The sequence below is a fragment of the Zosterops lateralis genome (assembly GCF_965231275.1).
Source record: "Zosterops lateralis genome assembly, chromosome: 17".
Lineage (NCBI taxonomy): Eukaryota > Metazoa > Chordata > Aves > Passeriformes > Zosteropidae > Zosterops > Zosterops lateralis.
The window spans coordinates 8,361,377-8,505,555 of record NC_139777.1 but is presented as its reverse complement, the minus strand read 5'-3'; the positions used below and the strand labels follow the sequence as shown (position 1 = coordinate 8,505,555).

Here is a 144,179-nt window from a genome sequence, read left to right as displayed (position 1 = left end):
CCAGCAGAAACTACATCAAAATATTTGCAATAATTTGGCCAGAAAATGGAAACTAAGGTGATTTCTGCTGGGAATGCAGGTCACAGATGTATTTAAACCAGCTGCATACTGGCTTAAATGCATCACATATCACATATACATCTCTGTGCTGCACTCACAGGAGAGAGGATAGCATGCATGTAAGCTACATTACCACACTGGAAAGCATTATGGAACACAAAACCAGACAGGACAAAGCCTTCCTATCTCATCCCAACATCCTGTGAGACTGGCATGTACTCACCCAAGAGGCATTTGCCTTTGCTGGTCTGGCTGGTTTTACCACAAAAGGTTATGATACCAGCAATTTGATTATGGTGCAAGTGGGGAATTATTAAGGGTTTATGTTTCCTGTGGTAAAATTGTATGATTACAATTGCAGAATTACTCTGCTATTACTAGAACCATCTACAGAAAATACATTGAAGTATAAAAATTTTGGCAACACTTGTTTCTTTCCTCTTCTGTAGGAGAAGTTCATCAATTTGTTGCCTAGGGGCTTGCTGAAGAGCAGTACTCAGTGTCTCTGTTTCTCTGCAAGTTAATTCTTCATTCTGCCAAGTGTTTCTTTTCTTTTAAACAACAGTAGTTGAGACAGTACGATCCACCTCATTCTTCTCTTGCCTTCAGTGTGCTAATATCTAGCCCTTGCTTCAATGATTACTACCACGTTGATAGTACTTTGTGGATTTGTCTTCATGGGAATATTTTTTCTGTTGCAAAGCACTCTGCATAGCAATAGAGGTTTCATTGCTTTCACGAATCTGTAAGGTACCTCTTCAGCAATGTGCTAAAAGGACAATGCTGATCTGAAAACAAAGCTGCCTCATTCAAACATTGAAGATGGACAAATACAGACCAATGTATAGCAAAAGCAAATTTAAACCCATTAGATAAATCTGCCCTCAATAAAACTTTAATCTGGTGAAGGCTGAGAGAAATTCTATAAATACACAGAACAGGTGAGAAAAGAGAGGTAAATGCCAGGGAGAACAACTGCTTAGACTAAAGGCAGTATTGGCATATGAACAGATGGGCATCATCAAGCCAGTAGTAACTTTAGCTGGTAATTAGAAGGTTCCTAACCATCAGAAGGCAGAGATTCTGGAACAGAATTTGGGGCTTTTTCCCCCTACTTGGGGCTTTTTTCCCCTACTTGCTGTGAGGCAGAAGTCAGTAAGCTGGCAGGAGGGGTTATATTATCTGATGTACTGGCTCTGTTTGCACATGTTCTTCCTCCTATACCCATACAGCTCTCCATGAGCAAAAGGGGCAAGGGAGAGAACAGCCTGGAAGTAAACATCAGCATCTTTGTAGCCGGATTTCATCTGGAATGTTTTCATCCTTACCATCCTTGGACTGTGGGAGAAGAAATAGCTAAGAGCTCTCTTTTTTGTCACTGTGACACAATCAATGAGTCTCAGAACAGGGATTCCTGTTGTAAAGGCCTGAAGATCTGAGGTGGCAGGAAAATTCACCCTGGAGAGTCTGTCCTACAAAGGATCATGGGGAGGTACTCCCTCATGCTGGAGAAGATGGGCATGGGTCTGAAAGTCTGACTGAAGCAGCTCCAGGTCCTCTGAACCTGAGGTCTGTAGTATGAGCCTATCTCCAGTGACATCTCATTGAATCTGAATCATTTCTCCAGCTGCTAATGTACAACAGGCAGATGTGTATTCTCACACCCACTGCTCACCTGTGATTCTGTTTTTCTCTTTAGTAATTGTGCAAGTCACCTGATAATTCAGCTAAAAGCCCTTACGAGACATTACATAATGTCCTCGGAGAAACACTGTCTGCTGTAACATTGGAGAGATTATTATGTAAAACTTTCTCTCTTTTTCTCAGTTGTTTGGTTTTGGGTGGGGAGTCAGGCTGGATTTCCACTTGGCTGAATCTAAAAGATTTCAGGTTTACACTGGTTGTTCTCCTGTTTTATTAATCTCTGGGGACTGTGCTGGAGTTGGCCTTAGCATCACAAGTGAAATGAGTTTGGCAGGGCTCTCTGGATCCAGGGAGCACACCTGGCTGTGATCTGAGGTGCGATTCAGCTCAAGTGCTAACACTTACTCAAGAAAGGCCCCAGCTCTAATGTGATGATTTAATTAGCATCACTGGACCAGATCCATTGGATAAAACCTTCCCCCAGTCCTCCCTGTGGACCGCAGAGCTTTCTATTTGCACAAGTATTGATGAAAGGACCATGCATTGCTTGCAAACGTGGGCAGGAGAGCCATGGGCAGGCGAGCCATGGGCAGGCCTGTGTTGAGAGGGATGAGTACAAAGAATTAGATCCCAGCTCCCACTAAATCTCTTCCCTGTGTGGCTGTTGAAGGCTTAAGCAGAAGGACTGGCTCATTCACTCTCTCCTTTTTGCTCAAGCCCCTGTGACCCTTCCTGCTCTAATGGACAGCCTGTGGGTGACATTGAGCTCCCATGAAGATCTGAAGGAAGGTTAGAAGTAAACACCCAGAGCAGTGTAAGGCACCCCAATGTCCCTCAGCATCCTGCTTCTATCAGCATCTTGGAAAGTCTCCATCCCCAGCTATAGGGTGGAGGGGAGCAAGCAGACCTCTGCTGGCAGTTTCCCCCAGCTGAAGGATAACCAGCCATTCCCAGCACCACCTCACTGATCTCCAGCCCTGCTGTGCATTCCTGCACCAGCCTCCCATCCTGTCTATGTCCTGCCTGGCATCCAGCACTGTACATCATCTACCCAAGCACAGATCCCAGGAGCTCTTCAGGGCTGTGGTTTAGGGAGCACTTCATAAAAGGAGTGGGTGGGAGAGCAGGAGGAGAGCCTTGAGCTGATGTCATGGGCAGAGGACCTGAGCAGGGACTCTGTTCCCTGAGCACCCCCTGCCCCAGCAGGGTCCCCACACAAGGGAAGGGGAAACTGCACCAAAGCTCAGGTCAATTGATCTTATCAAGAACTGTTTTCCTTCCTGTCCAGAAGTTCTGAGTGGAAATACATTTTCTGAAATACTGCTTTTGGCTGCATATTTCAAAGCAGCATGAAAAATTTCTTTTCAGCTAAAAGTGTTTTCTTTAAATTGAGGTTTTGAGAGAACTTTTTCTTCTTGAAAACTGAGATTAAAGAAACTCATCAGCTGCAGAATTTCAGTTAGGAAATCTATCCAAAAGTGCAAAATATTAGGTTTTTTTTAAAACTGCCCTATTGAGGGAGAGAAAAAAATCCAATGATTTGTAACAGCTATGTTTTTCAAAGGAAAGTTTTTTCCATTCAAAAAAATATCAAATAGCTTCATCAAAATAGTGTTTCCTTCTGCTTGTTCACATCTCTTTTTCTTTTTTTTGTTTTATTTTCCCCTTTACTTGGGACACCAACAACTGAGAATCCAGAAAGCCTTTTTTCCCCAAAGGTTTGCAAACCATCTTGATGAGCAAGCTTCAGGCTTGTCATGAAACCTGAACCCAAGGAAGGTTTCCAGGCTTCAGTCTGATGCACATGGCTCTGGCTCAGAGGATTGCTTTAGTATTGCAGCAGGGATGGGAAATCCACTTGTGCAGAGGAAAAAAAGATGGAAAGTGGAAAATCCAGCTGCAGGGCAGCCTCTCTGCCCCGCTCCTAAAGCCGAGGCTGGTGCTATGCTGCAGTTCTCACCAGCTTTGGCAGCTGAGCTGGATTGCTGTGGACCACCTTAAATGTTTTCCATGCCAGCTGAGCACAGAAAGCTGCTGAAATGGGTCTCTGCTGTGTAGTGAGCACTCTCTCTTAGCAATGCCCTCATGGTGACTCAGTCCCATTCCCCGCTTCTTTTAACCCACAGCAGGTCAAGAGTTTAACAAAGTGACTGAGGCTGGGAGCCAAGTCCCCAGAGTTGCAATCTGCAGCCAGCATGCCAGCATCTGGAAAGCGTTTGTGACCAATAAAAAATGAATGTGCAGACTCCGCCAAAGCAGCAATCATTTGGCATCTCAAGCCCAGATCTTTACAAGATGATTCTTCTGAGGCTTGGAAAGGCTTGCCTTAGTGTTTTCTAATAAAAACAGTTCTGAGCTGGGCCAAAAGTCGGGTGAATAATGCTATGCGTCGCCACATGGGAGACAGCCAGCCGGGAATGGGAAGGCATTGCTGGAGTCAAACCTCTGAGGCTGGGGCTGGCTGCCTCATGGTGGTGATACTGGCACTGAGGCTGGGGCCAGGGCACTGCCAGTGCTCCAGCAGCTGCACTGAGAGCACGCCCTGACCTTGGGCTGTTTTATCTGCTGTGGGCACAGGGAGGAGTGGCGGGTACAGAATACCCTACTGTTAGGGCACAAAGCTCTTGGTCACTTTGACAAGAGCTGCCTGAGACCAACTCCATGGATAAAACAGTTCTCAGTATTCAGCAGTCACTTTTCCAGCTGGTGTAGGTTAAACGTGCCAGGCTGTCTCTGCAGGGTACATTTGCCACGTTTCTGTCAGTTCCCAACGGCAGAGATCAGCAGTTGTCAGGAGCTGCTCTCAGGCCTTCTCAAATACAGATAACAGCACAGGTCCATGGCCAACAAAGAAACTGAAGAAAAAAGGTTTAATGCATATATGGCCTTGGTGCTTTGAGGTGGTACAAGCCTGATAGGTGGCATTCAAAGTGGGAAAAAGCAGCATAATGTGAATGCTGCCATCGATAGCCTTTGCCAGCAGCCAGCTCATACTGCTGTTGTTGACTGCATCCAAGAGACCTTCTCATTGCTTCCAAGCTCTGTCCCTCATGATGTGTTGAACTCTGCACGCTGCTCCTCCTTGCAATCCTCAGAGGGATGGGTTTGTCCATATGCACACTCCCTCAGCTGGATTCCTTCCTTTCTGTTGCCTTCTCCCTCCTCTCTGGAGTGACCATGACTGGCAGTCCCTCCCATGCAAGTCTCTGGGGCTGTTTGGACTCCAACCACCACATACCCTGAATTCCACTGTGAGGAAAAACCCGAAAATGAGTGGAAGTTTAGTAATTATCTTGCAAGTTGCCAGAATACTTTTGCTGGAGCTAGATGGATGTTGTCCCTATGGTGTCATCCTGTCTACCATAGAATCAGTACAGTGCTATGACTAAAGCAGTGCAGCTGGTGTGCAAGAAACCCCACACGTAATCCCCCCTCTTAATTCTGAAGATAGTGAAAAAAACCCCACATCTTTGATTGTTTCCTTGATTCTGAGCATGATTTATAGAAGAAGAGGCCACCACAGAAGAGGAAGCTGGCATCTAAACTGCAGGATTCAAGCACAGATACATTCCAGATGCCCCAGCATCTTGAATTTGATCTTGTCCTTGAGGGCATCATATCTGATGATCTTGAGGAGGATGATGAATCCTGTAAGTGAAGGAATTTTATTTTATTAATTTACACTTCAAACTGCAGATATTTGAAGTGGGTCCTCTGGGACTACCAGGGCTGTGCATAATACTGCCGTTTTAAAAAGTTTGGGTTTGACTTAGCACTGTTTGATCTCACCTCAGTCCTGCTTAGAGTAGAAAAATGAACCAGAGTTAACCAGTGTCAGCTACTGTATGTGCTTTTCTATATATTCACAAAGGACAGGTAAGGGTGGCTGACCCAGGGTAGGTAACAACAGAATAACCTGAAGAGATGTTACTGCTCTGAGTCAACATAAAGCTTTGCTATAGTCCCCCCTTGTTTTGCCAGTCTTGGTAGGATTAACAAAACAAAACCTACCCTCCCCTTACCCAACACCTTTTGCTTTGAATTTGTGTCACACGTGCAAAATTCCTCCAAAGAATCTACTTTATTTCCCTTGGTTTAGAAACTTTAAATTGGTCAAAGTTGGCTTTAAAAGCTGAGTGACTCTTGGCCAAAATCATCCTGATTCAAATTTCAGAACAAAGAGAAATCCAGAAACATATTTAGTTTTGCTTTGGGACATTTCTTGGAATCCTAAGGTTATTGTCACTTAGTCCTGTAGTCAGTTTAAAATTAGTACTTGTGAGATGGCTGATTCGTATTAGTCATGTTCTTTAGAAGTGCCAATTCTTTTTCCTTTTGTTATTTTCAACTATATTTTTGGGTTGTTGTTGATTTTTGTTTGTTTGTTTGGGTTTGTTTGTGAGAGCCCTATTAGCCCTAGTAAGAGATTATTTAGAGCTTGCAGAATACTATGTAGCACCTTCTGTGCATCCCTGAACGCTGCTCCTGTTTCCTCTAGATGGAGATGGCCTGGTCTCTTTGCTTCTGTCATCTATGCAGCAGTTTCTTCACAGGATTAAAAATGTTTCACTTCCTACAGATGCTTAGATATGCTGGACTGGGGTTGTGTTAACCCCAGCAGTGCTGCTACACTGATAGGGTCTGTTGAGCCTCTCAGTGATAAAAAGCTGCTTTGTTGCTGCTCTGGGCACCCCTGGGAGGCAGTGGGGTGCTAGGGAGGCAGATCCATAATAAAAGGATAAGGAGTTACAGGGCCATGGCATGCCCTGGGCAGTGCTGCTAGCGCTGGTTTGGATGCAGCATCTGTGGGATGGCAGCTGGAAGGCTGGAGCAGACAAAAGGCAGCAGTGGGATGCAGCTGTATGGGAATGCAGAATATGCATCCCTAAGCACGATGGTGAGCAATGAGCAGGTACTCTGTGCACATCACAAGGTGACAGTGACATGTGAATGAGGTGGCTCTTCTTGTGATGATCCTGGAGCTAGAAATATTTCACCATTTTTATTTCTGTTGGCTTATGATCATTAACCCTTTTGCACACAGCAATCCAAGTGATCACAGAATACTTCCTTAAACATGTTCCAATAAAGGCTGCTGCATTATATCTAAGCATTCTCCATGGTTGTTGCACTGTTTTCCTCTGCTCTGTCTCTCTGACAGTGAAGGGTTAAATCCCCCTTTTTTCCATGTGTCTGCTGATGAACTCTAAATATGCAGTTAGGACCTGTTTTCACGCATGTGTCCCTTTCCATAATCCAATCTTCCTCACTGGAGGCTCTCTGCAGGCAGGTCTGCTGCCATGGGATAAGAAGCAGTAGGTTGATTTACATAATCACATATGCAAATAAGCTAAATCATGGTCCTTTCATTCATCTTTGGTTTTAAGGGGACTCTTTCCATGGGTTGAGAGCAAAGAGGTTTGAAATTATGGTTTTCTTCTCTGGAGCTCTGGTGAAACAGAGCATCCCCTCAGAACAGTTCTGCTGTTACCAGCCCTGTACAGCCCCATGGGTGTAAATGATTAATTGTGCAAACCCACCTGATAGCCCATCCCATGCAAATGCAGCCCTACCCTCCAGGCCTACATCATCTGTTCCCTCTACTGGAAGTGTGGACTGCATCCTTATGCAGGAAATGAAAGAAACTCCATCTCCGAGGAACAAAGGAATTCATCTTTTCATCTGGTGGAACACTTAAAAGATGTTAAGAGCAGCAACAGCCTCACACCTGTGGCATACCAGATGAGACACGTGGGGAGGTCATTTCAATGTGTGCCCTTAGAAAGGCTACAGAGAATAAATCAGAGCACGGCACTGTCTGTCAGCACTCGGAGCGAGGACTCCAAACTTGTGCTTCTACTTGGTGCAGTTTTCCTTGGTCCTGGGATGCTGGCCAGCCTGGTGTGGGCTTCTGGAAAGCTCCAGCAAAGCTCCAGCAGTGGAGTGAGCCATCCATGGCAACCTCATTGATCAGTTCAGTGATCTTGTTTCCAGCAGTGTCCCTTGTAGGGGTCCAAGGAGAATGAGGCTAACGAGGTACTGGTATCTGGACTTGTGAGGACAAGAACCAGCAGCATCACAGATTTGAGCCTGGCTGATGGAGTGCTCTAAAGATCTAACAGTCAAAAGATTAAATGTTTAATCAAATTTCTTTAATCCTTAAAAAACCACCTAAAATTAGTAAGCTATTCATCTCTCTTGTAACAGTGAGAGTAGAGGTAAATTGAATGTGTTAATTAAACATCGAATAAAAAATGATGACATTTTGTCAATTTTAAGTGTTTTGCCTTTGGAATCCCCCTGACTTTAAGATAATGTGTATATTGCTGTGCTGTTCTGCCTGAGTGATCAACTCCTACTTGAACTTACATGAAACTTTCCAATTTGTTTTAAAGCTTTATATGAGAGAAAATATGGTCAGGTGCTCTAGCTAAACGCCAGAGATTAAGGGAAAAGATGAAACCCAAGAGATACAGCAGCTGGGTGCTGTTGACTCTTGTCCATTACAAATTCTGATGGCAGGAAGCTCAACAGTGGACATTCAGAGGTAAGCAAAGTTGTGTCTTTAGCTTTAGGCAATCTCCTCAGTGAAGGAAATTTTTTTTTTATCTAAGTCTGTGAAGCAGCTTCATCATCCTGGAGTTCAGAGCTGCAGACTTCAGGCTGTTCTATGGCTGCAGTGCAGCGAGCCGTGCTGCTACCCAGAAGTTGGCAGAGCTCTGTAAACAGCCACTGGCACATCCACTATGCCAAGGGCAGGCAGAGGGAATGAAAAAGCAACTGGATTGCTTTGGTGGAGTTAGGATATTCCCTCTGACATCTAATTAAGTCACCTCTGCAGTCTCTTTACCCCTGGAGCAACACAAAGTTGCCATGGACAGGATCAGAGTTGACTCATTAGGGGTGTGTAAGCTGTCCCTGCCCACCTCTGCCTGCTGCACACATTGTTGCACCCAGCAGGTCTCAGTTCTCCTAATCCAGTGTCTTATGCCAAGCACCAGCAGCATCCCCTACACTAGCAGGACATCTCAGAAGGGCAAAGATACTGTGGCTCTTCTAAGAATTAGCTAGCGCTGAAGAGAAATTCAGCTTCTCTGCATTCCTGAGAATTGTTGGCACAGATAGCGTCCATCTCTTGCAATTAAAATGCTCACGGAGTAGTTGTGCAGAAGCTGAACTCAGTGCTCCTGCTAGGAAATAGTGCTACTGTTAGAACCTGATCTGAGTTCATCCTCTGGTATCCAAGAGGTTGGTCCTTACTACTGAGTTGAACTTGTAGAGCATTTTGCAGCACCAGGGCACACAGAGTAGAACTAATAAGTCAGGCAGTGCTTTGCTTGAATTAGTGCATCACAGACAAGAAACTATTACAGTTTCTTCTTGACTCCATGTGGATAAATTCAGGTGTTAGCTGGCACCTGAGACAGGAAGAGTTGGGGATTAAGGGAGGACCCAGTGGCTTTTTTCTTGAAAGGTGAGCTTTTCAAAGTTAACCTGAGTTTGCATGTCAGACAGAAACTGGGTGTGCCTGACAATGTGATCTCATGGAGAGTCTGGGTCTGGAAGGCAGGGGCTGCAGCAGCTTTTGAAAGTGCTCATCCATGTAATTTGATTCTGTGTTTTGCTTCTACAGCCGGTAAGGATGCCTTTGCCATCTCTTGATCCTTATACCGACAGTAGGCCTGAGCTGGACTGCAGGTGTCACCCAGCATCCAGTTTCTTAGTTCTGACCGAATCTCCATGGGGTGGATGGGAGGAACACTGACCAGCTCTGCTTTTACATGCACAAGTATTTGCCATAGCAGAGAATCTTGCAAGTGTGTGTGTATTTATAGGGAGGCAGATGTAAACCACATTTGTCCCGTGTTTCTGGCAAAGAGAGAGCGTGAAATATTTGTGACCCGAGTCATTGGCTTTCCTGCCATTTGTATAAAAATTTCCAGATGTGATTGTTGATGCCTCACCTGGGATCAATTAAAGAAAGAAGGGATATCCAGAACCAACTGTGTTCATGTGGATACTTGACTTGTTTCTGTGCGTGTGTGCATCTCTGTTGCAATGTGTGTGTTTTAAAGTAAAGCAGAATTTCAGTTCAAAGAACTTGTGTTCTCTCCTAGGACCTTCCTTTTTCTGTTATTATTTCCTCCTCAGATCTTCCCTGTCCCACAAACCAGCATCAATCTGGATTTCTTAGATAACTTTCTCTCCTCATCCTCACACCTTTTCTGTTCCACCCCCCACTAACTGCTTCCGGCTCACCTTGGTCACTGTGTTCTTCCATTCAGGCACAGCAAGTTCCCTGGAGGAGATTCCTGAATACTGTAAACTTCCAGGAAGCCAATGTGAAATCTCCAGTTACAAAACAGTAACTAACTAAAACAGGGTCTAGCACAGCATTTGGACCACTCAGCTCTAGGTGAGCTTTATTCTCTGATCTGTCTCCTGCCTTCACTTTTCTCACCTATTACTTCAGTCTGTCAGTCTGCTGAGTCCATAATAATAGACTATGCCTGGAGATTAAACTGAGTATCCTCCCTTCCAGGCTGTGTCCACAAAAACTGCCTCCCAATCACCTGTTTGGTCTCCATTTTCTTCACTGTACTAATGACTGGAAACTTCTGTCTCTCTTGTTTATTTTCTATTGAGTTTCTCCGTATGTTTTTGTCCCACCTCAGAGTCCTGACTGAGTGTATTTACCAGGCTGCCTCCCTGCCTTAGTCATACTCTGCTGGAAAGCAAATCTGAAAGCATCCAATGTTCTTCCCTTCTTTTATTGTTGTTTCTGCAAGGAGAGTTCAAACAAACAAATACACCCTCATCCTCCCAACATCTGGTGCCTTTCAGGAGCCTTAAACTCATGGTCTGAATGAGTATGTGGAAAGAAAGACAGAATGGTAATCCAGCTAACTTGCAAAAACTAGGCATGGACCCAAGGAACAGACTTCTTCTAATTTGAAGTATCCAAGAACAAAGTTTGTACTTCTATGCTTATCATCCCCTTTAGCCATGATCAAAAAGCCATTTCTGTGCTTCCCTCCATACCTGCTGCTGTCACCCACTTTGCTATGTGGGCACAAGGCCTTCCCTGTGCAAGCATTTATTCTAAAAGGGAAAGAATGCAGGGTCCTGTCTGCAGCAGGATTCATTGAACAAAAGGTCTGGAACCAGTTCTGTGTAACTTTAAACCCAGTGTGGCAAGTATCAGGCCAAAGTGAACTTCCTTCTGTCTCAATTTTTAGCACTGACCAAGTGGATTTGGATATGTTTATGTTTCTTTTCAATGCAGAGGATAATTAAAATACAATTGTCAATGCTAGTGTATGTCTTACACTGTCATTTGTTCATTAACAAATGTTTCCAGGATAGTTATGTTTTGGCTCTAGACTTTCAACTAGGATTTTATTCTTCCAGCAACAGATTTTCATAGTTAGACTGAAATTGACAGTTTTAGTAGATGACATGTTAAAACAGGACTACAACTCAAGTGTAGATTTATGTTTTCTGTGTTTGTTGGGAAGAGAGATATGCACATTCTAACCAGCTGATTATAGTCTTTCTAAAAGGGTTATTTTTGTTTCCATGGAATATTAGCAAGGGGAAATTATTTGGTGTATGGCTGTGCCCTGAAAGTCTCTCTAACAGTTATAACTGTTCTGCTTTATTTTTCAAAATTGGAAAAGGGACAAGCACATTCAGAAAACAAGGGCATAACTATCACTTGCACAGTGAAGCTTTTAGATGTCTGTATGTATTTGGCACTGTTCTGTTTAGAAGTTCTGGCTGGCATGGGTGTAAACTTCTCAGACTTTGCCCAGTGGTGTAGACTGGCACCACCAACCCTTGACCCAGACAACTTTCTGCACTGTGGGAAAGGTGCATTTTAATTCCATTGTGATACTGTGTCAGGTGCTGCAGTTGCCTAGTATTGAGCCTCTCACTCTCCTTTTGTGGTGCAAGCAAGTAAGAAAATAAATGCAGTGATAGAATATTCCTCTATCTGCTCTGTCTCCTTGCAGACATTCTGGCTACCCAGGGCTTTATGCCACACTGCACCATGGAGTGAGCTACATGCAGCTAGTTCAGAGAGGAAGGGTAAAGATAAACTGAAGCAGTGAGTTTAGCAATGCTTCAGCCAGGTTATCTCATCTTCCTGCAGGTGCCAAAATTTCCCTGAGTTGGCTCTTCGATGCTTGGCCTCTTTGTCTTTAACCCTAGGAAGGCCAGAGTGGTGGTGTTCACCCTTCCATGTGCCGTGAGCCTCTCAAAGGAGAGGGTGGGACAACAGTGCCCAAAGGGCAAGTGTGGAAGGAATGAGGCTGGGTAGCTGGGAGCCAGGGGGATGGGACACCGATGGCTCTGGGAGAGCGCTCTGATGGCCCCAGGGCAGTGAAGGAAGACTGCGGCTAGAGAGAAACTGTGTAAAACTGATCAAATGGAAGATAGAAGTGCATGTAGAAGATTCATGGCTATATTAGAGCAGGGGAGTGGAGTGCTAATATACTGGTGGCACAATCAGTATTTGGCAGCGTTTCTTTGCAGTGAGGCCAAGCTGAATATTCTGCTGCATAAATGATTCCTCGCTTTGCAGGGGAATTTCTGCCAAGTCCTTCCTCTTCTGGCTCCCAGGTCTGGGTGTCTTGCTCAAGTCATGGGGCTTCCAACCAGTTTCCTGGCCACTGCAGACTCAGGTGGTGCCAGTACTTCTAAAAACAGCCTGTGCTCCCTCCTCCTCCTCTTCACTTTGGTGAATTCCTGCCTCCTCCCTTCCAAGCAATGCTTATTCAGCTTTCCTTGCTAGACTCTCGCCCACTCTGGAGCATACTGAGTCCTGACCTGAGGAGTGGAATAGATAATGCAGGAAGAGCAATTTTAGGAAATATTCAGCCTTCCCTGCTATTATGAGACAGGTCTGGCTGCTTTGAGCTGCTTTCTACCTTCAGCAGTTGCTTGATTGTCCCAGCAATGCTTAAATGGACTGCCATAAAGCTTTGTGGGGTTTTTTCTCCTATCTGAAGGAACACTTGTATTGTTGAGGATCTGGCCCAGTTCCTGTGTACTTTAATCAATATTCACCCGTGCTTTAAACTATAAGGGCTGGGGGGGCAAAGACTCCGCCAGGTACATGGGGCAGGTATGGAGGCCGTTATGGAAAAGGGAACCTCAGTTGTGGCAGCAAGCAGGGAATGCTCGTGCCCCACTGCAGCAGGGTCGGGGCTGCCTTTCCCCACGCGTGGGCAGAGCCGCTCCGTCAGTGAGCGAAGGTCCAGGCCGGTGCCAGGGCGCTCACCTCACCCGCTGGGGCTGTGGGGTGCTGCCCGTCCGAGCCGGTCAGGGATGGGGCCTGGGCTGGCCTGACCTCTTCCAGCAAGGAAGCGCCCTGTGGATCGGGGGGAGGTCTGTGGGTGAGGAGCAGAGGAGGGGGCTGCCTAAGGCAAGTGTCCGTCCGTGTTGTCTTGTGTGTCAGACTTGATTAGATTTGGCTGGCGCTGGGGCAAGGCCTCCACGCTGCGAGGGGTGGGGTCTGGCCGGAGGGGCAGAGCCAGACCCTCCTTTTATGTGCTGCTGAAAAGTGTCCTTTGTTGTGGGGCTGGCTGGCTTTGTCCCTTTCTGGAAGCAATGCCCCTTTCTCCGGGTTTCAGCCCCGGAGAGAGGTGCGTAACCCAGGCTTTTTGTGTCAGATCTGAGCTCTGCCTTGTGCCAGTGCTTGGGTGTTGCACTGACCCCCCCGGGGGTCGAGAGAAGCATTTTTTCTGCTAGTTTGGAGTTGTTAATTTGAAACTGCATTTGGCAAGGATCCAGCAAGGTGTTAAGCTACTTTAAATCGGGACTTCCCCCCCAAATTCCTCCCCTGTTTCTTCAACCCTTTGTGAAAGGTTTAGAAGAACAACTGGAAACAAACTCAAATAAAATCTGCTCTTCCAGGCCTTTCTGCAGACATATCCCCCACAGACTGAATGATCTGCACTCAGCAATTTCCCATAGGGAAATTAAGGCTTTGTTATTACAGTATTAATTTTGAGGAACATAACAGACTGGGAGTAAACAGCCCTTGGTTGACTTTATGAACCCCTGAGCTCAGAAACTGATAATTGCCCACCCCCCATAAACTGCACACTCAAATCTTCCTGTATTGGAGAGCTGCAAGATGTATACCCCACAAACCAGAGAGCTCAGTGGGTGTGAAGGCAAAAGGTGAGTGCTCCAGAGAGCAATTTTCACACTATGGATCCCAGGGGTCTTGTCTCTCTGCCGTGGGATAGACCTGGACCGAACGTGCAGCTGTGTCCAAGGACAGTGCACTGGCAGGGCTGCATTGCTCCCCAGTCCTGACGGCCTGGCCTGTCCTGCAGTGTGTTTGCCACCTTCTTGCCCATTGCATCTGCAACATATTGATCCCTTGGCCGTGCTTTTCAAAGGGTTGTCATAGATCATTTTAGCTTGTCCAAGGCCAGGGGACAGGACAATGAAACAATTTTCAGATGACAGCTGGGTTTATATTTACTGTGTATATTTATTACTTTGATTGAAATAACTTTAAGAGTACAGTAGCTGGAAGGCTGGCTATCTTTCTCTTAATATGACCCATCCCTCCTGTGTTGCCTTTGGCAATTTGAGAATGATGACTGATCTGCAGATGCCTCCTCTGCAGACTGATGCTGTCATTGCCCTGGGCACACATAAAGGTTTGGCACTGCAGGGGTTAAATAGCTGGAGAAGGGTGGAGGATTCTTCAGCCAAACCCAAACTGATTGCACCTGGTTTGCTCAACCTGTGTGTAAATGACACCGTGGTCTTCCCACCCCCACCCCAGCGAATGCCACAGGGGCTGCCAAGGTCTACGTGCAGGTCGGGCTGTGCGAGCAGGTGTGGGGCCTGCAGCGCTGGGAGGCTCCTGGCCCTGCCGCGGGAGCAGCCCGGCCGTGCCAGTCACACGGAGCCTTGGAAACTGCACTCGCCCTCAGCTGCTTCAGACTGGTAGCCTCCTGTTAAACAGACGTGTTTAACAGCTACTGACAGGCCTTAGCAGGGCCTGTCCACTTGAGCAGGACAAATGCAGATTTTGGTAAGCTGCATCAGGCAGCCTGCTCAGCCCGTGGGTGACTGCTGTGTCTTTGTGCAGTGATGTGGCTCTGAGTTCCCAAGGCAAGGCAAGGCTCAGCTGTGCCTCTGGGACAGTGCTGGCTGAATGTACAGAAGAATTGAAAGCAAGGAGGTTGCTCACACATGTGAACATTGCTTTGCTGTCCTCAGAGAAGTAATGAACTGTTTAGGTTCATAGAATTGGGACTCGGAATTTAGTCTTTGGGAATTTAAAGGAATTCAGAATCTTAGGGAATTGCTAAGTAGGCAGTGAATTTCCTACAGGAAACTAATCTGGAAGTGTGTTCAGGGAAATTCTGCTTCTTTAAGTGTGGCTGACTTGAGCAGCAGTGAAAATTATCACTATCATGCAGTAAAGGGGCTGAAATTTATTCTCTCTTCCCCAACCCTGACTCCAGGTGGAGCTACTCCTTCCTTTTCCAGTTCATGCTTACAAAGACAATTGTCACTGGGTCATCCTGCTCTGCAGAGCCTGTGCTTTTTTACGTGTCAACTAAGATATCGTTAATTTCTTGCTCTGTGTCCGCTATTTATACCGAACATATATGTATGGGTGTAAACAAGACCGTTCTGCTGTGTAAAGTTCTACTCAGCTCTAGTGGAGGGAGTTTGGCCTAGAGCTCCCAAAGGCTGACCTGCCTATGGGTTTTCTTTGGCATTGTATAAGGACTCTGAGGTGAGTGGTAAGGGTTGGGGAGATTCCATGTTGTGGCCCAGCTGGCGTGTGCAGCCACAAATAATAATTAATTGGCTCTTTAAGAAGTCTTGCAAACTCTTTTTTTGTCTGTTTGTCTTAAGCTCCTTTTAATTAACTTCAGTCATGTCCCAACACATCATCTTGGCTGAATCATAGACCTCACTGTGCCAGTTTTTTGCATTCCTGAAATACACAGGCCGCCAGTGTTGCAAATGCAGCTTGGAGGCAGCGGCTCAGAGGAAGTCAGGCAGCTCTCCTGGAACTCTCAAATTTTCAGGAACTCGATGTTGTGACATCGAGAGGCAAAGCAGACCAGCCTCTGCTTCAAACTCCTGCGCTGCCCAATTCCCAACAGTGTTGCTGGCTTGCACTTTACCCAGTGACTCAAGGAGCAGGCACCTGTGTACAAGCAGCTTTGTTCCCTCAGAAAGCCCCTTATTCGGGTTACAGTGCTTGGGGCATACAGCCTTTTTTCCCCATTCAAGAGCTTGTTTCTTTGTCACACTTCTTAATGCAAAGGGTCAGCTTTCAAGATTGTAGGGCATGTTAACAAGATACTCAGGCATACTTAGTCACCAAACAAAGTCTGTGTGGCAGCAGGACAAACTTTTGTGTCTCTTCACTGGAAAGCGTCAGGCCTGGTCCAAGGACCATTTCCTTCTTTTGAGAAATTTGGGGTTCAGGAATGTCTATTGTATTATAACCTGTCTGTGCTCTCACCAATGCTGGTAGAAATCATGCCAATGTTTCCATTGACTCAAAGCTGTACCAATAGCTCCTGTCCCTTGGTCGATGTGTTTGAAGCTGGGGGCTTCTGCATTTGATAACTCAGATTCAATCTTAGCACTCCATTTAACAATATGTTTAATTTACTTGAAAATCAGGGAAGTCTTTTTGTGGTCTCTTGGTACATGTTTAATGAGGGTAGTTTTGATCATGGAATTGTCCAACTACGGCAAAAAAAAAAAAAGTGTTAACATTCAGTGGTTAACAGCAGCTTTTAAAGAAAGGGGGTGCAGCATTACAGTGGTGATGATCTTTATGCATTTAAATAATGTGTACTACTGTATTCTTCATTCCAAAGCATTTTTTTGAACCAAGTTTGGAAGCAGTCTCCAAATAAAATTATCATATTAAAAAGAAAAGAGAATTTATTCAGGATACCTCTGTGATCTGTGCTGAGGAATAAAGAATTGCAATTTACCTTCTGCCCTAATGAGATAGGAGACAAGGCATTATGATAGCAGCTTCAGGTGGTGTGCCCCAGGCTGCAGGTGAGGAGCCATGGGTTGCCAGAAAACTCTTTTCCAGCAATTCTTGTGTTTCCATAGCAGCTCCAGGAATGACTGCTCAAAGATTGTTGCTGTGTTGCACATTGGACAATTTGGTGGCAAATTTTGAAAAGGTGTGAGGAAAACACATATGATAACTGCAAAGATATGATAAAAGCAAAGAGGAGAAAGGGCCTCAGTCTTTTGGGAAAAGCAAAGGAAAAGCAGAAAAGAAAATTTCCAACAAGCATCAGGTTGGAGCATGGGAGGAACATCTGGATTGCTGAGGGCTACTCAGAAACAGAAACACTGAGACACAGGCATACTGCAATTGGATAAGAAGCAGGAGCAGTATTTAATAGTGAGCAAGAAAGTAAAACAAAACTGAAAATGCTGAAAAATGTCTCATCAGTCCTGTGGAACTCAAGTTAATTCCCTCTGCATCCGGTGCATGACATGTCACTGTGTGCACAGACTCTGACCCAGCTGCACCAGCTCTGAGATGATGGAGAAGTTGCTTATGTTGAAAAGAAAACTTGTTAGAAGTCAAATAGCAAAATACACTGACAGGGAAAAAGAGAGAGAGGGAACTTAATGAGCTGTTAGGGGGGACACTCAACTTTGTTGCCTGTTCAGGAATTAAGAGTCTGCTGAGACACAAAGGATTTGAGTCTTTTCAGTTATAGCCTTAAGGAAAGACCAGGTATGCTACAGTGGGTAAGTTCAGGAATATATTTCCTCTGACAGACTTTAGAACTAATGACTTGTTTTTAAGGAGCATGTTAGTCACTGCTTCCCAGGGAGAGCATTGCCACGGATCTGGATGCTACCAGATCTGAGGGAATGTTCACTCCAGGCACACAGAAAATTGCAGCCCTAGAATGGGTTGGACCCCAAAAGAGATGCATTTCAGAAGGCTGCCATGCCAAAGTATATTATTTCGACAAGAGGGTTATAAAAAACTCCTGTCATGGATGTTATGATAGTATTTTTCCTGAAATTCTTCCTCTCGTGAATAGTAAACACTGGTTTCTAAAGCACTTACTGGGCACCTGTCCCACAAGAAGTGCTGGAACAGCAAAACTGAAGTGTGCTGTCAGAGGGAGAGGGCTGGACTTGGCCTTGAGCCACTGACAGCCTGCTTAATTCACTCAGTGAGGTGCAGGAGGAGAAAAGGAAAACTGAGTCACTGGTTGCTAGAAATGATGAGAACAACTACCAGGACCTGCTCACAAAGATCCATTGGTAGGTAATGTGCCTTTTCTCTGTGTAGGGGCAAGGCTACAGATCATCACCAAGTGTCTTTAAACAAACCATACAGTGATTTGTTTGTTTTTCATTTTGTTTTTCATGTTTTCACATATTTTCAGCTATGTTTTTCTTTCAATAGACCACTTAAGCCTAGGAAAACTATGAATCAAGTGTTGTTTATCCTGAGGATCTGGTGTCACATGTGTTTATAACCAAAAATATGTGCATTTTTGGAAGGAAGGAGTTAAAATAGCTCTCTTTCATACTAGGTGAAGAAGTGAAGAACCCATGCCACTCACTGATCCAGGGAGAGAAAAAGATCTTTGTACAAAAGTTTGGGATTGCATAATGCAAAAAGTAACCAGTGGTAGGGAAAAAAGAAAGCAGATAGCTCTCAGAGCAGCGTGTGCTGACCAGCCACCAGCTGCCTTCGGAACGCTGACCAGGCAGCTACAGCCTTGCCGGCTTCTTCCAGCATGTCACTTCCATAAAATAGTTACTGCTCTGCTTCCCTGTGTTCCCCATGGCCCCCACAGGGATCCCCTGGCACTGTGTGTACATGATGTGACTCACAGCACAGAAAAGGCTGGGAAGCTCTGCTTCCCAATGTTTTTCTGTCTGCTTCCACCTCGGAAGGGTGGTTCTCGGATGTTCTGCATGGTTGTGTACCAGGCAGTTTCACTATGTTTCCATTTCCAAGGGACTTCAAAAGAGGAAGATACTCCCATTAATGTTTTGCATGATAACAAGTTAGGCAAGCATCATTTTTGGATGCAGTTGATGGAAGACTGGTTACTGCCACTGCCAAGTGGGCGTCTAAGTTGAGACTATCAAATGATGTCTGTTGTATTAAATGCTTTGTTATATTTCCGGCTTGGAAAATGATGCATGTGTCAGACAGAGCTTTCTGTTCTGGCATTAAAGCAATCTTGGCACCCGGTGGAAACTGTTTACTTTAAAAGCTTAATTTTAAATATAGTTTTGGAACACACTTGGAAATGTCTGCAAATCAACAGACAGGAGACTAGAGAATTGTTTCCTTAACTCCTGTGTCCTTTGAAATACCTTAATCTGCTTTGCTTTGTGTGAGCTGCTTCTGGGTAGTGTGTGATTTATTCACACATTGTTTCTTCCTGAATTGGACAGTAGCTGAAAGACAGGTAGGAGCCGACAGCACAAAAGAACAAAATGCACAGCCCCATTTAAAGTCTTTTTAGTATTATTTAACCCTTTTTTCTGATATACGACTGGTGTGAGGAGAACATGTTCCACCTTGCTGAGCAGTCAACAGAGACAGCCTGTGTTAGGATCCTGAAGGGCACTCTCCAGTCTGCTGCAAAGCCAGTGGACATGCCAACATGCAGTGCCATTAATTTCCAGCTAGCAGAAAGGTTCTTTAGAGTGCCAAGCATGATGCCAGAATACAAAACACTTCATTCATCAAAGCCATAAGTAAGAAATTCTGTGTTTTTGGTTTTAGAAGTAACTTTTGTACACTTATGACTTTTTCCACATTAAACATCATTTATGGTTTGGAAATTGTTCAGGCAAGAGGCATGTGGTTTCTGCTCCTGAATATCAGCAGCAGTTTTGCTAGGTTCAGTCTCTATTTTTTATTGACATTTTTTTGGCTTTTCGTTTATCTTTTGGGTGGACCTTTTTGGAGCAAACTGCCTCAAGGAGAACCCATAACCTTTCTAAATGAGGACTAAGTGAAGTAAGGTGAAGAAGATTACTTTGGTATAGGGAATTTGGGTTCAGAGCCAGACTTTTGCAAAGTACCTGGTGAAGAAATACCTTTTCTGCAATGTTCCTTCATCAGAGCAATTGCTGGAACAAATTGAGAAGTAGAAATTTTACACCTGCACTTGGAGACCAAAGTTGATAGGTTTTTCCACAAGCAATGTGAGAAGTTATGGAGTAGCTGCTGAATTTTCAGTTAATTCTGTGTGTGCTGAATGAATGGTAAAGGCTAACTCAAGATTTTGTTTTGTGATCTAGGAAATTTATAGATTACAAATTGTACAGAGATTTTAAGACCCTCCTTTTTCAGGCCTTTCTATGCATAATTGCCACATTTCAAGGGAGAGTGGATGAAATTACATAAATATGTTCTCTTTGTGCATCAAACCAGAGGTGACTGCATGGATTGGATGTGCTTTTGTTTCTGCAGCAATTTGGATTCTAGTGCTAATTCTTTCTTTAGCTGACCGGGAAGGACAGAATTTAGAAACGAATGCTGGTTTTTGCCTTTCTGTATTCAAAGCTCTGTCCAAAAGAACAATGTGTAAATGCCCTGTGGGGGTCCAGTTCTGCTCCTTGCTGAGTCCAGTTATTCCACTGAGTCACTGAGTGACAAACAAATGCTGTGGGGTGTCTGGATGCAGTGACAGGTACTACAGTGCACAAACTCCAAGAGCTGCTGCAAGCTCTAAATCAGTGCCTTTGTGATTCTGGGGTTTTATAAGAATCTAAAAACTGCCCTGCTGGGCCACAGCACTGGGCTGCTCCCACCCAGCCACAGGTTTTGTCTCTAGAAAGGGCAGCAGGAAATGCAATTTAGAGGCTTCTTTCAAACCTGGCCCCTGTCTGGGCTACACTTACACTTCTCAGGTGCTGACTCATGTCTGTCCAGAGAAGCTCCTGTTGTTCTCTTCCCAGAATCTGTGCTCTAGAGCTTTGTGTTCCAATTTCCCCTGAGGGTTAGAGACCCCTTTTCTGCCATCATGTGGGATAGCAGTCAGAGGGAGTCCTTGCTGCCCCTCCTGAGGTGTACTACCAAGAAAAAGGGCCCTGAATAGAGGTCTTACTTTATTTCCCTGCTCCTGCCTGAATGAAGAATGAATAAAGACCTCCCCTATGATATATTAGGGAAGTTTTCTTCACTCTTTGGCCCTTTGCATCATGGCCCACTGACTTCTAATGCTGGGCGCCTGTCTCTGTTCTAGTGCAGTGATCTTTGAGACTAAAGTTTGTGAAAGTTCCCTCCAGCAATAGCCCGTGTAAAGTTGCCTGGAGCATCCAGCAAATGATGCCTAGAACCTCTGGAATCTGGGATAGAAGCCTGCTTGGAGGGAAAGAATGTTGCAGCTATATTTTAAAAATTGCTTCCTCTTTAGTGTTTGCTTTATTCTTCCATTACCTGACCAAGGGTATCCATCTGTCTGTTTTGGCAAAGAACAGTGCTAAATTTCAAGGACAGGAAACAAATTTTTTAACAAATTTTTCGGTTTGTTTTCCTCGCTTGCCTAAACTTTTTGCATGTGCCTGCTTTGTATCCCAGCTGCTTCTGCAATTCTAATATGCCTCTATTTCTAAACCAGCTTCTCCTTCCTGGTGCCCTGGGCTAGGGGCTTGGAGCATTTCTCCCTGGCCTCCCACAGCAGAGCAGCCTGTAACAGCAGAGTTTCATTCCTCCCAGGTCAGGACCACGAGCCTACGCGTGGTGGTGCAAGCTCTCCTAGCTCAGTCTTCAGCTTGATTTGTGATGGTTTCCCAATAATGGGAAGAGATTATGAAATCAAAGAAAGGCACACAGATGGAGAAAGATATCTCAGGGCTGCCAGGGCAGCTGTTTGAGATCTCTGAATCAGATGGAGACAGAACTCCACCACCCTCAGCTTCCCCACCCTCAACCAGGACATCTCCCATGTGCAAAGCAAAACCAGCCCCACCCCAGCCATGCCATTTTAGCTAATGGCCTAGTTAATAAATGGCAAATTCTAAGGGTAATCCTGTCAAAGCCTTCCTGACATCCTCAATTGATAATATTAACCACAAAGTGCTCCCCTGCTCATCTGATTAATACTAGAAGAATTCTACTTGATTAGATTATTACTATGGGGAAATGTAGGAAAGATAAATATTCCACAGAAAAATGAGTCTTTAGACAAGGGGGAAGTCCAGAGTGTCCATGTTTTGTAAAGCTTTTCCCCTTGTGGGGAGGGAGAGGTTTGTGATTATCTTCTGCTCCCCAACAACACTTGCAAGGGATGCATGTCCCATGCTCCTTCATACCATGTTGATGTGAGCAGTGTAAGCCAGGCAAGTGCCTACATCTTTGAAGGGTTGCAGATTTTAAATGGAAAGGCATAATGGCAGAGACCCACATAATTGTTCCCTTGAAAAGTCTGGCAAGGCCAAATTAGTGCAGTTTTTGGACTCTTGGCACACAACTGAGAGGGGAGGGAGGAGCAGTGGTTTTTTCCTATCTTATCCCTACCATACTCCTTCCCTGGAAAAGCTGGGATAGTAGTTTGGAGGCTAGGTAAGAACTACAGTGTTTTGGGAAAGATACTGGGCTGCTGCCCCTCTTACCCTTTCCCACTCTTTCCAGAACTGTGGTTCTTAGTTATCTTCTGTTGAGATGTCAGCTAGTCACACTTCTCAAACTGCCTGCAGATCCAGGCTTCTAGAAGTTGTAGGGGGAGGGGATGTCTTTATAAATGGATATCAAGGTTGTGATACAGAAAATAGTAGAGGAGTTCCAAATCTCTCTTTTCTGATGCTGCCTTTGATAGCTTTGCACCCTTGCTTCTTCCTTACTGGGAAGTACAACAAGGTTTGGTCATGTAGATATGATCGGAACAGGAGCAAATACCTGGACACACCTGAGTGGTTGTCAGCTGTGTGTTTCCTAGGCAGCTCTCTAAAACTGGAATCTGCTTGGCTGACCAGAGCAGGGAAAAAGACATGGGGAAGAGATTAAAGACAAAAAGGTTTTTGGAGTTAGATGTGATCAGCTGATGGGTATGGATAGTTGATGGGAGGAATAAAGAGGACAGAGACAGACTCATAGTGATTTCTGTTGTAAGAGTGTTTGAACATATGAACTGGTTGCCAGAGAGGCTGTGGAGTCTCCATCCTCAGAGATAATCCAAAATCCAACTGGACTGTTCTCAACACGCTGGAGTAGAGCCTGTCATGAGCAAGGGGGGTGGACTTGATGATCTCCAGAGCTGCCTCCAATCTCAGCTATTCTGTGATCCTGTAAGCCCACTTGCAAAATACATGTTATAGGGAAGTTGGGAAAGGCTGACTTGGGAGGTGAAACTAGATTTGGAAGTTCTCACAGGTCCCTGGAAATATCATAGTTGAAAGCAGCTTTCCTTATTTTGTTTTGTGGTTTGTTGTTGTTGTTGTTGTTTTGTTTTTTTTTTCCAGGCCATGTGAAGCATAGCCTGCAGACTAATTGATAATCTCAACTAGCCAAAGGGGTGAACCGCAGTACTGCAGCAAAGTCTCTGGAGAGAAGAAATTTTTAAGCTGCCTCAGTTATTTCAGACAATTTTACATGTAGCTACACTTCAGCCCCTGCCCCGAAGTATGGGGCTGTGCCATTCTCTCTCACACAGCAAACTTGGCATTTGCCTGAAGGTATGAGAAGAGCATCTGGGAGGTTTAGAAGGGAACAACTGAGAGAGCCCAAGGCTCTTAAACAAGAAGAATGAGGGAGAAATGTGATAACATCATGGAGTAGTAAAGGGCTGGAGAGACAATACAGATAATACAAGGAGAATGGCTATAATTTGTTCTCCATGTCCAGAGCACATAGGACAAAATTTCAAGGTTTTTATTTACAGCAACTCTTTCAGAAAAAAAACCCTTCACAATAGTAAATCTAATGAAGCCCAAGAATAAAGTGCAAAGATGGCTACGGGGTCTATGAAGGAAATATTTAAAACACAGTATAAAAATTTCAGTCAAGGATAGCAGACTGAGCTGACCTGCCTTGGGGCAGGATAGACCAGAAAGTCTCTTTCTGTCCTCAGCTTCTGTGACTCCCTAAACAGTGGAGTTCACATGCAGCAGAGAGTTTGCTTGCAGGAAGAGGTTCCTCTTAATGTCCTCCACTCTAGTTTCTAACTATAAAAAAAAGCAAGAGAAATTAATTTTACCTTATGGTTTTCTTACCCTTGGACTGTCTCAGAAGGTAAGATGCACCATCTTTGGTGGCCTTTCACATCTGATGATGTCATCAAGTTCAGAGTCCTGGGTCCAGCCCTGCCCTTTGCAGGGAAGCTCAATACCAGAATTGGCCTTTTGTTGTTATTCTATTCGTGGTTGTTCTTCTCCCTTGTCAATAGCCTGTCTGGAAGACCAGTGCCCTGCAATCATATAACTTGCTGCCAACATCAACATGTGTAAAAATGTCATTGCACTCTACAATGGCCCTTAACATGGAGCAATTCCTTAGGAGAGGGAGTGTGGTGGAAAGGCAAGCAACCTCCCTGGAGTGAGAGACAACCATTGCTTGCTAATTGATCTTGTGGAAGGAGGGGAAATAAACTGATAAAAATAATAAAAGGTCATTATGCAGAATAATTTGGGCATCAGTTCCTGTACAAGAAACCTTTGTAATCTAGCAAAAGACTTTAAATCCTGATCTGACACATCCATAGGAAGTTCCCCACCAAGTATGTCTTATTCCCTTCCTACTTGCACCCTCCCACACTCTGTCCCAGACCGCAGATAACATTTTTAGGCGTGCTCTGAGAAAGCAAGAGGGAATAGATCCCACTGGTAAAGATGGCAGTTGGGGAGTTGAAGTTTCTTGCTTTAAAACATCTTCTCCAGAACTTCTCTGCCTTCAAAATCAGCTTTGGGAATTCACTAGCAGCTGAGCAGGGATTTTTAGGCTTTCGCTGAGTTCTGAGCTGTGAAACCAAAATCCCTGAGGAAAAGAAGTTTCCAAGTCTCCCGCAGCCTCTCATAGCACCTTTTCAGCCCATTCCTCATTTGCTCCCTCAGAGAAGGCACTGGCCTCAGCAGTTCTGCTTTTCTCTCTGAAGCCTGTGCTTTAGAGGTGCCTTCTCAAGAGTGGGTGAGCCTCACAGTGCCCTGGAGAGCCAAACCCTGTAACGTGCTGAGAGAGCAGACTCTCTGCTCCTGGCATTTCTTTATATTTCAGCCCACAGCCATTCCCTTTCTGAGAAACCTAACCACTCTGTGTCCTTTGTTCCCTCCCTCTCAGCTCCCTGGACACATCTACTGCCATGAGATGTCTCAGCCAAGGATTTAAAGCCAAGATATGAAGGAAATGCTTTAACCAGATGTGTGCCCGTGCCTGTGACGCTGAACTTTCAGATGTTGGTATTTAAAAAGATTGCCATCTCCCCTGCCTCCCAGCAGCAAGGTGAGTAATGGGTGGGACAGCAGCATATCCAGAAAAACACCTCTTTTTCAAATGGAAGCAGAGGAGGTTATAATTTGACTGCAAAAATTTGCTCCAGGCTGAAAACTTGGCAAACAAAAGCTTAGCTTAGGAGTGATTTAAAAGGAAACAACAAAAAAAAGCATAAAATAAATCAGGGCAGTCATTTTGGGTGGAGATGAGGGTCCAGAGCTTAAAAATCATTCTTTAGTGGGGGAGGAGAAGGAACAGCTCAAGACAGAGTTGCATTTGGCTCTCAGCCCTACTATAACTAAGCCTTTCAAAGCCAGGAGAATAAACTTAATACAAGTCCAGTTCCTAACCCTTTTGTCAGAGGAAAGCAAGGCCCCCTGTACTCTTTAAGGCAGAGTGGATGCAGATATGATGGCATTACCTGAATTCTTCCTATTGCCACTTTCTAAATATGGATTTCCCTGTCCCTTTAACTGTGAAAGCACATGAAGTCATTAAGAGTCAGTTTGCCCAAGAGGCAAAGAGGGGCAACCGTTGCTTTCAGCATTGTGACTCTCCTCAGGCCCTCTCACTCTGTGCCATACCACGCCTGCTGCTCAGTATCTGTGCCCTCCTTTTGCCTTCAGCATTGCACAAAGCCACTCCATAACAAACTGCAGACCTGAACAAGAGGATGACTGCTCCTTGTAGCTCTTACATGGGGCTTGTTCACAGTCCCAGGCTGACAAAGCTAAGGAAGAGGAAGAGGTGGCTGGCTGCATATAGCAGCAGAGGGCAGGATGTCTCTAGGGGGAAGGCTTTTTCAGAGCATTATCTAATGTGCACAGCAAACATGGTTGGCAGCACACTGGGCACAGGCTGCCTGGAGAGACAAAGACAAGGCCCAGCCAGTTCCCCTGCTTTTTGTCATCTCCAGACCCCTGGGCCCCTCCAGCCCATGCATAATTGCATTGCAGACTCCCTTTGTAGTGCTGTGACTGGGAGATTTTCCTGGTGGCCTGGAGCCTCCACACATCATGTTAGGAAGAAAAGTGTAATGGTGGCATTTTAGACAAACTCTTCAACCTACAGAAAAGGACTTCACAGTGGAGTGGGTTAAACACTGGAACAGATAGGCCAGCAAGTGTATGAAAGCTCCATCTTCGCAGATTTCCAGAACTCAATTGGATAAGGACTAGAGCTACCTGACATAGCTTTGCTAACTCTCCTTATTGCTATGCACACTTCTAAAACAGCCATCCCCTCAGCTGCTGCCTGATAGAGTGCTTTGGCTGTAGCAGGTACCAAAGAACAATAGGCTAAATGAATGATCAAAGGCTCCTTCCCACTGCATGGTTTCACTCCTGTGTTTGATTCCATCAGCTTAAAGTGACACAGGTAGTCATGGTTTAGATGGGATGCTACTTAATTTTCCTCAGAAAAAGTCTTCTTTGAAGGACAGAACAACTTAAACCTCTCTGGTTTTGTAACAGGCTTCATAGTTTGCTCACAAATATTTTTGTATGTGTTCACAGATCCTCCCTTCATGCACCTCGAGGCTGTCTGAAGAACTTAGTGCTCTCCAGAGCTGACAGTGCCTCGCTTTGCTTCATATGAAACAAATGCACTTTAATTCTGTTCTTTCTCCAGGTTTAATGAGGCAGGGAGAACCAGCCATTCCAGAAACTTTTAGAAATAAGTCTGTTTGTTCAGAAGGCTTGGAGAAATTTTGTGCTTTGCTTTGTACTTCTTGCAGTATTAAGACATCTCTTACCTTTACTGCTATAGTGCATGATTTGAGATCAGGTTGTCAAAGCATCAGCTTTCTGAATATCTCAGTAGAGTCAAGTCACTGAGATGCCAAGGAAGGCTGCTCAAGATACCGATGTTTTCATGTATTGTCATTTCTAGGGAATACTGAAGCCACAGAGCATGGAATCCAGCCCTTCTTCTAGCTACCCAAGGGCAGTAAAAACATCTACAGACTGATCTACAGCTGCACTGGAGCACTGGAACTTCCAGTTGTATATGTTTTCAGGGCACAAGCCACCTCAGGAAAGCTGCTTTTCAAAAGGTATGGCATCTCTTGTTTAGACTAGAAAAACTGAAAAGGGAAAAAAAGAAAAACATTTAGCTTTGGCATAAAAACAAAGCAAGTCTTTCTTTTCCCTAAGCTTCTTTAATTGTGCTTCATGCAAAAGAAAATGACACTGTAAAAATTAATGTGGATGAAGGTAAAGACAAGGTACTGGCATTGGAGATAAGGTTAAATCAGAGCCCAGGAGAGAGAATATGGCAGTGGAAGAAGTTTAACAAGTTCATTTTATGTGCCACTGTGTCATGCTTCCCTTTGTTGCTCAAGAATGTTGCTTCACTGGTTCCTAGGGGTGTGAAAGGGCCATGCTGCTGGGATGATGTGACCCACAGACTGCACGAGCTACTATCAGGCTACCTTTTTATCTGGAAATTGTTGTTTTACTTGTATTGCTGTTTTGCTGTGGACCAGGAACCAGTCTGGGCTTTGTAGTCAGAGGTCTGTAGTAGCTCATGGAACAGTACTGTGCAGGGCAACAGTGCAGTGAGAGCAGGTGGGCACTGCAGCTGAGTCAGGGGAAGTCAGTATGTCTCTGTAGAAAGCATTCACAGTGGTCAGGAGGTTTGAAAGGTACCCATCTTGTAAAGAACTCAGAAGTGTAAGCTAAATGCTCTTTAAAATAATGGAGATCCCTCTGACCTTTGCTTTCAAAGGGAGGAGGCAGGACACGACACTCACAGGCTGTATTGTGTGTACACATATACAGCAAAGGACAGGAGGAATCTCACACCCCTTGTCAGGAGGGGGAGAGTGCCCTGTGAGTTTGTGACAAGCCCTGGCAGATACACACCTCCCCACTGTGAGCAAGGCTGTGCAGCCAGGCTGGGGCAGAGCTTACAGCCAGGGCTGGCATCTCTCCCTCCCGCCAACGTTTGTACACATCCTAAACTGCTTCTGCACGGTCTGGTGTGAGTCCTGAGACTGGAAGAGCCAGTTGGTAGGTCTGCAATGCATTGCTAGAGATCCTTAAGCCTGCTTGCTTTCCTTCCTCTCCTCCAGTTCCCACTGCACTCCCAGTCCTGGCACAAAGATTCCCATTGAAAAGCAAAGAAGCTATAGTGAAAGATTCCCGAGTTGCTGCCCATGTCAGCTGCTGCTGCTCCTGCAGGATGTGGCTTGTGTGATGGCAGCAAGGATTTAATTCCATGATTTTTGAACCCTTCCTCTTACGGCACTAAGACCTTTGTGTGGACACTCTTAAACCAGTTAGAGTGGCCAGGAACTGATCAATGTAAATTTATAAAATAAATGGAGGTGCAACTCTGTTTCCCTTCTCTTTTTCTGTGTTTCTTCTACCTAGAGGCACAGACAGGCAGTTTGATGATAGTACCCAGCTGGTTGTTTGTTCAACCCTACACAGAAAAAAAAATTAAAAATAAAAAGTGATCAGCCTCCTCCATCATTTGTTCTGCCTTTGGTGATCACAAAGCCTGTTCTGAAGCACCTCTGTGTGAGCTCCAAGTAAGTCCATTGTAACTTCCCCTTCTACCTCTTCCAGCATAAAAGGCACTTTATAGGCTCTACTTTGCTCTACAGGACCACACTTCACATGTGAAGGACTCAGAAAAGGCAAGGTAGGACTCCTGTAACAGCTGTAACTCAGATGTTTTTGCACACATATTATTTTTAGTTAATATAGATGGTGTTAACATTAATGCCTTAACCCTTGAGGAAGCTAGCTAATTTCCAGGTCGATATGGCCAGAGAGCTGGCTAATTTCCAGTGTTTTGGGGAGAGAGCCAAGAAGTGCAATGCCAGGGTGTTTCTGGCTGCTGGTGTTCCTGAGTGGACCACATCCGGGTCTGCACTTCATCCTGGGTTTCCAGCCAGTCTGCCACCCCACCACCCTCCGTGTGTGCCGTGGGCTAAAGTGTCTTTAACAGCAGGGCTACCATCACCAAGCTGTAGCTGCATGTTGTGAGTGTCACCCAAAATGCCTAAAAGGAGACAAACTGGCAGGTTATTAACCAAGCTGTACAAGGCTGGCAGCTTACAAACAACAGCCACCGTGGTTGAAGAGTTTAGTGTAAATGTAGCAAAACAGTGACACCATCACCCATACACCCGGTGTTGTTACTGAAATATGGGTCTAACCAGGAAAAGGCTGTGGCAAGCAGGCAAGAGAGGAAAAGGGAGGGGGGATTTCAAACACCCCACACAGTGCAGAGAAAGAAAACCTTGCGTTTGTGCTTACGTCAGTAGCCTGTCTGTGTGCTGACCCCAGGCTCACCTGAGCCTTGGCAAAGCTCCCCTTTGTTCTGTGTTGGCGTTCAGAATCCAGAGTTATCCACCACTTTGTGACCCATTCCACCCAGACAGCCTGCCCATGATTGCTTCATAAAGCAAGACCAGGAATCAAAAACAGGGCATGTTTCCTGAGCAGAGATGGAAAACAGCTGTGCTGGAAAAAAGGAGGGGTTTTCTGGCTGAGCAGTGGAAAATACAGATCAAGGCCTGGTTGTGCAATCTTCTCTGGCTGGCCTTTGGCTGCTATTGTGGCAAGGGGACCAGCTGGACTTGGCAGGAGGCTGCTGCCCAGTGATGGGGGTAGCGAGAGCCTCTGGTGACAAGGCTAGGAACCCAGGACTTAGTTCTGCACGTTTTACAGATGCTTGGGAGGCTGAGAACTGACATCTGGTGATGCTGCCCTTGCCACTGTCCTGCAGTCAGATCTGTCTTGCCAGTCCCAGATGGTGTTTGAATGGCCAGGCCTGTTACTGCAAAGGCACAGAGCTCTGTAGGGCTACAGAGAAGCAGGTGTGAAGCTCAGTTCTGCCTAGTGCTCATAAAGTGCTCCCTGTGCAGCCAGAGCCAGGGGATGTGGTTATGTTGTCTGGCCAGGTTCCTGCGTCTGAATCCCCAGTGCCTGACTGGGGATTGTGAAGGGAGACTGACCAAAAGATCCTAGAGCTGGAATCTGCTGTGCCATTGCTGTCCTCTGAAATCAAGGGAAAGCTATGGTGTGGTTTTACTGGCCTAAAAGGCTGCTTGCTTCAAGCATGGCTTCTGGAAGAGTTCTTGATTTTTATCAAATTCAAAATCTCTAATGAAAAGTAAAGGAACCAGCTGAATCTCGATCCAGAGACAAGGGGTGCAGGATTCTGTCTGGTTTTTTAAAATCTAAGTATTGTGTACAAGAAGGAAAGAATGGACAAGAACAGAGAGGGAGAATTAGGCCTTTGCTTCAGAGCCAAATTATCAAAAAAATTACCCAATTCTGCTGAGAGAGCCCTGCAACATCTCCTCTCCTCGCTAAAAAGGGGCAAAATGGTGAGAAGGCAGAAGCAAAGGAAGAAGGCAGGACCATGAATCACCTCCTAGGCTGATACATGCCAGCTACATTGGCCTCTCTTCTTAGCACCTGGAACAGCAGAAGACAGTATGATGGATGTTCTTTACTCTGCAGTGTTGGAGCTGTGGATGCACTGTAACTGCAGGAGATCGTGCTTTCTTACAACTGGCTCAGCTACTGAGCTGAAACATATGGATCCAAACCTTGCTCTGCAGCAGCTTCCAACAGTGTTCATCACTAAGACAGCACAACTGCAGGGCAGAAAAGCAAACCCAAAACTGACCACTGCTACAGAGCCAGGAAGGGAAGGAAGGAAGATGTGATATGTGACCTGTAGCAGGGAAGAAACTGCAGAATTCAGGCAAGAGCAGGGCCCAGAGAGATGCAGAGGGAAGCAATTTTGGTCCAAATAGCAAACTGGAGTATTTATGGTTCTGAGTTGGGAGCTGAACACAATAAACACACCCCATGGAAGGGGTGGGAGACTTAAGCTCTGCTGAGAGCAGCCAAGCTCTCTTTTGGGAGATGCAGTTCGATTCTTGAAGTGCAGCTTATGGGGGGCTGCAGGAGCTCCCTCCTGCATTGTTCTTTGCCTCCCTCAAAAGAACAATGTATTTTTCTATGGCAAGTGCACCTGCTTTAGCTATTACTGGTTTAAGCCAGGTCACACTAAACTTGGTACACAGCAGGCTTTACACAAGTGCACACAAAATCAATTTGCTGAAACCTGGACAACTTTGTAAGACATCCAGACAAACAAAACTCCGATAGATACACAAAATTAACTGCTTAAGCAGTCTTAGGCCTTTTAAAAATGTAGCATTACTTGCAGATGAAATCTCTAGTGTTTCAGTTTATCTTCAATACAAAACAGGATGAAGGCCTATTTTAGAAATAATTTGCAAAGTGAGATGCTAGTCTTTCGGCCTTCACTGACCTGAAATTATTCCTTATTAAAAAATTGTCCTTGCTTTTTAACTTCTTAATGTGGTATCAGACATGATGATTCTTATGAAACAAACAAACATTCTCCATCTGTATCTACTCAGCAGAGTCCAAATGGGACCTCAACAGCGGCTGAAACAAAATTTCATTAAAAAAAAAAATCTGTTCCCATGGAAAAGGTCCAATTTTGATGAAATATTTCCTGCAAGAAAGCAAAACCCAAACCTATCGTTCAAAGGTTTGACCCGATGTCTGCTCTTCAAGAGGGAGAAGGGTAGTGGAGAGGAAGCAGGCGAGTGTGGGTTTGGGAGAAAAGAAATCCTACCAATAAATGGGAATAATGAAAGCAGAGGGAAGAAAGTACAAATTCCCAGGCATTCCAGACATATCTGGTATCCTTTACATCCTGCACTCTGCATTTCAGTTGTACATATTTCTGTGTTCCACTGCAGAGGCAGCTGCATTTCAGTTGGGAGTTACTGTATGAAGAGTTTTGTGTAGTTGTTACAGGATCTTACGAGATGAAAGGGAGCTGACCACGGCAAAGAAAGTAAAATAGAACATGCAATCTTTTAACTATGCTAGAAACCACTTACGCCACAGAGAAATGTGTGCCAGGAAGCAAAAACTTCCAGAAGAAATTAGAAATAAAAGGGAAAAACCAGGAAAAGTCACTGGTAGCTGGGAAAAGAATGCAGGCTCATTACCACATCCGAGATGCTGAAAAACAGCCTCTGGTTTTCTGTAGCTCTTCATCTGTTTTTCTGTTCATTTTTGTCCTTCTCTTTAACCTTGCTGGGTAAAACACATCTCCAAGGACAAATAAAAATGATTTTCTTGCCAGTGCTGCTGACTTTGCAACCTGTCAGAAAACTGACTAAACTTGAAGCTCCTTCAGTCACTTTAAAATATAGTCAGCATTGTGTTTAAAGAAAAAAAAATTGAACTATATGAATTGAACACCAGGGTTACTCTGCTGCATATTACAGCATTCAATCAGGCTCTGGGAGAAACAGCACAACTGAGGCGATGAGTAGTGTTACAAAGGAAGTGCTGCAAAATATTAGACTTGGCTCGTGAAGTGTAGTGAAGATGCTTTATTTGTTTCAATTAAACAGGTATTTTATTAAGGAATTCTTAGATCCAAAAAATTGGCCTGGGAACCAGAAAAAATACCCTTTAAAAACCAGGCTCAGGAAATGTGAATTAATTTTGCTAGGGTCACATTTAACCTGCCCAAGGAAAAAGGACTGAATTGTAACGCTGGAGGGGCTGTAATCTGCAGTGCATCAATTACATTCATCTTCCCTGGAAGCATTTACCCCTCTTATCCACACCATAGGTGGGTGGAGAACTGTAATTTCTTTTAGGAAACTATTCTGCCTCAGCTTCCTCGCTGCTCTCCATAGTTACACTTAGAGCCCAAATAGTCTGGAGGGATTTATGGATTGGCAGGTCCACCTACCATCTCCTGTCTCTGGCAAACACCTCTTTCAGACTGTGGTTAGGACAAAAGAGGTAACGTTTCAAAATCAGACTCATCTTGCTCAGGGTCACAACAAAAAAAGTGAAATTACAATTGGTCCATTATCCATTGCCTGCACCGTTTGTGTGCCCGCCTGGCCCACCCAATTCATCCTTCTTAAATTCTAACAAGTGTCAGAGTTTGGCTTATGACCCAAGTGCAAAGGTGCATAAAATGTGAGGTTGAGTGCTTTTTTTAGGCTGTGTATGTGGGGAGGGGGTCTCTTTGTGAAGTAGCTGGTTCAGATCCCTGGGTAAGAATAAATGAAGAGAAAACATGGAGAGAGTCAGCTACAGAAACAAGGTGAACTCTAGAGCAAGAGATGTAATTTTTCAATCAAGCTTTTAATGAAAAGATCATAAAATAACAGTTTCTCATCACTGTACATTAAGACTGCAAATTTCTGAATGCTGAGATCATATTATAATTTCTGTATCTTTTTATATGACACTTGAGTTGAAGCCACAACTATTGTGGCTCTGACCTGAATTCAAGCTCTTGAAGGAAATGAACAGAACATTGCAGCAGGAATGTCGGCCTTTCCCTTGACCTCCCCTCCTTTCCCCCTCCCCAGGAAACATCCAGGGCTTCCAGACTGACTGATACTTAAGGCTTAAAATGAAAAGAAAAAAAAAACCCAAACAAACAAAAACCAAAAAACCAAAAAGGGGTGATGCAACATCCCTTTTTCAGTTGCATCTAAAATATTAAAATAAAATGGGGAAAATATCCAGCCAGCCAGAACAAGATCCTCTCCTCACAGAAAAGTTATCCCCAGCCAGTCAAAAGTCCCGTGGAAGGTCAGAGGAACAGCTGTGCTGGGAGTGCTTCGATTGGTAACTTGTGACAGAGGAAGTTTAAACCAGTCCCAGTCCTCAGGGAAAGCAGCCCTATGAAGAGGGTCCCTAACTGCCAGCAAATGCCACATCAAGTGTGGTGCTTCAGACCTGCCCCAGCATGTGCCACAGGGGCTGCTCTCTTCCAAAACCACTGATCCCTGGGTTCAACACTGGCCTTCAACATGCTTAGGAAAATTAGGGAAGGAAGGAAAGAAGATGGTGGCAGTAGGAGACAATGGAACAAAAAGGCATTTCTATCTCTAAATTTATGTTTCAGGATCTTTGAGTTGTTAGTTAAAACAAGGAAAGCAGAATAAACAGCAGTTTTGATGTGGCAGAAAGATGAACCAGGGCTGAAACAAAAGAGTCTTCCTGACTTGGAGGACCAGCTAGGAACCTTACAGCATAGCTGGAACTGCCTCACAAGAGTTCACAAATCTTTTTCCTTTTGCAAGGAAAGCAGCAAATTCAGTGAGTGTAACAGGAAATAATCAAAGGTGAAATTTCTTACCCTATTCTGAAAAAATGCAAAATACAAGGAGTGGAAAGAGGCTGAGAAACAGCATTTCCTTTTGCCTGCTTGTCTCCTGCACTAAAATTAGGACCATAAAGTAGTATGGGACTTAAAACACTGCAAAAGGCTACCTTCAGCTATTGAAAGCAACCTCTAAATTTTCTTTTTCAAGAATATGGCCAGTTCTAGAGTGCAAGAATAAACTTATACAAAGAAAAGATTTTACAGTAAATTGAGAGACTTCACTGATGTTGAGCAAATAATTATTTAAACAAAAACTATGAAAAAAAAAGGCAAAAGTCTCTTTAATTATTCCAGAATTATAACTCTGGGTTCATTTAGATTTCAAATTCTTGCTTAAACAAATGTTTATCCAAACATGCCATCTCAATGATGAGCGTTTCTGCTGTCTGGGGACAGCTCGATGTTTGCTACCTAGAGCCTCTTAAACCCACTTAAAACGTAGGGAGGTTTTGTCTCTTTGTTTTTTTTATTTGCTTTTCCCTTAACTCCAGCACTGCTGATTGGAAAGGTTTCAGAATTTGGCAAATATCCAGCAATCAGCAAACATCCTTTCTTCATGCTAATTCGTAAGGCTGTAGTAGGTGCTGACTCCACCAATACTGGAACAAGAGGTTTTGTAAAGCACAGCTTTTCCCAGGGGGCTCGAGCCCTCTGTGCTGTGGCAAACCTGATGCTCCAGTACGGTTTGCAAGGCCCACCATGAGATGGCACAGAGGCTGTGGGGTTTGGCACGGAGCTTCCTCTGCCCATCCTAGGCCTCCACTCCCCACTTTGGAGATCCTTATTGCTATCACAGTAAACAGTAAGTGAGGGATGAGGGGGACTTTAAAAAGAAGCTACATCCTGTCCTTCAGGCAGGACAACAGACTCATCACAGTCACAAGCTGCAATCGGAAGCACACAACTATTCCTCAAGTGACTTTTACCTTCTCTGGATTTTGCCAGCAGTCACCTCAGATTTAATTTTGTTTCACTAAGTGCACTGGATGTTTCTCTGGTCAAGACCCATATTCCTGCTTTTCAGAACTGAAGCAACATGGTAAAATACTGCTAACCCAGACTTTGAACCTGCACTGCTTGAAAGCAATGCTTTCCACACACAAGAGAGAGAGGAAAACAAAAACCAAAACAGGAATCTTAAAAGAGCGACACTGTAAATTGAAACATTTAAATACAGCAAAACATAAATTCCTCTTCTATGCAAAGCTACAAAAGTCCAGTCTTTGTATTGTCTTCACAGGTTATGGTTTATGGCTATGCTGAGTCTCTGAGATTCCTTTTTTCTTTTTTTTTTTCTTTTTTTTTTTTAATATATTTTTTTCATTTTTTTGAAATCCTGTAGAGAAGACCCTGCGGACACATCTTTGTGTTTGCAACTTTCTGAATTACATTGCAAAACTGTGCATACAGAATCTGAGAAATAAATACATTCATTACTGCACATACATATTGATACAAAAACAACACTGTCAAATAGTGTTTGCACCATCTTTGTTAGATATTAAGACCAGGCAAAATTAATATTTCATTTTCCATCAGCCCCCCCTCAAATGTTTGAGGTGGCTTTGGTGTAGAAGGTAAAAAGCTACAAAGGGTCAAGACTAATGATGGGGAGCTTTCTTAAACCTTTTTATTTTTGGCTTTAGCGGTATTTCAGCAAACCATCCTCATTGGTCATCTTCAAACTGTTGTACCATGCAGATCGGCTTAGGTTTCCACCTAGGCAGCCTTAGGAGTTTTGGTTGGGCTCTTTGTGCAGGACTGTGAGGTGTGGAGTGAATCAATCCCGCGGTCCCACGAGGGGCTCAGGGGCCCGGAGAGTGCAGCTGGCACAGGACAGGCCGCTCGGTGCCCCCGGGCAGGGCTGGGCTCTGCCTCGGCAGCGGCCGCAAAGCCTCACAGAAGCTGCGTGTCAATAGCTCTTTGGTGTCTTCTGTGATCTTTGTGGCTCCTGCTAGCACCCTCAAGTGCACTGAGCTGGGCCTTTGGGGTTGGTTTCTTTTTGTTTGGTTGGTTGGTTTTTGGCCAGGAATTTGTTTTTGGAAGTTTTGCAGTAAAGGACTGGAAAACAGCCCAGCTCCCCATGGCTAAAAGTTAAGGAGAGGTGCTGGGTACAGCAGCTCCCAACATCTAACATCCTTTTTTATCTCTAGAGCTTCTTGCATCTCCCTTTGCCCTCTTGGTTCGCTCAGACTCCTCTGAGGAAGAGGTAGGCTGGAATGCCTCTACAATAGTGCCTGGGTCTCATTCCCAGCAACATCTCTCATGGATTGAAGAAAAAAAAAATTCTACATGCCATATCTCTAATTGCCCACCCTCTCCCCGGCCTCCCCGAGCAGTGCTGGAATGCAGGCTGGGACACAGATCCCCCCTCCCAAGCTGAGGAACACTGCATAGCCTTCAGAGACAAACCAATGGAAAAAGCAAAGATTAATTTTGACTGGCCCCTAGATCTGTTGAGGTCTGAAACTGTAAAAGTTTATGTAAACAATGAGATAAATATATTAGTACTTTTCTGAGCCAAGTGAGGTTTCATACTCATTCAAATGTGCTTTGGTTTAAAAAATAGTTTTGTGAATTTGGGTATGAGCTTCTTTATTCTTTTATACAACTTTTGCTATTTTATCTTTTTTTTTCCTGTTATTCCGAAAACATTCTGGAACTAAGTGACTAAAGCATATACTTAAGCTGCCTGGCCTCTTTTTTTTTTTCTTTTTTGTGGTTTTCTTTTTTTTTTTTTTTTTTTCGTTTCCTTTTAAATTGTTTTATTCCTCTTGAGGCTCTTTGTGTATTTAAAAAAAAAATTCAAAATAAAATAAAAAAAAAAACAAAAATGCAACTCCCTCCCCCCCACCCTAAAACTCTTAAAATCTTAAATATGAAACTAGTGTTTTGCTTTCTCATTAAAATACAGAAAAATGTTGATACAATACTATGTCATACAAATGCAGTTGAGTGTTTAGGCCCCAAGCAGGCCTGAAACAGTCCCTGAAGTTTTGAGTATTATTAGTTATTCATTATTACTGTCACAATTTGGAAAATGTTGTTTATATTCAGTCTATGGAACACAACTTTACACAGCTATTTGAAAAAAGAACATAATTTCCTTTTGTACAATACTCTTGCTGTACACAGACTTTATGTCGTACTGTTTAAGTGCTGGGGAGGGGATTAAAAAAAAAAAAAAAAAAAAAAAAGCTCCAAAAAAGTTTTAAAAAACAGCATTGGGTCCTGAAAGTTCAACATAATTCTCAAGGCTTAAGAAACAAATGGAGAGGGGGCCTGGGGCAGGGGGAGAAGCTACATCACCCACACAATGTGAAAATGGAATGAAGAGAGGGGAGCAGGGCTCTGCCTGCTGAGGAGCTCCGTGCGGGGCCCTGGGCCGCTCCCGGGCTCGGCTCCCTCGGTGCCAGCGACAGCCGCGGGGCCAGGGTGGCTTCTGGCGGCTCCAGCCGTCCCCAGCGCCAGCACGGGCACAGGGCACAGCCGCATCCCAACCCCAGCCCGGCCGGAGCCTTCGCTAAGGGAGCTAAACCCGGCTTTGGAAGTGGGCCTTCGGCCGGGCGGCTCCGCCTTGGGTGGCTGGAGGGGAGGTAAAGGCGGGGTGAAGGTGCCGAGGAACTCATCTTGCACAGCTGTCCCCGGGCTCTGCTCAGATTCGCTCTGAAAACAAGGTAGATGGCACGGCCTTCCCTGTCCTCCCCAAAGATTATTTTTGGGGATATTCTCAGGGGGAATCAAGGGGAAAAAAATCACTATATATTCAAAAATGTGGAAGTGCTGAAGACGCTAAAAGCCTACTTAAGCCCCGAAAAAAAAAACACACCCAAAAACCAATGCGTCTCAGCACAATTAGACAAAACCAAAAGTCCATGCACCCCTCCCGCGCTCCAGCGCTGGCAGGCGTCCGGGAGCAAGCGGACAATGGCACTGGGAGAAGCACACGGGAGCGGCTGGAGAGGGGCGAGTGTTCCCTGTAACGTGACACCAGGCCAAGGCTCAGCGCCTTTGGGTTGCCTATTGCTTGGAGCCTGGATTCCAGTTTCCTCAGTTCATTCAATTGACCCAAAAACTTCTCATGGACTAGTCTACCTTAAAACAAAACAAAACAAAACAAAACAAAAAAGGCAAAAAAACCCCAATAGAAAATGAAGCTTATATTTCTTTGTTTTAGTCAAACATGCTCACTTTTTTCTTTTTTTTTTTTTTTCTTTTTTGGTCAAAACTTTAAAAATTGTTTGTTTTGTTTTTTTTTTTAAAAAAAAGACAAAACGTGAGGTTTGGTAAAACTTACGCATAGAGACTATACTGGTTTGAGTGAAAAAAACCCAAAAAAACAACAAAACCAAAACACCAAAAACCAACAAATGAAAAACTGCAAGTGTAAACCTTAGTCATTTCAGAAGGGATGAGTCTACTGGCTGTGAATTTTTACCACCACAGTCACGGGAGGCTTGAAATAAGCCATAGCTTTCCACAAGGTCACGCCAAGAAAGTCAAGGGGGCCAAGAATCGGTGGGCAAAGTTCTCTGTCTTCTCTCCTAAACCAATAGCAGCTGTTGGCTGTGATGTCTTAGGCAGATGTTGCAAGAACATTTTGTTTCTTTTTCTTTTCATTTTTTTTTTTTTTATTATTTTTTTTTGTGTGCGTGTGTTAAATTGTCTAAAAGGGAGGATATGAAACACTTTGGTTTGCTTTCTCCTCCTCTCCCCCACCTTATTGCACTCTGGATTCTAGTAAATTATAGGCTGCTATGCCCTCACCCTCTGTCCTGCCAGGTGTTTACAGACTGACCCAGATGTGCTGGGGGAGTGGAAGATGAGGGGGACATTTTCCCCTCCCCATAGTATCCAGACTCAATAAACAAAGCTGGAAAGGGCCCAAAAAGCTCAGAGAATTTTTCTGCTTTTATCTAAAAGTGACTACAGACAGCCAAGAGACTGCGAATTGAGCCAGTCCAAGCAGCCAGCACAGCCTCTAGCTCAGTGTATTTTTTGCTTTGTCTTTGGCCAAGCTTTGCTTTAACATTTCTCTAGTTGACTTTTGATGGAAGGACGGGGTGGTAAAAATCCCTTAACTTTAATTTAGCTTCTACTTTTATACATTTAATTACTTACAATAAAAGAAAAAAAATGCCTAATCTTTCACTAACCATCTTATTGTTCTCATGAATTCAAGAGGTAGCAAAGGTAACAAGTCTGTCCACACAGACTTGCTCTTTAGTGAGGGAGGAAAGCTAAAAACATACACACACACAAAAAATAAAATAAAAAAATAATAAAAAAGTACCTATGGAACTTGTAGCAAGTCCAGCCTACATCAAACCCCCTCCCCACCCACCCACCCTAGAATTAACCTCAGACCTTCCAGTTCAAACATTCACATAAACGTTACAATGTTTTTTTCCTTTAATAAAACAAGTACCTCTAAGCAAAGAATATTCATACGAAACTACTAGAAAAGTAAAGACGACCCCCTGCTCACTGAAAGAAATTCCCAGGGCATCCAGTCCCTGTTCAGTCATGGGTAAGGCAAAAGAGGTTTGCGTGTTTTATGGGAGAAGACGGCACGTGGCAACGTGTGCCAAGGACAAAGATCAAAACCAAAATGGGGAGGGATGGTAAGGGAGGCTTCCCCATTTCTTTAAGTGAAGTACTGGGGCTGGTGCAGCCCTGGGAGCTGCTCCTCCACCATCACCAGCCCAGGGGACTGTGGTGGGCTCCTCAACTGCTGTGGCTTTCCCACAGTCTCTGGAGGGGCTGCCAACCCTGTGAGATGGTCCACAGACACAGCTTCTGCACTTGAGAATGCTGTTATTTCACAGCTACTTAGGCCACTGAAAAGGTGTACTTTGTTTTCTTTTTAATGGCAAGAAATACCCCTATTGAGTTTGGTTTTAAGAGAGGAGGTGAGTACAGTGACAGGAACACAGAATGAGGCAGAGAGGGGGGAGCCAGCAGAGACTGAAAGTTCCCCAAGGTCCCCCTACCTGCTTCAGATGAGCAATATGGCAATGAAGTCGATGTGTGCAAAAGGAAGAGGCATTTCTTGCCAGGTCATCAAAATTTGAAGGGAGACTAGGACTAAATGCATCAGCTTGGCTGTGGACCTTTCTTTTTTAAAAAAAAGGGGAAAAAAAAGGAACTTTGTTTTTAAATGTTAAAGCTACATTTGTTTAGGCCTCTCATGACTGAACAGAGTATGGGGAGTTGCCCCCATTTTTTTTTTTTTTTCTTTTTTCTTTTTTTTAAGCAGCAAGTCTACAGAAAGGTAAATCACTGCGGATGGGCTTGAAGCTCATTCTGGAGTCTTTGGCTTATGTGGGAGAGGTATGCATTCGCAGGTGGCTGATCAGATTGCGCTGCTGGGTGAATTTCCCACCACACAGTTGACATTCGTAAGGTTTTTCTCCTGAGTGGACACGCATATGCTCTGTTAGTCGGTACTGCCGGGTAAAGCGCATCCCACATTCCTCACAAGCAAAGGGCTTGAGCCCCAAGTGGCTGCGCATGTGCCGTGTCATGGTGCCCCGCTGCGTGAACATCTTGCCGCAGATGTTGCAAGGGAAGGGCCGTGTCAGCCAGTGAGTCTTCTCGTGCTGCCGCAGCGTGGCTGGATCCTTGTAGCTCTTCTCACACACTGAACACTTGAAGGGCCGGGACTCCGCAGCATAGGACTGATTGGAGTTGGACAAATCCTCAGCTTCATCCTTGCTGCCGTATGTGCCTTCCTCCTTGATGTAAAGGTCTTCCTCGGTGTGCGTTTCCACATGGGCATTGAGCTGCTCAGAGCTCGGGAAGCCTTTGCCACAGGGGATACAGACGTACAGGTTGTCACCATAGGCCACTGGCTCAAACCCCTCCTGTCGGTAGACATAGTTGGCACTGGTGTGGCCACCGCTCTCACTCTCGCTCTGGCCGCTGTCATCACTGTTCTCCTTACCGTTCTCTACCTCCTCCTTACACGGGTAGGGCAGGTCTGCCCCATAGGCCCCGGCCAGACTCCTCTCCACAGACTTGGACAAGGGCCCCAGCAGGATACCATTGGGCAGCCCTTCACCCTCATCCCTGTCTTTGCCTCCTTCCTTTCGGTCAAAGGCGTTGTCTTTCTTGATCCACTCCTTCTTGCGGGAAGAGTGTCGGAGGCCCTTGCGCTGGCTGCTCTCTGTCAGCGAGTGGTGGCACTCCTCGCTCAGATCCATCTCCATGGGGTCGCTGCTGTCTGCCATGCTGTGCGGGGCTCCGACGCCAGACTCGTCGAATGATGAGGCACTGTTGGCTGCAGGGGCTGAGGCAGATTGGGGAGAGCCTTGCTGGCTTTCGCTGTGCTGCGTGTCATCCTGGGAGGCTGCCACAGGGAGCGAGGGGCTTTTTTTGGACAAGTCGAGGCCTAGCTCCTGGTCACCGGTGCTCCCATTCGCACTGCTGCTCCCACCACCGTTCTTGCTGGTTCCCCTGCTTAAGGAGTGACAGTTCTCTTGGTTGGAGCTGCTGATGAAGACCTCGTCATCAGAGAGCTTTCCCTTTGACAGCTCCTTTGAGTGCGAGCCCTTCAACCCCTCATTTGACCCTGAATAGCGAGCTTGGATGACTGAAGCAGTGGAAAGTCTCTGACTCCTGGCAGATCTCCCAACACCAAGGCCACCGGCCTTGCCAGCAAAGGACTTGCCGTTCCGCTTCAGCTTCTTTCTGCAGAGAGCTGCCAGGTCGTGCAGTTGGAGGTAGCTTGCTGCGGTGAGGAGAGCATTAAAGTTCTGTTCACCAGGCTGGTCAGTCGTTAAGAGCTTACCAGTATAAATAAAGTCCAAGATCTGCCGGAACACGGTGGGGTTCACCATGTCAGTGTCTAAGTTTATCAGGTTGTCATGCAGGACAAGGGATTTGAAATACATGCTGCTGGCTGCCAGGATGTTCTTATGGGCACGAAACAGGGCATTTTCTACCACAATGATCACATCACAGAGGAAACCTTTGGCTCGTTGCTGGTTCAGCTGCAGTAGCAGTTGTTTGGCATGATTTGGCAGTTCCATTTCCACCTTCTCTTCCTCTCACCTTCACCTTACCACCTGCAAAACAGGAGGATAAGAGGTGTGAGTTTGCTGTTTCCACTAGAACAGGTTACATTTAATAGACTGGTTTAACACAGTGCAGTCTATGTAAGGCTTGACACTGACTAGGGAGATCTGAGTACATTGAGCCCTGGAAGCTGTGATCCTGCTGGGAATACAGAGAAATATTTCTCTGCTAAGACTTGACTTAAGTTTTTCAAAAATCAGATTTGTAATTATCTTTTTACAGAAGCAATCGTCATTGCTGGAATCACTATTCAAAAGATACCAGCATGAAAACAATAGTTAGGTACAGGGGAAAGCTGTTCTCTCCTGACACAGACTTGAAGGGATGATGAGAAGCAAGAAAAAGAGGAAAGAAAGAGAAGCATCTACTTCACTGCCATTTGCATATCTGAGCATGAAAAATAATTAGCATAAGCTGAAGCTTCCCTGCTTTAACATGTAGTTTGTTTCTTGGCTGTTACATGTTGAAATCTTGTAACACCCAGCTGCTCTGGGGTTGAGAAAATGACATGTAGCAACTAAATCCATTGAAGACAGAATTACCCACACTGAGGTGTGAGTCTCCTTAAGAGTATGAAAAGCTGCTTTAAAAACCACTCCCCTCTATATCCCAATCCATTGACATGTAGGGTTAGAATCAACCCTCAACTGGCTGAAATTCAGGATGCTGAGCTAGCTAAATGTCATTATGTCTTCATAACTCTGAAACATTTTCTTCAAGTTAATTTTGTTCTGTCTTTAATTTTGAAAGAATTTTGTTTAAAAAAATAGAGTCAAGTAACATATCTCAGAGTTTCTCTCTCCTGAAATACGGTAAAGAGAGGAAAATTGTGGTTACCTGCATATAGTTCATGCATTTCAGAAACAGTAGTCATGATGTATTTTAGTTTAGATGTTTATATTTGCCTTCCCAGTAGTATGGACTATAGGAAACGCCCAGTTTGAGGTATGTCAGAACTAACTGCAGTTGCATGTTTTGTAGATATCACAATCCATAAACCCCAGAATTCAATCTGAGGCTGCATTTGGGAATCCAAGATCAATTTTACTTTTTTCCTTGTTGGTTTTTTTGTGCGTGTTTGTTTGAAAGTGCCAACTATTACTTGCATTTATCCATTAAAGTTGATTTAAAATAGTTTCTGAGGTTCAAAAGAAGGAATTAAATACCAAATTCACAATTACACCATTTAGCCTTCTATTTCCTTTCTTCCTTTCCCTGTTCATCATATTATTGAAACATTTCTCTAATTGAAGGAGAAGCAAGCCATAAATACAGAGAAATTAAGAGCTTAAGTTTTCTCTTAATATCATCATCAGTTAATTTTTTTATTGTTTGTGAGTCCCACTACCACATTCTGTCCCATCAGAGTTCAAAGGATGAAGCATTAGACTGCACGATGTTCCCTCTGTACCAAGTATAGGTACACAACAGAAAGAAATAGGGAGTGATGCTGTTAGCATGAAAAGTTGCTTCCCTCAAACCTGATTCTTACTATCTGATGATAAATAGAATGATTTCATTTAGCAGAAAGGTGGCAAATTTACATCATCCATTTCTGCACAGCAAAGAAGTTTTCTTTATTAAAAAAAGCTACCAAAAAATAAACAAATGCACTATTTCCTCCAGTGCTGTTGCCTGACTACCCTGGTACTTTTCCCCACAGATCTGCCAAGCAGGTGCCTCCCTTCTTCCACAGGACCCAGCTCTTCACTTGTTTTGCTGGTCAGCCTGGTGCTTGCTTATGCTTTTGGTGGAATTTTTTGGTGGCTCTTCAGTGCAGCAGCACCTAATTTAGCATCCATATAGACACCTCTGGCTCATCACTCCTGACCCACAGCTAAAAAGGCTGCTCTGCTTTTCTGTTTGATTTTGTTTCAGTGATGGATGACAGCCCAAGAAGACGGTGGATTCACTATGGTGTCTTTGAGCACATGGATGTTGTTTCCAGAGCTCGATGGCTTTAGAAAGGGTGGCAGCCAAAAGGAGGAAGTACAGGCTTGCCATGGTGCTAGTTCCACCTATACTGTTTCTGTAATAGAAACTCACCCTGCAGAATCAGAAAACCATGACAGGACAGGGGCTACCTCTACTGAGCAATGTTGAGCACTTTAAAACCAAGTTTTGATGGGATTAGTCACATCAGAGTTCCAGCACAGAGGCAGTGTGTCTGGTTTTAGTGGCTTGCTTCCAGAGTTGCTGATTAAGGGGAAGAAGCAGCAGCACAGAAGCACAAAATACCCAGTTTTATCTAGTCAGGCCAGTAAGAGCCTTTACTTCTGGGTCACTGAGATACATCGATAGGGGAGGACAAAAACATGGCCTGCAACTTAACAGCATCTCTCTATAGAAATGCATCCTGCTCAAGATAGCAAGAGACAGCCTAGTACTACAGTTTCATAATAACATAATGGTGCTTTTCCATGCATGTAACACACAAAATCCCTGGGTATGATTTTTGAGTGTTCCATAAAGGACAAATGTGGGAAAGGAAGGGAAACAGTACAGCCAATATTTTCTGCCTAAACAAAGTAGTACTAGCAGTAGTAATAATATGTTACTGAAGTAAAAGTGGGCTTATTTCCCATTGGTGTGGCACTTAAAGCAGAGGTCTAGAAATTGCTGAATATGAGTTGTCTAAGCCTTAAGGCTTACAACAACTATTAATGTAGAGTATTTTTAGCATTTTACTTTTTTTCTTTCTGTCTTAAATTATATTGATACCAGGTAATGAGCCTGCAGAGAAAGCCCTGAAAACAGTTAAAATTCTAATTCTGCTACTGACCTTCATGAGAAAGATAATGTCATTATTAAACTTCAGTATGTTCTGAAGCATAAAAAACTAGCATAGCACAAGTTATTTAAATTACCTCTATTTATCTCATATGTCAAATTTTACAGAACTGTTCATGTTCAGTAGGCCATATGTATAAGGCAGGCTATTACCTTCAGTAGATTTTAAAAGCAGTGGTCAGGTGTAGGCAATATAACCCTGTCTATCAAATTTGAATTTGTTAGCTGAAATCTAATGTGGATTTAACAACCCCCAAAAAATGAATGTAATGAATCAAGGCAGCAAAACCTTCAAGCGAGCTTAGAGTGCTGTGTTTAAAATGCTGTCAGAATTGCCCACCAAGGGCTTTGACCAGGACAGGAGTATGGCTCAGAGAACACTCCTTTGGCTGACGTCCCTTTGTTGACAAAGCCTTATAGCAACCTGCCTGTGTATCTTGTGCAGTCCTCAACAAAAATCAATCCAGTCCAGATATTTTCCAGAGGTGGCTAGTTACAAACCCTTCTTTGACAATGATGCATTTCAGACGTGAAGGAAGAAAAGTGTGTTGGAAAAATTGTTAGCAGAAGAGAAGCAGGCATTATTCCTCAACTTAAGGCATTCCTAGAATCTCACTTCTAGCTGAAAGCATGGGACCAAGGACAACTGTGAGTTTAAATCCTGTCTAAAAATTATCTGCTCTAAGAAATGGCAGGTGCAGCCTTAGAAAGGCCTTGCTATCCTTTAGTTTGCAGAGAGTCTCTCTTAACAAACCGTAACATTTGAATAACATCACCACAACCCCCCAAAGCCCTAAAAAATCAGTGGGTTTATACTTCTTGTATTTTAGTATCATTTTTAATAACTCTTCCTTTTCTGTTTTCTGCAAAAAAACCCAGAAAAAAAACATACTCCCAGTTCAGAGGAGCCCTGGTTCAGAAAAGGCTCAGATGCATTTCTAGTAAAAAAACCCAACCCCCAGATCTCAAGAATACATAGATGTCTCATTGGGGCCACAGTCTTTAAACATTGAATGTGGTGTGCAAAATTTCACCCCTTTGCATTTAAAAGAGGATTACAGAAGGCTCTGGACAAATAGCAGCAGTGACAGTCTTTTGCCAGATTCAGGCTGGTTACCTCACGTTCAAGACACGCTTTTTTCAGAGCAGTGAACCTGCTCAAATACTCCCACGCAAGGAGGGAATGAAACAAGACTAAGGCTCTCCACTACCTCCACCATATCTATGACACTGAGACACAGCACATGCAAAGACATGAGAAGTACAGGGCACAAATCACAGAATACAGTAATGCTGCAAGCAGATGCCACACATCAAACAAAGCTTTGCAAGCTAAGAGCCAACAGCATCCTAATAAGCAATATTGCCTCAGGAGCTGGGTAACTGCGAGCTGCTGTGCCCAGCCTGGGGCACACTGTGACCCCATGGGCAGCAAGGTTGTGCACAACACACAGGCTGCTCCTGGAGCTGTGCTGCTCTCACTACACAGCAGGAAAACTTCATTTGCTCTCAGTTTGCACAAAGACTCTGGACATCACAGAAAATGAAATTGCTAAACAGAGGAGAAGAGAAATCCCTTCACCTCTTTCAACAGTATAAAATCTACATATTCATTACAGCTTTGATTCTCTTTAATATCACTAAATCTCTTGCTAAAAGTAATTACTGAATGAATGCTAAATGCGTTATCTTAGGAACCTCTGGCAGGAGATGCTATTTGATTTCATCTCTGAGTTATAGATTGCAGCACATGAATATTGTTTACCTTTTAAGAAGCAACACCAGTGAAGCAAAGAATCAATCAAAAACAGATCTAAGGAATCACTCATTTCACGTAGAGGATTTGTAGCTGGATGAGAAGGCTAGACACCGAGCACCTGAACAGTGAGCTAACAGTACTGCAGATAAAAACCAACAAACAGATTAGATGTGATATATCAAATTAGATGCTGTTAAAACATCAGCCTATTGTGCATGTTATAACAGACCCAGGAAAAGACAGTGGCCTGCTTACTTATTTCTCCACCTTCCCAAGCGTTTGAGCTGCACTGAGCAGACATTGCAGCAGTGAGCATGGAGAAGAACAAGACAAAATGAAATCCACTGTTTCCTACATTTGCTCTCTCCCACCAATTTATGTCATTAAAAATGCTATGTCCAGCTGCTACTGGAACTGAGTGAAACTGAAACAGATGACTTCTGCATCCTTGAGTTTCAGATGAACCAACTTTTTTTTGAGCACTTAATGACCCCACTGGAAAGAGAACTTTCCTGTTCCTCACTGGCTCATCTGATCTTCCTTTCCCCACATCCGAACAGAACCAGGACTCTCAGAGGTGTCAGTGTAGTGGGTGGTTCGCAGCCACTAACCTGCCCCTAGGAGTTGCACTTGGCAGTTGATTAGCCCATGACTTTTAAAGGTATTCACATTCTAGAACAGCAGAAGCATGGGGAGAAGTGCTGGAACTTTGTTAGTCCAAATGGTTCTCTATCCCCAGCCCCTGCGAGCAGTCAGACAGCAGAACGCAGAAGCTGAGGCACAAACATGCATTTTCATCATTGGCAGTGGAGCAGCAAAAGCTCTGTGAAGAAGGCTCAAGCAGAAAACAGGATGCAGCACCCTTGTTTTTCTCACACAAATATTTAGCACTTTAAAATAGCCAAGACCAACATGTGAAGTTACTCTGGCAGAGGTCCGCAGAGCTGGGGGAGGGAGAGAAAACATGCAGGACAGAGCAGGATGTGCAGCTGATTTTGCAGGTGTGGGCATGGAAAAGAGAAGGAAAATGGTGGATGGAGGATCGTTTTGCAGATACCATATCAGCAAACTGAAAGTGGCCCTTGTTTAGTTTGTTACATTCCAATTAGTGCCAGGCAGAGCTGCCCTCCTGGCTCCCTGAGGCAGCTCTTGCAGGACTCCAGCAGAAACGGCACAGCTTTGCTTAAGGACATGAGCACCTGTCTGGTACCTCTGTGCGGCAACGTTTGAGTATTTGGGACGTGGGCAATACCTGCACAACTGCTACCAGCTTCTGGCCCAAGAAGGAGAGAAAAAAAAGAGTGAGATGATTTCCCAGTCCCTTCTCTCATGTTCTAGAATAACGAGGAGAGTCTGACATGGCTAGGCACTTCTCTACTGCATGGCAAACTTCCCAGGGAAGGGGAATCTCCATGGGTGAAAAGGGTAGGGGCCCTGTGTGCATGAAAGCACTAAAATCAAGAGAGCAAAGTGATTTCCAGTCAGTGCAAGGCTGCAGCAAAGCAGGAACACCTTGCTATACAAGCTGAAACTATGAGCAGTAGAATGCAGATTAACCACTTGGTTGCCGCTTACCATGCCAGGTACATTGGGCTAAAGGCACCTCCATCCAGTGCTGCCCGACGTGCCAGGTACATCCCATGATGTTCCATTGAAATCACAACAGGCCATCAATAGAACGTGGCTGCACGGATGCAGAATGGAGAACCAGCAGGGACGCTGTTAAATGCAATTAAAATACTGCAATCAAAATTGAAACGTACATTTTAAAACAGCCACCTGCCTTAAATATGTAACTGCTAGAACAACCTCCCCTCCACCCATCTCCCCACAGCTGGTGAACTGTGACGGAAGCAGAACAGAAGGACTCTGCAAGTTTCTTACTGATGCTCCCTGGCCACTTAGGTTCATGACTCCCAATAGCACTGAGCTTCAGGGGGACCAGTTCACATGTATCCAAAACCAGCAGACCCCAGGATGTCTGCACCGGCTTCCTTCTGCCCAGAAATTCAGGCAATTAAATATCATCACCATTTAGAAATGCCTCTATGACAAGAACAGCCTGGTGCCAGAGCTTCATGCTCTCATTCCCAACACAGTACAGGCAGCAGAACTCTTCAAACCTGATCTGCTGTGCTGTCCCCATTTCCCTGTCCCACTTCCCAAGCCTTTGAAAATATCTTCTATGGATGTTATGGCATTGGGCCAGGCTAGATACTTTGGTGCAAGGCAGGAGAAGAAGACACTATATGCCCTCTCCTATTTATAATGATGCTTCACTGATAACTTAACCTCCGTTCTTGGAGACTGGAGATCAAGTAGATTCATGGTGAACTGCAGCTTGTATGAGCGTCGCAAAACTTAAGACATATAATTCCACCCTCCGCTGCCCAAAGGGAAAAGCAACATCATCTCTTCCACGCCAGGGAAAGGCACATATCACAGCTACCCTAGGTTTGACAAGCTGCTTGATTGCTCTGCAGTGCATATCCTTCCCACCAAGTTTCTCTAATCAGCTCCAGTGGGATTATCATGGAGGAGTCTCAGCGTAGATGCTTAGCACAGGTTCCTTTCTACAAGTGATGATGCTACCCCAGTGAAAACAAACAGACAAAAAGCTCAAGCCCACCAAAAACCAATACAGAAATAAGCCTGCAGCCTGGCAGTAATTTAACATAGGTTTTTAGATCCTCATGGTGAAGTGAAACATGTGCATAGCTCTTATCACATTGATGGCTGCATGTCTCCAGCTGTGTTTCTGGAGATAGAAATCTTACATTTACAAAGTGAGAATACTATTGATTATCAACCTTATAAAAGATAAAAGGCCAAATGAAAAATATCTATAATACTTAATGTTGAATGAGAGAACATAAAAGAGGACATGGGCCTGAGAAATGGAACAGGTTATCTTGAAAAGGACAGAGTATAAGGAGATAGTTCATTCTTCCTGAACATCTGCTGGGCTTAGGCCCAGGACAGTGTTCCCATCATTCCTACCTGCATACTTATCCCCACAACTCTGTAACCAAATCTTTCACACTGAACTAATAAGTCTTTTGTATTCAGATCACCCTGTTTTGACTGCTGTAGGCTGAAGATTTTAAAATCTTGTCAATACAATGAAGAAGTGAAATGTAAGCAACTGTTTGCCTACTGACCTGAGCTGTGCTGAGCCAAGAGCATTTGCTGAACTAGTCTGAACAGACCACTGCCAGCATGAACAGGCCAACCCACAGTTAACTACCACACTTGAAGCATAATGGGCCAGAGCCCCAGGAATCTGGAGGACCACCCCCCCCCCCCCCCCCCCCCCCCCCCCCCGGCCCCTCCAGAAGATCACACTCTGCACAGCATTAGAGCAACCTGAACTCTGGCTGCATCTCCCAGCATCAAAACTCTGCAAAACCCTCAGCAATACCAGCAGTTCTCAGTTTAACACAGGCTGAATGCTGCATAAAGGTATTTCTTGAAGAGCAGCTCAAACACGAGATTTTTCGCACCCAGATTACATCAATTTGCTTGCTACTGTGAAGCAAGAGCTCTCCTCCATAGTTTTATTTCCCCTCGAGGGCAGAGTTTAGCAGAGAACTGCTTCAAAAAAAGGTGTTTCCTACTCTTAGAACATCTCACTGCAGTCAGAAACGAATCTTCCTGCCAACTCCTAAACCGAGTGCTGCTATATTATACATTTATTGTCACTGGTGAAACACAGGAGACTAGGACTACCAAAACCTCTGCTGGGAGGAGAAGGGGAGAGGCATGGACATTGCAGATCTTGTCAGCCAGAGTCCGGCACTAAAAATTCCTGCATATCTGCAGAGCACAATTGATCTCAGAGCGGTGGCACAAAAAAAAAAAAGCTTCAGAAGCTCGTGACCACTTAGTGACCAGACTCTGGTCTCTTCTTCTCTTCCTACAACTGAGCAAACTCAGTTTTAGTTGTACCTGCACTGCAAGTAGTAAAGGCAGCTCCAATGACTAATGCTAATCTCATTTAGTTCATTTATTTACTCCCTATTGCACAAAAATAACAACAACATATTGAATGAAGTAGCTCAAAGGCCCCTTTGGTATGCAAAATTTCTGTTTCCCAGCCACCTCTGAGCCTGTACAGAATTCTTCCTTTAGAATGCAAGAATTTAGGACATAACTAAAAGATTGTGGTTATCTCCAAGTTAATCCTAGAGGGTGTCAGTCTTGGGCCCTGTCCTTCAGTAAGGTAGGCCACTTGGCAGGGGGTGTTTGGGGTGGCAGCCTCAGACTGGGCATCACTCTGAGGGCACCCAGCACTGTGGAGAAGGAGGAATGTCATGACCCTCTTCCAACCAAGACTGTCCTACAGGACACTCCCAGGCGCAGCACTGCTTTAGGGCTCTGAATCACCACAGGTACAAGCTGGTAGCAGGATGTGAAATGCAGTAATACTGGAGCAAACACAGGACCCTTTCAACTGTCCCTGCAACTGGGGAGGGATCTTCAGGACAGGGATGAGGCAGGCAGCTGGAACTAGTGACTGTGTCTCAGACTCCTTAGTTACATGGTTTGCTAGAGCAAACAAAGTCTCAGAGTACTAGGAAAAATGGGAGCAGGTTTGATAATGATCCTCACAATCGGCCTGTTTATTTTCATTTCTTGTGTGAACTCAGCAAACGTTTCTGCAGAGAGAAGCAGTCTGCACAGGAGCATTTGCATACACAATACTGCTAATATCATGAGCTTACAATAGTTAACACCAAGTTTCCGTGCTGAGGGGTGTAGTAAATGTCTTGGACCAAAATGTCACCTCTCTCACCATAGGCCAGATACCAGTGAGCACAAAACAAGCATTGCTGTCATGGTTTTTTCCAATAAGAAAAAAATCTCATTCCCTTAACCCATATCTATAGATCCAGTAACAGTTCTTAATATAAATGATACCTTAAATACAGCACTTATCCACATATTTTTTCTTTGCTTTTCCCCAAAAACTGACCATATACTCAGCCGTGTAGCAAAGAAATCTTTGGGTTTAAGTTTCACTTTGGTGAAGTCTTTCAAGCAAACAACTATAAGAGTTGGTCCTGGCAGTATTAAGACTGTACTACCTACCAAACATCCCTCGAATCAGATGCTTAACTGATCACCCTGAACCCTTGGTATTTGATTCTTTGCAGCCACCAAAAAGTCTCAGCACATCTGAGCCTGGTAAATGAGAGGAGGCCAGAAAGCCACTATTGCTTGTAAAAGCAAAGGCCTAACAGACTCAAAGTTCTGCAAACTGCCTGTATTGTCTCCAAATCTCTCCAAGCTGAAGATGATCTAATGGGAAAGCAGAGTTTGCTCGCTTTCAGAATTCTTCATTTATTTGGCTGCTTTTCCTCAACCCTTACTTCTTATTTTGACTGTTTTATTCCTCTGTCTTCTTCACTTGAGACTTCGAGCATTCTTTAAACTCAGCTCACAGACTGCAGGGAGGTCACTCCACGTATGTTTCCAAAATCCACCTCTTCCCAGCAAGATTCCCATCGTGCTGGCTTTGTCCTGCAACCCTGCACAGCAGTGGTCCAGGGCTGCAGATACCTCAGGCACATTTGGCCAGCCCTCCCTGACAGACAGCTTCTCAGCCTGGGGGATTACAGCCCCAGGCACGTTATGAAAGGCAGCCCAGCAAGGTCATGGGCTGTTGAAAACTTTGCTACAGTCCAAAGCACAGGATCTTCCTCCTTTCCTTCCCTACTCACTATTCTTGTCAAGGTCAAGGATTTCCTGGCAGTCCTCAAAGTACACAAATTATAGGCTTTTACCATGAATTAAAACTTCTCTTCATTTTAAAAAAGTAGAAGGGGTGGAGCAAGGCAGGGGGGAAGGTACTTTTGCCTCAGATTTGGTTTTCAAAAGGGGATTGACAGCCTATGTATGTGCTTTACCCTGTAATCTGAAAGCTCCTCAGGACAGGACCCTTAAAAGTATTTTATGCTGAACCACATACACATCCCAGAGCAAGAGAACCGGCAGCTCCCTGCATCCGTTCCAGTCTGCTCAGCTTCTCCTAAATCAACACTGCCAGAAGGCAAGACAGCACTATAACAAATTAGCACCACTCACAATTTGTTGAAGTTGCTGTTGCATTGTTTGTTTATTTAAAACACGCGCAAGCAAACACACACACACAAACCTCCCGAGCCTGCTCTCTGCTGCCATCCCCCAAACTCCAGATTTGTCGTCTCAGAGAGGCGAGCAAAGGCTGTGGATTAAACCCATGCAGAGCAACAGCCACTGTGCTGGGACTCTGCTTGGGTTTTCCTCTTTCACTACAAGGAAAACCAAAGAACACCCACATTATTCCAGCCTGGAACATCATGGTGTAGAAATCCTTATTTTGCCACCTGACTAGGGAAGTGTTGTTAAGAAAAAGCCACAGGCTTGAAAGGACCCAGCGCTAATAAAACTCTTAGTGCTAATGCTATTTATGAACATCCAAGGGATAATCTGCACCCCTTATCAGCCCACAAGATTAAAAGATCTTTAAAATAGGAAACATGTCTTACTTCATAAAGCACTGTATAAGTTTACAAAGCACAATATTACTGGTAATAAATAATTGTCAAAGTCGAGTACAGAGGTGGCTGTAAAACCTGAAGCACAATCACTGTTCCCATTTCAATCTGAGCTCTGGGTAGTAGCACTGTACATTCACTGATTGTGCTGACTTGGTCTCTCATGCAGCAATCTATTTATTATATGATTAAGAGATCATTTGGGAAATGTGCTATGCTTATACTCACAATGGAGAAAGTGAGGGCGATTTTAAAGATCTGTAGTAGATTCTTATCCTTCCACCAAACAGTTTAGTTTGCCAGCCTGTGACAGTGCCAGCAATGATTCCCCTAAACAGCATTTCCATCTGTAGGCAGTTACCACACACAGAGTGCCCTGCTATCAGAGCAGCTACTCACCAGTTCCATCCTGTAGCTTATTGAGACAGCTTCCCTTTTATTTCTCTTGGTTTAGATGGCAATAAGCTCTGGGCTCCTGTACACATAGTTTAGAGGACAGTAAAGTCAACATCATCCCCTCAAATCCTTACATGCTTTTTTTTTTTTTTCCTCATTTTAGAGAAGTTTTTTCCGTCTCATGAATGCTTTAAATGTTTTCATTTTTGGCTGCTGACAGATAACTGCATCATCCAAAGCAGCCCTGCTCACCTGGGTTGAACATGGCTTTGGTTTATGGACAGGTGAACACCACAGATATCACAGCTATCTCCACCAGTTTAACAACAATTAAGGAAATTAGGAGATTTTCTATTCAGATTGAGAGCTTTGCATGGAATTCTGTTGGTACCAAAACATTATAATTTTATTCTTCAGATAACCTGTGTTTTATCAAATGTTTAAATACTCAAGCTTGAGTATTTCAAAAGCTACTCACTTTACATTTGTCACCTAATGAAATTACTAAGCAATTTGTGCATTTTTTTCACTGCCAGAAAAAAAATGCTTCAAAGAGCAAAGCAGAATGCATCACTCTCCTTCTTTCAGCATTATTAAAACCATCTCATTGGTAATTATTGTCTTCAAGGTGGGTGTGGGGGAGTGAAAATCTGTAACAGATGCTATTTTTAGAAGATCACCTTGGGAAAAACGGGAAGTACCAGAGAAACAGGCATGAGGGGTGAAGTTATGACAGTACTGAAACTAGCAGGAGACACAGGTGTACCAGGTGTCTGGGCCAGAGAGCTCTGAGAACACAAATGTGGCCACACCTCCTGCAAGATTTAGGCTTGGCTGGCAGGTTTCAGAGGCACTCAGAATTCACAGAGACAATACACATATTTAAAAGTTTGAGCAAGAGTTAAAAAAAACTAAACCAAAACCAAACCCACACTAAAAGGTTATTTTAAAAGTTTGCTGGATCACTTCCCATGAGTTCTCCCCTTTCAGCAAGGAAAGTGGTTAAAGGAAGGAAAAAAACAACCAAAAAGCCAAGGAGAACCAAAACCTAAAAACAGCCAGAGAGGCTGGAACTTCCCTAACACAGATGAAACAACACAGCAGTTTTATACCTGCATAAACAAGATCAGAATCTGGCCCAAGGAGTAATACACATACACACTTCCGCTCACGGCCACAACAAACATTGATACCACACCTTAGAGTGGAGGGAAAAAGTAAAATTCTTCCATCCTTACCACTTCCAGCAGAGCCTGGTGATATAACAGCATCAAGAGATGCACAGAGGATGCAGAAAATACTCTTAGTGAGGATACACTGGAACTAAAGCCTCTCTCTTGGCAATGTGATTCCCAAACACCTGTATCTAGGATCCAGCTGCTTTCAGCCCCTGGCTGCACATTATTCAGCCACATGCAGCTCTGTCACAGAGAAGGGGTGAATAAATTGTGGCATTGTTACACCACATTGCAGGTGCTCAAAAACACACACTCAGAAATCCTGAGGCTCGTGTCTCACCAGCCATAGGGATGTTCTGATGCCATCCAGCTTTCCCTGACCCACCAAGTCAGTCCACCTTGGGTTAATCTATTCCCTTGTCCAGGCATTTTCTTGGCAGGCACCTCACTCAAAAAATATGTTTTAACAGCAAGAAAACTACCTCAAAATCCCAAACCAAACAAGTCAACACTTCTGAAGAACCAGAATAAGTGGCATAGGTGGCATCCTTCTTATCACAAGGTATCCTCCATCACAGATGCTGACATGGTTTTTACACACTTGCATTCTCTGCAGCCTGTAAGAAGTCTGACAGTAGTGCCAAATCCCCAGACCCTTCCAGGAGCAGTCATTGCACACCCAGACGTTCTCCAGACAGAGTCTTACAACAGGGTATGTAATGTGAAAGCCCATTTAATCTTGTGCAGGCAAGAAATAGAAGGAACTTGCCTGTTGAAAAATTAGGAGGTATATAGTAATTCATCAAATTGATTTAATAGAGCCAGCTGCATGTGTGAATGCTGGCCCTGGCAGACACGGTCCCAATCCTATGCATTTGCTTACAAATAGGCAAGGTGCTCTGGCACAGCTACTGAATCCTTTGAAAAAGTTGGGTTTGACATGTTGGAAAAAGGATTTGAATTTTTCAGCTGCTCTCTAAGCAGGAGGCAATTGAGAGAACAAACCGAAGAACTGGTGTCTTTAAAATTTGTCTTCATTATGTTCTAATTTTTACACTACTTTCTAACATTAGCAATAGCCAGATGAAATTTTTCATGTTTCTAAAACCAGAGGAGAGGTCAGGAAAACACCATTACACATCATTTGTTCTTTCTCTAGTCATAATCAGAGTCCAGAGTCCTGGCCCAGGGTTTCTACTTATATTTTCCCTATGATTCTTAAGCCAACAAACCAAACAGAGTTAGTTGTCAGGTTTGGTGGGTTTCAAAACAAAATGTGTATTAGAAGGGGTTTTTTTTATTATTATCATATTATTTAAAGGATTTAGTGAGTAATCTAAAAATCTGTGAGTTTGTTGGAGGGGGATTAGAAAAAGAAGAGCCTTAAAAACAACCCCACACACTCCAATCACAGGGTTTGTTCCTCTTCTCCACATAAAATCAGGGAATCACTTAGGCTGCAGAAGACCCCTAAAATCAAGTCCAACCATTAACCCATCACTGCCAAGTCCACCTCTAAACTATGTTCCCAAGTGCCACATCTACACATCCTTTGGGTAATCTCCAGGGATGGCAATTCCACCAATTTGTTCCAATGCTTGATGATCCTTTTCTTGAAATTTTCCCTAATATTCAACTTAAATCTCCCCTGGTGCAACCTGTGGCCATTTGCTCTTTCTCTATTTGCTTGTTACTTGGGCAAAGAGACCTGGCTACATGGTCCTTTCAACCTTGCTAAACCTCACCCAAGTGGCCTCAGCCTGTTCAGATCCCTCTGCAGAGCCTTCCTGCCCTCCAGCAGATGATCACTCCCACCAGCCTAGTGTCACCTGTGAGCTCATTGAGGGTGCCCTCAACTCTTGCCCAGATTTCTGATAAGGACATGCACACTAAAGCCTGCCTTCCATTAGGGAAACAAATCCAAAAGCCCTGGAAAACACTGCACTGAGACACATGGTGGGGAGGTTCTGGGAAGCAAAGCAGCAGCTGAAGTTATATGGAAATAACAACAACATTCACAGAAGTTCCCCTTGGATACATGTCAGCGTGTGGGAATGAAGGATTAAGATGGAGTATTTGCATTTCCCAGTCAGATGCCAAGATAGCAAAGCTGGCAGGCTGAGGTGTTGTGGTGTTCCTTGAAGGGAGTCTCCAGCCATGAACAACACTCTGTGTGCAGAGCTCTTCTGCCTGCAAGTGTCTCTCTCTTTAACAGTGAGTATTTTGAGTTTTTTAAAATGTGCTCTAGGTTAGTGCTTATAAAAGTAAAGCATTAACAGCTCCAGCATAGCACAGGCAGCTGGGCAAGCTCTGCTGACAGATCCTTGCCAACACAACCTCAAATTAATCCTGTGCTGTGCTCCCAACCCACACACAGCAAGCAGGTAGTGCCATGGTGCCAACTGCTTCAGTCAGCACGTAAGAGCAAAGTGCCATGTTATTAACTCTTCTAAAGGCCACAGCAGAGCATTTTGATCCCTGTATACAACAGACACCTGAATAATTAGACTGCAGGGCTGAATCCCCTGGCAGACATGGCTTTTAAAATAAGACAGCACTTCTGCATCATGGCTCTCTAAAACAGATCTCAGGGCTTTTATGCTGCCTTTTTAAAGGCCAGCATTAACATTGCCAATGATACATCACTTACCAGGTGAAAAAAAAATCCCAAACCAAACCATACAAAAATAGAGCCATCATTGCAGGGATGAGGCATCATGATCTGTTTTAGGACATCCAAGTCAGAGCCACCACCTAAAAGATCAGGTCTTGCCCTGTTTCTGCATCAGCCCCTGTCTGGCTCAGCTTGACAGCCCCCATGGTCTTCAGAGCAGCACAACAGAGCAGGCAGCAGAGCACAGCCAAGGATCAGGAACACTCCTGAACAAAGCTGGCTGTAAAGCCAAATCCTATGTGTCAGAGGTCACAGCAGTAACTGAGGATTGTGCTTCAACCCCCAAAACATCCTCTGGTATCCAGGAAGGCTGCTGGCAATAGGTGAAAGATGGTTGTGACACAGAGGAACAATGAAGAAAAGGTTCTTGGAATTGTTGACACTGTGTGGTGCGTGCACAGTGAGAAGACAGAGCAGAGCAGCACTGGGACCAGGAAGAGCTTCACGGGAATATTCCTGTGGGCCTTTGGACCTGAAATTCTCCTCTCCAACACCCCAGTTTCCATAGTCAGAAGTGAGATCAATGCCTAACTACACAAGATGCTTCCACTTTGCAATGACCTTCATTTCTAGGTGATTAATTGTTGTTCACTTCCTCCCTTAGAACTTTGTAACCCAGCAAGAATGAAAGTCTGGAGATTCTCCCCAAAGCTCCCCAAATGCATCAGAAACTGGAATCTGCAGCAGGGCTGCAGTACGTTGTCTCAGCAGATTCAGTGGGTAATGAGGTCTTCTGAAACAAAGTGTAATAAGTGTTTCTGCCTGGACTTGCCAAAAGACCTTAATGCAAATAGAACTACAGGAAAATTAGGGTGGACTCTAGTGGCTGCCCTCCCCCTCAGGGTTTTGGTTTCTCTCTCTTTTTTTTTTTCCTTCAATCCTGATGAAATTCATTACAGTTGCATTTAAACTGAGGTTGTGATTTAAATTTTCCAAAGCAGGCAGGACAGGTTTGAAAGCCTGATATATCAGAGTGTGTGTGCTTCCTGAGAACCAAGGTAGTTGCAGAGCCTTCCCAATGGGTGCCTGCTTGTCCCCTCACCCCTTTGACATGTTTGCTGTCACACAGGCCACTGGATTCCTGGCAAGTCGAGCAGGCTTGTTCCTTACAGCCAGGCAGCCCCACATTCAAACATGCCACTGCGTTCCTTGAAGGTATTTACCGTTTACTTTTTAGTGCTACTTTAAGTTCAAAGGGGCTAGTAAAGCCCCATTAAGCCATTTACATCAAACTGGTTAGTTAATTATCCTGTTGCAGGCTTTAAATTAGCAATTTATAACCCCTTCCCTGGAGATGCCAGTATTTGGAAACAACTCAGCCAGGCCATTTTGCAGGGTGCAGTTAAGGAACAAAAACCACCACTAAACCAAAACACCCCCAACTCCCCTCCCCCAAAAAAATACCCAAACAAACAGAATATCTTCAGTTTTTGATTGCACATCTATTAACTTTGGGAGAATCCAGTAGGAACAGAAGTGAGGGAGAGCCCACTATTACCAGCTAGCAGGGATAGTGAGGTTGTGTCTACCTTAGGCTATGCAGAAAAATGTGATTTACAGAGGCCCAAAGACAGGCTGGGAGGCACCACAGCTAGAAGGGGATGATTCTTTCCCTACAAGATATTCAGCTTCTCAGTAGCATAATCAAAGGTATTTTTACATTCAGATGTACAAAAATGTGTCTCCCCACAAGGGAGGAAAACTATTTGAGGGTTTGGATCTGGTCGAACTGAACACCAGCATACAGCTGCAGTCCTCTTTCAGGTTAGGATTAAAAAAGATACATATTTATGCCCCCTTGTCATAAGGGTCAATGGCCCCACGGGCCAAGTGTGGCTGGAGCTGAGGGGTCTCCATTTCCAGGATCTTTTCCCCTGCCAACAACCTTTAACTTCTGAGAAGGAGAGTCTGCTGTCCACTCAGGGACTGGTTATTCCAGACAACCACACTCAGAGTGCAAAGCTGTTACAGAAGAGAACTACGACCTTCCCCCCAAAATACCTGACTGCCCAAAGTAACCAGGTCCTAGAGCACAAACCTCCTCCTTATTTCCATCAGCCATTACTTTAATTCTGCAAACAATTGACATACTGGATGTTTGCCTGAAAATCTTATTTAAAGTAAAGATGGGAGGGAAAGACTGCCCAGTTGCTACTATTTCCACACAACAATCGATCAAATGCGGGAGAAGCCTTGGCCCCAATCCTGGAAGCTCTCCCAAACCAACAAGCACTTAACACCTCAGCAAGAGCAGGAATTCATGGAAAGAAGGGCCATGAGACTAAGGCAAACTAGGAGATTAACATCAAAAAAGGCACATCAAATTTGAGAGAAAAATTCCATTCTACTTGAAAGACATGACAGACGGATGGAATCAAGTCATATGACAGACCCTGCAATTTCTTTTTCCTTCATCTCAATACATCCCCTTTTCAATAACAAAAAAAAAAAAAAAAAAAAAAAAAAAAAAAAAAAAAAAAAAAAATCTTCTGCCAAACAAGCGTCAGATAAACTTAAAAAAGAAAGATAAAAACTTAAGCTATTTAATTCTTTATGCTATGCAACCATGAGATTTAGTTTGTATTTACTTGCTTCTTATGGATAGTAACTGTTTCACAGTATTTTTTGGGATGAGGGCAGATAGGAAGAAGAGAGGGAAATCCACTCAGATTTCAAACCAAAGTGACAAAATATTTTTGTACAAAATTTGTAAGATGGTATGACTTATGTGATTTACCACTCTAAATTGCAAGACAGAGGCCTTATAATAAAAATACTGGTAAATACAACACAAAATCTAAATTATCTAAAGGACCGAAAAACCCAACCCCACACATAGATGACATTCTCCGAATTCTCTGCCCTTTCTTAGGGGCAGTTACACCCAAACCATCACTCAGACCAGAGGCTGTTCTCTCCTGCAAACACCAGCCTGACCTTTGAAACAGCCCGGTGCTAACAGGCTACAGGACTGCCTAATAATATTAGGGAATTATAAAATAATGTGCAAATGAGGAGAAAGAAGAAAGCAAAGCCCTCCTGAGCATTAAATGAGAGTCTTCCCTGCTCCACCAAAACCTTCCATTTCCAAGGCATGCAATACCCAGCCTGTGCCTAGAACAGGTGTGTCTCCTTAAATACCTCACATGTCACACTTGTGTCTCATGGATACAGTCCTGCGGGATTATATTAGTACCAGTGCATACCAGCTGGAGCTACCCCCGGCGGTGTCCTGTGACTCCTCGCACGGGGGGAGCCTCTCTGGCCGCAGGCACAGCCCCTTTGCCACATGATCCCGGAGACAGACGACAGCGACCCTGCCACTGCGGCTTCCCGGCACTTGTGCTCCAGGGGCCGGCCCAGCGCAGGGACAAACAAGACCCCTCCTCCAGAGCAGAAAGGGGGCACTGCCGGGAGACAGCGCAGACTCCAAGTATCCTTTTCTTTCCCTCCTCTGTGCTTAGGACCAGCAAATTCTCAACCAATTTATGCCAAATACACACGCTGAAGACCTTCTTTAAATAAAAAGAAAAATATTCACGACTAACAGAGCAAAGTCCACTCAGCCATTCCCAAGCAGAAAATGCTGACAGGGCACAATGCAGGTATGGCTAAAGCAGGATGAAGGAAGAACAAAGGAGAGCGAGCCTCATACATCTTCAAGTCAGTGCAGAAAGACACCCCTTGGCAATTTCAACCTAATTCATCACTAACCTTGGAGCATGCAAGCTGCTGGTCTAAGCAGCTGAAAGAGATAGTAAGAATTTTTATGGCAGCAAACACATTAGTGACATTTTTTTGTGTCATGAGTGGCACAGATAATACAAAGGGAAGAGTTACTTGGTTTTAGCTATAGCTCTGCATCACAATTCAAAGGAATTCCTCAGCATGAAGAACTGCCCCGATGCCATCCATCATGAAAGGGATCTTGTACTGATCAGGGAGCCAGAACACCAACATGTGAGAAGCTGCTGAGCAGCACCAATGGGCTAAGAGGTGGAGCCCTGTAGGGCCCTGTAGGACCTCCCTCTTAGTCCTCCTTAGCAGCACAAGTGCCTTCTTTTTCCAGAGAACAATTCTTGCAACAGCTTCTAGGAGAGCATGTATTAGTAAAAATGAATGGACCAATCTTGATGAAAAGCCTAACTTACAAGGAATCTACCACATCCATAAGTTATTACACTGTTTAATTCATTCCAGTTTCCAGGTTTTAGTACACATCAGGTTTATCTGCTCATCCCTACAGCAACTTGCTCCAGGCATCACAATCAGCTGTTGGGGATGATGGCATTGCCAAAGATAAACGTTCCTCTCAAGTGCTTTTTCAGTCCACCTCTGCTTTATAACCCCTCAAGGACTGGATGAAACAGCAGGTTCAATGAGCCCAGTTCATCAGTCCAGTGCAAGTTGGAAGCAAAGGGAAATTCTCACATACTTTACATCCCATTCATCTCTTCATCTCGCTGGCCATTTCTGTTCAAATAAATCTAGAATCAGAACATTCCATGATACTTCACTCTCAAACACATGAGCAGGATCTCAAAGCCCCCCAAATCCATCTACCCCTACAAACACCTTACTGCTGGCATTTCTTAGTTTCAAGAGGCCTCAAGTCTGTAGCCATAAAAATCAGCATTAACTGCCAGGTGAACTCTTACTACTTAGCCAACTATTTATTATGCTGGGTCCTTCACTACCAGGCAAACATCAGTTGCAAATGCCACCCCATGTTCTCAGACACCAGGACTTTAAATGCTGAACAGCCTTCCATTACCAAAACGTAGCATCTTTATACTTTCTTTTTATTCTTTGCCAGCCACAGTGTTAGGGACTTCCTGGCCAGTTAGCAGCCAGCCTGGTAAGAGCTCTGAACTTCACACATTTGTCAGGAAGTCTTAGAATACAGACTGTCCTGTACTTCTCAAACAACTTGAAACCAAGTTGACAGAGCAGGTCTGGGTCCCCAAACAGACAAATGGAAGCCCAGCTGTATTTCATAACTGTGCCACATAGAAAATGTGCACTTCCAGGAAGCTTGAGATTTGGTGATACACCTAAGGCAGAAACAATTATTTAAGAAGCCAATTTTAAAAATCCCCACATTTAGTACAGCAGTGCAATCATTCACTTCATTTTTCCACAAACAAAAATTTTTCAGACTTTGGGAAAACCAGCAACCCCTCTGCATACCCAGGGCTGTGTGTTCCCATAGGGAAAGTCTGAATTTCTAGGTGAGAGCAAAACAAAACAACTCCTTAAAGTGGGAGTAGCTGAGAACAGAGCTGTCCACGCGCCTCTGTACAGGCCTCCCTCCAAATGCTCAACTCCCACTCCTGTCAGTACTTGCAAGCCTTTAATCCAACTGAGGTTCTTCACCAACCTCCAGCTATTTCATGACGTGTTTGTCTTGGGGCATAAAATCCTAGAGAGTGTCCCCATAAATCAAGCACATTTGTTATATAATTGAAAAGGTTTTAAAGGGGAAAATGGAAAAAATCCTACTGTCATTAAGAAGAAAATTAATGATCTAGAGCACAGCAGTGATTAGCTAGATAGCAATTCTTTTTTTATTGAGCAACCAGACTCATAATTAAGGTGGTTTTTTCTTAAAATAATATATAAATAAACTATTGGAAAGTTTTACACAACTTTAACCAGTGGAATTTCAGAGTTCAAATAAATTACAAGCTATTTCACTGTTGGGCTGTTTGTCTCCAAGGCCATAATTAATTTTAATGTTCAAATTTGCAGTGCCAAACACATGACCAGGAGTAAAATAGGAAAAGCCTCTTTAGGGCTCTCTTGCAGTTTGTATCAACAATACAGAATACAGGAAAATAGGAGGCAAGGTGCAATTATGTTCAGAGGTATCTGCAGCCTCACATACTTTGAGAAGTATTTCAAACATAAGAAACTGAAAATTCACTTGCCCCCATTTGGGGAGAGGGTCATGGAGATGAGAGAGAGGAAGGGGAGGGGAAAAAAGAAACTGTTCCATTAGAGACTTCATATATGAACACACAGAGGGAGTTTCCTTTATCTGTGCATCAAACCATTGCAAATACAGGAAAGGCCAGGACAATGCCATCTCAGCAGCTAAATGTGGTTTTTCTTATTTATTCAGAGAGCTTTCAGTGGTAGAGGAGACTGGATTTAAATAAAAGTAATTGAAAGCTACCAATTTTAATCTTGTTTTACATTTGCACTCTAGGTCATGAAGGATGATCAGTGGCTGGTAACTACTAAGCCATATTGATTTGCAACCAAATATAATCTGTTTTCAATTTGGTCTTCGTGTAGCTCTGGTTAGCAGAAAATATCTCCAGCTGAAACATTCATTCCATTTCACAGGTATTTATCCAGCTGACATTTTTCTTCTTTTTATAATTTTAATAAACAGCCAATGACTTTTATTAGACATTTTCTCATTTGAATCATAATGCCAGAAAATCCAAAAAGTCATGATCCATTGAGAATTTTTAACTTCATTCTTGTATCTATAATAAGCATTTAACTCCAAACATGTTTAACATTTAAAACTTTTTTATAAAAAAAAGTAAGCTGCAGCTGATGATTTAAAACTGAATTCACATTGCCTTGTCCTTCAAAATCTAGCTACCAGCTGTTGGCCTCCTATTGGATCTAGTCCTTATTCACCAGCTTAGAAAAGGAGAACAAGCATCCTGAATTTCGTTAGTTTTCCCTGTTTTCTCAACTGAAATCTTTTACTGATTACATAAAAAAAAATCTGCAAAAACGGCCTGAAGGTCTCCTTGCAAAGGCAGCTTCATCAGTCAGAACAAACTCTTGTACCTCATGTACAGGGACAGACTTTCTGCAATTGTGCATTCTGTCTTTCCTTAAATCTTTGGCAGAACACAAGCAATGTGCCTAAATCAAGACAGATCTAAGCTCATTAAGATCTATGAAAATTGCTTAAGGCAGCCATTGTAATTTCAAATTTTTCTTTCTAGTTATTAAAAAGACTGTTCAATTCAGTAGCTTTTAGTTGTTACATCTACAGTGCATTTGACTTCTGTGCAATATTCCACAAACTGCCATCAAAGACTACTAAAACCAACAAAAGCAAGAGGTGATGAATCCATTTCCTACCATACACATTCTGCTTCACATTTCTTGGCATATGCACTAAGAGGCTGTGATTGCATCTGTCCACATTTTGTTTAGCAATTTATATTAGAGAAAAATCTTGTTTTCGAGAAAAATCTTAATACACACGCCAAAATAACAAGCTAAAGCTTAATTTACTATCAGGAAGATAGCAGAGAAACAGAAGACAGATCTTCATCTGATCAAACACAATGTTATGTGCAAAGGTTTTCATGGAACCTTCCCATGCTACTTTCAAATTCATGTTTGCCTTCATAATCCAGGATACTTTTCAAACCACTTCTGCACTAAGTTCCTTATTTGTTTATTCCTTCCCAAGATAGTACTTCCATTTTTAAAATTCACACTTTAATTGCTTGCACAGACCTGTCAAGCTTAGGAAACATGACATGAAGTCTCTCTTTTTGCCAGCTGTATGGTGGAGGATGCTGTTCAAGCTCACCCATGGCCATGCTGGTGTGGAAGGAGAAGCAATCAGGGGGGATTAAACTGCATATCCCTTCTTTAAACAAAAGATGTCTTGTAACTTGGAAATAGTCTAGTCAGAACACTATTTCTCTTCCCTAATGAACTTCCTTGTCCAGTATTAAAGGAAAGTAATCTTTCAGTGGCATTTCAGCCACCTCAAAGGGCAATTTAAAAAATAAGGTAGGGTTGTGATGTTTAAACAAGTTTTTCCACCAATTGCTTAATAGCATCCAAAGGCTTCAAGTAAGAAACAGGACCCTTCATACCAAGCAGTTTATAGCAGCAATACAGAGTGAAGCAGAGGACTTGAAGGGAAGGAAAATGCTGAGGGCAAGGAGAGAGGGGAAGTAAAAACCTCAAGTAAGATTACTAAGTATGTCCAAAATCTAAAAACTGGAATAAAAGCCAATGCCCTGCACCAAAGCCCTCTAGAAACACGAATATTTTTTTAAAAAAAGTAATTTCTTCATTGATCAGCCCATCAGATTAGATCCAGAGATGCAGCAGCCCACTCTGGAGAGCTCCTGCCCTTTGCTACCCCTCTGGCAGCCTTGTGCCCTGGAGCACTCCTGTGTGGCAAGTAATGACAGCAGACAGGTACAAACTCATCTGCCCCAGGACTGCCTGCCTTGTGAACTCACAAGGGCTCTGTGAGCAGGAAGAGAAATCTCCCAAGAGAAGAAAAAGTCTTGCTATTTTGCCTGGAAAAGCCTCCTCCAGAGAGCAGAGCCGTGCTGGAAGGTGGCGATGACGCCTGCGCTGCAGGCACTGCCCTCCTGGGGCAGGGGAATGCCACGCTGCAGCGAGCTCGCTGCTCCCAGGTTCATGTGGAAGCATTCCAAGCTACTCAGCTTCTGACAGCTCTCCAACTGCTCTTCCACGCGGTATTGCTTTACATTACATTGCTTTCCCTGCCAGGAGGCACTGCTGTATTACAGTACAGTCGTCTAGCAAAATGTAAAACTGATTTTTCCACCTCCCAAATATCAACCGACTGTTGCTGCTGCAGTCACGGCTACAAGCCCTCCTCTGTGTTACACTTTCCTGCTTTTGTACATATACAAAGGATTTTAGTATCTTCTCTTCGGCCTCCTTCCCAACTTTTTGCCTCTTCCCTCTCTGTCGTGCTCCCCAGTCCTATCTGTGGAGGGCAGCCATCCTCAGCTTCCAACCCAAGGTGTCACTGCTACTCGAGTTAAAAACGCCCAAGTCAGGTCATTAGGTGAATTATCAGTGACTGTAGCACCGAGAAGAGAAAATGCAAAAAGTAACTGGAAACATTGCAGTAATTTCATTAACAAGCTCAGCTTCCTGTTAACTCTGAATTTTAAAAAAGATGCCAGCTACAGAGGCATTTTATAACACATATACATTTTTAGGTATTTGACTCCTAATTCTCTTAATTTCAGTGTGCTTTACATTACCTGTGGGCTGCAAGGCAAAATTAGTTCCCTGCACTGCAGGGTAGCTGGTTTCCTTTCTAGTTTTGAACTATAAAAATAGCCATGTTCTAAGAGCAAAAGCCTATCTCTCTCTATTTTTCAGCAGTAGCCAGAACAGGGCCAAAAAGAAAAAAAGCAAGGGATGGCAGAGAGGGAGGAAAAGCAATGACATAGAATACAGGCAGTCTTTTTCCTTCTTACACCCTGTGCAATTGTTAAAGATCTCTTGATCCAGAGGTTGCATCCAGGCCATCACTTTTAATAAGAACTTATCTGTCCTTCATCGATTTTTCAATCTGTTTAGACTTCTGCTATCCATAACACCCTGTGGCAATGAGTTTCACGTGGTAACTGCTGCTTGACAGAGTGCCTCCTCTTTGCCTGCTCTGAACCAATTTAGCAAACACAGGAACTGTGAAGGATCACTCCCTACTCCCCTTCCATTCATGACAATACAATGCATCTGCAATTTCTGTAATAAGTCATCTCTTCTCTATGGCAAAGAGAAATCACAGGGAATGACTTTTCTCTGGACCTTCCCTGTGTGATTAGAACTGCACTGTGCCTGAGACACTGGCACACCACAGATTTACTCAGCAGCACACTGATGGTTTCTGTTTGGTTTACCAGCATGGGTAAACATCCAAAGTTTGTTGTTTCTTCAGGGAGTACAGCATTTCCTCCCAGCTGCCCATTCGTCTCTCTGCAAGAACTTTCTGGGGATTCACTTCAGAGTGCTCTTAAGTAGTTTGCTGAGGTAGCAGCAGACAATTCTTCTCCCAACAACTGCTGCCTCAGTTCTCTCAAATTTTTTACCCAATTCAAGTCAGTCAAAATCTCAGCTTTCAAATCCCTGCCATTTTTCCAAGTCTTCCCAGAAGCACAGCAGTTTGCAGTCACTCAAAGCTCATGGCTACTTTCTGTCACCTGTACACCCAGCAAGAAGGTCCACAAAGCAGAGAAGCAGAAAGGATGTGGTTCTCCCCAGCAAGCACCAGCGAGGATTCTTGCATTAAAATCTCTACTGACAAACCAAGGAAACTTTCTCAGTCTTGTCCCAGCCAATATCCCAGTCTTAAGAATTTCCCAGGAGGCCCCATATAACAGTGACTGTCCTGAAGGATCAGTCAGACTTGGCAGTGTGATGCACAAATCACCACTCTGCCTCATGAGCCCCTGCTAATCCCAAAAGATGTGCTTCACCAAACAGAGCTGCTCCATATAATTGCTTGGCTTATCTCCCCTCTCTTAGCTGAGCTACCGCTGAGGTTCCTAAAGGCCTTAAAATTAATGACAGATATGCTTGCAGATTAAAACCCCTCTACCTGTGTAGTGCTGTGTGCATCACTTGTTCACACAGCACTGCCATTCACAGTCCTCAGCTGTGGTTTCTCTGTGCTTCTTATAAGCAGCTGAAGTGCTGCTGAATTAGCAAACACTGGGAGGAAACATCAGAGCAGTTTGTTTGACCACAGTTTCAGAATTTCTGGCAGGCAGTTGTAACACATCAGGAGGAAAATAACAAAAACCAAAATTATAAATTGAAATACTGTATCTCAGCATACCTGACCAGAAAACCAAGCAGGTAATTTGAGCAAACACAGACTCTTATGAACACGCAGTTAACAAACGTAGCTCAAGACAGGTTAACAAAATAATAGCACAGACACATTTTACTTCCATAGTCACAAACCTCTGAATTTGAATGAGTTAGCTATAGAAATAACAACCTTTGTATATTGACAAAAATCTAGAACTACCCACAAGCATAAGACAGTGTGAAAAAGCTGGGGGAATAAAGTAATCCAGTTCAGCATCTGAAACATTCCTTTTGCATATCTCATTTACTGAATATTTTGCACACAGTGCCTGCAAAAATGGGTGTGTTAAGATCTGAGAAGAAGCATCCATTTCCTTCAGTTTCCTAAGGAAACTATGTGGGATAGAACATGCCTTTTACTCAATAAGATGAGAATATGCACCAAATCCCTTGTTGGAGTTCTGACATAAAGGCAATTCAGAAAGTCAGCCAGAGACCTGCCCACACCCATCACCATGACTTTCCAAGACTGGAATGAGAAAAAGTTGTGTTTAAGTTTTGCACTCAGCTTTAAATGTCAGTCACCTCTATTCTCTTTTGAAATATACACACACATTTATACACACATGTACAACTCCCTTCTGATATTTCTTCTGAAATCCCTTCTCTGGCACTTCTCATGGTGCTGAATCTAATAGATGGTTCCCCAGTTAATTTACCCCCTGTGTTGTAAAATGCTGCCACCCCATGAGGGATCAGAACCAGCCAGGAGCTTGAACACAGAGAACACAACAGCCTGCTCACAATAAGCAGAAAAGTTATCACTGTAAACCCGTTTGCAAGGAGTGCCTTAAACGCTATGACAAGAAAGTGGCAGTCTGTTCAGAGCCACACCACACAGGGAAAAAAGTTTGAGGCACTTGAGTCACAGAACTAGTTCTTTGCTGTTCTCCAGAAAGGAGTACACAAACAGGTGAGGAAGCAGATCCTATCTCCTGCCTTACACATGGACACCTGTCAAGGCTTTGAGCTACAAAACGTCAGCATATACTGTTTGTTCACATCTCTTTTCTTTGGTAAACAACTGAGAAGCTGCATTCTTCTTAGCTTGAAAGTATCCAGCTCCAGTTGAACTTGTTTCAGAGAAGATCTGACTGAGAAGAATGAGGGAATGAGGATGCCCTCCTTGAGATATGCCTCTTGTGGGCATAACTCTGCCAGCAGGAATTGACAACTGATAATGTTATCACAGAAAATGCACTTAAGCTCAGTTCTGTTAAGAAGGTCCTCTCCTCGTTGAAACTAAAGGATCCCTGTTCACCTGGTATCTTCCACATTTATCCTGCCATTGCTCCAGTAGCAGAACTACTAGGTGAGTAAAAGTCACCCATAGTAAGAGAATGGACTCTACTTCTAAGCCTCAGAAAAGGGGCAGTGGATAAACTGACTTTGCAATTTGAGAAGGTACTTCTTATCATCTAGGACATTTGCATGAAACAGCTTCTGCACCTCTTAGTTTAATGAATAAAGGAATCAAATCTTTCAATACGTGTTGTAAATAACCACGAAGATTTGCCATCTGAAACAGCTATACATGGCTCTCTCTCCATATCCACCATTTACAAATAAAGATTTCTCAAATGATCAGCTGGGACAGCTGAAGTGCGCAGAGCTCAATATGTAGCCAAATTGAATCATCAAGGAAAATTTTGGACAACAAAATGTTGAAAGTCTTGGAGACAGTTTGCAGTGGCTTCACCATGTTCAGTTTTTCCTTAAACAAATGTTTTTCTAGCAAGCTGGCAATTTTCCTATTGAATCAAATTCCTTGATACCTACTTGGGAGGAAATTTAGTTGATCCATGAACATTTGCATGGCTTATTTAAACTGTGAAAAAAATTCAAGCGAAGAGATGAAGAAACTTGCCCAAAGTGAAAATGGCAATTGCAGAGCTAAGTAGGGACCCCCATTCTCACTCCTCTATCTCTCTTATTCAGCAGCTACAGGAATGCACAGGCAAGAGGCCCTCAGCTGAAGGGCAATGGTGGAGTGATCTGGCTTCAACCACCTGAGCTCAAGCTGCTGCTCAAAGTCAGTAGCAGAATCATCACATCCATCCCTTCTCAGGAAGCCCAGAGCTGCCCTGGGGAGAACTACACCCCAGGATCTATCCACGGGGTTGGGCAGAAAGTAGTATCCAAGGTACCTATCATGGTAACATCTAAATGCAAGTATCAGAGCACTTTACAGACAAAAAGGGCTTTCCCCCAGGCGGTTTAAAATTTGCATGTTCCTGTGTAGCACTGAAGATAGCAGCAATGGTGATTCATTAAGATAATTATTTAAGTAGGAGGCTTAAGAAAGTCAGGGTGGATTAGCATCCAGAGGGCTGCAGTTGGAGCTTCTCCATTCCAGACTGCCACCTTCCCTTTTAAGGGAAGGGATGAATTCCAAAAGCCAAGACAACTATGAACTAACAGCAGCTATATCACAACTACAATGTACTGAAGCACAAAAGCACCACCTCTGCTCCAGCCAATCCTCCCTGGAAAGGACAAGCACAAAATTTTATGCTGCAGGGAAATTTTCATGGCATTTTAAATTATTGGCAATTATAAGTTACTGAATTTCCCTTTCCTTGATTAGTTTGTTAGTGTAGGTTCTTCCTCAAAAGAAAGGGATTGTGTGGATTTCTTTTAAACCAATTTCCTATCCACCTTAAAAAAATACACATTTTCTTCCAACCAATTGTCTTTCCCCACTATTGAATAATCAGATGGGTTTGATAAATTGATTGCTCCCACATAATGATGTAAATATACACATTGGGAAAAAGCATACAAGTCCTTTCCACACCCCAACATTTAATCAAATAATGATCAGTTACGGGTTGAGACATGCATTCTGTCCGTAACACCAGGCTAATGCTCAGACAGTAACAGCACAGACTTCATCCCTGCTAAGACAGAGGCCTTTGTACCATGATTTTCATATTTACTTTCAGTTGCCTTTTAGAGAGATGTACAGGCAACCAGTTTGGCTATTCTGCTGCTCACTTGGAATGGTTGCAATGGGGCATCCCGGTGTGTATTGCCCACTCACCGCTAGCTGTGCTTGGTCTGAACGTCTTCTAGGCACTCTATCCCATGCTGATTCAGAACAGAATAGCTTCCTGGAATGCAATTATAGAAACAGTGAGGGTTTGTCTTAAAAAGGGATTACTCCAGAACAGCTATTCCTTATTAACTATTCCGAACTGCCTCTTCATTAGGATGATGAAGTTAACTGAGAATAGCTCTTCCGTTCAATGTGTAATTTACCTTGGTCTCAATCAATGACCCTGTTTAGATGAGGCCTTGGTACATCACACACCCATAACAGCAGCTTCACCAACAGAAACAGACTCACAGCTGCAATGAAAGTAGAACTGCTGCATGGGCACATCTCAACTGAGTTTAAGTTGGGCAGATAATAGGATATAGAAATATGATTTAAAAAATAGCTGTTTCAATTACACATCTCATCAGTACTGCCTGTGACTCTTTGTACTTTTCAAGTCTTAGGATCTGCTTTGTTCAAACTTGGTTTATTCTTTAGATATATGGAGACCTTAACAGCAGGGAAATGTTGAGTTCTGGAACTTTTTTGTTTATTAAGTTCTTAGCTTGCAAGATTTCTCATCCAAAAGGGCTGAGAAAGTACCTGGCACATCTTCGATGCTTATTGAATACATTAAATAAATCAAATGTTTTATGATAAAATTCCACTCCCCCACACCAAACAGATGTAAGTGCAAGTCAAGGAGGCTTGAAAAATAGCACTATTGCACTAAAATTGATTTTGCTCCAGTTTTCCCCAAAGGAAAAAATTTGAGTGTGGGTTGAGACAAAAACACAGAAAATTTAAGCTATCATGAACAACTGAAAAGAGAAATGGAGAAGAAGACAGAAGCCAAAACTAAACTTCACATTCAGCATGCATAATTTATATTCTCTCCAGAGTTCTACATGAGAGGCATTCCTGGACTCATATGTAAAGTGGGAGTCTTTTTTCTTGGGCTCACCATACTTCTAGAGAAAAATGCAAGATACCTTAATGCTGATGTCTCCTGCCTACTCAGGGGAAATCACAAACCACAGAGATCCCGAGAGGATAGAAAAGAGAGGACCCAACACAGCTGAGAACATCAGTACCAAAAGGATCCTGTGTCAAAAAATGGGTGATCCTGTCTGCCATAACTTGATCACAGTGTCAATCTTTCAGCCTCCTTCTGCATACAGGCAATCTTAGTCCATGTAGGTAATATTTTATACGCAGCTTTTATGGGTTCTTTTCCACATGGGAGAGAAAGTTAAGAGAGATTTGATAGAAAGGGGTAAGGGCAAATATAAATATATGCAAATCAAACCAGAAAAAAAAAAGAAAAGAAAAAAAAAAAAGAAAAGAAAAAAAAAAAGAAAAAAAAAAAAAGAAACTGAAACTACTTCCATCCTCTCCCTCCAATAAATTCCACACTCTCATGGTCTCTGGCAGCACTTCACAGTAACCCCAAAAGATGTTCACCTGCTCCCACAGCACTAAGAAATGAACAGTGAAACATGAACAAAAGCTCCCACCTAGGATGACCAGTGTAATCCCCTGGAGCACATTGCAAGGGGAAAACCTTATCATGAAAGCAGAAGAAAAACAAACACACACATGCACTCACACATGCACACACACAGCTCCACTGCTGTGCACCATTAGCATCCTCCTCACTTTCTATACACATCCAGTATCAGGAGATTTATATTCAGGCCAAAAGCTCATGCTGGCAGGAGAGGAAAGTACTTTGGAGAAGAGAGGGGAAGGGGAAAAAAAGCCTACAGTTTCTTGGCTTGTGATCAGCAGGCTGGATGCATTCTGTGGAACTAGGCCAAAGCATTGGTTATTATATTCAAGAGAACATCTGAATCCCAGCTCAAGGGAGCCGAGTTTGCGGCTCTCATTTATGCTGTATATCAATTGAATATCAAACCACATTTTCCGCCTTCTGAATAATAAAGCTTAATAGTTTGAGACTCCCATATGGTCTATTGTTAAAATATTTCCAAACACTGGCTGCTGTTTTATTTCTGAAGGAAAGATTTCTCTTTCCTCTTCAAGCTTTATTTGTTTAAAAGATGCTTGTAGCAAAAGCTAAATATATTAATCTTTTAAATATTTCCAGAGTTTGAACTAGGGTTAAAAAATGAGGGTATAAGGAAAAGAAAATACATTTTGAAACTAGCTTTTTTCTTTTTAATGTCACATGCAAATGTTTGTCCAGGCAGAAGCAGCTGGTGTCACCAGGCTCTGCTGTTCAGAACAGGGGGTGCAGAAGCTTTCAGAAGCCATGAGTTGCTCTAACAAAGGAGGGACCACACAGACTCAAGCCATTCACAAAAGGACCCAGGCCGATTATTTGACTATTACTTACAAGGAAGCTTGGCCAGTAACGTAGGCAATAAATACTGGAGAAACCTGTTCCGTGCATAACCCAGGTTTGTCTTTTCACAAGTCCTGCTCTCTAATTAGCTACTCATTCCTCGAGGGCACTGCTGATGGATAGAGTGTATCAATTTGGTATATTCATTTTTAAAAGTCAAGAAACTTGCTAAATAATAAAAGCATCAGCATAATAAACACTCTGCAGTGTTAGGAACAGTCACTAGTGCTTCTTCCCAGTCCCACCAGAGAAGAGTATTCCTGTGCTTTCCATGCAGCAGAAAAAGACTCAGTGGCAGAGAGTATAACTCACAAGGGCTGCAGTGCCCTGCTCAGAGCCAGGATGAGAACTCAGAAGTGCTCTGCTTTTGATCCTGCATTCACCCCCTGTTCCATTTGCAAAGAAGGACCCAACTGCTCCGTGAGCAGAAGTGAAACCCTGCAGCACTGCCTGGTCCTGCACTGGTGTGACCTCCCAGCCCCCGACCTCTCCAAGGAGCTCCTCCTGTGCTCTGGGACAGGAGCTCTCTGTGTGGCATCTTCCCACACATCTGTTGGACACTCAGCCACACACAGGGTCCTGAGCCTGGCACAGCCAGCAGTGTAACAGCACAAGAACAGAGCTGTTCTACAGCCCAGGGAGCCCAGTAGAAACTTCTGCTCTCTCCTCTTTATCTTTTGTTCTAGTCCTCATTGCTGTCTCCTGCTTCCCTTCTGCCGGTGTGTTCCCCTCCCCTCCACGGCCTATCTGCCCCTCCATCGCCTGCTCTCTCCAGTGTACAGGGCTTCAGAGTCAGCTGTCCCAACCCTGAAACTGGTTGCTCTTACTCACCAGCCTCCTCCCCAGAAAGGAAGAAATTCCAGTATTTCAACATTTGCTCTCATCCCAATTCGGGCAGAAAAACTGAAATAAGGACCTATGTAGAACGGAAGTTCATAAGTTTAAAAAGAAAGAAACAACAAAAAAAAGAAACCTATTTGTGAACACCAGTGCATTTTGTGTCATTTGAAATGGAATATTTTACATTACTGAAACCAAGCATAGTTCATTTTGGTTGGGTGACCTGACCTGAGAAATCTGGTTCTGAGTCAGTACAATGTTGAGCTTCTTTTCTTCCCACAGTGTTGCACTGCCTCAGTCACTGCAGCTTGGCAGCCTGGTAACCCTGACCCCACTTCTGGGTGAGACTCCCGTGCTGGAAGGCAGTTCCCAAAGCACACACTGGGGTCTCCTGTGGCACAGCATGGCCCCTGGGACACCTGTTCTGCCATAAGGGAAGGCCAGGGCTTTTGGAGTCCAGCAAAATTAGGTACCTCAGTCAACAGCTCTCTGAGCAGTCAAGGATGACCTGGAATCCAATGCAATGTTTTGAACCTATCCCAAGTGAAGCCTTTTAGATTAGTTAAAGAAAAGTAAAGCAAAGAGGTATTCTCATTCAGGCAGCAGAGACAGGTCAATGTAACATTTCTGGTAAAAGCTAGTTTATTAATTTTACAGGTGATCAGAAATCTAGCATTGGGCTTTTCTAGGAGAAAAAACAATGTCTCCATTTTAAAGAAATTATGCTGTTCCCTGAAAAAGCCACAAGGAAAATTCAGATCAGTCTCCTACTGACCACAGCAGCATTCTTACAAACTGGTTTAAAAATAATACCACGAACAAATCTCACTCCTGCAGAAACTTCCTCAGCAGAAAACTTAAATTACAGCAATATCAGCACCCTTCTGCCTCCTGCACAGCTCCTGGCATGACCTAAGGACTGTAGGATTTAGTTCATCAGCCAAGTTTAATGACTAGTTTAGAGTCTGACAAGTATTGAACCAGGGGCTTTGCAACAGATGTCTGAACAGTCAATACCTTGCTGCTTCAAACCAAGGCACAGGCACAGCTTTTATGAGAGTTGGGTAGAAACAACTGCTCGTGGAGCTGTGGAAGGCTCTGAGTTCTGGCCCAAACATTAGAGGTGTCACCAACTCATGCTCAGTAACCAGTTCTTAAAACAAGTGGAGAGGACTCAGAGGGAAGATTAGTATGCATTCCCAGAAAGCTATTTTAGTAGTTTTCCTGAAGACTCTATAATGCAGCTGTTGTAGTGTGTGTTCTTCCCCCAGGTCTGTATATCTGAGCAAAGGCAGTGCATGTATGGATGGATTTGATTTACTCTTGAAAAAAAAGGAAAAGGAGAGACACTTAGCCTGTAGTTCCAGTGTTGGAAACTGCAATAAACCTCTCTTTTTAAACCCCATAACCTTGTGACTGTTTTATAGTATAAGGAATCATAACCAGAGAAAGATTTAGCCTAACAGTGATCTGCCCTCAAAGACATTAATCTGTCATATCTAATAGAAGGGGAATAAGGAGACAAACCTTTCCTCTAAGTAATTCAAACAGATGGTGTATGGCTTTGGTGGGAACTTACTGTAAGTTGCCCCTGTAACAAGGGCAAATTTGGCAATGCTGCACACCCTAAGATGCTATTTACGAGTCAGTGTGAGAAATATCTCTGCACGATTTCCTTATGTTTTAAAACCTGAATTCTCTATGACCATATCTCACCACTTTTGTGGTTGACACATTCAACCAGCTTTCCACCCACTTTTTCACCCCCTTTTTGCCAGCAAGATTTAGTCTCTCTTGTTTGCAATTTTAAACTCTTCTCAAAGTAATTTTTTACTTTTGAGGGATCAGCAGAAGATAATAAAGTGCATCATGCCAACATGTTAAAGCACAGTTTTCTACCAGTATTTCAAATATAATTTCATTTGTCTGGGCTTATAGTAGATTCTTTCTTACCCTACAAAGCACACCAAAGTCTTAAGTTTAGTTTCTCTTTCTTTCCTCCTTCATACCCTCTATAGAAAATAAAAGTTTTATTTTCTCTCCTTCTCTCTTTCCACCCCCAACCTCAACCCCCAATTTCTCTTTTCTAGTTTTATCATACAGCTTCTCTTCCCTGTTTTTCCAGACTCACAGTAAGAAGCATTACTTGATCACCTTGCTCTGGTGCTCCAAAGAAGCAACAGTTGGCTCCTGGGACACTTTGCTCTGTTTCCTCTCTTGGAAGACAGCCAAGGCTTACTCAATTCTCTCTTCCTCAGGTCTGCCACTCAGCCCACTAACCTATCCCCATTTTCCACCCACACTGAACAAGACATAAGGTTTCCAAACTTGTCTGGAGAGCTTAGTCCCAAATTGAGCTCGTTGTCCTATAAGAGATCAGACATGAAACCAATACCAATGCTTGAGAGTTCTCATGATATCTCAAAGCAGGTGACGACCATTATTGTCAGATTCCTAGCATGCAACAAGGCTGATAGGGAGCACTGAAAGATCTGGGCTAGCTAGAGACCAAATTCACTTGCAGTGCCAGTCCAGGGGAGTATACTGAATTCAAAGGAACAGTAAACTTAGACACTGGTTTTCCAGACTGGTCAGGGGAGGATTGGTATTAGAGGACCTGAGGGTAATCCCCAGATTACCCTTCCCCACACTCACAGGGAGCAAATGTCACTTTGCATAGTGAAGCATGCCAGCTCAGGACCATGCTCTATGTTTCATGTTAATGAGTATTAGTGTGGAACCCAACTTCCTTCCCCTCCCTAATTTTTATATAACTAAGGATCAGAACGAGCATTTTGTTTCAGTCTACAATAGTGACAGACAACAGCACTATAGAATAACAGCAAAGGGAGAGAATGAAGGAAAAAAAAATGCAGGTGGTAGACACTTACTGCTCTGGCCACTGCATGAAATGAAGGCTTGAGTGCACATTTTTGCCTGATTGCATAGCTGTCTCTGCTGCCCATCTAATCTGCTTAGAAAACTGGTTTTGAAGGATATGGTTCAGACATACCACTCACATGGGGAGGGGGGAATGATGAGGGGAGAAAAAAAAAAAAAAGTGCTGCAGCTGCAAAAGATAAAATAGAGACAACTAATTTTCTCAGAGCTTGCAACACAACCTCTCCCCCTCCTCCACATGCAGTCACTGCACTGGCAGGATAAGCTGGAGATTCTCCAGTGTAAGCAAAGAAGGCACAATGAGGTGTGCAGGCCCTTCTCCACCCTGCTCCCCACAGGCCTTGGGGGTACCACAGAAAGCGGGGGCTGGCAGGGAGAGAGGGGGACATTCCCCCACCCGCTCCTTCCATCGCATTCCCCGTTTTCAGAGGGGACGTGAGAAACGCTCAGTGCTGGATGTTATGCCGAGACAATAATGAGCGTAAGAGAGCTGCAGACTCCTGCTGTACCAATTGGTGGCTGGGTTCTGAACTCTCATTGTGTGATCCGATTTCTCCTGTCATTCAAGCCGTTTTGCAAACTCCAAGCATACGTTCATTTAAGCCATGTGTCCTGAAATCTAAACAGCTGAAGGGGACAGGGAGAGAGGGGTAGGGAGAGGAGAGCCACTGGATTTCTGGTGACAGTGTCTAAAATACACATTTGCACAAGGAAGTCTCACTTTAGATCGTCACTTAGCAAAACAACTACAGCTGCTGACAGGCAAGAGGTACAGTTTCAAGTGACCATCAGACATAAAATAGGCCAAATAAATTACTGCAGTCTAAAGGGAGTGGGTGTGTGTGCTCTCACAAATGTAACAGAGATAACAAATGGATTACCACTGGGTGACCCAATGTCAAGATTAGCAGCCCCAGTTCTCATTTCAGTTACACCATAGCAATGACATTACCCAAGATCTAGCAGAAGCGAAACTGAAATCAGAGTCCAACTCAGGATGTCAGGGAGGCAGCTGCTTTAGTTTTTTAATGCCTAGAATTTCAACCCAGTTTGCTTTGTTTCAAGGGCCTAAACTGCCTCTGGCAGAAGGGGCAGCAGTCTTTGCCAGCTGCCACGTGATCTGCAAGGATGCTTTCTAAATTGAACTTTTTTTTTCTTTTTTTTCTTTTTTTTTTTTTTTTTTTTGAGGTGGGGTTGGGGGAGAGGAAGTAGGGGATGTTAGTGATAAAGGTAAACAGCGTGAGAAGTATTTTAGCATGTTTTGTCACTTATTTCCATTCTGTGCCCGTGCATACAGTTACCCTCGCCTCTGCACTCTCTTACACATTCACCCATATTTTCTTTGAAAGAATCCAGAAGATCAGTTCTGGCCTTTGAGGAGACTTTGTGTGAGTGGTTGCTTCTTCAGTGAAGTAAAATACAAGGGGTTTTTACAGATATAAAAATAATTTTGAGCTTTCCAAATATTAATTGCTCATGGAAATTAAACATCTGCTAACAATAAACTCCCCAAACAAATAAGAAGATGGTCTCAGTCTGACTGAAATGCTTTCCCCTGCTAATTGCTAAGAACACAATTTTCTTGTCTTTTACAATGGCAATTTCATTAGTTCTCCAATTATCCCAATATTTCAGTCCTTTCTCTTTCACAACAGAATGAAAAAGGTCCAATTCCCATCTCCAACGCAACTTTCAGAGTCCTGCAAAACCAAGTGAGAAACTGACAATTACGAGGAGCCATGAAAAGCCCTCAGGGCAAAGATTGACTTACGTGGGTTGCAGAGTCCACCTGCACACCTTTTCTTACCACATCGCCCACAGCCCCCTCCGAGTCTGCCGAGTTTTCACAAGTATTGTACTACAGACTACACCCGACTGTGGCAACCGGGTGCTGCGAGTGCAAAGAGGAGCTGAAATGCTGATAACCCACTCGAGTGCTTAGAATAGCAGATGCCAGGGGGAGAGAAGGGGGCCACCAGCTGAATTTGCATCATACAAGGAAATAAGTCAGTTGGGCAAAAGCCCCATATGGCTGCTTGGGAATGCAGAGCTAAAAGGGCTTTCACTGCTTGGAGCACTGCAGATCTCCTCCAGCTTCTCATCTCACTCTCTGCAACATGGTGCAGAAGCATACGGAAAAGATTTCAAAACCTCCCAGTACTTCTTACTATACAAGAAAAGCAACTAGTCCTTTGCATATGTTTTCTGCATTTAAGAATCAAAAAGCACTTAGCTACAGTACTTGCCCTCTATCTACTTAATGGAGGAAAGGCCCAGCCTAGATTGCTCGAGGTCAAATAGCAAGTTCAGCAGCAAGAGATGACAAGGGCTCAGGTACATCCAAACTCCATTCAGCTGCTGTACCCATTAGACTGAAGAGATGTTAAACACCTTCATGGCGTCAAGAATGACTAATGCCCTCCCAAGTCAGTGATAGAGAACTGGGAACTCACACATCTCCTTCCTCTTCCCTCCCACTCCAGTATTGTTGTAAAGCCCACGTGATGAGATTTTCCTAATCAGCAATTAAATGGTTAATGCTTCCATTACGGCAGATGGAACAGGACTTGCTGCAGGGAAGGTATGCAGAGAGAAGGAGGAGAAAAGAGACAGCAAGGAGGAAAAAACAGAGAAACAATCCTAAAGGAAAAGCAGTTTTCCCACTAAAAGGGGTGATTAGTTGACTAGACAACATAACCCTTAAGACTTTGTCTAGACTAGGATAAAATGCTACATTATTGAAGGTGTTTGAGAGGTATAGTGTAGGTAAGGCTCATGGCCTTTGAGGATGTGGTAGCCAAGGAAGAGACTAATTAGGACATGTTCACTAACATGTCTTAATGTTCCACGTTTAAATCCTTGCCCAAGAACTCAAGGCTAGGCAAAGCAAAGGTCTCTGATGCTGTTCTAATGATTGTAAAAGCAAAGCCATGACAGTGCAAAAAAATCAGAATGGTGAGGAATTGCTGAAGTCTCACATCCCCCATTTTTCTTATGCTCATTGAATGCCTGGAACATATGCATCTTAAAATATTCACCAGCATTTTACCAGACAACAAACTATGACATTTTTCCTCTAAAAATCTAATCAAAGGCCTAAATGCCAAAAGTAAAACAGACCACAGGCTAACAGTCTGCACTCCTATGAAACTTATCCTTTTGCTACAGTGTTTGCACAGGCAGATTTTAGAAGGAGGGCATGAGAGAAAAAGAAAACAGAACTATGAAGACTATGCTTAAGCCTTCAGCAAAATCATTGTTTTGATAATCCATTACCAGAATTGTTAATTAAAATCAAATCCCACCTCACTAGGACAGCCAGATGCCTCCACAGAGACCTGGTTCTGAGAGTTGTTACACTAAACACCAGGAGAATCACAAAAATTGTAGCTTCTTCTTAACCCTTCCAGCAGTATTTCAGGAACCACCTGTCAGGTTGAAGGACTGATCGTTTCTCTCCCAGCTTGTTGCAGGCTCTAGGTGTGCCCCTAACCAAATAGGCTTACCACTTAAAAGCTTAATTGCACCTGTGGCTTAAACCTTATCCCAGACAGCACTTGGGAGCATTTGGATTTGGGTGTTTCAGGTGTGAGACTGGGGCCTGCCTTCACAAACAGAGCTAGGCAAGTCAGAGTAGGAGCCCCTGGTAAAAGTAGGCAGTACTCTGGGGAGCAGGGAATGAGGAAAAAAGAAGTGCTTTCTCCATTTTGATCGCATTTAACTGTATTTACATTTCCACAGTTGGGCTTGAGTAATGTCCACCTCCTTGTTTGTGACTGAGAGCAGGTTTCAGAGTCTCAAATTTCTTTTCCACAACAAAAAGATCAAAGTTTGAGCCACTTGTGCAACTTAGGTGTTTACAGTGAATTGGTCTAATCGCATGGCAAGCCCTCCCTCCCGTTATCAGTCTCACACTGAGCCAAGCTCCTTCATTCCATAAGCACCAGGGAGGACTGAGAGGAGAGGGCCCACATCTGGTGTGGATTATAACCCACCATCCCTTCTATCTACTCCAACATGGGACCTAAAATACAGTGTGCAAGAGAAGGGTTTAACATATTCAAGTAAGTATTCACTCGGGACGTGGTCTGCAAGGGCTGACAAAGCATTTCCAGGTTGTATTTTTAAAGAAGCTTTCTAAAAAGCAAGCAAGCACTGTGTGAAGAGCCAGAACGAAAGAGAAGACTCCCTTCACTCATCTTCTCAGTATTGCCTAGGTAGTACAGGCTCGTGGTGCATCTTATTGTCAAAGGAAACCTGTGCTGCCTTGTCCAAAGTTACTGGCAAAAGACAGATAAAGAAATACATTACAGTAGAAGTCCATGCAGACAAGCTTCCACATCCCTAACCTCACTTTATCTCATGCAAAAGATACACAAACTTTCTGGGTCTTCATTTTGTAAGCTATGAAATGGAGCTAAATTTTAGGGGTTTGTGAAATGGTTCTTAATTAATAATTGCAAAGCACACATCTTCAGAAGAAAGGTATCATATAAATATTAATGAGCTCAGACTACTGGCAGTATGCATGTCTCTTAGGAATCGTAAGCACCGTGGATGGATCAAAGAGGACATGTAGCTCTAAGAGACAGAGTGGTGGGAGTAGTCTCTGTCTTTAACTGTATTTTAAAGTAGATCCTCAAGACTGTTGTGGATATGCCCTATCAAGTTACAGCAGCTTTCAATTAAAATGACATTTTATCCTTAGGCAAAATTCCACCGCGTACCTTTTAATATTAGCAGGGCACATTTTCACTCGTGTAGATATTTCTTCTACATACATCCATTACCAGATCTTTGTAAATAGGGGTTAAACCAACTGGGAAATAGGGATTTTACCTTCATTTTGATCAAAATAAATACCTCTTACCTAGTCACATTGCTGAAAAACTTCCAGCTCCACTGCAGTGCCGTGACAAGAAGTAGGATGAGGATGTGGCAGCTGTTTGCTTCGCGGTGCTCGTAGCTCAGTCTGGCAGCACTTCAGACATGGAGCTGTCTTTGAATGAATATGGCAGCAAATGCCGCATGGTGAAGGTGCTGCTTCTTTTCCCCTGAGCAGGGGCAGCACAAAACGTGGCTACGGCCACGGCGGGGAGAGGAGCGAGCCCCTCCGGGGGCTGTGCGCGGGCATGTCGGTGCAGCGAGGGAGCAGCAGCAGCAGCGCGGCCTCCGGAGCCGGCTGCCCTGCTGGGCAGGCACGCTGGGGAGGAGGCTCGCAGCCTCTTCAGGAATGCGGGATGGCCGCAGGCCTCAGCAGTGTTTTCCAAAGAGGTGCTTACGTTTGTTTCTCTTAGGGTCCGGCAAGCCCGTGCTTTTTTGTTGTTGGGGGTGGTGGTGGGGAATGAGGGAGAGTTGCCTTGTTGGGGTTTTTAAAAATACATTAGAAGACAAGAGGGAGCAGGGAGCAAAGATACTTCTTTGCCTGAGGAAAATTCAGTTTTATCAGCTGCCTTCCTGCCCTTCTGCAGCTGTAAGACACCATGGACAGCTTTCTGCCTACTTCTCTGCAGCCAGGCATCCTAAATGCTTTGTGAGGCTGACACGTGGCCAGCCAGGGGGTCTACAGCAACTTGCCTCCAGTCTGGGACTGCATTTCATTTCTTCAGCGGAGTCACACCAATGGCCCTCTGTCCTGCTCACCTCAGGTACGTTTCCCTAAGCTCTGCTCTCTGCAGTTGCTGCTAAGACACTGCTGTAGCTGCCTCTGGTTTTGCCTACACTGGAGCAACTGGGACTGATTTCTTAGTGCTGGTAGCAAGAACAAAAATTGGATGGCGTAGACACACTCAGTGCTTGCAATGTGTCCCTGAGCTGCTCAGAGGGAGCACAGCAAAGAGATGGATGGCCTCACCACATTAACCGGCCTTAGCACTTCTTTGGCAAAAAAAAGTTGAAATTTGGAAGATGCTCAGAATAAATAACACCTCTTCATAGTTCAGAAAAAAAAAAAAATTCCCCAGAAATTAATTTCCACCTCTGTTGCCAATAAGAGATGGAGTGTTCGCAACCCAATGAGTGATGTCCAAAACAATGGTCTAATAATAACTTGGATCTACTTGCTGTGCTTGGTGCTAAAAGATATGATAGGAAACGTAACTGTGTTTTGATATCAAATAACATAAATCTGGACACCATGCCAACAATTTTTGGACAAGGAACCATGAACCCTAACCAGAGAGACTGGGAGGTTAATTTCTTCCCTGGGCACACCAGGGAATTTTACACCTCTGTATGAATAATGTTTGCATAGCAAACCCAGACATCAGTCCTAGCAAATACCTCTCTGTAAACTCTAGCCCAAAAGAATCACTTTGAAAAAGGTCATACCACCTCCTGTTCCCAGAATTAAGTTAATTAGCACTTGCCCCTCTCTGTATAAGGTATGGGATCCTCCCACAAAGAAGGTACACAACCAGATTGTTAATAGATGTGCATATGCCCTCTTAAGCAAACAGGCTTCTTTGTAGTATCACTAAGATTCCCTCTGGTCATCCCTGTAGAGCTCCCAATTGGAAGGGAAGCAGGCTGGGAGATGAGTGTAACCAGTGCTTTGCCAGGTACAAGGAGCACAGTGCATGCCAATAGGAGTGCTGATATTTTAGTACTAGGTGGTGATCTCTCCCCATCTGGATGATTTTTATTAGGTTCAGCATCAGCATTCATGTAGGGTGAAATATTTGAACTATGGGAATATTTTTTCACTGAAGTTGAAAGATTTGCAATGCATTTTCCTCTCCGACACACTTTATTCTTATTTCTTCTTATTCCATCCAGGTATTTGTGAAATGTATATTATGGAAGTATTTCACTTCTCCACGTGACCACCTACATGCATGGACAGAAAGCAAATCCAGGTAAGACCTGCTATCAGTTATATCTGGGTACAACTGAAGTTTCATCAGCAATGAAGGTCAACACACTGTTCTGTATTTTCTGTCCACAAAAATGTTATTTTTTCAGCGCACTTACTGAAAGAGGTTTAAAAATAGCCTAGCCCACATGGTTCTTGGGCACAGAAATATTGTCAAAGTTTGCCTGCCACAGAACTCAATTGCTGATTTAGAGTAGTAGTTTAGGAACAGAAACCCAGACCCAAGTGTTTAATTACCAACATGCCCATTCTAACACAGTACAGCACAAACTGTGTAGGATGCTAAACACCCTTTTCTGTCAGCCAGCCATGGCTGCTTGCTCTGAGCACAGCCTCGAACCTGCTAAGCAAGAAAGGATTACACCAAGGACAACAGGCTCCAGTTCCCCAGAGAGAACACTCCTTTGCAGGCCCGTAAAAAAAGGGTTCAGAGACTATTTGTGTCAACTCCCTAAACCACAGACCACAACTAGCCCTCCCTCTGAAGCACTTGCATGCTGCTCCTTGCAAAGCTGGAGCAAGATATGTTGGCATCCAGATCCCCGCCTTTGGGGGCCCACCCATCCCTCTTGGTCTCCTTCCATCCCTTATCACAGACTTGCAGACCCTCTCCCTGGGCAGCAGCAGAAACTGGGCTGTATTTGCCTCCAGGTTTGGCACTGTTCTGTTTCACCATCTCCCTGTTCTTCTGACCAGGGGTGCAGCCTGCCCACTCCGCTGGGTCCTCTGATACCAAGAGGGACATAATATGTAGAGAATCACAAGTCAGAAATGTGAAACTGGCAACTCTGGCATTTGAAACAAAAGGGGATTTAGGATGCAATTGGCATTTCAGCTTTAAAGTTTAAAATAAACGAGGCAAAACTGAACTGTAGAAAAGGAATGGCTTATGGGCAGCTCAGACTTGTCCTAGACTTTTAAGCCAGTCATTTCCCATAAATACTCATAATTTCAAACATAAGAAAGGGAGAGAGGAGACAAAACAAACTGAGTCAACTGCTTACTGCCTTTCTGATTCAGACTCCTTAGCAGATGGAGGACAGAAATTATTCTAGGAAAAAGTTCCTTTTTATGTATCTGGGACAGCCCCCAAAATTTTTACCAGAGGGGAAGAAGAGGACAAGAACTAAACTGCGAACTTGTCCGCACCCTAGCAGGAATTCACCCATTTTTCAGCTCCCACAGGTATCATTAGCATGCTACTGAGAGCAGAAAAAAAGCTGCTAAGATCAAACACAAGCTAGTAACAAAGCTCTTCCTCTTGTCATCCTGCGATGGGCCAGAATTTCTGGCTGCAGCTTGTCTTTCCCTGAAAGGCTGGGCTAGTTCAGAGTCCCTTTTAAAAGAAGTGCCACACTATGAACGTGCTACAGCTGCGACACAGAAAGTGCAGAAGGCAGGAAGTCTGACGTTCACACCAACCTCAGCCCCTTCACTCACACCTCTTTTCAAATAGCTTTAGCACATGGAGCCCACATTTTCACGTTCTCAGAACTAGCTTTATCTGTCACACTGCAAGTTTAAGAGAAATTTTTGAAATAAGTCTCCTTTTCCACATTTTAAGACTCATTTAACTGGGAGCAACTTTTGAATTATTTCTGTAAACTGTTCTCTCTGATTTTTGCAATAAGTTGCCACACTCACTTTTAAAGTAGTATATATAATTTTTAAAAAATAAAATACAGATTGAAACAGCATACCAACTGTTGTCACAGTCCAAAAATGTCTGGATTTTCAAACTTAAGTCCACCACTGTGTAAAAAGGCCACACACATGTAAGTGTCAATCAGGCTCAGTGGCAAAACAAGAGGCTGAGCCTGCAGAATGGCACAAATTTTCCTGGACAGAAAAAGAGTGCCAGTTCTCACCCATCTGGAATAACTTCTGCATTTTTTAATGCAGACTTTTGGAATTTGACTCAAGAAGCCAGGTGCTTGATTTCTGCATCTCCTGCTTCACCATGTTTCATGATAGAACAGGAGGTGAGAGAAATAAGAAAAGTGTATTATTTACAAGGCTACACCCTAATTACACCTAATATTACGATAGTGACTGTTTTTGCAGGCAACTCAAGTGGTCTGTTCTGTGCCCAAAAATTCTGTAGCTGATCCTGTGCATTTTTAACAGAAATACTATCTCCATTACCCTCCTCTCAGCACCAGGATTAAAATAAAGTAACATTCAAAGTATTTGTGGGAAATGGCAAATAAATGGGTAGTAAAGCCTGGAGGTTGCTTGGCAGCAGAAATTAGCTATGGCAAGTAACTCAGTGAGGGCAACAAAACCCAGCGTTGTCCAGCATTTGGACACTTAGCAAGAGACTGATGGGTGAGGGGAAAGGGCCAACCCCACATGATACTGCCAGGTCTCAAGTACTATTTTGAATCAGGTAAACTAATACCTCCTGTACCTGTTCCAAAGCACAGACTAATACACAGTCTCTGTCTGCAAACTCTGCTGGCTGCCTCCTTTGGAAGTAGCATCTATCGTGGTGAAGATCTTGTATTTTCTCTTGGTCTCTCTCTTGGAAAAGGATCCCAAACAAGTGGCAGGGACACAGGGGTTTGGAAGCCTTTGCATGTTTATCTTTACTGATAAGGCTGCAATCCTTGCTGCAAGCACATCAGCCTGTGTCTGCAGCAAAACCTTTTTCCAGTGGATGCCTGCCCTGAAACAGGCTTCCTCGGGACTGGGCAATGCTTTTAACCCCTTAGTGCCCCATCTAAAGAGGCCTTACTTTAGATTTCTTTTTCTTGAAGATGCATCATGTTTTCATACAACTTAAAAAACAAGCAGGTAAGTCAGACCTGCTTTGAGACAACAGCAGTGCAGATCATATAGATTATATACCTCCACAGATACTATCAGAGCAATTCACCCTCAGAGAGTTTCATCTCCCCAAACCTCCTCTGGTCCTGTGCAGATCAAAAGAATTGTCCATTTAAAATAAAGGGTTGCAGCTATCCAAACTGTGGGTGGAACACATAAAAATTCATTAAGAGGACTTCTTGAAATTATTTTGTCTGATTGATTGGCCACCATCAGCCAGAGCTATTTGGATTCTTAGAACTGGAGAATCAAATATGATTCCCAGCTATCTGATCTTTTTCTAACAGGTTAACTAACCTTGTTCATGCAGCTTTGTTAATGAAATCTCAGATCACTCACAAACACGCATGCCAAGGGCAAATATCCAGAAAGTCACTAGGGATCTCCCAAAGCTCACATGCCAAGAGCTTGGACAGCCTGAAAATGACAGACAAGAGGCAGGTTTCATTTATTTGCTCCCACTTGCTCTTTCCCCATCTTCTTCCTACACCACTGAGCCAACCTTGACCAGACAAGTTTCAGTTAAGCATGTGCTTTGCCAGAGGTGTTTTTAAATTATGTTTTTAAAGTTTATTTATAGTACACACGCACAGTGCATGATGCTTTCAGGGCTTCTGGAGACTTCAGCATGTCAGGCAGAACTTCACCAGGTGGAAGGACCATGATTTCATCAGCTGGCCCATGGAAAACCACCTCCTCCTCAGTGTGTCTGTGTACCCCAACTCAAAGACAGAGTGCAATAAAATAATTTTTACTCCATTATTTCCTACCCATTATTCATAACATCTATGATCAACATACTGAAATTCCAATTGAAAAAAATATAGAGAAATCCAAGTGGTCTCCCTCCAGCTGATCTCTTACCAAAACCAGCAGCCCAGGAGACAATGCGACAGTTCTATGAACAATTTCCCATTAGGGCAAGGGTTGGAAAACAGTGAGGATTGGAAAACTATGAAGTGAATTGGATGAAACTTGCAGGGAGAGTTACATGGTCCAGCACTCCTTGCATGTGGAAAACAGTAAGTTTCATTTAGGGGTTTGTCCTAAATGGTTGTATTTGACCCATGTGACCAGTTACTCTTTTCATAAGAAAAATGTAACATCACCACAAGATCATTTCCAAGCAGAAAAGTAAATATTTTCAGGAGCAAGCCTCTCAGCTTAGTTCTGACCCTAAAAGACAGTTGTTCTCGTGGTTTGGCTTCCAAGCTATACGCAGCACAAGTCTGTATTTACTGCACAAATCTCTGCCATTCACAAGAGATCCTCCATCCTGCTCCCTGTTCTGTACCTGGCCTGGGCAGGGAACATCCACTGGACAGGCCCTTCAGACCAAAGGGTGTGTTCCTGACTGGTTTCAGGACAAGTTTAACTTTCCCTGCTCCAAAATGTTACAAGTTGCTGAAATATTGTTTCCTCAGCTGCACAGCAAATACAACCAGAGCAAGTTACTCAGAGGAATGGCTCAGAAACCACAATTTTAGGAGGTGGCACAGAGGCGTTGTGAGAGGAGAAGAAAAGGATGTGGTAGACAATTTGCTAATGCCCAGAAACTCTCTGTCTCGGAACAGGCGAGCTGCACGCCAGAATGCCTCGGGAGAGGGCTGAGTCCATTGCTCTTTCCACAACAGCAACTCCTTCTAAATAAAGATGTCTTTACACGCAGGACTTGGGAAGCTTAATTCAGATTAACTGAAGTTGTGAATTTAAAGTGAATTAGCTAGACCACATTGTAGCTCTGTACAGTATTCAGTATTAAAAGGAACTTTAATTTCATTTATGTCGTTCTACTAAATTAAGAGCATTTTAATTCTAAGAATGCCCATGCAGGGATTAGTGGGTTGCACAAATGATGAAGTTATATGCTATGCTGGAGCTGAATGTGGCACAAGGAAGTCTCCCCACTTCCACGCTAGAAAATGCTCATTTCCCACCTACTTAAAAATAAGCTAACTAAAATAATAAATTTTATTATTCTAATTACCCATGCCTAAAAAATCTAAAGCTGCATTTAGAGAAAATTGCTTCTGGCTCTGCATCTGTCTTTTGTTTCAATCTATCAGACCATATACATTGTTTAAAAGTTAAAGCATCAGAAGAAAAAAGAATATTGATATAATAAAAAAATGGGAAAACACAACAGCACATAAGAAATATTCATGGCATTACTTGAAAAAAAGCCAGACACCAGACCCAAGCCACATCAGCTGCAGTCTGCCAATGGACCTGGATCTAGACTATTCCATGAGCTGCTGATTTGACTACCTAACAAAGAGGATAATTCTCAAGGTTTAGAATTGTGATTGTTACATTGTTTGTTAGCACCTAGGTATGTTTCCATCTTAGTAAGTAGTGTGGACCTCTTACAGCTTTGTCATGGGTCTTACAACACCACAATCTAGATAGTGGCTTGGACAGAACATTTCTTCATCAAAAGGCTCAGCAAAAATCGCTTCACAGAGGAGAAATGACAGGTAATGGTCAATCCCTAGCTGCCGTTTGGGAAGAGACTCAACCTCTCTGCTTCAGTTTACCTAGGATCGCTGGGAGAGCTTGCAGCAAATCAGGAGCATAGACTATAGAGGTCCAGGTAGCACAAGGGAGACTGACCAACTGCTTGAAGTGAGAGAAGTCTGGTAACTGTGGTTACTAAATAGGCTGAACCTATTCAGCCCTATGTGGAAAGATCTTCCCTATGTGGAAGGGAAGAATACGTGCTGCTTTCCATGCCACCCCTTTTTGAGCTGGAGAGGAAGCAAAATAAGGATAAAGAATTTTTATTATAGATCTTAGGTAAACAACACTTTGGCTCCAATGCAATCTTCCTCAAGAAAGAAAAACAACTTCTCAAGCAAGTTCAGATTGTTAAACAGGAGACAGATAAAAGCATTGCCTCAGAATGCAAGGAAATCCCAGGCTGGCTGGTTGGGAAAGAATTAGCAATATGTAATTAAAAAGAGCACTCTCCCCTTCCTCATCCCTGAGGTGAACACAGGTCCTGCATATTACTGACTTCTACATCAGCACCAGACAATGAAGCTATCACTTGAAGTCTTCCTCCTTTCTCCCCAGGCCTCTCTCCCTCATGCTTCCAGTTGATGGAGGCTGTTTCACACCATTTCCTGCAAAGGTCCCTGTGTAGCAGGTCACACTGTTTGCATGTGCAGCTTGTGATGAAAGATTTGGCCACTGGAGAACACCAGGAGGGAGGAAACCAGATAGCAGCGCTTATCGTGACTTGTGATAGAGGTTCAGTGGTCCCCTGCTGGTGGCCTTGATTGAGCACCAATGGAGCCAACCCTCCTGCTCTGGTGTTTAGAAGACAGGAGCAGGGCAGAGCTCAGATCACACTTCACTGCACAGAGTAAATCCTGTCATTTGGTAACACTGCCTGGAACAGTCTCTTGGCATTGTCTGCAGACAATGATTTCAGCAACACACGATGGAGCTCAGACTCCTTTGCTACAAAAGGTGGGGACTGAGGACCACCGCAGCACAGGGCAGTGCAGTGCACAGTGCAGTGGTGCAGCTGAGCCGTGCTGTTCCTTGGCACCCAACTCCACAGGCAGGGAGTCTGTGAGAATGGCTTGAGTGCAAGTCTGTCATACATGAAGAGAATACCCAGCTACACACTGATGTAAAGGCTAGAAACTCCCTCACCTCGGGGCATAAAGCAACCACCAACTTCCTCTATGCACAAGTTATACCATATTTGTTTGTTTTAGGAGTTCTGGTACCTTTCCCTCAAGCATCTGGTGTTTCCCTGTTTTGGAGAAAGGATGCCAGGCTAGACAGACAGATCATGGCTTCCTTCTGGTATGGCAATTACTGCATTCCACCCTGGAAGGGGGAGAACACACTGGGGAAAGCAAGGAATGTTAGATGGCAAGTTCCAGTAACACATGGCCCCATTAAATAGCCTGCCCTCCCTGCCTGGCCCTGCACAGTCATACCAGCAGCACACCAGGAGTACACAGCAGCACAACTTGGCCCTTTGCATTCTCAAAGAGTCCTGTGTTCCACCACAGAATCTGGGAACAAAGCTGGGCAGGGCTCAGCCCTCATCCTGGAAGTCATCACATGTGCAAGAAGCAGGATGTTCCCATGCAAATAAGTGAGTTACAGAACAAGGGCACGGAGCAGAGTTGTGGTCTGCAGCACAAGTTAATGCAAAATACAGTATTTAAAAACAACAGATCTGACTAGACACCATAGTCCCTTAATATCAGGTTGGATCAGTCATTGTCCTATAGGATCTGTGCCTCTATAGCCAAAAAAAATAAACAACCAGAAAACAAAACTCATCAAACGTTACCTACAAAACCAATTTGTACAAACTTTGAGTAAGTCAACCCACTTCCAGCAGAATATTAACTAACTGTATCAGTCTATGAACTAGGGGCTTGGGAGAGCATTTATACATTAAATAGGCATTTAGCAAAGCCTCTTTCTTCCTGCTCTGGAGCCAGAAGGCTCCCAAGCTCCCCAAGACAACTGTAATTTGGGAAACTCAGACCTGCCTTTCTACCTAAAAATTCTTCTCTTTGTTGACTTTGGCTCTGTGCCAGTTTAGCCATCAATTCCAGGTCTCTTGATGGGTGTGTCAGCAGAAATTGCCAGCAGATATCTGTCCAGATTAGCTGCCCGGACACCATCTCACTCATGGCCTGCCCATGGATACCCTTCTTGAAAGCAGCTGCTGCTGCTGCATTTATCCACTGGAGCCCTCATTTCCTCACTGCCCATCTGCTGCAGGGGAGGAAGAGCCACACAGACAAGACACAAATAACTGACTGACAGGGAAGACCTTGCCCCACCAGACAATAAAGACCAGGAAATCCAAAGCCTGCACCTACCTCATGAATTTGTGCTGGTTTTTAAAAGCAGAAGAAGAATGTGGATAAGCAAATAGAGATACGGTTGAACGACTTATCTAAGTTTAGACAAGCAGTATCTAAATAATGCTATTTTATCTTATTACTGTAGCAAATATGAGAATTGATTTAATAACCTAATGTTGGTTTTGGACAGTAGAGGTCTGCATCGATGGACCAAGACACTAATTATATTATCTTATCAAATCAGTGTATAATAATAGAACTTCTCTATGCATTGATGGAGCTAGGCTTAGCTCTGCATGAGAAAATAATCCCTGAAAGACAGGGAATGAGACAGTATTTAGCAGAAACTCCTTGTGCATAGTTGTTATTTTCTTTCCCTTTCAAAATATTATTATCTTTAAGGTATTGCATGACGAGAAATTTCCTCGATAATCTTTATTGCTTGTTATTTCACCTCTCTCTATCTTTCTGAGAGGTAGTCAATATAATTTTCCAAAAGACTTAAGTAAAAGGGAAAGAACTACTGGTGCATATGCAGATCAATTCATTGTAAGCTGACAATAAAGCTTTTTTCATCAAGGTACAAGCAAAATGACTTGCTGACATTAACTGGCAAGTACTTTGCATTCATATGGTATCTTTCATCTACAGACTTCAAAGCATCTGACAGGAGGCAGGCAGGCCTTGTTTCGTCATCCATCCAAAGAAGAAGGTGCAGCAGAGTGGCAAGGCTTCCCCAGAAGGTAAAACCATTAGCAGAAATCTAAATGAAGTGATTCCCAGTCCTTAAAAATGAACTACTCTGCCCCAGTACAAATTACACGTGCCCCAGAGAGCAGAGCCACCACTGACCCACACCCCTCTGAGAACTGCTCAGGATTCTTTAAGAATGTAAATTTAATTCATGAGCAACTAAACAAGCACAGAGCACAAGAATACTCTTCTACACACAGGGAAATGACGAGGATCTGAAACCATTCCAGATCTGAAGTTCTGTAGTGCTCCAAGGAGGAGCACTCCTTGAGTGAACCTGCAGAAGCACAGGTTTTCATTCACGAGGAGAGGAAGGGAGATCCTGATATATAATCTACCAAGTGTTTAAATAAACCTGTTCAGATGAAGATCTCTCCACAGAAAAACTAGGACTGTAAGAAAGGTTATGGAAGTCATTTTTAAAATACCATCTTATAGAGAGTAAACCTTCTTTCAGCTCTTCATCTTTTTCATATAGCTGAAGAATGCTGACTACCTAGAGCACTCAAATGGCCAGCAGAAACTCTTTTTAACATAAATAGGAAAGAAAAATTCCTGCACAGTGCTATTTTAAAAGAAGCATATGGATTCCTCTAGGTTTGAAAATAGCAAACAAAAATTATGCCAAGGCAATCTCTGGGGCAGGCAGTCTTTCAGCATTGGTCAAAGAAACTGCAATAGAAATATTTTAAGACCTACTCTCTAGTTATGAGATCTCTCATGTCCTGTGGAGCTGGACAATATTAGAGGCCACTAAATCCTGAAGTTTATTTTTCTAAAAGTTTTCACTTCAAATAAAGCTTTGTTTTAATATGTATGGGGCCAACTGTTAGAGCATTGAGGTCCTGGTTATTAGCCAGCTAGAGCTCATGAATTATGTTTAGTGAGAAGTTTATTGGCTCAGTAAACACCATTCCAGTTCCCCTCACTCCTGAATCATGGAAGCCAAACCAAGAGATATTCAATGCCATATTACCACTAGCACCAGAGCAACTATTATCTGATTACAGACATTTTATTTTTTGTAAGGAATTTGCTATTGCATCATTTAATACACGGAAGTCTTTAAATTTTCCAAGGCAACACACAAAGAGTAAGTAAGTGTTTGGTCCTGTTTATCATCTTCTAGAGAATATTTGTTCCATCTCATAGCTTTCCAAATCCAGGCATTGCAGAAATGCAGTCCCTCTAACGCTTTGTAAGGCAGGAGTTTGGCCAGGAATTTTTAACACTAGCAAGGTGCTCATGAAGATCTGAAGTGGAGCCAGAGCAGCCTGAGGTGGTGTTAGTGCTACCTGGCCTCACCCCATGTGAGCAGGCACCGGGAACCTGCAGACCAAAATGCAAGGTAGGCATCTCTAGAACAAGCAGGACTGATGAGTGGCTGTGCAAATCCAGAAGCAACTGCTACTTGTGTGGCTGGCTTTGTCCTGGGTTGTAACTGGTTACCTCTCACTGCCATGAGCTAAAGCCCCAAGTACAGGGAGTAAGCAATGATCAGTCACTGTGCAGTGGCTTGTTTGTGTGCTTGTTGTTCCAGTTCTCTGGAATAGCTAAGATAGCCAGAAGACTGTACAGGGACTGTGTCAGTCCTTGAGGCAAGGAAAGTTAATTTAGTTGGGAGAGTAAGGATGAAAAAAAGAGTGCTATAATAACAGTAGTCTATTCTGGTAGTAAAGTAAACAGTAACCAAAGGAGTTTAGGTTCTCCTCCCACTTCTCTACATCTGTCACACCACCTTGGCCAAATAATGCAACTGTTTGTGTCTCTGCTTCCTCTCTCTCCTTTTGCTTTCTATCTACTATTATCTACTATTACTATTACTACCTACTATTATCTGCTATCTCCTACCATCTACTATTTAGACTGGAACATTCTTCAGGGAAGAGATTGTGCTGGTACAGCCCAGTGACAGCCTTAGGGTTCTGCAGTCCCTAAGCCAAACATAGTCCAATTTACATAACACCAACTATGAAATCATGTATTCTCATGTAAATGCTTCTTCTGATATCCTGAATCTGTCCTTATGACAATGAAGAAACTTGGCAGTACAGATCCTTAATGTCCAACCTATCCCACAAGGACATATTATCACAAGAAGCACCTCTGGGGAACAGGCAGAGTTAAAATCTTTCCACCCCAGCAGTGGTGAAAGACAAGATACCCTTCTCTTTAAATTTAACCCTCTCCCTTCCAAAGAATGTCTGGAATTTGTACTATTTCCCAGCAGAGAGTAGAAGGCAAAGACTTGGCATGGGGCAAGACAGATAAGAGCAGTTGCCTTCTCTAGGTTTTGTTAACTCTGTGTAATTGCTTAGGGCATGTGATGGTTAGAGAGAGAGACATCTGCCAGAGACAGACTGCAAATCACTAGGATAATTCCAAGCAAACAAAATCCAGTTTACAATGTGGTTGTATATAAAACACCTCTGTAAAACTATGGTATAATTCAACTGCTGCAGTTTCATTTACAAAGTAAGGATTCAGTTCTCCCTCTCAAAATCTGCCATTTAGGATCACTATGACATTGAATAAAGTCTTGGCAATCCTCTGGGGCACAGGGTGAAGGTTGATTGTTGTTGGAAGTTTCTCTAAGCAAGGCACATTTAAATATCCTGTTTTGCAAAAGGGCCCATATTGCCTTGCCTGTGAATTCAGGTTCCTTTACCAGTTTAAAATCTGGGTTAAAGCAATTTGCTTACATTTGGAGTCCTTTTCCAAAATTAATGGTGCGTGGTATTCGGAGTTGCAGATACAAGACAACCAGATACTCTGCTATTATCTGCTCTGCATCATGCATCTACCATCTACAGTTTTCCTGCTAAGCTTTGTTCACATGGACAGCCCACTCCTGCAGCAGTTGCACACTTAGCATCCTAATGATATTATTCTTGGCTATCCTGTTAAACTCACAGCGTAAGGTGGATGCACAGGAGTGAGCCCTGCTGGATTCTCAGCAGTTTTTAGATGGCTCCAGATTGCAGCTGGCCTTGGGTGGAAGTTTTCATAAGCAGTGATGAAGTTCAGAGCTTTTCTATTCAAATAGGCTGTTGACTACTGCTGTCTCTATCTCTTTCACTTCTGTAGTGATAATTAGATTACCCAAATGTACTAGGCTCACAGCTACATCAGACCACTTGGAAGACCCAGTTAGTGCTGTATACAGCTGCCAAATTGCTTAGCTAAATTTCACACAGGGGTCACACACACAACTGTGACAGTTGATACTTGTTTCACTTTGCCATTCAATGAGGTACTTTTGGATTACTAATTTCTTGTATGTCTTGGGTGCTGGCTAGTTCAGAGATTATTTTGTTGTATCCTGACAGGCAGTTGTTAGCTGGACCCTAAGCCCTCAGCACACACATTTAAATCTCTCTGATCTGGAAATCTGGGTGGCATATCTGCTCAGGAGTCACACCCAGAGTAAGGATCCTGCCCATGTTTATTTCAGCGCTTCTTGAAAAAGGAAAGACAGAAAGGAAGGGAATAAGAAAGAAGCCCAAAACCACAACACAAATTTGCTACTCCAACTTACTAACAGAACTGACCTCCAAAGTACAAACAGTAACAGAAAATTATGATAGTCACACTTTCTCATTGTATTCCTCCAGGTATAATATATAATGTTACCTTAATGCAAACCACTTTGGAGTAACAATCAATGAAACACATTAAAATGCAATAAAAATACTGGGTTTAGGATAAAAATGTGGTTCCAACCTATGGGCTTGTAAAGGAAAAGTCAGCAGAGCCTTGCTCCTCTTGTAGGTAAATTCTGAAGTTTCATCCCCTTGTTCACAAGCCAGGCGGAATAAAAATATCCACCTACACTAAACCAAAGGGAGCCACTCGTAACCCAGACACAACCACAACAGACATTCTCGACAGTCCTTGGCTTAATAGAACACTGCTTTGTGGTTATACCCACCACTAGGATTTCATCTTGCAAGTTCTAGCACGTTTAATTTATTCCAGGTCATACATCAAACATAATATTAAGATTTAAGATGGCATTTGAGATTGAGACTTTCTTTTGCAGTTTGAGTAGAGAGAACACAGTTAGGACTGTGGGTGCACGAGCATATTAATACATAAACACAAACCTGCAGCCATCACTCAAGAAAAACAATTGGTCTTTAAGAGGGGGGAAAAGTTGTAAAAAGAATCAATTCCATTTAATAGCTCTATAAATCAATTCCACCAAAAATCAATGGGAAACTACATCCACCATGTGCCAAGTAACTCCTACACATCAGGTGCAACTGTCCGTGACAGCGGCCACGCAGCAGCTCTGCCTGCCAGGAATTCAGGCAGCCAAGGGCTGGAGCAAGAACCCCAGCAGTGCTCACATTGCTCTTCTGAGAGCCCCAGCAGTGCCCACACTGCTCTCCTGAGAGCCATGGCACTGCCCATGCTGCCCCCTGAAAGCCCTGGCACTGCCCACACTGCTCTTCTGAGTGTCCCAGCAGCGCCCACACTGATCTTCTAAGAGCCCCAGTATTGCCCATGCTGCCCTCCTGAGAGCCTCACCAGTGCCCACATTGCTCTTCTGAGAGCCCACACTGCCCTCCTGAGTGCTCATGCTGCCCTTCTGAGAGCCCCCAGCAGTGCCCATGCTGCCCTCCCGCTCCTGCCATGGTGCCTTAGCCCTGCTCACTCAGGGGAGCTGCAGCCGCGGTCCCCAGGAAAGCCACTGCTCCCTGCACATCTATTCATGGAGCCCATGCTGGGACCAGCCCTGCACTGACAGGAGCCATGTAGCCCCCACCTTCAGACACCGTGGTGGCAGTCCCACCTAAAAATCAGTGAAGGAAAGCTCACATTTCTTGTTCAAGCCAGGCATCTTACATGCCCAGGTTTGAAATGAAGTGTGACTTCAGGATTTTCCAGCAGGTTTTGTGCCACATCAAGCATCCCCAAAGGGGAGCTGACTTAGGCACAGATATGGGGAAGGTGGGAGGGGAACATTAAGAATGTGCGGCCCATGGGCCAGCAGCATGCATTAAATCACACACTGCTTAAATAAATTACTTGTTTAAGCACAAGTTCAAGAGTTCCACACTCTGTCAGTCTTGCTAGTTCAGTGACTCCCCCAGTGACTGTACCAGGCCGCTGCCCTCTCACTTTCAAAGTGCAGCTCAGTTGCGTTTTCACATTTATAGGTGGTGGGTGCCCCTTCAGTGACTGGAGAAACCCTTGGGGCTTTCATTTTGTGCTGGCAGCTCTCAAATGACTCTAGAAACAAAACCCCTGGGGCTTTTGTTCTGTGTGGCAGAGCAGAGAGGGCATGGAAGATTCTGGCTTTGTTAAAACCTGTAGAAAAATTCATGTCCTGTGTCTTCCCCTTCATGTGCTTCACATGTGCTGTCATGTCTCTGGGCCATTAGAGACACACTGTTTAAGAAACTCAGATCTAGCATTTTTGCAATAGAAAAACTTGATGAGTTGGCCTCTGCTATTCAGCACTAAGTACCAAACCCCATTTTTTCCTGTTGTAACTGACTGTCAAGTGTAACTTGACAGCTACTGCACACAGAAACACTCATGTCTGCTATTATACATGTATATTTTAAACAGAGAAATGTGTATAACATTTATATGCGTATAACAAATAACGAACAATTTAATGAGAGGGCTCAGGATTGTCCCTGGCAGGGAATGAAACTATCTACTGCATCTCTCCAAGACTCTGTGACCCAGCTGCAGGAGGGATCTGATCTCCAAATTGCATTTTTGATCTTGAGCCTGATCTTAGCAATCAGCACCCTCAGCTTACTGATTTCAGTGGGATTTGAGAGCATTTGATATCAAACCTCCCATCAGTCACAAGTTTCCCCTAGATGTAAGGACATGCAGTTCTGGAAAGCAAGACTTTGACATAGGCTGGAGGTTTGATGTCAGTAGTAAGTGGGAATTGTACAATCAGGGGCTTCAATCTAACCACTGGTATTTAGCAAGACAAAGCAGCAATACATTGAAGTCTGTTTCTTTTGAATTATTCCTTAAAACTCTGTCATATGACTCTTCTGCTCCAGAAGAATTAATCAAATATTAAAAAGTATACTAAGGGTAGCTGAAGGCCATTGTCAATAGAACTGCCAGATTTTCCTGCAATTAACAGTGGAAGTTTCTCATTTTCCCTGTTCCTAAATGGATCTGCAGTGATACTTCATTCACTAGGATTTCAGTTTCATACAAGTCAGGAAAAAAATATTTGTGGCAAGTAGCCTTGAAGTATTATAATAAGGAAGGGCGTTTGCAGAGAGTTTTGAAACACAGATCCTGTTCTAAAGAGAGTCTGTGCACAAACAGATCCCACACCAGCACTTGTATGGATGTAACTTGCAACTGTTTGGTGGCTCTCTGAAGTTCTGCAGTAGCTCAGAGCAAAGAAATTACTGATGTATTTATGAAAGACAGTTTGAAACATGGTGTAAAGTTTGTGTGGAAAGAGACAGAGAAAACAGATAGGAATAAACACAGCCCAGGGAACAAGATTACAGTGATACAGCAAATATGTAGGAATGGTTGGGAAAAGCAAGTGTGTGCACAACTGGGGAACAAGAAAAGAATCCAACAGGTTAGATAACCAAAGCATAAATTGCAATAAGCAGACACTATGGACTAGGAGTTGAAGCCAGATTAGGGATCTGAAGTGTCAACTTGCATTTAAAGACTATCATAGTTTAAATAATCATAAGCCAAATTGCATAATAGGCAGATGAGATGAATTGAAAGATTAAGCTGTGAAAATTTACTCAGAGAGAGGATTGTAAGGATCTTTTATTTTTAAATCCTGCTCCTGAACTCCTTTATACTCAAGGAAAAAAAAAAATCTTAAATCCCATTTCCTGCCAGTATAGGGCTAAAATGTTAACACCATATTTCATAACAGTTAACGTAAAACAGGATTACTGTGCTAACTTGTTCTTGAAGAGCAAATACACTCTAAAAACTAGATTGAGGAGGAGGTAGATTTCTTTCTGACAAATCTGCCAACAAGAAGCAGGACAGAGAAAACATATTTTTCTCAATGGCTTCTAGGGATGAACAGAATTTAAGTCTGTTGTTCTCTGTAGCACTGATGTACTCTTTCAGTTGGACTTTTTTTTGTTCAGTTATTTGCTGTAGAGATCCACTTACTATGAATAATCATGCTTTTATTTCCTACTCAGATGAAGTGCTTACACTTTTTTCAATGAAAGCAAAAGAAATGTCTTAAGTTTAAAATAAGCCAGAAAGATCTTATGAAGAAGATCCAATGACCCATTAGAAGGAATAACTTCTTAATACCAGCCAAGGAACTGCCTCCTAAGAAAAATAAAGATTCAAACCCCTACCCAAGCAGACTTGCCAGCCAGCCTTCTCTGACACCACAGTCTATGTGGGACTTGCCTGTGTCAAAGCCTTTTACACGGAGAGCACTTAGGCAGCGAGTGTGTGACACATCCAGCGAGACTCGTAATGTCTTGCCTGTTTTCTCTTGAGCCTCTGAACTGTGACCTCAAAGCAAATGAATCTGAGAAGAAAATACATTAATCAGGCATTCACTCAGCCAGGCTCTGGGTTTTTAAAGCAGGGATCTGAATCAGCTATATTGCCTCCCACTTCTTTCCTGATACAATTAGTCAGCATCTGCCCCGGCAGCCAACCCGCTGCCTCGCAGAGGGGGGGACCAGCAGCTGCAACTCCCTTGCCCATTGCTACTTCCTAGCAGGCTGCAGAGCCACGGAGAACAGCTTCTGAATCCTGTCTGGTGAAGGTTAGCATCCCTTCCCTGTGCTCAGGGGAATGAGAGGAGCTGAGAACAGCTACCACTTCCAGCTTCTTTGATTCCCTGCTTCAGCCCAAGTGCAGGTTCAGACGTGTCCCAGCCACACCTCTCAAACCTTGGGCCAAAGCCATGCCAGCTCCACACACCTGTTGGAGGCTTCCCCACATTTTAAGGGAATCCCCAGAAGGGGATTTGCAGGTGCTCCACTCCCTTCAAAGAGAGCAGGCAACAAATCAACCTGGGAAATTGGACCCATACCATTCAATGTGGCCCTCTGACCTTTTTCAAAATGTTCTCAGCCCACCAGGCTGGCAGGACTGAACTTTATAGCTAAGTGTTTTGAAAGAAGCGTGTGCTTTTAAAATCCAGTTGAATTTTTGCTAGGGGAACTTTACAAAGGCATCATTAGTATATCCACAGGAGTTTTGCAATTTTAGGTTACAGGTGATTACAGCAAATAAACAGGCATGCAAGTCAGGGTCGGAAGCAGGCTTTTACTTAGAGCCTGCCTCACCAGGCACTTGGAAAATAAATAAACCCCCAAAGCAGTTCTGTTTTACCCAACAGCTTTAAGGCTCCAGCCCCACTCCTAGGGCTGGATTGTGCAAGCTCTTACTCCAGCAGTCACACTGAGTTCAAGCAAAGTGCCTGAGTAAGCATTTGCAGAATCTGAGCCCCCCAGCCAGTTATCTATACAGCACCTATTTGGGCCTTGCATTGCAATCTCTTTAGCTGGGGACATGGTCTGGATGTGTATTGTCAGCTGCAATGGGCTATATCTCCATTTATAGCATTAAATCTAATTTTTGGTGCCAAGTGCAGCATTAGCCTTACAATGACATCTATTAAAGACATTTTCCCCTGAAGACTGTGATCTGACCAACAACCAGTTTGCACTGCTCATATTTTTATTTTACTACAAAATCACCATGTTTATATGACCTTTCCACTTCTCTAATTTCAAGCCTTTTCTTAAAATGCAGTACAACAGGCACTGAATTACAGAAATCTCACACCCTGGCATTACACTGACTTCACCTGAGATGCTGCCATCCTTCCTTCCCTGAAGATTTACAAAACAGGGAACTTAAAATTAAAGCAACAACCTTGACTGGTTAGCCTCCAGTAATGTGTAAGTTTAGCAGAGGCAGATTAGTTTTCTCTGTGCCATCAGAAGCACTCCTGATGGGCACCCAGCCCCTTCTCCCCTGCCAAGACACTGAGGAGGCAGGGGACAGCAGCCTGGCACAGCATGGAGCACTTCTTATGGGAAAAAAAATGGCAAGTTCCCCTGAAATGCTGCATCCTGCGTGCCTCAAAGGACAGCTGCTACCTTCTCACTTACAAAAATGTGACCCCAGCCAGTCAATCTACAGCACTGACACTGTCAGATACCCTCCCACTCACCACCTTTGATGGTCAAAACCATTGAAATGCCCATCCCCTCCGCCTCAAAAGGGGTTGTGCTTTGTTTTTGCTCCAGGAAGTTTTAGGGAGGGTGCTTTGAGTTTTTCAGTTTTTGGTAAGGGTACAACCCAAGCTGTTTTTGATAAACAGAGAGGTAGCAGGAGTCCATGTGTAACCACAGAGGAAGCGAGCACAAATAGGCAAATGTTCTGAATAATGGCAGTGTAGATGCACATGGAAACTTGCTTGAGCTCACCTGGACTCCTTTCCCCCTTTCTTGTCCAACCAGTTGAAGGATAGGGAACATCCCAGGCCTCTGGCATTTTGTATTAGATGCTCTGGGCATCTAATGGGAGTGGAAGCTGGTTTGTTGGTCCATGGCCATGGCTTCTGTTCCGTTAAGGAAGAGCCCTTCTGCAGCTTTCAGAAAGTCATATAAACATCTCAGAAAAGGTTACATGAATAGGCCAGAGACACAACTGTAACTCACGGATTACTAATTATGAAAGCATTTTGAGATCTTTGAGTTGAAAGGATGTCTTTTCTGGATAGACAAATATTTTAATTCCATACTCCAATGATCAGTGTTTCAGTAGGACCCTTAAAATATATTTTCCTTCCACGATTGTCCTCTATGGTTAGTTACACCTCCATGCATGATTTCAAGTACTACAGCTCTATCAAGAGTACTAGTTTTCTCTGCATTTGGTTCCACTTAAAAGACTCTGAATTATTAGTATGGCATTCAGCTTGAAATCCTCTTGCACAATTAACAGGGTGAAATATTAGACAATAGCAGCTACTATTGTTATTTTCTGTTCATTAAATGCTAATGGAATTTCAGCCCATCTTCCAAATACCATGGCCTTACACAGGCAGAGGTGAAGAGTACAAACACATGAAATTATTTTTCCAGATTCAAGCAACGTATCAGTGGAAACAAATTCTCATACTCAACTCTGTTTCAGCCACCAAAATAGAGATTGTCAGAATGCAGCTGATGGTCTCCTCTCCACACTTCAGGTCACTTTTTCCCTCACTCAGGAGCTGAGGAATATCAACATAATTAAACCCATCACCTTACAAGCAGCAACCAGGAACTGGGAGACCTAGCCTGACTGGAACAAACCAGCTGACTACAGCTGCTAAAAAGAGGTCCACACTTGGGCAAATACTCAAGACATTCCTTTTCCAAGGCACCACCCATAATAACAGGCCAACAGTCTCAAACACCTCTGCATTTGGATGGATACGCAGAACCGCATACATTAAACTGCTTTTCTTGGAGTTCATTTCAGAATGCTGCCAGCTTGTAAACAGCAGAGTCAGTTTTGCTGCCAACACAATTTCTACCTAGAGCAAACGGAAGTGCTTTTCCAAGAATTTCCAAGACTGTTGCGTCATGCCATGCGCTGGCATTGCACCATGCAACCCGGGGAGGGAAGACATAAAAATATAAGCTGCTGCTTGGTGCATCCTGAGGGGGATTATTCAGAGACATTGACTTATTTTCAGGAAGAGACTGACAGTGCAGAACCAGCCTTCCAAAAACTCCCAGTGCTCACTGCAGGGGAATATGGTATCATTAACACTTCCAGTGCTATAGCAAAAGGAGAGTAATTTTTATACCTGGCATGTTTCAATTTTCATTAGAATTTTGAAAGCCTTGTCTGATAAGGTACAGTGGAGACTAAGAAATGTAGCATTTCTGAAAGACTAGAGAGACTTCTTCTCTAGCCTCTCACCCCTGTTGTGGGTTTTGCATAATCCTAAAGCATTAGTCCTTTGGCAACTTTACCATTTTGGAGCTTTATTAGAATTACGTGTATGATGACAGCATTTACAGGCTGTTGCTAAGGTCAGGGTCCCATTATGCAAACTTTTAAATATGATGAGCATTTATAAGATAAATACACAAAAAAAAAAACCCCAAGGACATTGTATTCTTCATACTTTAAAGATGAAGAAAACTGTTGTTGCTTAACTTCCTTCACGACCATAGCATGGAAAGTTTAAATCAGGGATGGAAGCAGAGTTCCTTGGACCACAAGCTCACCCAGAAGAATTAAATGTGGGCAAATATTCAACCACTGCATCAACTCATAAAAGCAAGTGCTTACAACCAAGCTTTCTGGGTAAAACATTTCAAGACATAATTTACATTACTTTTAAAAAACACTCAGCCAAACATCACTCTGCTGACATTTGAAGAATTTCAAGACAACTCTTGCTCTCATATGAAAATTCCCATTATTGAGCATTCTGGTACTATGGTTCTGGCTTTATAGCTGTGCACACAAATTTATAATTTTTAGTGGATTCTTTGCCATCTACAACTTTGGTAGATATTTTCCCTGCCTAGAAGGACATCCAAGCTTTTTCTTTGAAGACTGGTCATAATCATGTCCCTAATATCACATTATCAAAGAACATTTGAGCTGCCTAGAAAAGAACAAAGAGCTTTTCTCAAGGACTTGAGGAGTTTGATGCAAAAAGTTCTACATGAGGACTGTTCTGGATACTTTATAGGGGTAAACAGAAACTAGGAACAACAAAGCACCTCACCCTTCCAGGGACAGGGGAAACTACATTAAATAAAAAGAGCACAAGTTTAAGTCTCACTATACACTGTCATAATTTCAAACTTCTTTTAACCAGGTCTTGTTTTAAAAAAGGATTCTTCAATTGTCTTTCCTAGTGAAGTTTTGAGGAAAATTTGTCCCTCCACAGAAAAAGATGCTGCTTTAGTGCTCCATATGCTGCACAGTTAACTAACCCTTCACACCAGGAGCCTCTTGCAAAGGGACAGAGAGGCTGTTTTTTCAGTTTAGTTCAATAACCACTTCTTTCAGACTGCAGAAAGCAACTGAGATTTGAGGAGGGGCAGAAGGGCAGGAAAGCTGACTTCCCTCCAAATAAAAACTAGGTGTTAGAAACTAGTATCTGCTAGTTCCAAACTCATAAAAGAGAAACTAGAAAATAATCGGTTCACTTTTACTCAAGGAACACTTCCTTTACTTTGCATTTAAATTGGAGCTGAATAAAAATCACAGAATAATTCACACAGGAAGGGACCTCAGGAGGTCATCAGAAAGTATTTTGATCAGAAAGTATTTTAATAAGAAAGTATTTTACAAATATTTTTATGTAACACTTCAAAATCTTCAGGTTTAACATTTCATTAAATTTAATGCTATATAAGAAATTTCTTGAGTCACTTCTCAGAAACAATAACATAGTGAATTAATTTTGTTTCTGATTTGCATGTTGAATCATAGCCTGAATGTGTTAACCCTGCCCTTCTGCTTAACATGAAATTTAAAGTCATTTTAGTTGCACATCAACATGTTTTAATAGGTACAGACCAGCGAGATCCAGTCTTTCTGCTGGAGAGTAACTACCACAAAGACAAACAAGCAAGCTTTAAAATAAGGTTTCCTGTTGGCTGATTTCAATTCTCAGTTAAAACTGGCAATGCAAATTACTCTATTCTCTCCTTTATCGAACAAGAGAAAAGATTTTTAAACTGTCAAACTGGCTGGTGGCATCTTGACAGCAGATGGAAATGCAGTAAGTGCAGTCCTACATGGCAGTGTCTTTATGTGACTCCTAGAAAACGGAATCCCCTCACTGAATGGCTCTTTATACAACGGGAAATGAGCACACATTTAGGGGAAGGAATCTGCTGTACACCCCTGTCATCTTAAACGGCTCCAGGAATGAATGGGACTAGCCCAGCATGAAGAGCAGGCAGGTTGTTTACCATGAGGCCTCTCCCCAGTCACTCCGTCATGTATCTCTTTTTACACTCATGGCAAAGGACTGGTTTGAAGACAATTTTATCTTGCACAGTGTTTGGTTCAGTGGGGGAAGGGAGTGAATAGGGCAAACTGATATATTATGGAAAGCCATCCCCTCTTCCTTTACCCAGGGGACTGAAGGACAGCAAATGCCTCAGGCCAGCGTACTGACATGAAATGTTTCCTGCCTCCCATCCAGAACCTGGGCAAGGACAACATTGACACATTTTTCCATCCAGTATCTAAAGCTGGAAGAAGAAGAGGGGGTTGTTCCTAGCTCCTGCACAGATCTCTCAGAACACCTAGCAACAGAATCAAGAAGTTCCCCCTGTTTTCAGGGACACTTACATTGGGAGGGTTCCCTGATGACTGTTTTGAGCAGGAAACTAATCCCTGCATTTCTTTGAACTCTTCTTACTGCCAGCTGAAGACTCAGACCCTTCTTCTCCCAGTTTAGCTGTCAGTGCATGTCTTCTGACACTTTGTGCAGGACAGCTCAGTTTGTCCTTTCTCCATTAGAGAGAGTAAGTGAAGGAAGCTTCCTACAATAGGTCCATTTCCAAATGCCTGCATGAGGTTTTTGGTTTAAAAGATCACTCTTTAGCCCCTTCAAATCCGCAAGGTGCACATCCGAAAATGTGATATAATACATATGTAATCCTGGATAAACTACATTCCCCACCCCTTTCCATTAAGTAAAATCAGTAACTAGAATCCCTGTTTAGGATTTGTGATTACAAGGATCACCCTCCGCCCTGCCCTGGTCAAACAATACGAGCTCTAGGAAAGCATGAGAGCCGTCATTTCAATAACGCAAAACCCTGTTGCTTCCACTCCAGAACAGCTGACTTGAAGTGCATGCTAGGCTGTGCTTATTAACAAAATGAGAAATCTGATACATAGAAAGAAAACACTATGTGAGGATTAATCCTGGATTGCAGTTTGTGGCCAGCACTGGGCCGTCATCCAAACACAGATGAAAAAGAACAGAATTTCTCCCACCTGTCACTTCCAGCAGGTACAGCTATTGCTGTCTTGTAGCCTCCTCCTTTACAGCTATTGTAACAACTCATTTTGTGTCAGCTTAAAATTCAGGATTGACCTCACTGTTTCGTTTCTTCCTTGTTTTATGAGAGCCAGCACTGGAGGGTGAATTTTCTTTCCAGGAATTACAAACAAGCGTGAGTAACTTACAAGTTTGGGCAGCTAGCACAATACACGTATGCTTCAAGGAAAGAAACCCAGCTTAAAATCAGCATCCTCTTGGAACCTGGAGATGCTAACTGACCAAGAAAATTTTACTTTCAGAAACATCTTTTTAACGTTGCTGCTTTTGAAAGAAGTAAGCACACTGTCACTGCTGATTGTGAGAGACCTGAACAAACCAATGCAGTTTCTTTGCCAATGAACTACTGCACAGCAGAGTGAAATCCCTATTGCAATGCATTGTCCTTGCTCCCAATAGTACAGCAAGACAAAAACCAATACAAGAAGGCCTAATGGCTCAGCCACTGGTGTTCAATCCACATCAAACCAAAGAAGTCATCTTCTTTTTTTTTTTTTTTAATTAAGTATTTAACATTTTTTAACATTTTTAAATATATTTAACACTCTCCTGCTTATGGCTGGGTCGACACTCTGTTGTTGCAATGCCACAGCTGAGCCCTGTTAATTTTTCTCCAAGCCCAGCAGGGAAGGCATGTCTGCTGATGCTGAAATGGTCCCTTCCCATTGAGCTTCGCCTGTCACAATACAGCCAATATAATGGCTATGTCACAAATGTGATTCTGCTTTCTTCCACTCCAACACCACATTTGCTGCAGCACTGAAATGCCGCTTTGTGGCAACGTTCTTCCCTGGCTCTTGGCAGAGGCTGCACTGTTGTTCATACACTTTATCAGTCAGATTTGGTTAGACTATGGGAAACTTGGTTTTCTGTAGAGAAAACATGGCAACATCTTCCTACCAATACCTCTGGCTGTCAAGCTGCGATATGTTCATCAGGCTGGATGACAGGGTTAAATGCTGCAGTCAGCACAAACAGGAGTTCTGATAGGAAGGCAAATGCACCTCGGTTTTCAAACATCATCCCATTTCCCTACATCTATCATCAAAGAAGGCAGCAGGAGCTCAGAGAATAGCCACATACTATTTTCTGCAAGGTCAAATGAATGCACAACATACAGTTTATGTTTGGCAGCTCTTAATTACTATGGGCTGTAAAGATGCTAGAAAACGACAACTCTCATTGCAAGATCTGCTGTTCACAACTTCAAATTTCATGCTGTGACCACCAATTTTGGGCTGTGGTGGCTGTTTTAGAGAGTTTAAATCCATTACACAGCCAAACTGCTTAGCATTAGGTGGTTTTCTAGTGATTTTAAACAACAAATCAAAATGAGTTGAACGTGTACCCTTCTGGAACAAGGCCTCTCACCTTCTCTTTTTCTCCTCTCTCCCCCCACCCCTTGTCACACATCGGCTTCTGCCAAACAATTCAGCACTGACACTACAGCACATCACGTGGCACCAAGTGCTTCAAGCATCTTGCAATACTTATTACTATCTACACCTCCATAAGTCATTCCACCCAGAAACGTATGTGAACACTAACGGGAGCTATTTCCTTACGCATTAAAGATTTAGAGCTCTCATGGATCCTTGGAAGAAGCTTTTCCCCCCAAATACTGAAAAATCATCCCTTTTATGTGTGTGAGGCTCATCTGCATCTCACGTAGATGAGGAACCATGACCTAAGGAAAACCCTCCACATCCTCATACTCTCCCATTGCTCCTGCTCATGCTCCTGCAGCCACACAAGTCTGTCGTGATTAAGCACTGGGTTTTAGATGTCAAAGAACAAGCCACTTACACAGGGTATCCTTACCCATGCTAGAATGGAAACTAACAAATGTAAGAGGTTGCTTATTTTTAATGCTGATCTCCTCCAGAGCTAAAATGATACGTCAGTAGCAGGTGGCAAGTTTGAAGACCCCCCCTCCTCTTTTTTTTTTTAATAAATATAACAAAGGGCACACAGATTTGACCTAATGGGTCAACCATCAAAAGTTAAACTGATTTAAATAATTAGACCTAGAATGTCAGGCACCACTGCAAATAATTGCTCCTAATGCTTTTAGGATTAGATTGCTAATGAAAAGGCGCAAAAAGGAGGCCATTTGCAGTTGTGGAAATAAGTCAATTTTCTTTCCATATGTCATTTTCCTCATGTAGATTTGCTGTGAAATCCTAAGGAGTCATTTACAGCTTTCTCTCTAGAGCTGCTGTAGTATATACAATAGTTCTGAGTACTAAAAAATAGCAATCGATCATATTGAAATATTAGTTGTTTATACACTGTATTTATCAAGCATAGGGAACATCTGCTCATAGTTCTGACATTTTCCAATGAAAGTGACTATTGCATATTGTTTTCCCCTTAATTTCTGGAAAAACATGGGAGCTATTCAAATATAAACAGCATTCCGCAACAAATCTAAACCAGTTTTGGTCAAAGGACAGTTCATTATCAGAATGTAATTCTGATGCTCTTAACTGTTTCTGGCTGCTCTCTCAGATTTATTCTAAGAGCCAAGTAATACCCTGGGCGATTTCAGTAACCGTGTGCTAAAACGCTGCGTTCCATATATAATTCATGAATTCCGTGTGAAGGTGTATATACCCCCGCCCCACTCGCAGATTCTAACGCCAAGTTACCCGTCTCTGGAAGCGCCCGGGCCACCCGAGTTCTCAAAGGTTGCGGATTTGGCAGCAGAAGGGTTGGATGCCCGGAGCCCGTGTGTCCACAGGCGCTCCCCGGGCCGGGCGCGGAGCCCCCGGGAGGAGCGCGGCTGGCGGCCCCGATAACGGGGGGCGCGCCGAGAGCCGCCCGCCGCCGCCGTGCCCACTTCCACCTGGGACCCGGCCAAGCAGAAGTCAATAATTGACTTCCCCGCCGGCTCTCGGCCCGTACCGAAGGGGCCGGGGGCGGGCTGGGCGCTGCGGTCACCGCGGGGCTCCCCGGGCCGCGCACACGCAGGGGGCCTCCCCCGCCCCCACTCCCCCCGCCGCCTTTGCTTTGCTTTTAAATGCAACCAGAAAAACACAAAAAGCCCGGCTCCCCCCGCCGCCGAGCTGGCACCGGCACCGGCGCGCCGGGAGATGCAGAGCCCGGTGCGGCTCCGCGGCGCCGTGCCCCGGGACCGGCCAGCCCTTCGCTTCCCTCGGTTACCGTGTCCAGCGCCTCGCCAACAATATTGCCAGCCTGGACGTACAATTTATTTTTAATTTTTTTTATTTTTTTTTTTTTTTTTAACCGGGTGGACAGCTCTGCGCCGGCTGGCGCGGCCGGGGAACGTGCATTTCCTGCGGGGCACAAAGCCGGCGGGCAGGGTCCGGGCAGCCCCCGGCCGCGGGAGGGTGCGCGATCCTGCTCCGTCCATTGCGTCCGAGATGGGGCCGTAACAAAAGCCAGAGACCCGCAGCGACGGGCAGAGCCAGCGGGGCCGGCGGGTCCTTCCCTCCGCGATCCCCAGCGGCCGAGGGGGGCGGCGGGGACGGGGGGAGCCGGGGCAAAAGTTCACCGCGGTCCCGGTAGGGCAGGGGGTGCTCGGTGGGGCTGGGGCCGGCGCTGGGGTTGGGGGATGCCGGCCTGGCTCGTCGCCTCGCAGCCCGGCGGATGGACCGCGGGGGGCGGGAAGGAGGCGATGCGAGTCCCGGGAGCCCCTTTCCTGCCCTCTCCTCCACAATGCGGCCACATCCCCGGCACAAACACGCCCCCCGGCACCCCGGGGCTCCGCTCCCTCCTTTCGGGGAAAAAAAAATAAAATCAAATAAAATACAATACGGCTCACTGGAAGGGACGAGCGTGGATGGGGAGCAGGCGGCCGCTCCCGGCAGCAGCGCCCCGCGGGTCAGCCCCACGCCGGCCGGCCCCGGCCCCGGCCCCGGCCCCGGCCCCGGGCAGCAGCTGCGGCCCCCGGCCCGAGCCCACCGCCCCCGGGGAGCGGGCAGCGCACACCCGTGCGCGCACACACAAATGGCACGGGAGAGGGGAAAGTTTCCAGCCGCTTCAACCAAATAACCAACATTGGCGAGCTCCAGACAGGCACGGTGGCCGGCACAGCGATGCACGCCCCGGCCCCCAAAGCAACGGGGCAGCGCGCCCGGAGAGCGAGGGGAGGGGGCCCGGGGCACGGAGAGAGGGGGCAAGAGCACAGAAACCAGCTCGGGTTTTTTTTTTCAATGGAAATACCGGCGGTGCCGGGCACGGCTGATGCAGGGCAGGGAACAAGGGAACACCCCCAGCACCCCGGCCACTCTCCCGAGCGGACCCGTGCAGATGGGCAAACCACCGGGGCTGCAAATAAAGAGCGGGGGAGCGGGGCTGGGCTGCACCGCCGAGCCCGGCAGCGCCCGCTCCCCGCGGGACCCGCGCCCCCGCCCGCGCCCCGCGCCGCCTTACCTTCTTATTGCATCTGGAGCAGCAGCTTTTCTTCCCCTTCCCCTCTCCTCCTCTCCCTCTCCTGTCCTCTCGGTTTATACCAGCCTGTTCCTCATCTCACAGCCTTCCTCCCAGCGCCATCTTGCAAGCTTGTGACGTTGGGAGCCGCTCACCCCTGACCCACATTTGAATAGAAGCCAAAATGAAAAAAAGAAGAGGAGAGAGCGAGGGAGAGAGGAGAGAAAGAGGGGAAAGAAGAAGAAGAAGAAAGAGCGGAACAAGGAGAGGCAGGGAAAGCAGAAGCTAGGCAAGTGCTGTGCCAGTGTGGAACAGCATCGGGCTCCTCTCCCTTGCCAGCTAGTTTAGTAATAAGCAATTTCCTGCTTTTGCAATAAATGTTGCTGCGGCGGGGCTGGGAAAGGGACGGGGATCTGAGTAATTCCCACCGAGGGACCAGGGCTTCTCCCACCCCGAGCCGCCCCCCTTTCCCTGCCACCCACACCCCGAAACCGAGCCCGGAGCCTGACCACTGCCTCCCGGCAACCCAAATACTGCTGCACCCTCCCAGGGTTTGAGCAATGAAAAAGGCATAAATTAAGATTATTTCTCCCATCACTGATGAGCTCTCAAGTGTGTGTTAAGAGAAATTATATAGATTATAGCTTGCACATGTATTGGAATCTGAAATAAGTTTCATACACAAATTTAGGAAACATCACCTATAGCACTATTTGCATATTAGCTTTTTGTCACTCATCTCTATGTGTTAAGGACTGTCACTGCATTTTGCATCATTCAGGGCACAGATACAGACATCACGGCCTTTGTACCCACAGAATCTGAAGTTTTGTGTCGTGAATTTATTTTTTTAGTTATTTACCTATTGGAAGTATATTGGAGGGAAAAGTTATTTGTGTTTTATGTCCCTGGTCCTGCAAGATTTCCACGCATACTTCACTTAAAGCACATCAATAATCACACTGAGTAAGAGGGGCTACTCAGATGCTTACGCTAAGTGTGCCCAGCCTGCAAACTCAGCTTATTACTTTGTAAAATGTTAAGTTCACGTAACATTTTACATCTTAATCTTACTAACCATTGCCACAAAGTAGAACTGTGCAGAAATCTGAATTGCCCCTTTGTAGCACTCTCTTCCTTTCACAGCTAATTAATCTATAATAACAGGAGAAATGCACATGAACATTTTTATTGTAATTGTACACAGGAGTACTTCCACTATCCCGTGTAGGAATCACTGTATTAGCTCCAAGCATGAGATGATATTTCCTTTCCTTCTGTGCCCTCACAGCCACCCGTAACCAAAATTCTCTGCAGCCTCAGCAAGGCGATTCATTAGTGAAGCTGAGCCTACATTTAACACATGTCTAATAATTCCCTAATAGCCACAATGCCAGTGACTCTCTCAGCCACTTCCTGTGCAGATCCCTGCAGTCTGCATGCCCTTCAGCTGGATCCCAGCTGCAGCCTAAGCTCTCCATCCCTGATAATAAAGATATTTTGTAGTTGCTCATCCAGAGTTCAAAGTTTTTGCAGGACATGGTTTCTTCAGCTTTACCAGAGTGGCTTGAGGAGCAAATAAAGATAAGGCAAATCACAACAGCCATATCAGAAGGGTCTGGACTGGTGGTTTGTTCACAGTACACCCAATAAAGAGCAGAACACTAACAGTGGTGAGAACAGCAAACCTGACTGTCAGCACAAGACCCAGTGAAGTAGATAAGGATCAATTCGAGACTCTTCCCCCACCAGGAAAGTTAATTTAAGATCGGTGGTGCTGCTCTGAGCTGTATTTTAAAGCTAAGTGGCCTTGCAAATAGCCAGGGAGGTGTTTCACACCATTTGTTTCACGCTGTGCCAGAGGAATTGGTAGGCAAATACAGAGAAGTCCCTGCACTATCTTAACAGGGGCTAAATGCATCATAGATATTTTTTCAGGTAAGTTTAGATATCTGGGTTTAGAAAGACCCACTTTTGTGAATCTTTCTGTGGCATTTCAAGACCTCAACAATGCCACCATCTGCCCTCATCTTCCTTCCTTCCGTTGAAGTTTTCCACCCCGGCGCAATCTGTGTGCCCCTGCCAGTTCACAAACCAACATCTTTGTTCAAACCCGCTTTCATCAGACATTTGAACAAAGGTGCCAGGTTTTTCACAGGAATGGCTTGAGGCACAAGCATTTCAGCCTGTCTGCCAACTTTGCTAGGCAGGTGTTAACTTTTGAGAGTGAAGGGAAAAAAGAAGGTTGGGAAGATGGACAGAAACATCCTAAAATGTGACCACAAGGTTTGATCTAGAAAGATTTACTTCTGTTTGAATCTTCTCTAGGTTTGGGAATGATCAGTTTTCAGTATCCCTCAGGAAATGGAGAGATGGACATATTTGCAGTAGAGAGGAAACAAAAAAAAAGAAGATAGAAATTAGGTGTCTGGCACCTGGAAATGATATGGTATGATACAGCACTGCATTCACCTTCATATATAGGTGATAATTATAAGGTTGGAAAAGAACTAATGAGAAAGTTAGATCTGGCACTGTCGCTAGAACCAGGGACATCTGTGGAGAATCTGATGAGCCAAGTTGAAGTATGGCCACACCTACCTGGAAAACATCTACAGGCACGCAAGGCAGATACCATGATACCTGTAATGTCTCCAAGCAACCACAGTCAGAGAATCTGCCATCCAAACAGAGGGTACACCCTCAAGTTCTGAGAAATCACACCCACTGTGGGCACATCTGGCCCTGGTAAAACGTGCCCCTGTGTGTGAAAAGCAAACAGGTTGCTCGGGTGCAGAGAGCAGCATGCTCAGGTGAAAGGCTGGATTAGAAGGGTGATGGTGGCACTCTGCTTGCAGATAGTGTGGCACAATGGGCATGTTCTGGAGGATGGTTTGGGCTTGTGGATACTTCGAAGAAAGAGGCTCTTGTATTTCCAGCTGGACATTTGTCATTTACTTCATGTTCTGGTTTTGTTTGACTGTGAGTATTTTAGCACTTATACTGGGAGAGGATGGTAGCAGTGAATTTTGCTGGGTGCTCTGCAGACACAGTTGAAAGCTTCAACGTCCTTCTTGGTGTGTTGATGAGTACCTTGAATGCAGCACATCCAAGGTAGCTATGACAAACAGATTTATTTTTTTTTCTCTAACAATATACTAAGAACTTAGAACAGAATCCAAAGAACAAGCAGATTTCATACCATTCTTACATCTTAGTCCTTAGTATCTATTCACAATAGCTCTGTAACACTGTTTTCAAGCAGACAATTAATTAATTAATTAATTTTAATCTGCCCTCCAAATACTTAGACTCAAGTCAGTGACTAAAAGCCAGAGAAATTTCAGGGCTTTGGTTTCATTTTAGTTTTCAACAAACTGAGGGGTTCAGAAGCAGCTCCAGTAGTGCTAACAGCAGATTTATACTCATCCCAGAATAGGAAGAGGACAGGGGTAGAATTATTGTAGTGGCAAGCCAGTGCTGTGGGTGAGGAGTGAAGTAACCTGAGCAAAGAAAATGCTATTGCAGAAAGTAAACAGAATAACGACCAAAGGGTGGTGGCCATGTGCCCTTACGGCTCTTCAGTGCCACCTGCCTTCAGTCCCAGCGCTGGTGGATGGCCAGTGCCATCTAGCAGGCAAACAGTTGTTTACAGTAGCGAAGCGATGGGTAAAGCTGGGCAGAAAAGCTCGCGTGAAAAGCGAAAAATTGCAATTCAAATAACTAAGCAAAATATACAAGGCAGAGAATGCCAGTTTTGGCTTATGTCTGAAAGCAAGGTTAAAGCAAGGAGTAACCTGCCTGCTCCTCAAGAATAGATGATGATTTATCTCTTAAAATAAATTGAAACAAAGTTTCTTAGCAGAGGTTTGCACTCGTTGTCTCTGCAATGGGGTAGTCCTGACTGTTCCACGAAAACTGCTGAGGGCCAGAATGTCGGTCTGGAACTGAAAGAAGCATCGTGTGAGGCATTGCAATGACCCTGGAAACCGTGCTTGAATAGTATCAGAACAGCTGGGGATAGCTCATGAAATGAAGAAGTTGTTTCACTGTCCCCTCCATAGAAATATTCCTCCACAGTCAGACGGAGGTGTCTGGAAGGTCTTGTCTGACAGACTCAGAGGTGCCCATGGAGGAGATTCCAATTTTATGCTAAGATGGGTTTGGGAAATCTTTTCTCTCTTAGCTGCAAGTGTGCTGTGCTTGAGTGTACATCCTCAGTAAAGCTCCTTCATCATTCACTGGATTAGCTGGTTTCCCCACTCTGCTACTTCTGGTCTTTTGACTGCAGTCAGTGGATGATGCACAGAGCATTACATTTTGAGCTTTGTGTAATGTTATCTTAATTTCTCATATCTGGTCCTGGTTTTACTAATTCAGAACTTAATAGAACACAAATTTGAGAAGTAAATTTTCCACATCTGAAAAGGGAAAGAAAATATTTTTGGAAATATATTTAATGAAGGAAAATCAGAAACAGTAAATGTAACCTGAATCCTTAGTATCAAAAATTGCCACAAAGGTCCCCTCATCAGAGCTGGTTTTATGCTGTGGCTGGTCACAGGTTCCCTCAGCTCTGCACAGTTTTGCCTTGCGAGGGTTCTGCTCAAAATCATGAGCTTAGAACCCAATAGCAAAAAAAATTAAAACTAAACACAACAGGAGGTAGCGGTTTGAAAAATTAGGTTAGTGTTTGGTGCCTGTACAAGGTACTGTTTTGTCCACTTCTGCCTATGTTCATTCTTATAGAAGTTTTTGTTTCCTTGGAAGAGAAGAAACTTGCACTGTTTTTGTTGCTACAAGCTGAAGGGTTTTGTGAGACATTCTGGCATAAGCAGGGCTGAGGCAAAGAGTTTTGCAACTCTAATCAAATAAAAGCACTGCTTCCATGATAACAGGATCTTTGGTTTCTGTTGGCCTGTGAATTTCATTGCAAATATGTTCACTCTGTACCTATCTCCAAAACATCTGTATTAAACTATGTTTACCCTGCTAGTTAATATAGTCTGTGCAACAGCATCACTGCACTGGGCTGTGCGAGGCAAACAAGTGATGAACAAACCCACTGCCTGTGAGTGTTCAGAGTGGAGAGATTTGCTGAAAATGAGTCTCAAATAGATGTCAAAAGAGATTAAAACAGAAATGAAACATTTCTTCAGCCATGTATAAACAGGGAACAAGGAAAGAACGGGTGCTACTTTGAAAAGGGACAAGGAAAATATTAAAAATACTTTTGTACTCAATATCTAAATGAAGTTTTACCATAGCTTTTAAAGAGGAACAGTGGAGTTGAAGAGGGGAGCAAAACCAACATGATTAGTTGGAACGAGGGGAAGAAAATGGAAGTTATCACAATAAAGTGAAAGCAAATCTAAAATATCTTAACGTTTTCAGGTGAGGAAGAGCAATGATTTTCGTCCCAGAACTCCAAAGGAACAAGTATGAGATTGATAGCAACCACTTGAAATAAATTTTTGAGTTGGAGTTTGTTCTTGCATGTTTTGAAAATAGTAGATATAATACTTTTATTTTAAAAATTATTAGAAAGTTGTCTAAGAAGCCACTGAGTTCATTGGTTTTGAGACTACATCAGACTTTCAGGAGAGTTTTGAAGAAAAACATATTTAACATATTTAATATATTTTTTAAATGACGGCAAGAGAAGATAAACAGGATAAAATGCAACCACAATGCTGATTTTGCTGAGTGTCCTGGGCACTTTATCTTTGCAGAGATAACTGATTGTCTAAGCCAGGGGAAATGTAGTAGATCTAATCTATATGGATTTTGGTGAAGCATTTGATATGATGCCACATGGGAAGTTATTCATTAAGATGGAGAAGATGGGGATTAGTACAAGAGCAGTAAAATGTGAAAGAAGTTGTTAGAAGGAGAGATGTCAATAGATTGCTATTGGGATAGAGATTTCTAGTCATTCAAGATTGAACTTGTTTAATATTCACTCTAAGTGATCTATTGTCATTTAAGATGGAGAATGGCAAAGAAATGTTCTGATGAAAGAGTCTAGAGGCACAATCATTAACAGCATCAGGATATTGTGTCTGGTGAGTTGGAAGATGGTGGAAGTTATGGAAATGGGATGCAATTCCATACAAAAACAAACATACATTTGGGATGCACTTCACCAGTAACAACTGAAAATTAAGCATCTTTACCAAGATAATCTAATCCAGGGCTTCTTCTGCAGGCACTGAAAAGAGGAAGATTCCCTGAGAATGAAGGTCTATCCTGCCTCTTCTGGGTTCCTGATTTTGGATAAGAGGAATGGTTGTGTGGATATGTCAGGCTCTCTATTAACTGTACAGAACTTTGTGCAGAAGATCTCTGTAGTAGTTTGTCAGTGGATGACTGTGAACCATCAGTGCATGAGGCAGAGAGAGAAATGACAAATGTGATCTCAGACCAAATTCTTCCAGCAGCAACGAGAAGGCACTGCTGACATTGCACGGGGCACTGATGGACCATGGTGTCTGTTCCAGGATCTTGTCACAGGTGTTAGGACAGGTATCAGTCTGTAAGGGTGCTCCATGTACTCATAAGAGACTTGAGCTGTCTAACAAGAGGAGAGAGCTGAAAACACTAACCCTGGGTGTGAGGGATGTACAGTACCTTGCTGGTGGTGACCGGGAATTTCTGAGGTTCCAGGATGTTTTCCAGTCTTATCTTTCTAATGTTACAGATAGGAAAGTGTTAACCATCAAGAACATGCGTATGTTTTTGACCAGCTTTTTCTCAGTCATTTTTTTTTGTTTGTTTGATTTGTTTGTTTACATATAAGTACATATATGTGCGTGTACACACATCTTCCATAAATACATATTTAAGTGAAGTTTTCCTTCTATTGTTTATTGGGCAGCATTGAAACACAGAGGTATATTTTGTGTTTTCTGTAATAACTCACAGAGCCAGCCAGTATTTGTTGATATGCTGCATTCCTGAGTATTTCTGGTGATGACTTTCAAGTAAAAAAAACTCTTCTTGTCCTCACATTAGGTAAAAATAGTAGGAAAACCACCACCAAATTCAGCTGTACATAAATTTTTTTTGCTTTCTTCATGTGTATGTACTTAGAGAGGCAATGTGTATAGTATGCATAAGTAATTAATGTTGCAAGCTGGAAGAATGAATTATTGTCAGATGGAGGTAAAGCATGCAATATGGTCAAGTAAGCAGTTCCAATAATAGCTATGCTTATAGAAGCAAAATGTAATAGAGGGCAAACTCTACAGGTTGCCAGATTGGTGTCAATGTGGAGCTTTGTTGCCAGTTGGTGACCAGGGGACAGCAGAAGGATTGGTTTTAGCTGAATGCTTTTAAGCTTACGTGTTACCACACGTAATGAGATTGCTTCTCAAGCACTGGCACTTAAGCAAAGGGCAGACGTAATTTTAGCTTGATTTAGTTGGTGGAGGTCTAAGTAAAAAAGCACCTTTTCCTCCCTGCCTAGCTTGGCATTTCTCAGTGAGTGAGAACATGTTCTAGGTGAATGTAAGCCATGTCCTGTTGTTGCTGGGACAGCTGGATCAGGGTGACAGATGCCTCTCCACCTGGGAATTTAGCTGAAAAAAATGGAACTGTAGTAGAGCAAACTGTAGAGGCTGTGCAAACTCCCAAAGGCTGGCACTGCCCAGGGTAAAGTACAAACCCAGGGAGCACTCTGGTTTTGGACAGGTCACACCAGTGTTTTTAATTAATGTGGTAGAAAAGATAATCACAAGAACTACAAAAAGACTCTTCCATCCAAGTGGACACCAGAATACTGGATATGTTACAGCCCAGCTGAAGACTGTCCTTTAAAGCCAACAGCCATGCAAATACCCCTCTCCATATTATATAAGAGAAAGAAACCACAGGGCCCTTGAATATTGAATACACAGACATTGATGTGTATTAGCTGAGTATCAGGGGTCTCAGAATCAGTGTCACACACACAGAGCATGCAGGCACACACTGACAGGGCAGAGTCCCCAGAGGGTTTGCTCTCTCCCCTGCCCACTTCTTCTCAAACAGGCAGAGTTCAATTCCAGACTGCCCAGCCTACAAAGCAGATAAAGACTGGCATGGAAGAGCCCACGGGCAGCTTGGCAGCCTCAGTAGTTACTGGTATCAAAGGTCACTGAATGCTAAAAAATAAATATGTTACAGTGCCAGCAGGGCACTGGTGACCCAAGATAAAAGTTTGTCTACCACCAGAGATATATTTTCATGTTTGGTATGAACTGTATTTGCTGTGATTTTTTTCAAGTGTTCGTGAAAATATACAGGGGTGAAACAAGTTTTGCTTAATGCTGGCAAGGGGATCTGCTTCAGAGGCCTGACCCTCTCCTCTAGTATACACTGTGCTGTTTTCATGGCTATGCCTGAGCTGCAAAGCAAAGAATTTCACTGTTTCTGATACTTCTGACTCAGGGTTCTGATACTTCTCATTTTTTTTTCTCTTCAAAAATGTGTTTGGATTTTTCTGTCCTAAAAGCACCTTTCTATTTGAGTCTGACTTCACTGGTGCTGGGTAAGTCTGAAATTACTGCACTGGAGCCACTGGGATGATATGGGTGAAAGGGAGAGAGACTCCAGCCCACTGCCTGACATTGTTAAACAAGGTTATAAACACCATTGGTCAGTTCATATTCATCTTCTGTGATTAGTGCCAGCGGCAATGGAAAGCCTGGCCAGTCATTCCCTACCGTGTAATGCAAGGTGACTCTAGTTCAGGGGACAAAGAACATGAGATTGGGGGTTTTTTCAGGGGCACACAGAGGGCTGGTTATGAATGTTTGGGGCGCTTTCGTTTCATTGTTGTTTGTATCAGCACTGAGGGCTGAGTGGTGCTTTCTTGCAGATCTCCAGTACCAGTTCAGAGGTTATGCATGGGAATGGGGACTCTCTGCTGCTCCCTCTTTTTTGTGTTTGCATTGTTTTTTTCTTTCTGTTTCTCTTGGAGGCGCAAATCTCCAGCAGTATTCTTGTTCTAGCTTAAGGACAACACAAGTAAAAAAGCAACATGCTAGAAACCCAGTTAAAGGTGGAATTCCCGGTGCTCTTCTATTACCCTTGGGTCAGCACATCATTTACAGCAGCTTTTAGCCTGCTCTAACCAGTGATGGGTGGCAGCATGGTGCAGGGACAGGCAACTGCAGATATCATTGACTGGGAACACAAAAGACAACCTAGTACCACCCATACCGAGTTCACAGGCTAAGAATGTCCCTAGCAGGACTCTGGGCTGAATCAGAGGAAAATATTTTCAACTTTTGCTTAACTTCTGGTGACAAATTCGATGTCCTAACCCATAATGCTGGCCCCACTCCTTGGTATAACATTTGCAAAGTATCAGTCTACTTATCCAAAATGTGCATTGAACATCAGCCTTGACATAGAGAGTAAAACAGTAGACATCATCAACACTATTTGCTGAAAAAGATCTTTAGCTTGTCTGTAAAAATGTAGCATTCTCCAGTGGCTTTACAAACACTGGAAAAGGATGCAGAGCAAGAAATGTTGCACTCATAATTGTACAAATAAAGAAACAAAGGAGTAAATATTTGTTCCATGTGCTCAGACAAACAAGGGCTGAAGGAAGATTCTGGAGTGATGAAGGACCAGAATTGTGTGGTTGTGAAACCAATGAACAACACTGCCCTTTGCATCCTGCATAACAGATAGGCTGTACTGGCTCTCCCAGAGGCTCCTGAAAGAAATCACTGCACCTTCATGCGTACCAAGTACTCACTTGCTCTTGGGGGCTGAATCAGGGGAGAGCTGGATACACAGAAGGAAAGGGACTGGAACAGCTGGGCCCTTCTGCAAGCTCTTTCCATTCTGCTGGGACCTTTAACACCACATTTAAAAGGCTTGGGCTTTACTTTGAGATTTGGGAACTTGCACAGAGGCTGAGAAACAACCTGCCGTGCCTTGGGCCGCAGGATTCCACATCGGAAACTGGTTAGAGCACAAGCATTTCTGCATCCCACTCCTCTGCTTGGATGAGCAACCCACGCCTCTATAAATCATCCAGGAGCACTCAAGTTACTCAGCTTTGTGTGTGTGCAGTAAATCACAGCTGTGCTGAGGGCAGCCCCATCTGCCTGCTGGCTACCAGGGCACTGAGCAGGGCTGATGCTGCTGGTGGTGACTGAGCTGCCACCTTGCCCTTCCTTGCTGGTTTTGAACAGGGCTTGATTCTTCTGGTACAAAACAGAGTTGTTTTTTCCTTGTCTATTCTTAAACATGCATTCCAGCTATCTTTCCATCTGTTATGAAACACTCAGGATAAGATCACTGAGGAACCTGTGGCAAGACAACTCTGACAATTTCTGGATGCTGCAGATCTTTTGGCACTTATCTCTTCAATTACTGTCTTGAATATGCAATAGAAACTACATTTTCCCACTCCTCTCTAGTTACTTACTACACTTTCCTGGGTGGGTGTTCCCAGCCCCTGAAACTCCTGTTTCCTTCATTAACACACATTCTGATGTGCTGCTGACTGCTCTGTTCCTTATCTTCTCAGTCCTTTTCGACCCCCTTGGTTCTCTATGGGGCAGCCAAGGTGGTGGCCTCAGTAAGGAGTAAGCCCCTGTTTCTGGCAGTTTGCTGCTTGAGCAAATCAAGTGAAACATCTCACAAGAAATTGATTTTGCTAAGTGTCTTCCCCTTGCATAGGAACTGAGAATATTGTTTTATTCTCTGTAACCACAAATGCTTTGAGACTTGCCTAATTGAGATGCTGTAGCTCCTCTTCTGCAGGGATTTCAGCAATGGAAATCACCAGAGGCAATCTTGACTTAAGGCAGGCATGTTTTCTCTCTTCTTCAGAAATTACTTTGTCCAAAAGGGCTCAGATTTTTTGGCTTTCAGGAAGTGAAAGCGTGAGCAGTGAGAGAGATCTCAGTGACAGAGTGGGGGAATTTGCTTGTTTTGTTCCTGTGATTGCATGGCTGGATTTTTATAAGTTGCGATGTCTTACCTGGCTCTGCACAGAACAAAGTATGAGTAGTATGGGACAAAAAATGCTTCCAGGGGCACTGGAGAGACATTTTTATGGTCATCTTATAATTATAAAAAACATAGTTCATCTATTACTTTTATTTTTCTACTAAAAAAGCAAGAATGAAATAAAATATTAGAAAATGTACTTTTTTAGGATGAGCCAATAAACTGTTAAAAATGTGTGTACCTATATTGATGTTGCTGCTCTTTCTGCATTAAACAATCGGCTACATTTTGTTCTTAATTATGAATTAAAGGGTTTGTGTACACATGTCTACATTGGAGACCCCCAAGTGATTCTGAGATGAGGGTGAACTGAGTTTTTTTCAGTCAGTTGGATTGAAATTACTTACCACTTGAACAGCATCTGCAACAGCGTAAGGCACGGAAGCAATTTTTCTTTTGTAAGAAGATGAAAAAGAAATAAAAAAGGAGTCAAAGAGTAAGCGGGCTGAATGGGCCATTAGCACCAAACTCTAAAGATGTAGAAGTCAAATAGGATAGAAAAGCCCCATAAATTTTTACAACTCCTCAGAGAAAAACACTGTGATTATTAAAACATGAAACCTTGCTTTTCTAAAATGCTTAAAAGATTAATATAGAAATGTCATACTGTGGCTGCTGGAGGGATTATCCTTAATGGGAATGTTAGAAGTTATTTTAATGTAAAGCAAACATAGCCACCAAAGAAAGATCAAAAGTGGAACAAATTCAAGGCTCTTAGTTTCAGGAAAATGAAGTTTGTCAAGAAACTATTTCTACTCTGTTAATTAGAATGAGTAAATTCTCCATAAATACTGTATATATATGACATAGAAAGTGATGACCTCATCTAATTAGTCATTACCTAATCCAATCACTAGCACAAGAGCAACTCTTAGGTCTCTTTTACGAAAAATTTTGTTCCCTTTTTGGCTTGAGAAAAAGTCTATTTTTGCTGGTGCACATTTTTGTGAGGTCATGTGTGTATGGCCAAAGAGCTTTGATGGTAATCCAGCATCCCCGGGCAGGGGAGGGCGGGTCACACGGCACAGGGGCAAATGCTCTCAGAGTTTGTGGTCTTTTCCATGCAAGAGCAAATTCAGTGACTTCTTGTTTTCTTTTCAATCTAGCATTGTTACTTCTTTTTTTTTTTTTTTTAATGTAAACTGACCACAGAGCAACACACTGCTTTGGTCTCTGTGTAAGCCTTTGAAGTCCAAATAAAAACTACAGTGTTGCTAATTTAGAGCAACACAAAGTCATATTTTCTTTGCTGTTCAGGACAGCACTTAATTTGCTGTCTGTCCTAGTTTGGGCAGTGCTGCCATCAAACACCTGATTCCGTTAGACCCCAGTTAGCAGCGCCAGACTATCAATTCCAGGAGCAGTAATTGCTTTACAAATTGTGCCACCATCGACTTGTTTTTTCCGCCAACATGAGGCACAAAACCACACTACAGCACGCAGCAGTGCTCACACATTGCTGTCCTTGTTCCCCTGTGAAAGGGTTGGACTTGCAGAACACAGTTTCTTTTAACAGTTATTTCTAAAAAGATCCATCATGCCAGTACTCAGCCCCAGCCTGCTGGCTCTGCTAAAAAAACTTTCCTAGAAAGTAAGAAAGTGTTAAATCCTTCTGTGCAGTGTGAAAATTCACTTGTTCAAATGTGTAGTGTCATATATGACAGCAAGGTTTTACTGGGAAATAAAAATTATTTTTTAAAAATAATTGCCAATATTTATAGGGAAGTTTTTTTCAAACCTGCTGTCTCTTTCCCTTTTCTTATCCTGGACATAGAAATAAATATCACAGAAATCAATGTTATTTTTACTTGCTTGCAGCCCTGGAAGCAGCCAGCCCTCAGTTTTGCTGTTCAGACAAGGTACCACCACCATGTGCTGGTGACAAGTTACCAGTTAACAGAAATTTTGCTTCAAGCTGGAAGTCAATTTTTAAGAGCTCTGCAAGCACCAGAGAGCCCTGACAGGAAGGTACTGCAGTGCCTGAGGTATGCTGAGGACTCAGGGCATGGGAGGAAGGTCTTAGCTGAAATACAAGAATTTGTTTAATTGTCAGGATTTACCAAAATCCAAGCAGTTTTTGTTTGATGATTCTAAAATGTGTCCCAGAATATCAATTGTAGACCTGTTGAAGCAGGGGTCAGAATTTACAGAACCAAATATTCCATTTATTACAGAAAACAAATTTACATTAGTTATGCACCAAACTTGTACCTAGGAACTTGTCTTAGAATTATTTTTACTTTCTTGCAATTCTGTTTAAAATATGGGAGTGTAGTTGGTACCCAGCAGCTTTTCTCTAGGTAGTCTCAGGAAATGTGCTGTTAAGATAAAATGAAAATGCCATAACTTCCTGATGTATAGTCACTTTAAGCTACCAAATCCATTAGTATTTTCCTCACCAGTCTGGTGCCACAATGACAAAAGCAATCCATCTATTTTTTGTTATGAGCCATAGGCTACAAAGCGCATCGTACAGATGAAGTGGCTGTGGCAAAACACTCCAGCTGTACTGAGCCAGCGTGCACCATCCTAAAACACAGGGCTGTGATTCTTGCTTCCCTGGTGTCCCTTTAATTTGCAGCCATGTAGAATAGCAGAAGAAAAACAATTAGCATGTTCTACTCCCTCATTAAAATATGATTACTTGACGATGATATCAAATGCAGGGGAAGAGCCATTGCACAGAAGCTCAGGATTTGCAGCCTTGCCCTGCAGAGCTGGTGCTCATTGTTACACATCAGTGCTCAACAGCAAATGCACAGTTACAGTAGCAGGTTGGACAGGGAACTTGATTTACAGGCTTGTGGGATCCTACCTGTGAACATCTTCCTTCCTCAATTGCATTCTGTGTTCACTACTCATTAACTTCCTGCCTCCTCTCATCCCCACAGCGTGTTTCTAAAAGAACTCATTTTCATGACTGACTTGCTAGTTGTGTGCTGGGCTGACAGAGCTGAAGGAAGGAATTTTCTAGTTCCAAGGTGCCAAATGCAGAGTGACAATGCAAGGATCCCATGCTGCCCCACTAATGAGCTGCAGGCCTGACAGAGAGGTGGGCATGGAGGGGACAGGACAGGGCTGTGGTTTGTTCAGAAAGAATCATAATTCTGTTCAAGTCAGTTCTAGCAGGGGAGCTCTATGAGTGGCAGCCACAGAGCCTCTGTTCCACTCATCTTACCTGCTTAATCCTTGTCCAACCCGCTGACACTGCCAGAAAGACAAGGTGCCATCTGTCCATGTTTTTTGTTGTTTTGTTTGTTTGTTTTTTTTTAATGTGAACATAAACTTGGTAGGTTTCATGTCACTTCATACAGCAACTCCAAATCTGTGGAAGGAAAAGTTCCAGTCACTTCCAAACTGAACATTTCAATGTTTAATGTGTGCAAACACCCTGTATGATGGTATCTGTGTTTTGTATCTGACACCCATTTCTGCATTCTGCCTCAACACCCATGGCAATGAATCTTCTTGAAACTGGAGCATGACACACTGAGGGATGTGCTGTATTTCTTGATGTTGCTCTGGCAAATGAGCTATTACCCTAACAATGTTACTCTAATTTTTTTTTTCCTGATGTCTTCTGATTTTCTTAGTTCTTAGCATGACAGCCAGGACCTGGGTGTGCAGATGCCACTTAATATCAAATGAGGGGCTACACTGTATCCATTTAGTATCCAGAAACGCAGGAACTTGGATGCAGAAGCAAAATAAGCAGTTGAACACGATGGAATTCCTGCTAGACCACTGTTGAGCTTAGCAGTAAGGTAAGTCAGAAAGCCCTTTTTCATAAATTAATAGCAGTACAGGACAATGACAGAGTTTCCTAAATGCACTTTTCACAACTCCTTGAAAATATAATCCAAGGAGAAGTGGTGGTGTGGCACAGGTGATGCAGTGCTGAACAAACAGTGAATCTCTTGCTGCACAGACTCCTGAGCAGAACACCAGGTTCTGTATGGATGGCCAGACACAGCACCGTCTGCTTCACAGCCGTTTCCAGACTCCCAGTGGCCCTGGTTCATCCTCTCATGGTGCTGGCGTGCACCGTAGTTAGCAGGTCTCACCAAAGTCAGTGGAGAGAGGCTGGTGGGGAGTGGTGCAACCATTTGGGAAATCAGGCATAACATATAATAGAAAGTGTCTTAAGCTTGGAGTTGTCTAAAGCCATTGTGCTCTTGCAGCACTTTCCATGTACAGCACCACAGTTCCTGGTGTGGAAAAATAAGGGACTGACTCTTCCCTGCATGTAAGTGACTTGTGTCTCTGTTTACACCTTCACACAGAGAGTGATCAGAGTTACCAGTTCAGCTGGATGATATCCCTTGCAGCCAAAGCAAGGGTATAAAGGAATAATAAAGAACTGGACCCTGAAATTTCCAGTTTAGTTTGTGAATTGTGCAGATCTCGGCCACGCATATCTTCTGTGTATGGCAGCTTTGCACTTGGAAAAATTACTTCTCCATAAAAGAGTTTCACTGTTCAAGTATAGGCAAGTAAGTGGCAGTGTGTTGGTGTGAGGGAGAGGGATGCAGCAGGACACAATTTGGGGATTGATCTGACAGTGGCAACAAAATGGGAGTCACTTGGACAGTGCTCTATCAATCCATGAGATAGATATTCACTAGGAACCAGACTGGACCTGAAGGAATATTTTAAAGAAATTAAATTAGATTAAATTTCCCAGCAATTGTGTACACCCCAAATACCACCTGCTGGAACTGGACTTCATGGATTTGCTCCTCTAGAAACACACATGGCTGTGCTCTGGCTGCTTGACATGCAAAAACTGGCACAGGGGTATACTGTAATTGTGGGAAGAGGATTTATTCCACCAGCAGGTTCCTGCAGGATTTGTGCACAACACACAGTTAGTGTCTGGTGATCAGAGTATTCACTAGCAGAGTGCATGCAGCGAGAATGAAATGCATCTTACAGGCATCCCTTTCTATTAAAGCTGTAACACACTGTGTTTGGATGCAAGCCCAGGCACGGGGCTGTGTAAGATCTTGTTTACCCTTTCATTGTGAGCGTTCCTGCAAACTGCTGCTTTCTCACTTTCTACTCGTTTTCAGTTTTACATGAGGATGGTGAGGCAGGTTTCTGAAAACACAGTGGCAAATCAGTGACCTCGCAGTGTGCTGTAAATGCCAGGAACCCTGTGGAGAATACAAACACAATTAACCATGTAAAGTGAGATATAAGAGAGGAACCTGCATGTAGATGTACAGCAAGGGAGTTGGCAAGCTGTAAAATAGGGACTTGTGAAAAGTAATGAAAAAGGAGAAAATCCTCATTTTCTTGCCCACATCTTTTCATCAAGAAGCAGAGTGGCGTGGTGAGGATGCAGAATAGCACGGAGGGCTGAAAAATGATGGCAGGAGCTTCTGGGCTGCTCCCAGGCCTTGCCAGGGCAGCTCAGCTCAGCTCAGCTCAGCTCAGCTCAGCACAGCTCAGTGTTAGCACGGCACAGCTCGGCCCAGCACAGCTGTAGCACAGCACGGCACAGCAGTAGCACAGCGTTATCACAGCACAGCTCGGCACAGCACAACACAGCAGTCTCCTGACATCTTGTGGCTTGGCCGCAGAGCACAGCCATCCCTTCCCCCACATCCTCAGGCGCGGGTGTCAGCTGGAGCTGACCTTGGCATTAACTGCAGCCACTGGAGATCCTCATATATCCCTGCATTCCTCTCACAAATACAGGCCACTGCTTTTCCCTCCTGGGCAAGAATGAAGGGGTTCGGGTGAGCCTGTTTTCCCCAGCACTTGTGCATGAAATTTACCCCAATTCACACCAAAGAGGCACCTAAATTGGCATCGAACACAGACTAAGTCTATCTAAACTGGATCCCAGATTCTGCATCTGTGATTGACCCAAATCCAAACATCCCAATTTTGGTATAATCTCCCCAGCCCCACCAGCTCGCTGATGCAATCATGGTCTGCTGATCGGAATTGCTCTTTTTTTTGTTGTTGTTGCAATGACCCAGCTTCAATCCTAGTCATGCATGAGCTCTAGAGAAAAGAATAGGAATTTTAAGTATTTAATAAGGTGCATTTATTTTTTGACACTGATTACATTTTTTTAAAAGCATGGATATCCAGAATGTTAAATTTATATACATACAGAAACCCACACAATGCAATCCTAGCCTCAATTGTCTAAAAATATAGCTGGCTCTGGAAATATTAATGGTAAAGTCTTTTGTCTCCTCTAAGGAACTGAGACGGACTCTGGTATTTGCCAAAGTTACTCAGTTTCAGAACTGGCAAAATGATGAATACACTGAATGGGGTAAGCAGAGAAATCAAGTAATTTTCCTGGTGTTGGTCCCAATGAATCTCCTCTGGGTTACTCATTACACCAGGCTCTTATTCTGGGCTTGATTTGCAGTGGGAGGGCAGAGGACAGCCAGAGCTCAGGCTGGAGCTTTTGAACACCATTGCTGGGAATGGTGAAAGCTCAGGCTGGAGTTACAGAGCTGTTGAGTGATGGGGAAGGAGGAGGAAATGAGCTTCTCAGCTGTTTTTTTTCAAGTGTATTTCACACATTTTATTCTATAGATTGGCAAAATATGGTGCTGAGGGAAAGACACACAGCCAGTATTGACCATTCGTTCTCTGGCAGCCCTGGGTGGAGGAGTTGCTTCCCCACCTTCTCCCTTCTCTCATCTAGGAAGCACGGTTCAAAGAGGGAAGGAAATGACATGGAAAAGGGAGAGAGGGCTCACGCTGATGTGGAGCCCTGGGGGGAAGCCTGTGGCCAGCACTAGAACTTAAGAAAGATTATCAGCACTTTCCAAGATGCTTGGCAGGAAATGCATGGAGAAAGTCATATGGTCAATTTGTAAGAATTCATCCCCATTCTCATTCTTGTCCCATTCTTTTATAGTTTGAAGTTAATCTCTGAGGACACCATAATGCAGAGATGGCAGCAGAAGGAGACAGAGCAGTGTGGCTGGGAAGCACTGTGAGAAGCTGAAATTTCCTTTTTCCCTCATGTCTGTGGGATTTCCAGCATATCTGCATCACAGGGAGGTAGGCACACCAGTTTGGATCCCACTGCAGCCTCCACTTCACCATTTGGATACACACATCTCCAGCAAGGGCTGTTATGGGAAAGGCAAGGACTTAAAAAAGCTTCACCTGGCTGGTTTGAGTTCGAACAAGTGTGGAATAGAGGAAGTGGCACTAACACAAGAGGTCTCTATTTTTCAATGGACTTAAAGCTCGTGATTTAAGAAAGATCCAAAGGAGTAAACTTTCACACATTTCATACAATGCCTTTGAATGTGTCACAGTCTTGGCTGAAAATAGAGCTAATGGGCAGATGCTGTGTTCTGTGATGAAACTTGCACTAAGGTTTTATAAGATAAATTGCCCCTGACTTCGTGTTACCCACACAACAATTGTGGTTACTGCAGCAGTGACAGCAGGACAGACAGACCATGTCCAGTTCAGCTCTATCAGTCCCTTTGTAAAAGGCTGCTGCAAGTAGACAATTGGCAATTTGTGGCTTGTGGCTTCTCTCTCAAGAGAAGTTATAAACTGAAAGTGATAGCAAGTGTTACTTATACGAGGGGAAACAATGCACAAAAATTGAAGGAATTAAAAATATTTTTAAAAAATACCTACTAAAAAATTTAATTATATAAAAATGTGTGTGTATTCACACACCCGCAAGCAAAGCCACACATATATGAAAGCATGTTTCATTGAAATTCCAAAAGAAATTACATTTTTGAAAATATACATTCAATATTCAGTTGCTGCAAGCCAAAATCATCTGTTTATCTTGACAGCTAAAGAGAGTGAAGGCAGCTGCAATTTGAGCTTCTCTGCACTGGCCAGCTGGTAGCTTAAAGCCAGCAAACTGGAAGGGGAAGGTGAATTATCCCCACTGGTTGCTGTTAGAAGTGGTCACTTTACAGGATAGCTTTGGAATTCTGAGGGTTATGATTTTCCTAGGAACTGTTGGGCTAATACTGTTTTATATTTTCTTAAGGCCAAATGGTGTCTGGAGGCTGACCATCAGGCAACCTCCAGCACCACACACTGGGCCACCAGTACAGAAACAAATGCATTGCTTACTTTTCCTATACTTGCCATTTGTTTCTCTCAGTTGTCTTTGAGTCACTGTAATTGTCAAGATGCTTTAAGGGGTATTCACTTACAAGCACCAGGAGCATGGTATCATTGCTAGAAACTAGAAACATCAATCAGATCAGGTCCAACTCCTCAGTGTCTGTAGAGGATGCCCTACCCCTGATGTGTATCTGGGAGAGAGAAGGGTTACCTTGCTTCAGCAGCTGCCTGTGCAGAGCTGGCACAATGGCGTGGACAAGGGGCTTATTTGAATGGGCAGCAAGAAGAAAGAGAAGGAAGGGGGGAGGGATGTGATTTATATCCATTTCATTATTTTCAGTGATAAAATTCTGCATATAAGCTGGTTATAGCTGGATTTCTTGGGTGAGCCCAAAGCCCAGATCACCCTGTGTGATACCTCAGGGTGGGAGCTCTCACTCACATCAGTGCACTTTAACAGCAACATGCAGCCTGTTTGTCACCACTCTGAACTGGCTGGAGTGATTTCTTTATTCATCCTTTTTCTGCACACCGGTTTTGTGATTTCCAAATCACAATGTAAAATCTATTTGCCTCTTAACAAACCATGTGGAAAAGCAATGTTGAATATATAAGCACGCAGTGTGCCTGGAAGCATTGCCATATTTTTCTCTGAAGAATTTGTTTAGGTTACATAAAATAAATAGACAGGAACCCTTGGGTTTTCTTTTGGTGGTTCTCCCTCTGTTCTGCTTGGCTTCTCAGCTTTCAATAGATCCCAAGGTCAGGCTGTTATTTGTTGCTAGGCCAAAGTGGCAACCTCCCACCCTAACAATGCTGCTATCTTCATATCATCTGAGCTATGGGGGCCACATTGTGATGCTTTGGCAGTGTTGCTAGGGAGGTTGCTAGGTTAGGCTGATGTCACTATGTGGGTTATAAATTGCCTTTACCCTGCTGGCCTTAACTTGGCCCCTAACACAATGATCTAGTAGATGGCATCAAAGTGTTCAGAAGAGACATTGGAGCAACATCTTCAGATGCTGAACTTGGCAGCAAACACATGTTGGAGCCATTCAGTAATCTAGAGAGGAAAATAAACAGTTGTATGAAATGCATTCCTTCATGTCCAGAAATTAACAAAATTGATGTGAAATACCCACTTTCTACCCACATGCATGTGCTAAACCCAAGTCTTTACCTTAATGCAGGCTGTGTGCCATTTGCATGCCCAGTTGTTAAGAAGAGGAAAGAAGTTTTATGATGACAAAAGTGAGACCTGAGGAAATGAGGTGGGGGAACTGAGAATCTCACAGCTTTGAGTATTGTGTGTCACAACTGCAACTCTACTAAAATGTGCTGCCAATGCCTTTATTACCACAAAAATGCCATTCCACATAGTCGGGTTATTTACATGTTCCTAGTTTGTGACCTCAAGGGATGTTTTAATCTTGCTTGTTACAAAAAATAACAATAGCTGAAGAATAATTTTAATTGATGTTTCAACATATTAGCGTATCAAAATTTAAAATTCTATGTTCTGCAGAATATAGGTGTGCATGTGCACATTTGTGTGCTCATGTGTGCATTTCATTTGTTTTGAAAAGGAATAAATAAAATTAGATAAACATGCATGCCCTTCAGAGCTGTTCTGGTTTAATAAGTAAATTCATAATTAGACAGGCTTTTCTTTGTGCATGATATCTTGATATGCAGGGCTTTAACTGCACACCTCTCATCAGCCTTAATGAAATTTATGTGGCTAAATCCCCATGCATTGTGTTGAACATACACCTTAGTATATTTGTAATTAATTTTTAAAGACTGCAGACCAGAACACAGCTCCTACAGTGCCGTGTGAATCCATAGGGTGTATACATATTTATAAATGTTTTAAAAATGCATATTATATTTCACCCACAGAGCATAACATCTCTGCTGGCTGGAAACATGTATTAAAGAAGGTAACAAAAATCCAGAGGAAATGTCTTTGAAAAATAGTTAATACACATGGGCTACAGCTGCCTTTTAAAGATTAATTTCTTGGCCATTTACAATGTGGTTTTTATTATCAAAAGCCAATGGACCATATTACAGAAAATCTTGCTTTGTAAATTCCTTTTGCGCTTCTTGGGCCTGTTCTGTTCAACAGAATTTGGTGCATTCCTTGGAAGACTGACACCATTGTTCACTCAGACCTGGGCCTGGGGTGTCCAGTTCATGTCCTGCTTGGTGTCACTGGAGGAAGCAGCACTCCTTGTGTGTGTGCTGAGCAGTTAATGGGAGGGAGAGGATGGAGATCTTTGTTTAAAATGTGGTTTGCAAGGCTGCAAACATAACTTTGCAGAGTCATACACATGGGTGTAGATATTTGCATGCATTAAATATGTGGAAGAGTTTAGAGAGCTGGAATCATACTTTTAAAAATGTGGTCTTATTGAAGCTGCACTAGTTCTAACTGGATTATTATAATTTCTTTCAGTTGTTGATTCCCTATAGCATTTGAAAATGAACTAAAGACTGTATCAAAAACACTTACTGCTTATTCTCTATCTTCTTTTTCCTTTTCCTAGCCTTTCCCTTTTTTTCTCTCAAGACTTGCAGAGTTTAGCTTAAGTGCCGTGTAGTCCTCATTTCCCATATGGGACTGGACAGAATGTAAGAGCACACAACTCTGCATAGGCAGCAAATCCTGGCCTGTCTCTGGTCCAGCCTCTGAGCAGCAACATTTCTTATACACAAAGAATTCAGGTCTCTACACTTCCTCACATCCAAAATCAGACCTTTTCAGGTTCCTCTTAGAACTGTAAAAAACAAGGGTGGGAGTGGAGAGGGAGAATGAAGCCAGTAACTGTTAAATCCTGCCAAGTATAGCCCAAGGAAAAGGAACTGCAGGCTCAGAGCTGTATTAAGCACAATAAATTGCTCTTACCCCTTAGCAAGCCACGAGAGGATGGACAGTCTGCTGGGGTGGATCCCAGACATGGGTGAGTGCCTTTCCCAGAGAAGAGCCTTGTCCTCTGTGACCTTGGGCAAATCATTTAACCTCTCTCTCTATCACTGTTCTGTTTCTGAAATGAAAATAAACGGCAGTAATGCACCAGGAAAGCGAAATGGCTGGTGATTACAAGGGGCTCAGATGAGGATGAAGGTGAGATAAATACTTTAGACAGATAAAAAAAAAAAATCCTTCCTCAACTCCAGTGAAACCTTCAAACATTAAACTCAGCTTCTTGGTATGACAGACAGGATGTATCCCTCAATAAACAGGATAGCTTGCATTTTATCATTGCAGTGTGAGTAGATGAGGTTTTTCCAGGGTACTTTTGTTCTTATTCCTCTAGTGGCGCTCAGAGTGACATTTCCATATTTGCAGCACTGGTGTGCAGGGCACTCCAAGGTGACTGATTTCAGTAGGATTCCCTCCCTGACTGGACCCATTTGTTTAGGTCTTTGTCTGGTCATAGAGTGTCTGCGTTAACGCTGAAGTATTCATTTCTTGGAAAGTGTTAAAATCTAGTACGTAAATGTCAATTTTTTTTTTTAATGTGCTCCTGGCATTTTTTCATTTCTGCCAGAATTAAGTGCAAAGGGAATTTTTACAGCCGACTTGTAAATTCCTGACAAGAGGAGTTTATAATAGAAGTGTTGACATAACCTTACCTACAGTGACAACTGAAGCAGGTTTGTTAGGGAAGCAGCAAATAATTTCCTTGCAGGAAGGCAGGAGTTGGGCATAGAAGGTGAGGCAGCTAAATTTTTTTTTTCCCTGAGAATCCCCGGAGGCTATTGTGTGAGACAGCACGTGAAATGAAGCTGAAGCAAATCGCATAGCAGGCAGAAGAAACACTCTGGAATTTGCTCATTTTCATGAAGAAGGTGCAGTTATCCTCTTATATTTTTTTTTACAAGCTGTGTTTCTCCCCTCAGAGGTAATCATGAAGGTCTCACAGCAAGTCAGTGCTTGCTTTTAGCCTCACAGCTCTCTCTTATTTCTTTCTTTCTCCCTGAACACCTAAGGCAGTCAGGAATGAACTCGGGTGCCTCAGCTCCATGCTTTCAACAGGAGCAGGACCCAGCCCTTTGTTTGCAATCTGTCTGTCTCTTAAAAGTAATATTTTTTTTTTTAAGCCACTAAATTTTATTTCCTTGAGTCACCTGCAAGAATTCAAAACCTGAGAATTTAACCACCCAGCAATAGATGGACAGGCCTTTGTGCAGCCAGGCTGAGCCACAATAAACTTTGGTGTCACTTAAACAAGAACAAAACCTACTGATAGAAAGAGGTGATTTTAACTTAAACCTGAAGCCAAAGGAGCATAGGTAGAGTTGATTCTTAGTGCCTTTATTTCCCCAAAGTCAGCTGAGATTTTTTTAATACCTGTCACTTCTCTCCTGGACAAGGGGAAGAGAAGTTTTTCAACTCCTCTTGCAGGTATAAAATTAGTCTGTATTCAGAAGTGCCTCTCCTCCTCTTTCCTACATCCTTCTGGCTGGCTACAGCTCTTCCTGAATCTTTGGGATTAACTTCTAAATGCTATCCTATCTCCCAAAAGGTTTAACAAAATCTTTCCTACACCTTTGCTGTCATGTTTATGTGTGGAGGCAGTGTCCTTTGGCAAGTGGCAGCAAGATTTCCTGTGAGCTGGCACACGGCAGAGCCTGGGTGCTGGGAGACTTCCTCTCTGCCCTACCCTGGCATGTTTGGCAAAACTCTGAACTTTCCTGGAAAGGTGAAAGGTCAAGGGACAGAGTATTCAACACAGAGTAAATAAAATAAGCAGTTGAAAGCAGAGAAAAGGACAGCTCTGAAATGAGAAAGCCACAACTAACCCCCCTCAGTACTTCCTAATTCTCCTGGGACAGTGGTGACCCACAGAGTGTGCAGTCAGAGCACAGGAGCTGCTGCTGAGGGCAGGGGGGACTGAGCAGCACTGCTGAATGCATTCTGTGAGTGCTGATGGATTTTTAAACCTCCTTTTCACTGCACTGTGGTTGGAAGGGCAACATGAGCTGGTCTGGCAGGATGGCAGCGACAGGGGAAGATTAACCAGTAAGCGACCAGTTTGCACAAAACGTAAAGAAAACAAAGACTGCAGATTGTGCGTTTGCCTTCTCCCTTCCCATGAAAAGAATATTTTTTTGGCCCTCCCTATATTATTTTGTTTTAATGTATGTTGAAATACAAGCCCTAGCTCTTAGACACTGCCAGAAAACCTGCCGGAAATACTGCACTCGGAGCCATAGCCATGAGCTGGAGGATATGGAAAACGATCACTTTTTCCCCTGGCAAACCAAACACTCATCGGGGGAGCAACGCGCCAGAGAATGTCTCTGCTTTTCCCCCAGAAAGTTCAGGATTTTCTGTCAGGATTTCCGCTCTGGATGCCCCTCTGTGTGTCAAAGGCGAGCTGGCCAGTCCTTCAACCACTCTGGAGCGGGATCCCAAAGCGGCTTTGCCCCGGGAGAGCTCCCGGAGTTTGTTCAGGAGTTTACCAGTGCTCTGTGTTGAGTTCCCCGGGGTGGGGGGTTTCGAGGTTCAGCAGTGCCCTGTGCTGAGTTCCCCTGGGCAGGGCCGGGCTGGGATGGATTGGGATGTGCACTCTGACCTCCCGCAATTCAAACTGCAGCGATGCTGCCCGGCCTGCATTCAGGGCTAAGGGCTGCCTCTGGGTGATATTTATACACATTGAACCCCAGGTCTCTTGCTTTCACGAAAGGATATGGCATGTGGAGTAGATTTATACCAAAAATTAAATGAACCAGGGGCAGAGGCTATTGAAGATAAGGAGATATTAGGACTGTGTGTTTCCAGCTCATGTTCCTAAATGAGGATAGTGACACAAAGCATTGTCAGCAACAAATTGGCAACATCCAGCACTGCTGTGTTTTGTTCTGTGCTTATGGGACTACTGGGACTGATTTCTCCAAATAATCTTTTAAATTTTGAAAGGATCTGCCTCTATAGACAGCTGCTGTGTTATCTGTATCAGGATACAGAGCTGACATTGCCACTGTTACCCAGAAGTATTTTCCTTTCTCTATTTTCTGTCTTTTTTTACATTTCCCTTAAACTGTCTTCCATACCAAGCTGATGTGACAGCAGTGTGTGAAGGAAAAACTTAGGTTCCAGTTTGGGGTTGGTCGGGGGGTGATGAGGCATTCCCTTGCTAGAGGCTTTCCAGAACAGATTCAAACTCAAAAACCATTCACTGGGGAAAATGGAGGCATTTGAGCCTAACTCAGAGCAGGATGGGCGACCACACATCCTCTTCCAGATCTTTGTTATGAGGCATGAGAAGTTTTTATGGCAAAGGCTTTCATCTTCTGTCCAGACACTTTCATGAAACATGTGGGAACTTAATAGCTTTGAAACATTTTCCTAGAAATTGGCCATCCAATTGAAACATTACTGGGACAAGGAACAGACAGACAGAAGACAGTCCTCATTGTTCTTGAAAGTCAAATAGTAAGGGGTTGTTGCAGGTTTGATTTAAATAAGGACAGGAACTCTGCAGTCTTGTGGCTGTGAGTGTGTCATATGCATTGGCATGCTGTACCTGTTGGTGAAAGGGAGGAGGGAGTCTTGAAATGTCCCTGGCATTTCCTGGTAATTCTGTGTTAAATTCTTTCATGAGAGTTTTCATAAACTTCAGCTTATGGTAAGGCCAGCACAGTCTGGGTCTTCTTCTTCAGCCTTTTTTCCTTTCCCACAAATCAAACCTGTCTCCAGTTCTTGTTCCTACCTCTGCACATGTGTTCACTCTTTCTGTGACCCTAAAAGCCATGGGGAAGGACGTGATAGGAATACTGACCTGGAGAACAGGGTGGCAATGGAGGCCTGGGGAGGAATGCAGGTGATGTCATGGGTGTGTGAAGAGATGGAATTAGGAAAAAAGATGGGAAGGAGGAAGGAGAATGAAGGAATGCTAAGAAAATTAATGAAAACCATTGTTTGTGGGATTGGCATTTGACTGGAAAGATCAGGCACCAAGGTCTGTAGAGAAGGTAGCTCCTCTGAGCTGTCAGAGGCTGTGCTCTTTGGGTATTCAGAGGAAAAAAGCAGGAAGAGTTCTGCCCAGATTTGATCATCAACCCCCTTTTGGTTCTTGGCAAGCTACTTCAGCCTCTCCTCATCTCTTCTTTGAGTCAAATGAAGACAGTGCAGATAGGAATGAGAGCAGAGACTTTTCCAGAGTGATGACAAATCATGGAACCATAAGGCTGGCAGAGACCCTCAGAGGTTGTCTAGTCTGGCAGTCATCAATTTTTTTAATCAAACGACTGCCCTGGAACTTTTTTTAAAAACTGTTCCATTGCACAGTGCCAGCAATGGTTTGAATCTAAAAGTAACCAAAAATTGTATTTTATTCTCTAAATTGAAGAAAGGCCCACATTGAGCAAAAGTTTTCAAAAAAGCAATTAAAGCCAGATCTGCTTATAATTTAAAATAGGCACAAGTCCCTTTGTTCTGATTAGTTTTATCCTGATGTCACTTATTTTCATAGATGCTTGTAGATGTTTTCTTTGCTAGCTAATCTAGCTTTGTTGAAGTGTAGTGGAACCAGTACATGAACTGGAAGTGTCCCACAGTGTAGCTCTCAGGCTGCAGGAACTCTGCTGCAGTGGGGTTACTTGGAGATCTCCCAGCAACACTGCCAACTCCATCCTGATTCCCAACATTGTCCCCCTTATTAATCACCCAAAATATCCTGTTGTTAGCATCACTTTTTAAATCCATTTGTTTGGAAGGTCATAGAAATTCCTCCATCTGACCAAACCTGAAGTGCAAATATCAATAGCAATTATCACTCTGTACTTGAAACCATGCTGTTACTGGGAGGAACAGTCAGAACAAAGCCATGTTAAGTCAGGGATGTAATTACACAAGAAAATACCCATCAAAAATCACACCTTTTCATAATTAACTCCTGTGTGCCTGAGAAGAGGATTGCATTCATCTCCCTCCCTTTGCTCAGTCTGTTGAAATGTGCAGAGTAACACACCAGCACAGCTGCTCTGCAGGCAGCAGAGTGCTAACCCAGCTCAGTAATGAGGATGCTATGTGGTCATCTTCTTCACATTATGTGATTCATATCCTGTACGTCCAGGAAGCACTGAGCACTTTATTAGAGCTCATGAATGTACTTTAACCACTCAAACACAGTATATTCACTAGTGCACGTGGTTCTGTGGTTTCACTCTGCTGGAGAGTACTGAGCAAGGTAAAGGAGTAAATATCATTGCAAATAAGCAGTTTCTGCAATCCTAGATGCTGGTAAAAGGTCTGTCTTTAAACCAAGAAGTGACCACAGCTTTCTTTTGAATAGGAAAAGACTGGATCTTCCTGTAGGAAAATAAAAAGTTCTGTGAGCTTGTCAAGCAAGCAAATAGTTCACCAAGTTTCCAAGCAGTTGGTAATGTTCAAGATTCTAATCTGTATTTTAGTCCTACTGAAGCTTTAACTTGGTTGTCTGGGAATGACCAAGAGAAGACTGAAGAAAGTGTCACTTTCTGAGTTACAGAGCATAAAACAAAACCTGAACTGTTAGTTAATTTTAGTCCTGAGCTTCTTCCTGATGTGCCTCTGTCTTTACAGCTGGGAGGACCATACTTCTTCTGACCCATGACTCCTAAGGACGTTCCATGTGTGACATAAAGGGAGAGTGTTGTGGCAGTTTAGATCACAGATGTTGTAAAACACTCCTCTGGAAACATAGAACGAGTCCTTGTGCTTTCAGCTTTACAGGTTTAGGTCTTATTGACCAGTAGGATAATGCAGTGATTTAAGTTTGCTGTAGCAAAAGGGAACAGCAAGTTTTAAGTGGCAGATAAGTTCCTGTAATCAGAAAATGTCATTTTATGACAGAGTAATAAAAATCGAGAGAACTTACTGAAACTGTGGCACACAGTTATATATACATACACACACAGTTACATATACATATATATGTATATTCTCTATCTGAACATTTCTCCCATGAGCACAGTAGAATATACTTCCTGTATGGAAACCATTCATTCCTTCACCTGAGCTTTTCTCTATGTAAACTGTGAGAACCAAAACCCTGAAGAAGGAAACGAGTTGTGAATTTTCTCTCATTTCTATGCTGTACATGAAAATTTGGGGTGAATTTTCCTCTTCACAAGCCAACTGCCAGGAGGGAGGGCTGGCTGGACAGAGAAATCCTGAGTTAGTAGGAAGCTGAGTGATCCTTATGTCCTACATGCCAGAATTCTGAACCTCATTCAATTACACAGAAAAATCACCTTCTGACTATACTTTTATGATTAGCTTGCTTTTCTCCTTGAAATGTACACTTGATTCCCCACCCTCCTTTCTAATTGTATATCACAGAGAGGAAAGCAATAATGTTTTGTCCATACAAACCAGCAAATAATTCCTTCTTGAAAGCTTCAATTAAGGATCAAGTATCCTAAGTGCTTCTTAAATCCACTGCCCTGGCTCAAAGAAAAAAATATTTACACCAAGATTCATGGGTATAATTTATCTGGGAAAAAAAAAAAAAGTATTAAAAACCTAAATGTGTCAAATGTGCATGTAAGCCAAGCCTCCCTTTGTGTGCTCCCAGAGGGTTCCCCCACACGTGCACACTCACCCCCCTGCCGTAAGAGATCCATTTTATAGATTCAAGGACAGCTCTCTCCACGAGAAGAAGGGACGTTGCCAAGATACCAGATGTGGTCCCATTCAAGACCACTCATAGGAGCAATTCAAGATGAAATCAAATTAGATGTGTTGGTTATACATAGCGCAGCCTGCTTGGGATACTAAATGACAGAGTTTGCCAATAATTAAGTGAAATCTCAGAGATGATGAGTCCCCAGAGCTCTCTAGGTTATGTCGGTCTAATTCTAAGTGTCATCATTATAGCAGCAGAGCAAAATACTCTGCATAGGCTACAGAGCTGGAATTTTACTGTGGATATTAGCTTTTCATAGCCAGTGCTATGGGGTAGTACTGAGCTTCATCACATGTCTTCTGCTATTACACTTCCTTAACCATTCCTTGATATAAAGCTCCTGAAACCTGACTCCCACTTAATAATTGATAGTTAGTACTTACTAGCCATAGCAATATTCATATTCAAAGCACTTCACAAAAAGCTCATTAATCTCTCTGAACTCCCTTCCCCCTTGAGGTGTCCACCACAATTATCAGAATTTTGCAGGAAGGGAAACTGAGGCAGAAAGGTTGGGCCTTATGCTGGGTGGAGGACAGTGTGACAGTCAGCCCTAGTGCTCAGGATCCTGCCTATGAGAGAGCTGGATGAACATCTGATGGTGGGAAGCAGGTTGTTCTCAAATTTGAGGTGAACAGAGGTGCGAGGAGGGTTTCTCCAGCTCTGGAGAGCCTCCACAGGGAACTGCTGAGCATTCTCATTGCCTGCAGGCAGTGAGGAGCCAGAGCAGCCTGCTGCTGTCTGCTATAGCCTTCAAGGCATCCTCTTCAGGTCCTGGGTGGATCCTACCCTGGGAGGAGGCTGGAAGACTATGGACAGGTGAAAAAAGTGCCACCTCTGAGTATATTGTGGCAAGAAAGCTTGAGCTCCCTTGGCAGGTCTCACTGGAGACCATGGGGACAGACCCACTTAGCACTGCTTGTATCTCCCCAGCCCCATCCTTACACTGGGGCTGAGCTGGCCTGCCCAGGGCCACACCCTGTATGAGGATTCAGAGCATGAGACAGGCCAGGATCAGACCCAAGTGTTTCAAAGCCTGCTCCCAAGAAAACCATCCTTCCCAGCCCTCTCACAGCAGCACTGAGCCCTGACAGAATCAGTTTACCGGGAGTTTTAGTGTCTTAGTGGTGCCTATTTCATTGTAAGCCCCTGCTCTGCCTCCAGAAAACTGAACATCACAACCATGTGTAGAGAAGGATGACTATTTCCAGCTTTGCAAGCATTCACTTTTGATCACTTAGAGTTGAAATCACATGGCTCTGAATTTGTGATTCAGGAAGGTCACTGGTGGAACAGAAACCCTCCTGAAGAGCAGGACCTGATTTAAAAAGAAATAACCTAAATATTAAAAATAAAGAAGTTAATGGAGGGCAGATATGAAAAAGTCAGTCTGAAGCTAAGACTCTCAAGAAGGGCTTGCTTCAAATTTAACACTTGCCATGTACAAAGGAAGGAAAAAGTCTTGGGGACTGTGGCATCACTGTTCCTATAGCCACTAGCAGCACACAGGAAGACAAAATCTGCACCCTGCTAGCCCCTGGCTATAGTAACAAAGGTGGCAGGGGTGGCACAGGGATTCCCAGTGCTGTGGTACCTCTCTTGGCCCCATTCAGCCCATTGCAGACACTTCCCTGCTGTCCCTGCTGTCCCTGCTGCCCTGGCCACCCTCCCACTGGCACCTCCAAGAGTTGTACAGAGCTCTCAGCCTGCCCTCAGCTCTGTGCCCTGCCCTGGACAGAGGGACAGTGCAAGGAAACCTGGGTTCATCCACAATGGAAAACAGCATCCTCAAGATGATTAGGAGGAAGTTTTAAAATTTACAGAAGGTTCTGATAAAGATCTTGGATAAATATGTTCATATTGCTGAAAGTTTCAAACCTAAGAGGTTTTTAATTAAAGACTGGAGCACTCAGAGCTACTTTACCAAAGAAGCAATAAAATTATTGACTAAATCACTAGCAAAGGCAACTGAAGCAAGGAGTTTAAATGATTTCCAGAGACTGTTGTCCAAGTGAAGGTTATAGTGAGAGAGCCAGCAGTGCAATTAAACCAAATGAGGTCAAGCATGTTGGGCCTTAAGGCCTCTGCCTGCTCCTCAGATTTCCTTTGTTCTTATAATTCAATTATAAAGACCCCCCCTCAAGAACCATTTAACTGTCTTGTAAACCAGTTTGTAAACTTTTTTATTTTTCTGTAAATTGTCTCCTAAAAGTGGCTCTCAGTATTTCAGGCAGCATGGAGTGTACAGGGGTTTCACAGTGCCTTTTGTTCTCATCTGAGCATCACATGCCCGTGGTTGTTCAGACAGGCCAGGGCTCTCCCAAAGCATCCCAGGCAAAGCATCCACCACTGGAGGTGGTCACAGATAAAAATGATGTGATGAGGAGCTGGAACAACTGTGATCGTTCTGTCTCTCATTCCCTCTTGCTCCATCCTCTTCTCCCCCACCAGCTTTTCTGTATCCTGTTTCTGTGGGAGTCAGAAAGAGGGTAAGTTGTGTGTGTGCCTAATTTCCTGCCCACTAGGTCATGTATCCCAACCCTTAACAATATAAAGGAGCAGGGAAATCTTCTGGCCAGCAGATGCCTATGTAGATCTGTTATCATAGAATTAAACATCTTTAAGGTATAGGGACTTCTTTCCTTTTTACACTTTTTTTCAAATTATTTTTGGTAGAAATATAATTGTAGAAGAGGGTTAGGTTAGGAGCATCCAAATGCAAAATTTTGCAGACTGCAGTTCTGCTGTTGACAGTGCCCACTGACCAGAAGGGAAGTTCACATCACCTGGAGATCTCATGGGACTGTGTCTCGTGGTGCAATTTTTCCATTTAAAGAGGCAAAATCCAGTTATTTACTCCTTTCAAGTAAGAGAGTATCTGAAGTATGAAACCATTCCTTATTCACATATAGGAAGAGGATAGAAGTCCTGAAGTGATCACAAATTTTTCTAAGCAATTTAAGCACAAAACTTTTGTAGATCATGGCTTTAGAGGGTCAAGCGTCTTGGGTTTCTGTCTGCATCATGAGGGGCTTTCATGCCTTTGTAAATCAGGTCCAGGGTAGCTGTCTTTATACGAGCTACAAGTGAGACCCTAAACCTCACACCTACAAGTGTTTCCTTGTAAAAATTCATATCCACAAGTGGCAGCATTCTTTCTGTCCTGTGAAATTCCAAGTGGCAGATCTCTGCTTGGAGATTAATTGAATGCTAGAACTGACTGCTGTAGTAGGGAAAGAAATATTTATTCCTCCTCTCTATTTAATTACAGCTAAGACAGTTTGAGACATTGGAAGTAGGACTGACAGCTGTGCTTTCTCAGGAAGGTCCTGCAGAGATGGTGTGATCTGTTCCCTCACTGCATCTCAGCAGGGACTGGGTAGCTCAGTGGTCTGAAATTTGTCAGCTTTTGCTCTGTGGGTCCTCACAGGCTGGCCAGCCTCTGTTCCCAAAACTGTACAAAAGTGGGTTTTAGTTTGGTGATTGCTCATCTCCTGGAGAAAGGAACACTGACCCTGGTAGCACCAACACTCAAATGACCACTGGTGATCATTTAAATTTGGAATTAACTCGGAACTCACTCTGTGACTGATCCCTGTTACAAGGTTAACATCTTCTTTCTCAGTTCATTAAAATCTTATGCCTCCTTCCCCAAAGGAAAGAAATGCCAATACATGAGAGAAGAAGATAAGTTAATGCTACATTCAGGTTGCAGAGCTAGACATTTTGGAACTGCTGAGGTAAGATGCCTGTGTCAGTGCTAGCTCAGCCACATTGCACACAGACTGTGCAGCAGCCTTGTTTCACTGGTTGTGTGCATAGATTAATGCAGTTACCTTTATCAAAATATATCCCAAAGTATTGCTTCTTGCTAACCTGTCACATTGTAGGTGAAGTCAATGATTGTACCATGGTGGCACCTGTATGTGCTCAGGGAGCTCGGTGCCCAGGACTACAGCGGGGACATAGATTTACTGAGTACGAGTCTGGAGTAGCTACAAGCCCAGTGGCCCTTCCTGGATGGCAAAGGAGATTTTAGCTGAGAAAGTGCTTTTATTACTGTAAAAAATTAATGCAAAATG

At 43.6% G+C, this 144,179-nt stretch overlaps 1 protein-coding gene across 5 annotated transcripts; it reads right to left on the bottom strand.

The window, feature by feature from the left end:
• Nucleotides 1-33,309: 33,309 nt before the first annotated feature.
• On the bottom strand, nt 33,310-111,635 carry HIC2 (HIC ZBTB transcriptional repressor 2). Of its 5 annotated transcripts, none has more exons than XM_083874243.1 (4): nt 111,317-111,635; nt 71,463-71,532; nt 48,567-48,710; nt 33,310-42,432 (listed from the first exon to the last, which is right to left on the bottom strand). In XM_083874243.1, exon 4 carries the CDS (start codon nt 42,394-42,396, stop codon nt 40,684-40,686), a length of 1,713 nt encoding a protein of 570 aa, XP_083730369.1. In that variant the 5' UTR covers nt 42,397-42,432; nt 48,567-48,710; nt 71,463-71,532; nt 111,317-111,635; the 3' UTR covers nt 33,310-40,683. The 5 variants fall into 5 exon arrangements, with proteins under 5 accessions (XP_083730369.1, XP_083730370.1, XP_083730368.1 ...); XM_083874244.1 differs by lacking the exon at nt 111,317-111,635 and adding an exon at nt 82,439-82,481; XM_083874242.1 differs by lacking the exon at nt 71,463-71,532.
• Between the last annotated feature and the right edge of the window lie 32,544 nt (nt 111,636-144,179).

Coding starts and splice junctions, on each gene's coding strand:
- HIC2 (XM_083874243.1), bottom strand. CDS start 42,396: ATGGAACTGCCAAATCATGCCAAACAACTGCTACTGCAGCTGAACCAG.